The 136,091-nt window shown below is 63.5% G+C and overlaps 4 protein-coding genes and 1 long non-coding RNA gene across 9 annotated transcripts; 2 read left to right on the top strand and 3 right to left on the bottom strand.

Moving 5' to 3' along the window:
• Positions 1 to 24,475: 24,475 nt before the first annotated feature.
• Positions 24,476 to 27,169, top strand: LOC140686988 (uncharacterized). The gene is made up of 3 exons (XR_012061000.1): positions 24,476 to 24,642; positions 24,961 to 25,170; positions 26,290 to 27,169. It is a non-coding gene; the product is annotated as an uncharacterized lncRNA (long non-coding RNA).
• A 6,108-nt stretch (positions 27,170 to 33,277) lies between these two features.
• Positions 33,278 to 55,195, bottom strand: MICALL2 (MICAL like 2). 4 transcript variants are annotated; one of them, XR_012061366.1, is made up of 17 exons: positions 54,920 to 55,195; positions 47,340 to 47,388; positions 44,311 to 44,452; positions 43,281 to 43,468; positions 42,479 to 42,594; positions 41,453 to 42,223; positions 39,573 to 39,841; positions 38,575 to 38,668; positions 37,500 to 37,657; positions 36,892 to 37,041; positions 36,250 to 36,314; positions 36,038 to 36,161; positions 35,702 to 35,792; positions 35,518 to 35,591; positions 34,669 to 34,796; positions 33,769 to 33,815; positions 33,278 to 33,465 (listed from the first exon to the last, which is right to left on the bottom strand). XR_012061366.1 is itself a non-coding variant. In XM_072943467.1 (17 exons), exons 1-17 carry the CDS (start codon positions 55,060 to 55,062, stop codon positions 33,371 to 33,373), a joined length of 2,691 nt encoding a protein of 896 aa, XP_072799568.1. In that variant the 5' UTR covers positions 55,063 to 55,195; the 3' UTR covers positions 33,278 to 33,370. The 4 variants fall into 4 exon arrangements, 2 of the variants coding, with proteins under 2 accessions (XP_072799568.1, XP_072799569.1); XM_072943467.1 differs by having other exon boundaries at positions 34,682 to 34,796; XM_072943468.1 differs by having other exon boundaries at positions 33,769 to 33,808; positions 34,682 to 34,796.
• An 8,933-nt stretch (positions 55,196 to 64,128) lies between these two features.
• INTS1 (integrator complex subunit 1) lies at positions 64,129 to 93,079 on the bottom strand. 2 transcript variants are annotated; one of them, XM_072943465.1, is made up of 47 exons: positions 92,755 to 93,079; positions 91,895 to 92,185; positions 89,367 to 89,563; positions 89,131 to 89,268; positions 88,658 to 88,817; positions 88,398 to 88,503; positions 88,075 to 88,261; positions 87,848 to 87,993; positions 87,560 to 87,701; positions 86,529 to 86,705; positions 85,782 to 85,890; positions 85,115 to 85,235; positions 84,600 to 84,677; positions 83,854 to 84,011; positions 83,128 to 83,224; positions 80,838 to 80,929; positions 80,575 to 80,635; positions 79,647 to 79,844; positions 79,231 to 79,360; positions 78,718 to 78,897; positions 78,486 to 78,635; positions 78,034 to 78,213; positions 77,861 to 77,965; positions 76,901 to 77,068; positions 76,716 to 76,827; positions 75,537 to 75,698; positions 74,809 to 74,955; positions 74,482 to 74,580; positions 74,087 to 74,211; positions 73,338 to 73,592; positions 72,642 to 72,801; positions 72,248 to 72,388; positions 71,933 to 72,098; positions 71,721 to 71,844; positions 70,851 to 70,981; positions 70,424 to 70,511; positions 70,104 to 70,330; positions 69,793 to 69,916; positions 68,770 to 68,903; positions 68,230 to 68,422; positions 67,506 to 67,633; positions 67,110 to 67,222; positions 66,216 to 66,329; positions 65,396 to 65,466; positions 64,915 to 65,006; positions 64,700 to 64,809; positions 64,129 to 64,526 (listed from the first exon to the last, which is right to left on the bottom strand). In XM_072943465.1, the coding sequence occupies exons 1-47, from the start codon at positions 92,810 to 92,812 to the stop codon at positions 64,411 to 64,413; spliced, it is 6,561 nt and encodes a 2,186-aa protein (XP_072799566.1). In that variant the 5' UTR covers positions 92,813 to 93,079; the 3' UTR covers positions 64,129 to 64,410. The 2 variants fall into 2 exon arrangements, with proteins under 2 accessions (XP_072799566.1, XP_072799567.1); XM_072943466.1 differs by having other exon boundaries at positions 76,913 to 77,068.
• An 18,502-nt stretch (positions 93,080 to 111,581) lies between these two features.
• MAFK (MAF bZIP transcription factor K) lies at positions 111,582 to 122,864 on the top strand. The gene is made up of 3 exons (XM_072943464.1): positions 111,582 to 111,786; positions 119,416 to 119,495; positions 120,256 to 122,864. Exons 2-3 carry the CDS (start codon positions 119,460 to 119,462, stop codon positions 120,688 to 120,690), a joined length of 471 nt encoding a protein of 156 aa, XP_072799565.1. The 5' UTR covers positions 111,582 to 111,786; positions 119,416 to 119,459; the 3' UTR covers positions 120,691 to 122,864.
• A 2,664-nt stretch (positions 122,865 to 125,528) lies between these two features.
• On the bottom strand, positions 125,529 to 133,427 carry TMEM184A (transmembrane protein 184A). The gene is made up of 9 exons (XM_072943459.1): positions 133,043 to 133,427; positions 132,579 to 132,788; positions 129,771 to 129,936; positions 129,190 to 129,280; positions 129,014 to 129,089; positions 128,788 to 128,879; positions 127,829 to 127,998; positions 127,154 to 127,351; positions 125,529 to 126,406 (listed from the first exon to the last, which is right to left on the bottom strand). The coding sequence occupies exons 1-9, from the start codon at positions 133,121 to 133,123 to the stop codon at positions 126,144 to 126,146; spliced, it is 1,347 nt and encodes a 448-aa protein (XP_072799560.1). The 5' UTR covers positions 133,124 to 133,427; the 3' UTR covers positions 125,529 to 126,143.
• Positions 133,428 to 136,091: the final 2,664 nt, after the last annotated feature.

Genomic DNA, 136,091 nt, shown 5'->3' with positions numbered 1-136,091 from the left:
CTTCTGTGTCCCCATCCTGTCTCATCTGGTGGCCCAGGTCCCAGGCACTGGGAAGCCCATGGCTTTGGTAATTCCCAACCTGCAAAATTGTACCAACAGCCCCAGCTGCGTTTGCATCAAAATTGGTTGCAAAGAGCAATTAGCACTTCATTAATAATCAATGAGGTGCCACTTTACACATGGCCCAAGAACAAATTGCTGATTCGGGCTGGCCTGTGACAGGGAGGGCTGTGGTGCCAGACTGGGCAGAGAGAGTTCCAAAAGCGACGGGGTGGGGGGCAGCTGGGTCCTTCCCACTCGCGTCTGCTCCCATGGAGGTGGGAAGGCGGCGGGGGAGGGGAGCGGTGAATGAATGAGTTCTCACCTGTGCGGGCCAGGTGACAGAGGCCCACCTGGGGATGGAATGGGGTGACCTTGGCTGCAGCAGGACCCGGGGAGCCCCTGCCCGTCCACCCTCCAGTTCCTCAGGAGGGTCCCTCTCAGGGACCATAGCTCTGGCCGGAGGGAAACCCCAGGATGCAGCGGGCACCTGGCAGGTGGGAACCGCTCCCTCTGTGGGTGTGTGCAGGGCCTGACCCAGGTGGGTGCACTGAGGACGCAGGACCCATTGCTTCCCCCGAGGCTGCCATGGGGTGGGCGGGACCTTTCCTCAGCACCCACGGCATACATGCCACGCTTCCCTCTTCACACGGGGTATCCTTCTGTCCCACTGCATAGGTGAGGATGCCAGACCCAGGGAGCGTGGCGGGGCCTGAGCGCCGCACACTGCAATCCCACAGGCACCGCAATGGCCTTCACTTTCTGTTCCCACCGCTTTGTGGGCACCTCTGTTTAAGAAACCCTTTCCCAGCAACTGACAGAGGGAGGCTTGACCTTACAAGTCAGGTGAGGCCCTTGTGGCCTGGGTCAGTCAAGGAGGGCTCCCTGGAGGAGGAGAAGGGGGCCAAGTCAGACAGCTGCTTTTGCCACCCCTCCCCACAGACCAGGCATTTGCATCTGCTGCCCCCCACTCTGTCCGGGTGCCCCCCCCCAGCCCCCTCTGCTTTAAGGCTTAGCTCAGGTTACCCGGAAGCCTCCTGGCTGGGGGCACTTCAGGGAAGGCTTCAGAGCTGGCATACAATGGGGCAGAAGCCAAGAAGAGACACACAGTGGACACACAACGTGACCTCTGAGCTGGGATGGGCTCGCACGGCCAGTGAGGTCACCGGAGTGGAGGGCGCTGGAGAGGAACCAGGCCTGGGACACCTGGAGGGAGAGCTTCTCGGCAGAGGGAACAGCTGTGCAAAGGCCCTGAGGTGGGTGGGAGCAGGCACTCGGATCAGAGATGGCTGGCAAATTTGGGCAGAGTTCGGAGCGGAGAGAGGAGGGGGAGGAAGTTGGCTGAGACAGGGGTCTTCAGCAAGGGATGACGGATGTGGCCTGGGGTCTGCTGGCTGCCATGGGAGGCTGCTTGGGAGGGACACGGCAGGACCATAGAGGGGGTCTTGGTGTCATGGGCGGTGGGGGCGGGGAGACTGAGGGCAGCTCAGCCGCAGGTGGGGGTGGCAGAGCTATCGGGTTTGCTTGTCACCGGCGGGTGTAAGGGGACCCCCAGCTGGGGCCACGCAGGACTTCTCCAGTTCCACCAGGGCCCAGCCTCCCAGCCACCTCCTGCCTGCACCCACCACCCTCACCACGAGATTGAATTTACAGCAGACTCCAACACATTTAAATCCATTTATTGCAAAATTACTTTTCAATAATTATATCACCGTGCCGACTGTGTTGCCTAATGAAATTAGCATGAGAGATATTAGAGAGAATATAAAATTATAAGAAATATTGAAATACCTCTTTCCCGTCTGTCTTCATGAGGCCTCGTAGCTTAACTGGGAAGCGGGCACACCTCGTGGATGGGATTGGAATGCACAGAGTGTCATTTTATAATGTCTTTTGTATAAATTAATTATAACGGTTATTGCAGCTTCCTATTATTGCATTGAAATTTGCCTCCACTCAAGCCAATTAGGGGAGAATAGGACCCTGGCTGGAGGCTGCAAGTCTCCCGGGGCCACAGAGTAGTGAGGGAGGGACAGGAGGAAAGGCCTGGGCTTTGCGATCAGGAGATCAGGGTTCCAGTTTTGGCCCTGCTGGGCGTCTCCAGTAAAGCCACGTAACTTCTCTGATCTTAGGTTTCCCTCAACTATTAAAAAAAATCCCTAAGACTAAGTCAGCCATGTCGCTGGAGGCGCTGATGAGCGCTACTAGGGGCCCAGCAGAAGTCACCGCAGGGCGAGCGAGCGGCTCTCAGGCTCAGCGGCTTAAGGCAACAGTAAACATTGGTTTTCGCAGCAAGCATCTGGGATCAGGATTTGGGAGCGGCTGGGTTAGGGGTCTGGCTCAGGGGCTCCCGCGGCTGCCGGAGGGAGTCAGCTGGAGCTGACTGGGGCCCGAGGAGCCCCATCCAGCTGGTGCAGGGGTCAGTCCCAGCTGTTGGCCGGGGGACTCAGCTCCTCCCATGTGGCCCCTGATTCAACCTGGGAGGGGGCTACACAGGGACGGCAAGACCAGGCATCGAGCACCCCTGCGAGCCATCTCAGAGGCTGGCTGCCGTACCTGCTTCCCACCCCTGGGGTTTGGCAGGTGTGGGTCCCCACAGCCGGCCAGGGTGTGCAGTCCCGAAGGGGACCTGCGTTCTTGTCCCGCCTGGCAAGCCTGGGGCAACGTCTCCAGCCCCCACCATCCTGTCTGCAGAACCCGGAGTTAGCGAGCCTGTGGCTGGAAGGTGCGGCCACAGAAGCCAGAGCCCTGCTTCCTGTCTGCCGCTGCCAAGGTGCTTCTGACCGCAGCCACTGTGACCAGGCTCGCCACACTCCGTGGTGCCAGCACCCCCAGGAGACTGCTGTGCTTCCCGTGTGCCGGTGGCGCCGGGCTGCCCTGCCGCAAGCCAGGGCCCAGGGGGCGCAGCGGGCTGGTGCCGGGGACAGGCAGCCGGGCTGGCCGAGGTCCGGGCCCCACAAATGTGCCGCCTGCCAGCTGCCCGCCCACTCTGGCCACCCTAGGAATGTGAGTAGCGTAGCTCCCCTAGGACAGCAGGGTAGGGGGTGCCCAGCCGATCCTGGGTCCAGGTTATTCCTCTCCTGGGGTCTCTGACTTCCAAAAACCATGCATTGACAGGGACACAGAGAACAATTAAGGCAGACACGTCCATCCCTGACGTGTCCCCGCGGCTGGACCCCTCCTGAGTCCCTGCCAGTGGGACCCTGTGATGCTCTTGGCCAAGGGGTTTGAGGGTGTCCAGTGAGAGCTGGAAGTGGGGCCTGAGAGTGAGACTTCACTCTGGGGGGAGGCGGGTGTGCCCTGCTCCGTCTCCTGGTACAGGTGCGGGTGACTGGTTCTCAGAAGCCCGAGAGGGCAGAGCAGGGACGGCGGGGCTCTGCAGCTGAGAGGGCCTCGCCATCTTCACTGCGTGTTAATGCCACCAGCTCCCCTGTCACCCCACCACAGCCCCCGCCTTGCTGACATGCACTGCTCTGCCGCCTAGAGGAAAACCTGCCACCTCAGCAGGCTGCTGCTTGTGCACAGGAAGGCCTGATGGGCCTGCAGTGAGGAAGGAGATGACCTGTCCAGGGCCATCAAACCACTCCTCTGAGCCGTGGGCGGCGGCTGGACCGCGGCAGTGGGAGGGACAAACCCGGTCGCCCTCTCATTGTGTCTTTAGGGTCAGGCCTGGATGCAGAGTCGGGGTACGGTCTGGCCACTGGTGGCAGGGTGGCTCCCACAATCTGGGAGCAGTGGATGGGGCTCGGGGCAGGTGCCTGAGGTGGGCAGCGGGGCGGGCCGGCCCCACCGTGAGCTGGGAGCTGGGAGCCTGTGTGACTTCTCCACGTGGTCATTCTCTGCTGGGCTTCCAGGGCCAACACAAGGCCAGCCTGGGTTAGGGGTCTTCCAGGAGGGGCTGGCTTCTGTCACAAGGCAGTCTGGTGGGTCACTGATCAGAGGACAGAGGGACAGATGAGGGGCCCCACACACAAGAGGGGGCAGAGGACAGCAGCCAGGACAGACTCGGGCCACCCCGTATTCTCTGTGACCCCCAGGAACACCCGGGGCACGGAGTCTGTGCCAGGTGTGGACTCACTGCAGGAGGGGAGGGTTCCCCCCTGGGGTGGTCCCAAGGCTGGGGGCAGGGCAGGCCCTGCACGGAGCTGCACTCTGAGAGAACTCTGCTCGCCTGTGCTGGGTTCGCCAGCTGAGACCTGGGACTTCAGGGAAGGCCCTTCAGCCCCAAGGCCTGTAAGCCCCTCCCTGTTGCCTCCCAGCATTCATTCCCCAGCCTGATCCCATGCTGCACCCCAGAGACACAGGGACGGTCAGGCCTGGCCCTGCCCTCAAGGAACCCTAACTCTCCTGAAGGGCGGGGGCAATCCAGGAAGACTTCCTCCAGGAGGTGGCGTCCGAGCTGGGTCTAGGGAGAGGGGACTCAACAGTACAGCATTGCATATTCCAGTCATCTGACAGGGGAGAGGGGAAAGGGGACCTGTAGACACGTTAGGAGTGTGTGAGTTCCCTGCGGCTGCCTAAACGTGGCCACAACTCAGGACTGAAAGGACGCCCAGTTATGGTCTCCCAGCACCTGCTGGCTCGGCACTGCTGGGGGCTCAGTAGGGCCTCAGGGCTGTGTTCTCATCTGCTGCTCGGCTGGGGAAGATTGTCAGGGTGTGGGCAGCTCTGGTCCCCCGGCAGGTGCAGGCAGGGGCCCGGCTTCCTGGCTGGGCTTGCTCTCAGGCCCCAGCGGCTCCCACAGTTCTGGGCCACGTGGACCGTCCTTGCACCACAGCCTGCTTCTCCAGAGCCAGCCAGTCTGCCAGCGAGACCAAGTGTCCCATATGATGTAAGCTAACCTGGGGAGGACACCATATTCTCCGGTCTGGGATCAACTCACAGGTCCCACCCACACTTAAGGGAGGGGTCATGGGGGCCCTTTGCCCAGGGCGCCCACCCAAGGTCTCATACTGAAGGTAGGCTGGACCTAGAATCCAGCCCCATCTCTCTGCCCCAGGCCCTCCTTCCTCTCCAGCTGGGGGTCTGGCTGTGGGTGGGTGTGGAGAAGGCTCCGCAGGTGCAGGAACAGAGTCTGGAAGGTGAGGAGCAAGGGGTGAAGAAGACAGGGACCCAGGCCCCAAAGAGCCTTGGAGGCCATGCCCAGGCCCAGGAGGGCAGGATGGGCCAAGGCTACCAGCTGTCCCCCACCGTGGAAGACCAGGGACAGACGCGGAGTCGGGAGGGCACCGCTCCAGCCCCAGCACCCAGGGGATAGGCCCCTCAGTGGCCTCACTCTCCATGCCTCGTTGCAGAGACCAGGTCTAAGCGTGTTCTAACTTATTAATGAGGACGGGGAGGCTGTCTATGGCCGCCGGTCCCAATTGATGGGGCACCGAGAGCAGGTCGACCAACCCCCTGTGCTTGGAGTCTAATTGCAGGATGTGCACTTTCCGAGGGACCCCCTCCTAAGTGCGCCCCAGAGAGAGTGGGGCTAATTGACGCTGCCATTTGCTCCCCCCACCGTGGCCCCAAGTAGGAATCCCCTGAGGTTGTGATTAAACTAAAGTGTTTAATGAAGTGCTAAACAGCCCGGTTCCACGAGCCCCAAGAATCTGATTCCTGGAAGATGAGGTTTCCTAGCTGTGGGACACCCCCAAACCCCTGGAAGAAGGCACAGGAGCCCAGAGCTCTGGTTGGCCGCCCGTGCAGACAAGCACCAGCCTGCAGGCCCACCAGGAGCCATGCGGCTGGTGAGGCTGAGGCCAGCGCCACACCAGGGCCCTCAGCCTCCAGGTCCAGATCCCAGCCGTGGTTCTGCTCTGCAGGGTGGGCTGCCAGGGGGCCCGAGACCCCACCTGAGGGGGGTGGGAGAGGCCTCCCACTGGGACAGGCCCCCAGGGCTGGCTTCCCGGCCTCCCTGACCTCCATGGAAGCCCGTCCCAGGGCCCAATTCCAGCCCAGGGTCTCGCTCCACACTGACAGTTTCCGGTTCATTCACTTATTGAATAGCTAATGCAATCACAAGGTTTAAGATTTTAAAAGGAGAGAATGGTCTAGGTATGCAAGCAAAAGAAGCCAACAGCTGCTATGATAATACCCGGAAGCCAGTACGCAGGAGGATGGGTGAGTAAGCTACAGGGTATCCAGGTGGTGGAATACTACACAGCAGTGAAAAAGGGCTGTCCGCGCCGACAGACCCGTCTCATGGGCACAAGACTGAGTGAAGCGGCCTCACCAGAGAGGAAACCCCATGTGATTCCACAAAGGATGTCCGGGCATCAGCCACATTCGTGGATCCACGGAGCTGTTCTCCTGGGAAGCAGGCCCTTTCTGGAACGTGCACTATACTCCCATAATATGTTTGCTTGGCTTTTTAAAGCATTTCCAGAGAAAAGATTTCCTCTCACTGTCCCCAGGCCCCAGCTCCTCTCTCTCAGACAGCCAGCATCGATGCAGCCCTGGAAGTCCTTCCAGAAACATGTTACACATAAAAGCACATATAACGCTGCCGGTGTAACAGGTGCCCTGCATTGTGATGGAGGCTTTGGGCAATGCTGAGCCCCAGGTCAACCAAGACCCCCGCAGCTGCCCTCGGTTAAAGGACCTGGGACATGGAAATCACAACCGCAGTGAGATGTCACCTCGGCCATCACTAAGGCGGCCAAAACAGAAAAGAGGGTAACAAGTGCTGGTGAGGACGAGGCGGAAGTGAAACACTTGTTGCGGGGAGGGTGTAGCTCAGGCACAGGGCGCGTGCTCAGCCCGCACGAGGTTCTGGGTTCAATCCCCAGTGCCTCCATCAAATAAATAAATAAACCTAGTTACCCGCCCCCGCAAAAGCCCCAAAATTTAAAAAATTAAACGAATTTTTTTTTTAAAAGAAGAAAGTAAAGCCCTCACACATTGCTGGCAGGGATGTAAAAGGACACAGCTGTGCTGAAAGCTGGCTTGGTCATCCCTCAGGCTGTGAAACGGGGCGCGGCCACCTGACCCAGCAAATCCACCCGTAGGCGAACCCACACACCCACATAAAGACTCGTGTGCGACTGTCCAAAACGGCATCATTCACAACGGCCCAGACGTGGAAACAACCCACATGTCCATCAGCTGACGAGTGGGTGAGCGTGTGACCATACAGCAGAGTATTAGTCAGCCGTGAAGATGAATCCGGCCCCCATGCCCGGAAAACATGACGCTGGGTGGAAGGAGCGGATACAAAAGGCGCTTACATGAAACGTCCAGAACAGACAAAGCCACGGAGACAGGAGGGCAGTGGGTGTGGCCAGGGCCTGGGCTGGGGGTGGGCAAGTGGGGCGTGCCTGCGGCTCGGCATGGGCTTTCTTTTAGGGGAGACACCTGTGTTCTGAAGTCAGCTAGTGGCGTAGCTGCACACGTCTGTGGATGTTCTAGAAACTGTGGAATTGTGCACTTCAGAGTGAATGGCACGACACGCGACTTACAGCTCGGGAGCTGTGCAGAGGTGGAGAAGGACCCGGGTCCCCGGCGGGCGCTGGCGACCACCCTGTCCCCAGCTGCGGGCTTAGCCCTGCGTCCCTGCCACCAGCCTCCCGGGGGAGAGTCCTCCTCGGAGACCCCCCTTCACAGTGAGGGCTGAGGTCACGAGGCCAGTCCGGAAGCACCCCTGAAAGTCCCACTGTGGGTCGCACGGACAAGCTGTCCCCAGAAGCGTCTCCCAGGACCAAGGGCCGCCTATGTGACTGGCGGGGCCAGGCGGCAATAAAGGGGCTTGGCTCCCGTTTAAAAGCAGGAAAAGGTGACGCCGGAGCTCCCAGCAGCCAAGGCCGTGCCCGGTCCCCTGCGGTCCCTCTCTTAGTTGGCAGAAACTCTCACTGCAATGTGAAGAGATTTTAAAACATTTCTATTGTGGTAAAATACACGTCACATAAAGTCACCATTTGAACCATTTCTCAGCTCAGAGGCATGAATCACGGTCAGGACTGTTGTGCGACCATCACCGCCGTCTGTCTCCAGTACTTCCTCATCCTCCCAAACTGAACCTCTGTCCCCGTTACACACTGACTCCCCCTCCCCCAGCCCCTGGCCCCCACCCTCTACTTTCTGTCCCCATGCATTTGCCCCCTCTAGGTCCTCATGTAAGTGGAATCACACAGTATCTGTCCTGCCTGGCTTATTTCTCCGAGCACCGTGTCCGCAGGTGCGTCCACGTTGTGGCAGGGGTCAGTTTCCTTCCTCAGGGCCAAGCACTGAACTCCATCCTCACCCTCCACTGCCACATCTAGTTTATGAACCATCCAAGGGGAGGCCACAAAAATGCGGGGGGACGGGAGTGGGGAGGGGCAAGCTGGGACTTGGGGATTTGCAGACACACACTACTGTACACAAAACAGGGTAAACAGCACGGCCCACTGTGCAGCACAGGGCAGGGTATTCAGTGTCTTGTGACCCATAACGAAAAAGAAGAGAGAAAGGAGTCTGCACTCGTATGTGTGTGTAACTGAACCACCATGCTGTGCACCAGAGACGACACATTGTAAGTCAACAATTAAAAAGTTAATTAATTAAAAATTTTAAATGCCAGATACTGCCACCTTGTTCTCTTAAAAGCCAGCTGCCTTGCCATGGAGAAGCCCCGACAGCCGTGGTGAGGTCTAGTGGAGAAGAACCAAGAGCCTGCCCACCATCCAGCTGGGCGCCATGTGGACAAGGTGGCCTGCTGGCCCCCTGTGGAGCTGCTCACAGAGCCCCACCCAAACCCCCATTGGAGGGCAAAGTAAATATCTGCTGTTGTCTGAAGCCACTAAGTTTGGGGGTGGCTTGTTACACAGCCATGGGTGACTGATACACTGAGGGCTGGGCCCTGAGACACTCCAGCCTTTCAGCCACCGTTGCCCAAACGGAGCAGCGGACCAGGAAGAAGTTGGTGGATTCAGGACCAGCTTAGGATTCAGGTCACCAGAATGGGTGGGGTTGAACACAGAGAAGGGGGCTAGGGGCAGTCCTGGAGGGCTCTGTACTGGGGGGGGGGCGGCAGGACTATTGGCTGAGCTCCGAGAGGACAGGCTGGGACGGACCGTCTGGGATGCTCTGTGGGACACGCCAGGGAGGAGCCCATCGGCCGCTGGGGTCCAGGGTTTGTTGTCTGTGGGGTAAAGCAAGTCAGGGTAACTGAAGCTTGTGTGCAGCCAAGAACCCGTCCGTCCCAGGCAGTCAGGGCCTGAAATCCGTATGTTGACATCCTAAACCCCCAGAACCAGAGAATGTGACCTTATTTGGAAACAGGGTCCCTGCAGACGTAATTAATTAAGATGAGGTCATCCTGGAGTTGGGTAGCCCCTAATTCAACGACCAGTGCCCTTATGAAAAGGGGACATTTGCACACGGACACACACAGGGAGAGGCTACATCAAGAGGAAAATGGAGATCTGGGGATCGGTGTCCACCAGCCAAGGAACATCAGAGACGGCTGGAGCCGCCAGCTCGATCTCAGACTTCAGCCTCCAGAACTGAGACATGAGACGTTTCTGTCCTTCTAAGCTGCTGGGTTTGTTACGGCAGGACCGATCCTGGCCTCACTCCCATCTGTCACCTGGGGGCAGGGGGAAAGAGCTGCCCATTTCTGCCCCCAGGGGAGGCAGGTGGGGCAGCGAGGCCCTCGGAGGCTGCTAGGCCCGTCTTGGCACCTTGGACCTGGAACACAGCCGTGTGTCCCAGCAACATCCTCACCCTCCACCCAGGCAGCACGTCACCCCGCTGACTGCCAACAATCTCCAGGGACAGACCAACAATGATTGAGCACCTGCTGTGTGCCTCACGTACATGCCCAGCATGACAGACAAACTTCTATTCATCTTCGAAGCCCAGTTCAGGAGTTGCCTCCTCCACGAAGGCTTCCCTGCAGCAACTTCCAAAGAGGGGGGAAAACCCTCACCCTGTGTGGCCGACCCCTTACTTTTCACCATAGACCCCTAACAAAAGGGACAGAGCAATGGGAGGTCTTCTCTAGAAGCTGTGATCCCCTGAAAATCTTATCCATCTTTGAAACAAGGGCTTACACACTGTAGGTGCTTAATAAATGTTTGTTGCATGAATGAATGGACAGATGTTTGGTCCAGTGGAATTGAGCTGCCTCTGAGTTTGCTCCTAAGGAGATGGACAAGTCCTCATGTTGCTAAGTACAAGGAGAATGTGGCTGGTTGATGCCCTGCCATGGGTACCTGCTGTCCACCAGAGTCTAAGGGGAAATCCAGGAGGTCTTCCTGGAGGAAGGGACATCTGTGAATACTATTTAAAGCACAGATAGGCTTACCCTGCCCAAATGAGGAAAGGGAGTGAGGCGGTGGGGAACAAGACTGGAAAGGGAGTGAGGCGGTGGGGAACAAGACTGGAAGGGGAGGAGGGGGCTTCCCAGGGCCCCCACATTGGCAGCTGCCAAGCTCAGAATCTGCCCTCCCACAGGCTCCATCCTCAAAACCCTGGAGGGTCACCCTTGTGTACATCAAACAGGGGCCTCCAGGAGACAGAGGGGCATGAGTGTGGGCAGACGGGGGCCTGGACTGCATGCCAGTCACCATAGACGTGGCTGCTCCGCCACGTGGCTGTTCCCAAACTCCCGTGACCCCAGGGACCCACTCCCGGCTCTGGGCCTCAGCTCCCCATCTGTTTGACGAGTCACACTGCCCTGGCGACTCCCCCCAGCTCAGCAGTCCCAGTCCATGGCAGGCTTGCCCTCACTGCCCTCCTCACAGCAGACGCTGCAGTCTCTGTTCACCTGACCCTGACAATGTCCTGGCCAGCGTCGTCCAGGGTCCTTCCCGGCCGAGGACCGCGGCATCAGGCAGAGCAGGGAGGCAGGCGGGAGGCAGCCCTGCCCCGCGTTCATTTCAGCTCCTCGGTGGAGTCTGTTTGTTTTCATAACCAATTCAATATTTAAGACCCGGCGAGCCGCTGCCTGAGCTCTCGGGCTCCCCCTTCCTTTGTCTGTGCTCCCCTCCGCCCCTCGCGCCTCCTGACAAACCCTGCGACTCTGATGGAAAATTCATTAGTGGTCTGGCCGCTCCCTCCCCTTCCCGCGTTCCCAGGCAGCTCTGCGGCTCATGTGTCAGCCTCTCCATCCTGATTATCTGGAGACGCCAATTTCAAAGAGACATCTTAATAGTGATGTCAACGAATTAATTAGATGTGTTAATGAGCTAAAAGCAACCCAAATTAAATTAATGCAGTAATAAGCGCAGACAGCAAAATTAGCTCCAATTTCTCTAAATGATTCTGAACTGTACACAACACCTCATCTCGCTAGAACATTACCATCCCCCAAAGCTAATCAGGAACCCGGCGCAATTAACTGCTTAATTACAAACAGGCGCGTGCACGGGCGGGCGCACACACGCGCACACACGTGTGTGAGAAATCCGGCGGGGGGAGGATTTCGCCTGGGCCAGCCTGGGGGGCCTAGGGGCCGCGCAGCCCCCCAGGAGCACAGGCCACCGTCACCCTGCCACCCCTCACGGTCTGGGAGGCTTGGCCATTCCAGTGCAGGAGCTGCGTGCTGTGGCCGGTGTCAGGCGGCTGGACCAGGCCGGGCAGGGAGAAGGGACAGCTGGAGCGGTCCCCCAGTGCCCTGGGCATCTGCCTGGGTGGGGGGTTGGCCGAGGTGGAGGAGGGGCTGTGATGGAGGAGGAGGAGGAGCGGCCATGGAGGCAGCAGCCCAGAGCGCTGAGTTGTTTATTGCTTGCATCAGAATCTGAGTTGCAACTAAGAAGCTAATTGTCCAGCCCGGCTGATTTCCCACTGGGCGGGAGGGCTGCTAATAGCTTCACAAGGGCTCAGGTATCTGATTAGCTGTAATTGCAGCTGGAGATGGGAGAAGGGTGAGGACAGAAGTGGAGCCTTGGGGACGGGGGTGGGGGTGGGAGACAGGGCCACAGTGAGGCCAGATGGAGGGTGAGGCCGGGCGGGGAGGGTGCCAGGCAGGTGCAGGGGAGGAGGGGCGTGACCAGAGCCGGTGCGGGAGGGAGTGGTGGAAGGGCCACCCCCAGCAGCCTCTCTGAGGACACCCCGCACCCTGTGTGTGTAGACCCGGATCCCACGGCCCAGGCCACACCGTCTCTGGGAGAGCTGTGACCCCCCAGGCCCACCTGTGAAATGGGGACACCATCAGCCTAGAGGGCCCAGGACGCAGGGCCAGGTGATGGGAGCAGGCCCGGAGCTGGACACAGCCGGGGCCAGCAGACAGGGGCTGGAGCACCTGCCCCCGTGGGCACAGGCCCCCTGCCCGCCTCCCCTCCTCCTGCCTTTTGGGGGATGCTTCAGTCTCCTCAGCCAGGGATGCTTTCTGTTCATTTCTGATCTAGGCAGTCGATTCAGGGGGGAAGGAAGGAGCTGATTGATTGGCCCCCAGGCCAGTGCAGTCCCTCCCCCAGGTGGAGAATGGCTCTTCCCAGAGCAGGGCAGGGCCGGGGCCCCAGGAGGCCCCCAGCTGGGGGCCGGGGACAGGCAGCGCTGACAACCCAAACAGGCTACAAGCCACGCTCTCCCGCTGCAGCAGCCCCGCCTCCTCTCTCTCCAGCCCGGTCCTTCCCGTCCCTCTTCAGCTCCTGCGTGTTTTCCACTCATGCCTACATTCACGGTCCACTTGTTTTTCAACTTACTGAGTCATTTTAAATGTATCCATTTCCATCCTCACCCCAAACTGGAAGCAAAGGGATGCCGTCCCATTAACCCACCGGCCACAAGCTGTGCTCCTCATGGTGGCAAAGGGACTGTGCCCCTCCCTGCCCTTGCTGAGCTCCTGTGCTGCGCCCCTGACCTGCGTGCTCCTGGGGGATCACAGGGCCTTGGGGACCCTGCGTGCCGCAGGCAGAGTCCCCGGGAGGTGGCTTTGGAGGGGACAGGGTGTGGATTAGTTGGGAGGACTGAGGCCCTGGACTTCAAGTGGCAGGAAAGCAAGGGGCTGCCTGAGAGCCATGGGGGGCTGCCGAGGCCCTAAGACGTGTGGCCCCTGGCGTGTCCAGAGCCGCCCTGGCCATGGAACCAGCAGGGAGGTGGCCGGTGGCTGTCAGCTCCCAGCCCCACCCCCAGTGCCAGAGCCAGCCTTTACCCCGTTGGCCTCCACTTTCAAAACTACAAAATGGGGGGATCCCAGCCGTGCTGTCAAGGAACAGAAAGGCTCAGGGTCTTCGGGACCAGAAGAGACCTGTGGCCACCCAGGCCACAGGTCCCCTGCTGGGACATCACACCACACTGACGAGGGTGGGAGGGGCCGTGCCCACCTGGGGTCAGTGTGTGGCCCCCAAAGGTCCCAGTTCCCAGGCTGGGGACTCTCTGTTTTACAGGTGGGGAGAGTGAGGCTGGGGGCCAGGGGTGGCTGTTGGATCACAGGGGCCCACTGCATGTCTCGCCCCGTCCCCGGCGGTCACCCTGGCTGTGGTTACAGGACTGGATTTCCCACAGGAAGAAAGGATTGTTTTGCTGGCACAAGTGTTCCGATGAGCCTTCCTCTCCCTGAGCAGGAGTGAGTCCCAGAGCCCCCAGGGGTGGGGACAGCAAGGTGGGAGGAGCTGCGGGCCAGCGCGGATGGAGAAGGGGCAGCCAGCCCTGGACACGGTGGCCAGTCCGGTGGCTGGAAGGCACGGCCACACAGCGACCCCTTGGTCTCCATCCTCCGACCCAGGCGAGTCGGCCACGGGCTTCTGTGGATGGGGAGAACCCGGTGCATCGCCCAGGTGCTGGCGGGCACAGGCCGCGCACGCGCAGACAGGTGCGCGCGGGAGGGCCACGGGCCTCTGGGAGCCCGGCCCGCCGTGTCAGACACGCACCTGGAGGCCGCCCGGGCTCCCGCAGCCCGTGCCGATTAGAAACTCACTTTGCCGTTATTTTAATTCGTCTCTGGGGCCCTGGCAGGAAAGTCATGTGATTATTATTTTTTTTTTTTGGCTGGAAACTCCAGCCGCCATTATATAAATTACGTATAACTGAATCCATCAGAGGCAATTTCTTTGAAACAGTCATGGTCTCCCTTCCCCAACAACAAACCAGCCAACACCCTCTCCTTAAAACTTACCTCTGTGTCCCCAAGGGAGAACTTTCTGGCCCTGGGGGGGAGGGAGGCCTGCAGACCACCCAGAGCACCTCACCCACTGGGGACAGGGGGCTCTGAAACCCGACCACCGTGTGGTCCAACCCTGCGGCACCAGGGCTCGCTGTGTGACCTTGAGCTAGTTGCCTGCCCTCTCTGAGCCTCTATTTTCTGGTCTGTTACAGCCTCCGCCTCAAAGGGCTGGCGTGAGGTTTAAAAGAGCTGATGCCCTCAGTGTGATGCCTGTGGGGAGCATCCAGCTTGGAGGACTCGGTCTCCAGCCGCCCAACCCGCAGCACGGGTGCCTGGTCCTGCACTCTGTTTTAATCAGGGGTGGGGATGCACCGATGTGGAGCTGTCATGAAGGAGGAAGATTCTGTGTGTTCACAGTGCCCCAGAAACAGGACCACACGAGGGAGCTCCAGGGTCGGGCAGGAGGCCGTCCCCGCTCATCTGGAACCTGCCCAGAGATGAGGGTGGTGGACAGTGGCCTGGGGTGTGGGAGCCCCTGGAGGAGGGGGGTGGGGTGGGCTCTGCACTGGCTACGTGCTTGCTTTCCTGTCTCTAGGACTTGGCTAGCCCTGGGGAGGCTGTGACCCCAGGCTCAGCAGGCCCCAGACATCAGAGCATCAAACATACAGAAAATAAGAAAACAGCAAACACAATGGAATCAAAGGGATGCCGGCTACCGACTCCTCCAACAGGCCAGGTGGGGAGGCTTCCCCAGGCGCAGACACGGAGGCCCTAGGACAAAGCCACTTGCTCGAGGTCACGCAGGGAACTGGGCAGGGCCAGGTGAAGACCAGCGTAGGGTGACCTCAGCCTCCTGGGGCTGGGGCTGGGGCTGGGGCTTTGGGCTGTGGGGAGAGAGGAGGGTGCTGGCCAGTGGGTGGGATGTGGGTGGACGCAGGCTGTGCTGGTCCGTGTCAGGGCTCCACGAGGCCGCATCTGTGGCACAGAAGTGCAAAGCCAGTGTTCTCTGGGTGGACTTGGACAAGGCCCCGCCCCTCAGGCCTGTCTCCCTATCTGGACTGCGACGGGTGCCGTGGTAGGTCACTAAGACGGTGATGCTTCGTTACACGGGGGCCGAGATGTGCCCTAGCTGATCCCCGCATGTCCTGTTTGGTGATCAAAGCCTAAAACCGACAAACAGGGGGGCTGGTGGGTAGCATGCAGACAGAATCCTGTGTGGAATATTACTCAGCTGGTAAAAGGGATGGGGTGCTCAGCTCCCCTACGGTGGGACGGCCTGGGCAGGAGGGTCAAGCCAGCAGGACACAGGACGCTGTCACTAAGGAGAAAGGGGGAGGTGGACTCGTCCTCGCACAGGACAGGGTGCCTCTGGGTGCACAAGAGACAGCCGGCAGCTACACCCCGGACCTCGCAGCCCGGGACCTGCGGGGGGAAGCCAACTGACTTTTCAGCCCATCCTCTTGTGCTGCCTGAGATTGTTTTTTCACCATGTACCTGTGTTATTTTCTTTTTAAAGAAGTTTCCAGCACTTGTAGGTACATCCCCAAGAAAAGCGAAAACATTGGCCCACGCAAAAATCTGTCCAGGGGTGTTCACAGCAGTGTGACTCAGGATAGCCAGAAAGTGGAAACAACCCAAACGCCCATCACAGGGTGAGCGGATGAACAGATGTAGTCCCTCCACACTATGGGATACAACGCAGCCGTGGACAGGGAGGACGCACTGAGACCCACACGATGCAGGTGAACCTCGAGAAGCCAGACACAGAAGGACACGCATCTCTCTTGTAAGAAATGTCCAGAATAGGCAAGTCTACAGACCCAGAGAGCGCCGGGGGCTGGGAGGGCGTGGGGAGTGACCGCTAACAGACACCGGGCTTGTTCTGGGGGGGATGACAGTGTTCTGGAGTTCGGAGGTGGTGATGGTGGCTCGGCTCTGCGAATGCACCGAAGACACTGACCTGCACCTTCAGAAGGAGAGCTGTCCCGTATGGTGTACGTGTTTCCCAGGCTGCTGTGACAAAGCCTCACAGACTAGGTGAAACGGCAGAAAAGCAGAGCCTCCTGGTCCTGGAGGCCGGAAGTCGGAGCTCAAGGTGTCAGCAGGGCCGGCCTCCCTCCAACACCCCAGGGGCGGATCCTGAGTTCCCAGGCCAGCTCCCGGGGCGCTGGCCATCCTTGGGGCCCCCCACCTGGTGGCCACAGGGCTTCGGACTCTGCCTCTGTTTCCCGTGGCTTCTCCTCCTCTTGTGAGGACACCAGCCACCTGGATCAGGGCCCATGGAAAGAGCTCACCTTGGGTGGGTTACCTCAGCAAAGAGCTCATGGCCAGGTCCGGTCAGTTCCAGGCACTGGAGGTTAGGGCTTCAGCACATCTTCAGGGGGCGGGGGGGCCTAGTTCACCCCACAGCATATGTGGATTTTATCTCAATAAAGCTGTGATGTCTTCTGGAAAGTTTTAAGCCATGAAATATAAAAAGGGAGAGAAGAAATCTATGCATGGCAGGGCCGCTGAGCCTGAATGGGTCCGGGGTCACCTCACAAGCAGACATGACACTCTCTGGGGGAGGCCCCGCCACCCCTGGCTCCGCAATCATCACTGGAATGACGTTCCCGAGAACACCAGCAGCAATCTCCACAGCCCTGGCGCCTGCGTCCCCATCCCTGTCCCCGTCCCTCCCTGAATCGCCAGGCCTCTCTCTGAGGCCGCCCTGCCCTGGCGCTGCGTGTGGGCCCCTCCCGGCCCCTCCCTCCCCTCCCCCACCCGGCAGGCCTGTCAGGCGCCCACGTCCCCAACTTTCACAGTAACAGCCTGTCACACGCACCACCTCTTTGCACCCGAGACGCTCTCTCGTCTGTGTAAACTGCGACTGAAGCCGCGGCGTGCGGTATTAATATCTTTTGTTTGTGTGTCAGGGTTCTGCGGAATCTAATTACGGCGTGTTCTCTGCGTATCCGGGGTGTTCGAACAATCCCGCGGAGCAGACAATGCAAACTGTTGACCTGCAAGGTAAACTGCTCGTGGGGGACTTGGGGGCGGCGGGCGCGGCTGCTCTTTTCTGCGGGGGCACCCGCCTCGCGGCCTGCGGGGGCCCCGGGTTGGGGGCGGCAGGGGCATCTTCACGGGGGCGGGGGGTGTTTATCACAGCAGCGGTTCTCAGTGTGTACTTCTGTGTATACACACATGTGCACACACGTGTACATGCGCACACGCACTCGGGAGCTAGGCCTCCCTCTCCGAGCGACTCCTGTCTCCATGGGCCTCTCCCTGCTGGGTCTGCGTCTCCCTCAATAGCTCTGCACTCTGTCAGGTGGGCATAAGGTCCTGCAGGCCAGATGGGGAAGTCCAGGCCTGTGAGGACACATGTGGCCCAGCAGGAGCCCAGGCTGACTCTGGGCCGCCCCCAGTACCAGGTAAACCCATGTCTGGGAGGACTGGACCTGGGCTCGGCCCCCATCAGGTAGGGACACACAGTCCGTCCTCCAGGGTGGGCCCAGGTGAAAACCATCATCCCTCCTGGACAGACAGGGAGACTGAGGCCCAGAGAGATCAAGGGCTTGTGCAAGACACACAGCGGGCTGGTGGCAGGGCTGGGCTCCCCCTGGCCCTGCAGCCCCCGTCCTGGAGGCTAAAAATCAGCGTCCTTCAGGTTGAGGGCAGCTTTGGGATCCCCGGACTGGGGTCCTGGCCCAACAGACGGGTGAGCCTGGCAAGCACATGCCAACTCCGACTTCAGTCACTCCCCTGGGAGGCAGAGTTGATGTGTACCCGACAGCAGCGAGCCCTGCCCGTCAGCCCGGCCCGGAGCCAGCGCCCGGGGGGCTGCAGAGGTTCCTCCAGGTTGGGGGGACCTGCTCTGGGCTTCCGTCTCCCCCTCTGTGGGTTGGAGAGGGGACCCCGGACTTCGAGTGTCCCGAATAGAGAAAAACAGGCCAGGTCTGCAGCAGGCCAGGTGAGGAAAGGCTCCAGGATGCCGGGCTGCAGGTGGAGGAGGCCTGCGAGGCGGGGGTCACGGGAGGACAAGGGCCTGCAAACTGCCTGAACCGGGGATTCCACGTGGAGGAGGTGTTCCAGTAAGCCAACCAGTGGGACCGTGCGCTGCGCAGGTCTGCGCCCGTTGTGCGCATGTGTGTAATAAATGCGCAGGCAGGCGGCCCACGTGTGCATGCAGTCGGGTGCACACGGAATCAGTGCACAGCGCGTCTGCCTGTGCGCGCCTTGGGAAACGCCGCAGCGCCATCTGCCGGCACGGACGGCGCGGGGCGGGGCGCGAGGCGGCGAGGCCCCGCCCATCGGGTGAGGCCCCGCCCACCTCCAGGCCCCGCTCGCCTCCCGAGGCCCTGCCCCTCCGTCTGGAACCCGGACCCTCTGGTGCCTCCGCGAGGCCGGCATCCCGTCTGGGTTTTAGAGGTCCGGACTGAAGTGGGGACAACTGCAAGGATTAACCGCGCACCGGGAGCACAGTAAGCGAGCTGCCCTCCAGTGGCCCCATTTTACAGATGCGGAAAACCTCACCTGCCAAGGTCCCACGGAGACAACGAGGCCAAGCGGGCTTTAAGGCTGGCAGCCCGGGGGCAGAGTGCAGTCATCCAGGACCGGTGAACCGAGGTGTATTCGTTGGCTATTAATTAATAGTTCTTCGCGAGCATGAACCCATAGCCCCGACGCCGCTTCGCGCGAGTCAGGTGCAGAGACCTGCCTGTATCTGCCAGTGACGGGGCCGGAGTCAGCGCCCCCTTTCTGACTGTCGCCAGTACCTGACGTGGGCGGGATTAGGGGTGGGGGCCGGGAGCGTCAGGGTTTCAGTAGGGCTGGACTCCCCTGGAGGCCTTGATTTCCCCAGCTGTGCCGTGTGGGGGAAGTGGGCTAGAATAGATGTTTTCTCAGGTTCTGCCCCTGCTGGCCCCCGCACCCCCACCCCCGGACTGTGCAGGATACAAGGAGTCCCTGAAGGACTGAGCTGGTGCAGACTGGGGATTCCGGGCCTATCGCCCTGCCCGGCCCCCTTGACTGTCTGAGCCCCTCTCTGCCACTGCCTGAGGCGCCCACCCCCACCATCCCGCTCTGGGGGGCACATCTTGGAGGGTAAGGGGCTGCCAGGGGCAGATGGTGTCCACCCCGGTGCCAGCCCAGCGGGAATCGTGGGGGTGCAGGGGGGAGCCTATGCTGTGGAAAGCCTGTGCCAAGTGCACAGCAGGCTGCACCTGGGGGGGGAGGGCACGCTGCGGGGACCCTGCAGTGGGGGTGGGGAGGGGCAGCAGCCGGCCTGGCTCAGCAGTGTCCCTGACAAGCCTGACCTTGGGCACGTCCCTCCGCCCAGCCCTCAGGCTCCTGCTGTCCCAACTCCTGCCTACCGGCTCCCGTGTCCATCTGGGGCCCAGTCACACACAGCTCCATTCACACCCCAGCTGTGCCACTGACTGGCTGTGTGGCACCGGGCAAGTTGCTTCACTTCTCCGAGCATAATAGCCTCATCTGGAAAATGGGCTCACACCCTGGGCTGCCTCTGGTCCAGGCATGGAGCCAGAACCAGAGCCTGGAACAGAGGAGGGCAGACCTGCCCCAGGCCAGACCACAGCAGGTCTCAGCAGCCCCATTGTGTACTGGCGCAGTGTTGGACACGTGACACTGCTGTTTCACTCCGTCCTCCCAACCGGCCCGAGAGCCGGGCCAGAATGCCTTCTTCGGCCCCATTTTACAGACAGGAAAATGGAGGCTCAGGCAGTGTGACTTTCCCAAGGAAGCAGGGCTCGAAGTGGATCACTGCACCCCATCCTCAGGCCCAGGGATGCCCCAGTCTCTTGTCTGGCCTGGCTCGGGCTGGGATCCCTGGAGGAAGGATGTCCACACGGTTCACAGATGCTGGGAATTTGGCCCCTCCTCTGAGAGAGTGGCACCGCTGAGCCCTGCAACCCATTTTACGGATGGGCAGCCCAAGGCTGAGGCAGAGCTGGGGGCAGAGCCTGAAGCATGCGTGCCTCTGACTACCACAGCAGGCTGGGCACACGTGGGCGGGACAGCCACCTGGACCCACTACTACCCAGCACGGCACATGCGGCCCCTTTTACTCCACCACAGTCACAGGTCAGGGACCTGCTCTCCCCCATCCTTGGGTGGGGAGGGGGCGTCAGACCCCGCACAGTTCAACTTCAGCCTGCTCAGGGCCAGAGGGCCTGAGACCGAGGGGCTCGGAACTGACGTCCCTCCAGGCTGAGCCCCTACACCCACACGTGCACACACATACGCACACAGGTGCGCCCAGTCTCACACCTGCCCACCCGCCCACCACAGGTGTGTCTGCTAGGCTGAGCTAAGTCAGCTACCTGCTTCTGTGTGTTCAGATACTGGGCAGCCAAGATAGCTCTACAAATGTCTACTGCCGTTGTTGGATGGATGCAAGGATAGATGGGGAGGAGGGACAGACCGATGGACAGATGGTGGGTGGATGGTTATGGATGGTGGGTGGATAGGTGGATGGGGGATGGACAGGTGGTGGGTGGATGGTGGGTGGTGAGGGGATGGGTGGACGAGTAGAGAAACTGAAACTAAGACCAAGTGCTCTGCTCACACCCATTGTTTCCTAGTGGAGACAGGTTACTCTAACGCCTGCTGTGAGCCCATTTTACAGATGAGGAAACAGAGGCAGAAGGTAGGCAGTGACTGGTGCAGGGTCACACAGCGAGCTCAGTGAAGCCCAGGACCCAGTCCTCAAGGAGGACCCTGCCTGGTCTGGGTGGCCCGGGTGGTGTCAGCAGCACAGCCACATCTGGAAAATGGGCTCACACCCTGGAGACCCTCAGAGACCCAGATGGGGCACCCGCCCCTGCACCTCCTGCAGTCCTGTCCAGGGGGTCCGTCTCCTCCCTGAGGCCTGCATATTAGGCCTCAGTGGCCTGGGGACCGCCTGCCCCAGCCAGCTCTCTGGAGCCCCCTCACCACCCCAGCCTGACCCGAAGGGCTGAGAAGCGGGTGTGGTGGGATGAAGGCCAGGAATTCTGCCCGTCCAAGGGGCTGACAGCACATTGTTACATGAGTTTGTAATTAAACACTTGTGCATCATCAGACACCCCAGCACGGTGTCTGATGAATTAATTACGAGGACACCAGACCCCCCACTTTTGGTCCTCCCACTGGGTATGGAGTGGTGGCCCTGAGCCTGCATGTGGGAGACACATTCCAGGGAGCTGGGGTGTCCCCAGGCCCCTCTCCTGCCCCCGGCTCTTTCAGCAGCCCACACAAGCACCCAGGCCAGAAATGGGGTCCTCCTGGCCCCACTCCCCAACTGTTCCAGACTCAGTTGCATGAGTTCCAAACCTGACCTACCCACCTGCTCCTCCCCTCACTGTCCTCTGGCTGCCCCATCTCCCTCCCGTTCCCCTTCTGCACCCGAGTCCCATCCATCCCTGCCTGAAGTGCCCAGATGTGGCCACCACCCCCACCACTGGCCTCCTGCTGCCCCTCCCCCACCTCCCCGGGAAGCCAGACTTATAGTCTCAAAGCCTAGATCTGAATGGGGATCTTCCTCCCGGAACCCAGACGCCATCCAACCACGAGAAACCCTCTGACCAACCCGCATGGAGAGGTGCTCTGCAAAATACCTGACCAGCGCTCCTCGACACCGCCCAGGTCACCAAAGCAAGGACATTCAGAAAGCAAAGGAGGCCAAGGAGACACGGGACGAAATGTCACGTGGGATCCTGGATGGGGGGAGGGGAAGTGAGGGCGTCTGAGTGACGTGCGGGATAACTGCCCGGCCGGAGCCGCGCTGGTGTCTCAGCGGGGACACCCAGTGAGAGGCGGAAGGTGTTGACCTAGGGGAACAGCGTGTGCGGGAGCCCTGCGCGCTGTCGCTGCTGCGTCTCCGTAAATCTAAACTACGGTAAAACAAAGACTGAGACGAGAGAGGGCGAGACGAGGGACCGATCCAAGCAGAGTGAAACGTCCCATCTAGTCATCTGACCCTGGTGGCAGCTCAGTGGGTGTCTGTTACGTTGTTTTCTGTGTGTTTGGAATGTCTCATAATTGAACGTTTCAGACAAAAACAAACCCAGGTCTAATATGTCACCCCAGCCTGACACCCTCAAAGGCTCCCTGGGGCCCTTAGGATTAAGTCCAAAATTCTTAACCCCGCCCCTAAGATGGACTGGGACCCCCCTGCCCGCTGTTCTGCCCCTGACGTCATGGCAGAGCCCAGCCAATCCCTAGGGCTCTGCCCTCCGACATCACACAGGGCCTGGTCAATCCCAGCGTCCGGCCCCCTAACGTCACACGGGGCCTGGTGCCTTCCCTTCTGCCCCGTTTGGGCCCTGGACCAGGCTCCCAGTCTGCAACTCTGGCAGCTTCAGCCTCGGCAGGGCAGGGTCACAGGTCCCAGCCCCCTCGTGGGGGTCACCTCGCTGGACGTCACTGGTTGTGGCTCAGGAAGGTCTCCCCACCCCCAGGCTGGAGGCTGGGGGCCACCTGGGGAGAATGGCAGGCAGGTGTCATTCTCCCATTTCACAGATGGGGAAGGCCAGGCTGCACAGTAAATAGATGGGCGGGCTAGAGTCCAGAGTCTGTCTCCTGGGCCAGCCTTCTCCATCTCGCTGCCCTCCCAGCCCGGTTTCCACCTGTGAAACAGCACAGGGGCCATGAGTCCAGACCGCTGCCCAGCCCGGGTGGGAGAAACTGTCAGGACCTTGGGAGCTGGGCCCTGGCAGCTCCCCATCCTCGGGTGAAGGACACCAGAGTGATCACTCAGTTCATCGACTGATGAATTCAGCAACATTGTGCCGACCGCCTCCTACATGCCAAGCCCTGGGGATACAGCAGTAACATGTGAGCTGGCAGGTCAAGCCCCCCCTCGTGGGGCTTCTCTTCCGTGCGGGAGGCTGATACTAAACACGCAAGCATGGCGTGTTCTGGCTGGAGGAGGCTGTGTGTGGAGGATGGGAGGAGGGAGAGGCCCCCCTGAAAACCTAGACCTCAGGGAGGTGAGGGAGCCAAGCAACTATTCCAGGAAAGATTCCAGGCAAGCAATAGCAGGTGCAAAGGCCCTGCAGCAGGAGCTCTCCTGCCCTGTTTGTCCTGGGCACCAGGTACGCCAAGTTGTCACCTTCAGTGGTTCTTCTGTTTTGGGCATTGTCCCCCCCCACCCCCCCACAGGACTGGCAGGGAAATGGGGGTCAGCGAGAGGGACAGGCCGACCAGCCAACAGTCTTCAGTCTAAGCAGCCCAACCCCCATTGCACCAAAGGGAAACTGAGGCGCCAGACCCGGCGCAGACCCCTCAGGAGCTCTGAGCAAGCGCTCGGGTCCTGCCTCCCTGGCCAGGTGCGTGCAGGTAGGTAGGTAGGTGAGTGTGTGTGTGTGTGTGTGTATGCACGTGTGTGTGGCTTACCTGTGGGCGGCTGTCCCTGGGCACAGCAGCATGTCTCGGTGGAGGAACTTGGCCAGAGTACCAGTCAGGGCCTAACGCCCTGTGTGGCCAGCTGGGCCCACCAACCGGGCTTCAAGAAAGGGAACCGAGGCCCGGAGTGGCCTGCCCCTCCTAAGGTGCTCCAGCGCAGCTGGGTCAGACAGTCCCCCATCTCCCTGCCCTGTCTCCCCAGCTTCGCGACAAACAGAAGCCTGGCCCGGGGGCTGCCTCCCACCCTGGGCTCGCCCTGCCACAGCCCCCAAGGAACAATTTACCTTTCAGAGCCGGTCCAAGATATTAATTAAGATAAATCTACCTCAATTTTGAGATTCTCTTATCATGTAATTTATCAAAATTATGTTAATTATTTCTGTAGGGCAGCAAAATTATTACCTCTTTTGTGTCTGATTTGTATTAATATTCATAATTTAATAATTCAGCGTCCTGGCCATCTGGTCTGGGAGCAGGCTCCCTTCCCTCCCTGGTCCCAGCCAAAGCATCCCCACCGCGACGTGGGTGCCCCTGGGGCCCGGCCCGTCCGACCCCCACGCCTGCCTGCATCCAGCCCAGTGGCCGCTGCCCCCGCCCCTGCCCGCCCACTCCGGGGGCCCCAGGAGGCCTGAGGCCCCTGCAGGTCGGAGCCCAGGTACGTGCACACGCCGCCACCCCCGCTTGGCAGGTGAGCCAAGCTGAATTGACATTTTCCACACTTTGTGAGTTTTACACTGTAATTTGACATAATTAATGCCTACATTACTGCTGATAATTTAGCTAGTTAATTAAACTCGGAGGAGATAATTAAGGAAAGGCTACTGCTTGGATTGCTAATTGTTTTTGTCATTATTTCAGGGGCCGACAGCTGCCGGCTGAGTCATCCTGTTTTGTCAGCTGACGGGTCATGTGACGGGGGTCCCCTGGGGGGCCCCCACTTCCTGGGGAGGGAGGCACACAGCCAGCCAGCCGGCTACCTGGCTGCTGCCTGGAGCCCCGCCAGGCGCTGCTGGCTGGTCCTCCCCTTCCTGCCCGAGGTAACAGCCACCGCCCACACTGACACGGAGCCCCTGCCTGAGAGCTGGGCCCGGGGTCACTCGGAGGCCAGTGGAGCAAACCAGAGGGGGGCCCCCTCTGAGCCCCGCATCGAAGCCCAAGCGGGGAAGCGGCCCTGGAGCTCCCCTCCTGCAGTGGGCAGATGGGAGGTAGGACTTCCTGGCCGGCGGGGGCGCAGCACGGGTCACCCCACATGGCAGAGAGCGACGGGAGACTGCGGGCAGGAGCGGGAGAGGACGGGTGGGTCTGTGCTCGAGACCCTCGCCATCGAGGCGCGGATAGCTTGAGAAGGGCTCCGCCTAGCACCCCCGTTAGCCTGCCCTCCCGAGGCCCCTGCAGCCGGCCCCCTGGGGGCAGGCAGACCCGATGCCAGGGGGAAGGGGAGCAGGTGAGCCCCTCCCCCCACCGCCCGCCCCGCGGGCCACACCCCGTGGGACCAGCCGACTGACAGCACCTTCCTCTTACAGAGCCGCCTGCACAGAGCACAGCACGGGATGTGTCACTGTCACTGGTGTCCCCACTCTCCTGACGTGGAAGCCAGAGCCCTGCTCGAGGCCACACGGCAGACCCGATGCAGGCCTCACAGGAGGATGGGCGCCCAGCCCAGGGCCACGCCGTCGCGGTTGGGACAGCAACTCTGCTCCCGCGCAGGCCCTGAGGGAGGGCGTGATTACCAGGTCAGGGCCAGGTCCTCACCGCCATGGGCTCGCAGTCTGGTCGGGCACACACAGGCAAAGGGAAGGGCCTGCACTGCGTCGCCGGGCACCCATTAGGGAGCTCTACTTGGCGATCAGAACACGCAAGTCAGGGGCTCCAACCATCCTGCCTTATTATCCCTCAGAATAAGAAGTCTACACGTAAGAAGGTTCTAGCTTGGCTAATTCAGGGCTCAGTGACAGCCACAGGACGTCAACAAAGACCCGGGAGCCTTCCCTGTTTCTGCCCTGCCAGTCTCTACTTGGTGGCCATACTTTGCCTCATGGTCCCAAGCTGGCTGCTCTGGCACCGTGAGTCCCAAGTCCCACCACGGCACCCCACATCCCAGGTGGCATCCAGGAAAGATGGGGGTGGGGTCTCACGGTCACACTGCTGTCTTAGTTGGAGGTCTGCAGGGAAACATGGGGAGCCGAGCTTTTCTCCTACTTCATTTCTGCCATTGGCGAGAGCCTCAGCTCAGACCATGAGAACTGGCTTTCTAGCCACAAGCTCCTTGGTGGAGCGCTTCGTCTGTTTAGGTCTGGCCTTAGGCAAAAGTGCTCTTTTAGCAAATGTGAAAGCTTCCCCCAGCTTTCAGGCTGGCTGCCTTCCACTCATACTCACCCCTCTCGCTCATTAAGATTTACCAAAAGCCGCAAGAAGCAGTCGGTTAATACTGATATTCTGAATATCTCCCTACGATTTTCCCAGCCTTGATGAATTTGTGGTCTGGGAGCCACGGCCCCATAGGTCACAGCAGTGTCTGATTTTATGTGAGTTCATCCTAATGACCACCAGCCTCTCGCCCGGGGCACAGGGCCTCACTGCCCAGTGCCCCGCCCTCCCTCGGGCAAGTCCGCCCTGGAGGGCCTGTTAGTGGTCGTGCCCCTATTCCCGGACATAAATTCTATGTCGTCAACAATATGAGAAAACCTGAGTAAAAGTGTAAACTAATAGGGAATTATTGCCCCATATGTAACGTGTTGGGTGTTGCCCTCCAAACCCTCACACCCACCCAGAACCTCAACGTGGGGCCTTATTTGGAAACGGGGTCATTAGGGTGGGTCCTAATCCAATGTGACAGGTGTCCTTCTCAAAAGGAAGCATCTGGACACAGACACAGACCCGCAGCAGGGAGACGGCCGTGGGAGGAGGTGGCAGGGATGCAGCTGTGAGCCAAGGAACGCGAGGAGCGCGGGCGGCCACCGGAAGCCGGGAGAGGCCTGGACAGACTCTCCCCGCAGCCTTGGACGGAGCCAACCCCACCGACACCTTGACTTTACACTTCTAGCCTTCAGAACAGTGAGAAAGTTAATTTCTGTGTTTTTAAGCTACCAAGTTTGTGGCATGCTGTTCCAGCAACCCTAGGAAATACACACGCCGTGAGACACGGAGTCCAGAGGTAAGGAGGTTCTAGGACTGGTTCAGTCAGTGGGCCAATGATGTCATGAAAGATCCAGGTGTCTTCAATCCTCAACATATCAGCAATATCTGCCCTCATGGTCACAAAACGGCTGCTACAGCGCCATGCATCCAGGCAGGTCTGTTATCATCCAGCAAAACAGAGGGTGTGCCCTCCCGGTGCCTCCTTTATAGAAGATGAGAATGGCCATGATTGGCTTGTGGGGGCCATCTTCCCTGAGACCACAGGAGGGCGTAGAGGGGGACATCCAAGCAAAATAGGGAAAGCCAGCAGTGCCTACCTTGAAGGCACCCAGGGCCCCGCCAGCGAGTGGCAGCAGGGATTGCAACAACCAGGCAGGAGGGGACTCTGTTGTGGAGACTGTGGGGGGGCAGAGGGTAGAAGCAGGTCCCCCGTGGGTGGCTGGGCAGCAGACCCTCAGCCCTGCACGCAGCGCCTCTTCTGAGCCGGCCTTGGGTTCTGGTCACCCTCGCCGCCTGAACGTGTGGCCTCTGGGCTCCCAGCGCCGTCACCCACACCTGCCCAAGGGAACCGCGCCGTCACCCACACCTGCCCGAGGGAACCGCGCCGTCACCAGGGCGTCTCGGGCTCACGTCAGGACCCAGGTGGGCCCACGACCTCCTGAAGGTGCCGGAGCCGGCAGGGCGGGGCGATCTGGCCGCAAGCCTGCTGACTGCCCGCCGTGGGCTAAGTTGTGTCCCCCAGAAAGACACCCTGAAGTCCTAACCCCAAGCCTGTGCGCGTGGACGTGCCTGGAATCAGGGACTTAGCGGGTGGGGGTGGCTGTGAGCTCGCCCCGGTGAGTGTGGGCTGCCGCCCAGCGCCCCATGCCCTTCTGAGCAGAGGGGGGCTTGGACCCAGACGCACAGGGAGGAGGCGGCCATGTGAGGACAGAGGGGCATGTGGAGCCGGGGAGGCAGGAAGGACTCCCCGCCCCGAAGCCCTTGGAGGGAGGCGGCCCTGCCGGCACCTTGACTCTGGCCTTCGGGCCCCCGGACCCAGGAGAGGAGAAAACTGTTGTTTCCTCGCCCAGTCTGGGATGCTTTGTTACGGCGGCCCCCGGACCCGCAGCGTCCCCAATATCCGTTCCTGCAGGACCCGGGCTGCAGCGGCCTCTGCAGAGGCCCGGTGTGGACGCCTCGCCCCAGAGCCGTGGCAGCTCGGCGTGGCTGCCCCACGCGAATCTGAGTAGCGAGCAGGCCACATCGAGGGGCCCTGTGTGGGCTGGGGGTGATCAGAGCCTCCTCCACGCACGCGCTTCCCCCTCCCAGTTCACACCACGGCCAGAGCGGCCTCATCGCAGGGCTCCCCCAAGCCTCTCTCTGCTGCAGCCAGAATCTCCCTCCAGCCCCAGGGCCTCTGCACAGCTGCCGCCCCCGCCCGCCCCGCCCACCCCGCCCCGCCCCGCCCCATCCGCGTCTGGCTGACCCACTCACCCTGCTGGCCCCTCCGGGCCGTCGCCTCCCACGGAGCCCCTGCCCGGGACTGCAGCTCCCAGTACTTGCCGCCCGCAGCCCCCCAGGCAGGAGCTGGGCTCTGGTTTGTGGAGGTGCCCTGACCCCTTGCTGGACGGACGGACAAGACGTAACAGGACCAACCTCACACAGAACCTCCCCAATGAGAAGGTTCCCCCACGGAGCTGGGGGGTCCTGCAGGGTCGTGGGGAGACACCTGGGTGGGGGAGACGCCCAGGTGGCCTGGATCGGGGGCAGGGCTGCGGGATGGAGGGAAACTCAGATTCAGACACATTCTGAGAGACAGTGGACGACAGCAGTGTGGTCCCCCCAGTGGCGGTCCGGGGCAGAAGGACAGCAGAGCTGGCACAGCTGGACTCCCCAAGACTGGCAAGCAGGACGGCGATGAAGCACTTGAACGGTCAGCAGCCCCGGCTGACGGGGAGACGACAAGTCGCAGCTGCAAGGGCTGTGTGCATGATTCTGAGCTTTCCAGCAGTCGCGCTGAGGAGAAGGGGCACCGGGGAGGGGGCCGAAGCCTGGCTGGCAGAGCGCAGGCTTAGCGCGCACGGGTCCTGGGTGCGGCCCCGGCGCGTCCTCCAAGGCAAGTGAGTAAACAAGCCTGACTGCCCCCCTCAAAGGCGCAAAAACAAAAACGGTGACACCTACGCGGTTAGCTTTATTAGCATCGTACTGAGTCCAGTGCACACGCGATCTCTCCATTTCAAGGTGATCAGCACGAAATCCAGCCGCCGTTCCCTTTCCGTGGGCTCAGGTTTGGAAATCCCACATGTCTCGGTCTCTGTGGGTGCATCTTACTCGGGACTGGCCACGCCGCAGGCGGCTGAGAGCCACCTGTGTTGTGCACGCTGTCCCCCGTCCATCAGGGCACCTGAACGGCCCCCTTCGGCGGACTGACAGGGAGGGGCTTGGTCGTAACTCAAAAGCTGCAGCAGAAAATGCTTTGTGCCCAGGAAGCCCAGCGGACCAGGTGTGGGTCCTCCAGGTCACACCTGCTGGATGCCCAGTGGGCCGGCCCTCTGACGGCCAGCTCCGCCTGCCTCCCTGTGCCCCGCTGGCCTTTAGGCTTGTCGATCCTGGTGCCACCAATTCCTGCATTTTCCCCTCTGCCCAAAATACAGCATTTGACAGCAAAAGCACCTCCATCCCACAAGGAGCCTCAGGTCCTGACCCCAGAGCTCCGTGCACACGGAGGGGGTGGGCCCAGCGCCGGGCACCCTGCCCCAGGGCCTGAGGCCTCTTCTCACCCATCCACTCACCTCTTTCCAGAAAGTTCTCCTCATAAATAAATGAGTCCAGATGACCCATATGGAAATACAATGATTAAGTTTTACACAACCGTGTGAGAGCCAGCGGAAAGGTTTCAGCTTTTTAATTCAAGGAAAGAGGACTATGACGTCATCTCCACTTAAGGTGAGGCGTCCTCGAGACGGCGTTGCAGCGGGGTCACAGCCTCGCGCACTCTGGGACGTGTCGGCGGCTGCCGGGGAAGGTGCGCGCACCGTGTTCTTTATTAACAATGTGATGGGCCGGTGCCCATGCCGTCCGTCTTCATCAGCGTCTCCGGCCCACCTGGGAGACCTGCTTAGTGCAGAACCAGCCTGGGACGGCAGGGCCGGGGGGGACATCTAGGTGGCCAGCAGCCCGGCTCTCGGGACCAGACACAGCCACCTGGACACGGGCCTCTGCTGAGGGGGCGGCCCAGGGTGCGAGGGCCCCAGGAGCCAGAGCTCCAGACTCGGAGGTGCGTGGGGGCCACAGCAGCCTCGGAGGAAAGTGGGGTCTGCAGCTCACACTTGGTAGGAGTGGAGGAGGCAGGTGGGGCCTCACCCCTGTGGCCTCACAATTATTTACAGCTGCTGGGGCCCTCACTCACACACTAATCCCCCACCCCTGCTCAGGGGCTGTCGGACAGGGGTGGCCAGAGGAGCCCACCTCTGACACTCGCAGGCCTCCCCATCCCTGGTGCACGGCCGGGACCCCGAACACCTTGCAGAGGTGCAGGCGTGAAGGCAGGTGGGAGCCGAGGCTGGGGACAGGGTCCCAGTGTCCCACAGACTTTGCTCCCTCTGGGCCTGGGAGGCAGGGCCACCAGCTCTGTGATGCACCCAAACCCCCTGAGGCCTCGAACCCCCGGCTGCAGCCCTCCTAGTCTCTCCCCTGCTCAGCTCAGGTACAAGGCTGGTGGCAGGGGCCGTCTGTGTGGCCCCCACGGGTGCTCTGCCCGTTGGAGCTCAGGAGCTCCGGGGCCTGACCCGCTGCAGGTCAGTGCCAGCTCGGGCTCAGGTTGCTCCTTCTCCGTAGGCCGGCGGACACCAAGCAACTCGCTCTCCCACTTCCCAGACAAAAAAACTGAGGCTCTGAAAGGCCGACCAAGAGGTCCAAAGTCCCAGCTTGAGATGCTGGCTTTGATCACGCACCCAACAAACCACGTGCTGGGTGCTGTTCTGGGTGCTGGGGACACAGTGGTGCAAGAGACAGACCAGCTCCTTGACCCAGGGACCTAGATTCCAAAGGTGACTTCCAGGTGTTGAAAATGAGCCAGGGTGACGGGCAGAGTCAGGGGTTCATGGGAGCCTCCCCAGGAGGGCTCGTTTCAGTCAGCAGAGACCTGTTGGAGGAGCCAGCCTTGTGGAGGACAGGGCTCCGTGTGAAGGGGCTGCAAGTGCAAAGGCCCTGCGGTGTGTTGGCCCAGAGGCCAGGACATGCAGCAGAGGCAGCAATGGAAGGAGGCCAGCTTCCCTGGGAGTGGAAGGGCAGACGGAAGCCCCTGCTCCCCCGGGCCCAGCCAGGTCAATCCCCCCTCCCTCCTGCTGCAGCCACACCAGCCCACTCCCCACCTTGGGTTCCCCTCAAAACTCCAGACCCTCTCTGTGGCCAGGCCTCAGTCTGAGGGCTGCTTCTGCCCTGAATGTGCTTCAGTTCAGGCTGCAGGCCCCGGACCCTCGTGGGCCAAGTGAGGGTGAGGGCGTGAGGGGTGCCATCCAGGGACTGGCCCTCCCATAATGTGTGCCCCCCACGTCCGCTGATGGGGACACTGGTTCTTCTAGACCACATCTGGGGAAAGAAACGCCCTGACACATATCAAGCACCTCCTGTATGCACAGCCGGGATCTTGAAGCCCCGGGAGCCATCGAGCGGAGGTGGGCTGGTGTCCGGCTGGGCCTCTCCCTTAGTGCTGTGCCCAGCTCCCATCTAGGGTGTGGGCCCCCTTCAGGGCTGTTGGGGGTCCCCTGGGGTGGGTGAGAACCAGGCTGATTCTCCTCCAAGTTGGGGGGCAGCAGTGAAGCCAGGCCCCACCTGTACCAAGGGGCCACCCCGGGTTCCCACGGCCCTCCTGCTCTGCCCGCTGGCTGAAGGGACGTTGCACCACCTGGAAGCTCCCGTGCCCCCGAGGACACCTTGCGAGTCCTGCCATGACGGGGGCGTACAGGGCCTGCAGGCGCTGGGCCCCCGGCAGACAGCAAGGACACGCCGCCAGCGGCTCAGGGCCCAGGGGCTTGACCACTAGGTCTGTTACCCTGTGCCCCCCGGCACCCCCAGGGAGCAGCCGTGGAGGGGGCTCCCTCGCCCAGTGGGGACGCCTCTGAGGTGCGGGTCCCCAGCAGGAGCAGTCTGTTGCCCACGGCTGTAACCAGCTGGACAGTGCACCCACTCTGGAATCTTCCCTGCCGCGTCTCAAAGACCCCACATACACCCCAAACACCAGGGGCTCCCAGGTCACGTGGCGGGCGCAGCCCTGGGAGTGCTGGAGGCAGGCCCCGGGGTGCAGTCTCAGGCCACATCTAACTTGCTGTGTGACTTCAGGGGATCACCTCCCCTCTCTGAGCCTCAGTTTTATTATCAGTACAACAGAGCTACCTCGCTGAATGGCCCTCCGCCGCCCCCTGGTGGTGAAGAGGCCACACTGCGGTGGGTCCCCAGCACATAAGCCTGGGAGGATGGCCTGGGTTGGGGGGTTCTCGGCCAGAGAGTTGGCAAACCAGTCCAGGCCGCCCTCCATGGCCCTCCTCCTAACACGCAGGTCCCACCTGGGGCCTCTGCTCAGACCGCCCATGGCGCCCAGCGCCCGAAGAACTGGCCAAGCTGTTCCACCTGGCCAACGCCCTGCACAGCCAGGCCCCACTGACAGCTCAGAGCTGCCCATCCCTCTCTGTCCGTGACCCCGCCCTCCAGCCCTGCCAGTGGGGGTCTCGCTGTGAGGGGAGGGCAAGCAGGAGGCCTCTGAGCTCCTCCACCATCGTTGCTGGGCCAGACACAACCACGTGACCCTATCGAGCCTCAAGGCAACCTGCAACCCATCAGCCACTAAAGGCTCAGAGAGGGCAGGGCCCTGGCCCAAGGCCACACAGCTGAGCAGCAGAGCCTCGACTGTGAACCCACCTCTGCACCAGGCAGCCGCCCTTTCTGTCCCAGGAATCTCCAGCTGAGACCCTCCAACACCCCGTGAAGGCAGCGGGACACAGCGAGAGCTCAACGCACTCAGCCAGGGTCTCCTGGCTCCGTCCCTAACCCAGGGGGTCTTGGCTCCCCCGGACACCAGGTGGGGGAGTGTTGGTGCTTTGCCGTCGCCAGGGGTCCCCCGGGATCAACCTGATGGGCCCCACAGTGGCTGAGACAGCACTAGGAGTTACAGCTATGGTATCCCCCTCACGCAGTGGGGCTGGGGCCCAGAGGGGAGGTGGGGCTGGGTCTCCTGGCAGCGGGGCGGGGAGCGCTGCACCAGGACTCGAGTCTGGGCTGCGAGGAGGCTCTGCTCGCCTTGGTCCTTCCCTGCACGACCGCGTCCCTCTCGTCAGAAGTTGGGAAGTGCGGCCAGCCCTGCTTCCTTGCTGGACACCAGGGGCTGAGCACATAAGGACCAAGAGCCCAGCTGGCCTCCGTCCAAGAGGTCAAGGTCACAGATCTTGACAGAGATCCCCATGTGAGGCCAACACCACGTGCAGTTTGCAAGACCCACCCCTGGCCCCTGGGTGGGTCCTGGCCCCTGTAAGGTTCACGTCCAGCCTGTCCACGCAGCCAGGCCAGGCCTAGAATGCATGTCTCAGAGGCCCTGGCCAGGCCCAGAGGGTCGGTGCCAGCTCAAGGCCACAGGCACGTGCACGACGGTGCGCAAGCGAGACACGGCTGAGATGTCTAGGCTGCCCAGCGGCACGTGGGCACAGGGAGAGGGAGCCCAGGCCACGTGGTCAGTTTCTTTATTGAGGCCACCCAGACCCACCAGAGGAGACCCGCACTCCCACCCCCACCTGCAGGCCAGGGTCCTGCACCCCCGCCAGGCAGCTACTCGGGGGTCCTGCTCCTGCTCTTCGGGGACCAGATGCTGGACAAGCGGAACCTGGGCTTCTTCCTCTGGTCGCTGCCCCTCCGCTGCAGGTCTAGGGGGACAGATGCCGAGGCCACGCTCACCCACGTCTTGGCCAGTGCCCCACGCCCTTCCCCCAAGCCTCCGCCCTCCCAGGGGGGTCCACCATGCCTGCCTCGAGAGCATCAACCAGACTGGGTGCCCCTCCCTGACCATGTGGTCACCAGGTGCTTCTTGGATCCCCAGAGCGACAGGGAACTCAGTCCCTTACAGTGCCTGCCTGTCCTTGCACTGCTGCTGCCACACCGTGGGTCCCGGCACCCGCTCCCACCCCGAGCCCGCCGGCCCCGACCCCACGCCGGCACTGCCATGTTACCCAGTTTCTGGATCATGTTGTGCAGCACTTCGTCCTCCTCCTGCTCCCTGGGACAGAGCAGGGCTGTGAGGGCCGCACCCCGAGCCCAGGGCCACCTGGCACCAGAGTCACCTGCCCTCTCACCTGCCCACAAGCCACACCCTGGCACCGCCCTCCCCCTCCCTGGGCAGGTCTCTGCCATCTCAGCAGTGACTGGGGACAAGAGGGCTTGGGAGGACCTGGGCCCAGGCCCCCTCAAGCTGATAGAGTGACATGCTTGAGTCTTGACCTGGGCCACTGACCCCGGGAGGCCTGGACAGGTCCCTCGTCTAGACACAGGGACAGGAAAGCTCTGTGGGGACAGTTGCAAAGCTGGCGGCCCAGTGCAGCACCAGGAGACACACATGCTATGTGTGTCTAAGATGAAAATAAAGGTCAAATCCTGGACCTCGGTTGCACTGGCCGTGGTGCAAGTACCTAATAGCCATGCATGACCCGTGGCTGCCGTGTGGCACCACCATCACAGGACACCTCCGTCACTGCAGAGGGCCACCAGCCCGTGCTGACCCTGAGGGTCAGGGAACGTGGTGCACAGGGGGCCTCCTTGGTGGGGGACCTGGAAGGCAGGCTGCATGGCAGGGCCCGCCCTCCACCCCGGCTCCACCCGCAAAGTACACACAGTGGGCCTTCTCCTGCAAGGGGAAGGTTCTGATCTGAGCCAACCTGGGCCCCCTGCCCTGGGCTCCACCCTCACCTGGCACCCCTCACCTGGCGTCCCTCACCTAGGCCCCTCACCTGGCGCCCCCTCACCTGGGCTCCTCACCTGGGCGTCCCTCACCTGGGCCCCTCACCTGGGCCCCTCACCTGGCACCCCCTCACCTGGCGTCCCTCACCTGGGCCCGCCACTTGGTGCCCCCTCACCTGAGCCCCTCACCTGAGCCGGTCCTCGTCCAGGAAGTCGACGATGTTGCTGCGGTCATTGACTGTGTTCACATACTGGTTCAGCAGATCCTGCTCCCGCTGCCGGTCCTGGGGGGACTTCAGACACTCTGCAGGGACAGCTGCCATCAGCTGGGGCTCCGCTGTCCCCACCCTCCTCAGGACACGGTGTCCCCACCCCTCAAGGGTCAGGCTCCTTCACTGGAGGAGAAGGGTAGTGCCTTGGGCATCTGGGGCCTCTGGGCACCACTGGCTGAATGAATGAATAAGTGAGTGAATGAACAACGTATCAGAGACTGGGTGTGGCCAGCCCTTCCCCGGGTCATCTCAGCCACCCTCACAAAACCTGCCCAACGTGGAGATGTGGAAACAGGCTCAGGGCACGGCTGCCCGACTCCCACAGCAGGAGAGGGCGGGGGGGGCTGCCAGGGCACTCGACCATGGGAACCCACAGCCCCAACAGTCACACCCACACCTCTACCCTGCATACATTAACTCACTTAATCCTCACAACAATGGAAGGAGGTGGGTGCTAGAATTGTCCCCACTTTGCAAGGATGAAACCCGGGCACGGAGAGGTTGAGTGACGTGGCCAAGGACACACAGCCAAGAAACGGAGGAGCTGAGATGCCACCCCAGCTCCAGAAAGGGAGAGCCATGACCACCCACCCCAGGCAGGCAGCCTTGAGAGGCCTTGGAAAGCAGGCACCCATGCCCACCCCCGGGGCTGAGCCCCGCCCCCACAGCCTCCACCCCCTGGGGCTGAGCCCCGCCCCCACAGCCTCTACCCCCTGGCCAGCCTGGGATCCATGGTGGGCGGGTCGGACCAACCGGGCTTGGCCATCAGCTGGCGGAGCTCCCCCTCGATGTCCAGCTGCTGCTCCTCCAGGCGCTGGTCCCTGGCCCTGCCGGGGTGACACAGGCGTGAGGTCCGGCCCATGCACTGGACTCCCCAGCCCCAGCCCAGCGTGCAGGGAAGAGGGGCTCCTGGGGGCCCGCAGGCTGGACCTCTCACTTGTACATCAGCTCCGACTCCAGCCTCAGCAGAAGCTGCTTCTCGTGGATGAGCCGGAACCAGTCCACCATGAGGGCATCCTCCGAGTCATCTAGGGGGAGGCCAGGTCAGGGCACTGAGCGTGGCGAGGGCCCAACCCAGGGGTGGCCTGCGGTCGGGTGGGCAGGTGGTGTGGGGGAGCCGGTGGTTGGGGGGCAGCCTGTGGGGGGGATGGCGTGGGTGGCAGGGGGGTGCAGCCTGTAGTCGGGGTGGTGTGGGCGGGGGAGCCATGGGTGGGGGACATGGGGCGGGGGGTGGCCCGTTGGGAGCAGCCCGTGGGCGGGGGGCACGGCTCACCCCCCTCGGCCGCTCGCAGGCGCTTCTCCAGCTCCACGCCCCTGAGCTCCAGGGCGTCCAGCTGCCTCTCGATGTCCTGCACCTGCCTCTGGATCTCCTCCTGGGGCATGTAGTCGGGGTGCAGCTGGGGAGGAAGGAGTGGTGAGGGTTGACGGGAGGCACTGGCCCCAGGGGTCTGAGCCCCTCATCCACCTGTACCCCGGCCTACTCACCCTGACGGGGGAGGTTACTGACGTTCCAGGTGAAGTGGGGGCACCAGCCGGGCCCAAGGGCCTCCCTGGAGAAGGGGCAGGACACGTCTCTTCAGGTACCAGGCCCACCGTGACCCAGACGTGGTCACACGCACAGCTGGGCCCACCCAGCCCTGCCTCCCCAGCATGCCCCCTGCACCCCCGGCTCCCCTGCCCCGCCCAGCAGACAGATCCAGGCCGCACCCCCACGGGGTCCCCACATCCACGCTGGCCCCTGCCCTCCTCCAGGTCGGCAGCACTGCACACCCCGCCAGCACCCTGGCCCCCATCCCACGAGCTGCCAGGAGCAAACGCTTATCATCGCCAGGTGTGTGACTCAGGCACTGGGAGGCAGGTAGGGCCCTCTGTCCAGCTCTCCATCCCTACACATTGGAAAGGCCGGGCGCGGACCCAGATCCTCCAGGCCTCCCGTCCCTCCTCAGACACGGGGAGCTGGGTCACCTCCAGGTGTGCGAGAAACTGTCCACTCACCGCATCCTGCCTTCCCTCCAGTCTAGGCTCCATGAGCTCCTATTCACCCTCCAAACCCCACCTGGGCATGCCCTCCTCGAGGAGCCCCTTCACCTGCACCCAAGCAGAAGTGCAGCAGCATCCCGGGCTGACCTGGTCTGCCCTGGGGAGGGGCTCTCTCCTCCTTCCAGCTCTGAGCAGGGCCTTCCTGCTCCAAGGGCTCAGGCCGAAGCCAGTTGCCAGAAACGTCCAGGCTGGCAGGGACTGTCAGCTTCCTGCGGCGGGAGGCGGAGGGGGACGTGGCTGCCCGCGGGTGGGAGACAGAGCTGCGTGTCAGGCCAGCAGGCCCGGTGCCCTCTCCTCACTGCCTCCCTGAGCCTGGCCCACCCGAGGGACCTCATCATGGGGATCGGCCCACACAGCCTGTACCCACATTCTGCCCACTCGGGTTGGGGGGGTACAGGGGCAGAATCCTGACTCTCGATGGCCCAGGCAACGAGCCCACTGGGTTGGTGACCTGCTCAAGGTCACAAGGAAGGAACATGGGGGCAGGACATCCAGGGGCGACTGAGAGTGCTGGGGACAGACACGCACACTGACACGTGCCCATGTACAGGTGCACATACGCACACATTACACACAGACACCCACCTGGGACCACCAGCTCCTCTGGCTGAGCAGGGCCACTGCCCCCAGGAGAGGACCCCCAGATGCAGGCTGCCCGGCTAGGGAGGGCCAGATGGGCTTCTGTCCAGCCTTACCTGAGAGGCTGGCCCCGGTGCCAGCCCGGCCCGGTGTCCTGTCCACCTGCACTGGGGTCAGGGTGATGCAGACAGCCCCCTCGGAGCTCCGGGAGACCTGGGTCGTGTCACTCGCCCGGGGCTCTCCCAGGACCTGTGGCTCCTTCTGCTCCAGGGCCCTGGACGGAAGGTGGGAGGTCAGTGGAGGGCGGACAGGCCTCCCTGCACCCCGGCACAGACAAGCCGGAGGGACGTGTGCCAGCCCGGAGGAAGGAGCTAGACGCCCGTGGGCTCATGTCCCTGAGCGGCTCACTCTGCAGCACAGGGGCGTGCCGACGTGGGTGTGAGCTCGGGCTCAGGTGCCCACAGCTGATGCCCACACGGCCACAGACCCCTCCCCACCGCCAGGCCCCCGAGTGTGCAGCCCCGCAACCCGCAACCCGCCCACATGTGCCGGACCGCGGCGGGAACCCAGGGTGGCCGCCCACACAGGTGGCCCCAGACCAACACACCCAGCCTGCAGGGTGGGCTCGAGCGCCCGCCTGACCCTGGCCGGGGCAGCCTCGTCCACGGAAGGCTGCAGGGGCCCTCCCCCTCCTTGTCCCGACTGAGCTTTCTGTGGGGGCTGCCCCTGCCCCACCGCCAGGCCCACCAGCAGGCGGGGGTCCCAGCGGGCTCCAGGATCAGGCGGGGTGGGCGCCCGCCAGCAGGTGTGCTCACTCCTGGGCCTCCAGACTGGGTCAGAGGGAGGATCCCGGGGGGCCTGCTGGACCCTCCCTGCACTACCTGGCCTCCCCAGTGCAGTTACGGGGAAACACGGCCCCGCATCTCGCAGGCCGGCGTGAGCTGTCCTGTCGCTTAGACCAGCATGAGCTAGCTCTTGCTTCTACAGCTGACACGTACGGGAGACACGCACACATCCCTGCTGGGGGCGCCAGCGGGTCAGTGCGGGCACTGTTATTCACCTGCAAGCATTTGTTAAACGCCTACTGTGTGCCGGGCCCTGTGCTTGCCCTGGACGCAGGCTCCTGCGAGCCCAAACCCACAGCCCAGGCGTAGGGCCAGCGCCCCCAGGAGCCCCCGCCCCGCCCCTCACCTCTCAGTGGGGCTCTTTTTCTCCACAGGCTTCAGGCGGGCCCTCCATCCTGCCGGCCCGTCCTCCTGGCCACCCTGGGAGCTGGTGCTCGAGCCTGGGTGGGGGTGAGGTGGGAGAAGCTGGGGAAGGCAGCACCTCGCCCATCCCTGGGTCCTGTCACCATCCCCCCTCACGTAGCCCCACAGCCAGTCGGGCCCCCGGGAAGCAGCACTGGTTGAGTCAGGGACGGGAGCTCCAGCCAGCCCCTGTGCTGTGTGTGCCTGGGGGATTCACTGCCCCTCTCTGGGCCTCAACTGCCCCTGCCGCCAAACAGGCGAGGGTGTGACAGGCTGAGCCCTAGGGGCACTGACTGTCTTGTGTGTGCGGGTTGACCGGGGGCCACCTGCAGGCCTCCTGGGCTCAGGGCAGAGTGGCCTTCAGGGTGGGGGCTCAGCTGAGGGAATGAGGGTGGGAAGAATGCTTTGCGAGGTGTCTCTGAGCCAGCTCGGGGATGTCGCGGGTGCCCCTGAGAGGCAGCCCGGCGCCCAGAAAAAGCCGGCTGCGTGGTTCTGCAGAAAAGTGTGCAGAACAGTCCGGGAAGCTCGAGGCCAGTGCAGCCGGGGACTCCGGGGTGGGGCAGGGAGGCACCGGGGCCTCTGGAGCTCAGGCCACCGTCGTCAGGACAGGGCAGTCGTGACAGACCCGCAGGGACAGTGGCCGCAAACCCCACGGGAGGTGGGGAGAACCTGCAGAGCGGGGCAAAGAGGGCTCGCCTGCCTGGTGCTGTCAGCGGAGAGCAGCGGCGTGGCGGGGGCTGGCGGGTGGGACGATGGTGACACAGGAGGACAGATTCCCAGAGTGGGACCCCGGGAGCCAGACTGTGGGACAGCAAATCACAGAACTGCAGGCCAAAAGCAGAGTGGCCACGACACCCAGCAAGAGCCTAGGTGCAGCAACACCACAGAGCAGCAGCCCCTGGCACTGCCCCCCACCACTGCTACCATTTTAGGGGCTCTTACCCTTAGCCGGCGGGGCCTCCGGCTTCGGCCTGGAGCCAGCACCTGCCCTGACAGCCCCTGAGGACACAGCCAGGCTCTTCTTGCCCACCTGGGGTGGCGGGGATGCCCGGGAGGGGCTACTGACACCCAGTGGGGCTGGTGGCTCAGTCCTCGCAGCGGGGCTGAGGGCCTGGGGGGATACTGACTGTGCCAGCTTGGCGGCTGGACTCACTCCTTGCCCTTCAGTTCTGGGGAGGGAGTTCGGAGCAGGAGAGGTGGCCAGGGAGGGCCTGTGCAGGAGAAAGCAAGCATCAGGAGTGGGTGGATCCAGGAGCCCCCTTTCACCTTGACCCCCGGGTAGAAGCCCATCAGTGCCCCCCAGCAGCTGGTTCCCAATGCCCACCCTCCTGAGGGAGGGAGATCACCCCTCTGCTCACACGGGCACACCAGCACCTGCTCTTACCCTCCTGTTTAACTCCAGGGTCAGCTGACATTAAAACGCCCCCAAAACCCACCAGGCGTGGGGTGTGCGGGTGCGGGCCACAGCCCTAGTCACCCCCTCCTGCGCCCACCCACCCGGAAGCAGCGGGGACTTCACAGTGGAGATTGCACTCCACCCTGAGACACGCGCAAGGCCGGCACACGGGCCAGCCTACACCCCCTCAGGCGCGGGCCCAGCGGGGCCCAGGGCACCGCCCCAAACCAGGCCAGGTCCTCTGTGTGCCCCCGCCCCTCCTATAGCCAAGTTCTCCACCCCCTGCTCGTCCCCTACTCCAGGCTGGCTCCCCAGAGGAGCTGGTCCCCACCCCCGCCAGACGCGTCCTCAGGGAGTGCTCCCCTGAGAGTCCTCATACGGTCTCGCCCCCAAGAACCTTGGACACCCCCTAGTGCTGGAGTGGCCAGGTGGGTCGGCTCTCCCCAGCCCTGAGCCCACCCTGGGAGCCCCGGGTGATGGGGCAGGGGTCAGGCAGCTGTCAGCTGGGGACACCCCCAAGCAAGTGGGTGCAGCCTTGGTGGCCAGACTGGTGTGGAACCTCCCTGCTGGCTGGGCAGCTGTTGGGGAGTGAATGGTGTCCCCCCCAAATCCACACCCACCCAGAAGCTCAGAGCGGGACATTTGGAAGCAGGCTCTTTGCAGGTATAATCAAGTTAGGATGAGGTGGTCCTGGATGAGGGAGGCCCTCAGTCCAGTGACAAGAGTCCTTGTAAGAGAGAAAAGTAGAGGACAGACACAGGGCGGAGGCCGTGAAGACAGAGCAGAGATGGAGCCAAGGACACAGGAGCCCCAGGAGCTGGAGGAGGCAGGAGGCAGCCCCCTGAGCGCCTTCGAGGGGACGGCCCTGCCCACACCCGGAGCTCAGCCTTCTGGCCTCCACAACTGCAAAGGGACAGAGGTCTCGTTTTAGCCACCTGGCCCGCGGTACTTGTCCAGCAGCCCCGGGACACTAACACGGTGACCCTCCTCCATCCTGGCACACTGTCCGCTCCCTGTCCAGCGGGCAGAAGGCACATCAGTGGGCAGGGAAGGCTCAGACCCCGTTCGAGTCAGACAAGCCAACACTCCTCCATTCACAGCCTCCGTTTCCCCATCTGGGAGGAGGGTGTCCACGTGCAGGACTCAGCGTGTGACACACGGCGCCCCTGGGCAACAGCGTCAGTGATACAGTGACAGCCTCGTCCCCTCCCGCTGGCCCCTGGGCACTCCAGACCCCCAGGCTCATTCTCCGTGTTTCCCAGACAAGGAAACTGAGGCAGGGAGCGTGCAGCCCAGCCGTCACACAGCCAGGCAGGGGCAGAGGCCAGAACCCCTCCCCAGCCACCCCAACCCCTCTGGCCTCCTGGGGCCCTGGAAGCTGCTGGGCGGGTGGGGGCCGCACCCAAGTCCCACCTCTTCCACCCACCTGCCAGGTGCGTGAGTGCCAGCCTCCCTGCACTCTGGAAGGGCTTTCCGGAGGATGCTCAGTGCCTGCTCCCTGCTGCCGTCCCTGGAAGGTGTATTTGCTGCAGCTGGGACCCTGCCGGCCGGGCCAGGGCCGGGGGCGGCTCCAGGCTTCTGGAAGAACCTCTCCCGGGCCTGCTGCGTCCTGGAGGACGACGGGGTCCAGGCCGGGGCATTCGCAGGGACTGGAGACGCTGGTCTTGAACCGACCTTGGTCTGGGGGGCTGCCACTTGAGGGGCTACCCGGCCTGGAGGTGTGGCCGGGCGAGGGTCCAGGACACTCGGGGTTGTGGCAGGACGGGGGCTGCCTGCCAGTGACGACCACCCTGTCAGGGAACTCTTGGTCACAGGAGTGCTGGCTTTGCCACCCACAGGGGCCGCCGAGAAGCTGGGCCCAGCTGGGCTCCCTGTGTGGGCTTGGGGAGAGGTGGCCAGAGGGTCAGCTGCAGCCGGAAGGAACCCTTTGGCAGTGGAGTTGCCCACCTTGGGCTCCCACGCAGCCGGCCTGGCCTTTGGCCCTGCATCTCTCTGCCTGCTCGCCTCCTGGGTCTTCCTTGGGGTGCCAGGGGGCTTGGAGTCCGTGGGGACGGCCCTGGGCTGCCCAGGGGACAGTCCCGGCAATGCAGGGCTGGCAGAGGCGGCTTCAGGGTGGTGGCTGGTGCAGATGAAGACGCCGGGCTCCCCCGTGGCCCTGTAGGCCCCTGAGTGCAGCGTGTTGGAGCACTGCTTACACCTGGGGGCGGGCAGGGAGACCAGAGGCGCTCCAGCCGCGTGCTAGCTCATTCTGGCTTCCCCAGAGCACACACCCTGGATCCTGCAGCCCCTCAGGTGGTTGGTGATTCACTCAACAAACACTTCCTCTCCCAGTTGTTAATCCTTCAGTCGCAGCTTCCCCCATGGCCCTCGTTAGGGGTGCGGACACCCGGGAAGTGCTCGTACCGGTCAGCAGGCACACGTGCGCACGCACACATTCGCACACGGGACCCACCTGAAGCAGCCCCGGTGGTAGAGCCGCCCGTCTGCCAGGTGCCGCTGCACCAGGTGCACGTGCCGGCCGCAGACCCCGCAGGCGCTGTTCACGGAGCTGACCGCTGAGGCCTGGCCCTTGGGAGGGGGTGCCGGTGACGTGTCTGAGCTGCGCTGCGTCACGTCCGCCCCGGCTTCCCTCCTGACAGCAGCCGTCAGCGGGCGGGAAGAGCCCACCTTACAGACCGGAGGCCAGAGGCTCCCAGAGGAGGCTTACGCCCAGGAGGGCTGGACTCCGAGTTCAGGGTCTCTAGCCTGGCCCAAAGGGAGGGAACTGGGGGCTGACCTGAGGGTCTCGGGGGGCCAGGAGACACATTGTGGCATCTCCCGTTCCTGTCCAAAGGTACAGAAATCCAACCAAATTCCCAGCACCCCTGGAAGGCCTGGGGGACATCATCACCCCATCCTCAGCCTCCACCTCTGAAAAGTGGGGCAACCCTCCCTCCCTGTGCACAGCTGGCCGGGGGGTAAAGGACATGCACACGCTGTCCCTTGGCCCCACCTGGGAGGGAGGGGCCAGAGGCAAGAGACTTGCTTGGAACCCAGAAAGGTCTGGGCTCGGCCAGTGTGGCCTCCCTGGCCTCAGTTTAGCCGTCTGTATGCCTGCAGGATTGAAGGAGCTCGGGGAGCCAGTTCAGGGGACAGCTGCGGCCATGCCCGGAACTCAGGGGGACCCTGTCCCACCCTGGGCACTGTGGTTTAGGGGACACTCAGTGGAAGCCAGCGGAAAACCCAAGAACCAGAGAGATGGGCGGGGTGCTCACAGCCTTTAGCGGGGGTCCCTCTGTGCCCCCGTCCTTCTGCGGGACAGTGGGGTTTGTGCTGACTGGAGACAGCGGCTGCCCCCGGGCCGGGGTGGGCGTGGGCCTGGCCGGCGGGGACCAGGCCTTCTTCCCAGATGGGTCCTCCCTGGAGTCTGACGGGCGCCTCTTCACTCCGGCCACACCTCCAACTAGCACGAGACACAGCAGGGTCAGGGGCCCAGCCCCGCACAGCGCCTCTGACAGGGGCTTTCCCGGTCTGGGGTTCCTGGCGTGCGGCCACCCAGCACAGGGCCTGGAGCTGGAGCTGGGGGCGGGGATGGGTGCCCCCCTCCCGCAAGCGCCCATTCCCAGCAGGGGCCTGGCCTGCCCCATGCTCCTCCCCAACCTGAGGGCCCTGATCCCAGATCAGGGAAAAGGGACTTTCTGTTTCTCTGCACAGTGGGGCCCCAAGGCAGCCTGGCCAGGCGCCCAGAGCGGTTCCGGGGGTTTCTGAGCCTGGGCGAGGCCTGCGGGGGAGGGGCGGGACGAGCCGCTGGGCGCACAGAGCAGCTGGAACACAGTCCCTGGGCCACCCCTCCCCTGCCCAGCCAGCCTGGGGCCGCACCCTGCCAGGGCAGCTGACCATCGGCACCAAACCAGGGCATCTGGAGCCAGGCCGCCCGAGGGGACAGACGTGGGCACAGACCCCTGGGGCACAGGGAGGGGAAGGGGGAGCTGGGTGCATCTGCCCAGCGGACCGGGAGTGGGGACGCTGGAGCCTGCTCCAGCGGGGGCCGTGGGAGGACCTGGGGCCGGGACCCCGCCTGTCACTGTAGCAGGACGGGGGACCCTGTCCCCCTTGGAGAAGATGGCAGCACCGGGCGCCACACACACACGTGCCCCACTGAGGCCTGAGGCCCACCCCACGCGCCACACGCAGAGCCGGGGGGCCGGGGGGCTGAGAATGGACCCGAGAGGGAGGGGCGTGTGCACACAGGCGGGCAGACGTGCGGCGTGGCCAGGCGCTGGCCCTGAGGTGGCCCCGACTCACTGGGGGAGCGGCCGTGGAAGTAGTTGTAGTACTGCGACACATAGGTCAGGATGCTCAGACGGTCGGGCACCTTCAGGGCCACCATGTCCTCGGCGTCCAGCAGGGCCGGGATACCCAGCTGCTCCTCAGCCACACGGAAGGCCTGCGGAGGGCAGTGGTCAGCAGGGGTGGGCCAGGAGACCTCTTCCCCCATCCTCCTGGGCCAGGCCACCAGCTCCTTCCGGAGGGACGGCGGGAGGGGCCCAAGGCAAGAGACACACTTGGAACCCAGAAGGAGCCCTCAAGAGACCCACTTGAGGTTCATGCTCCGCTTGGCCTCCTGGCCTCAGCTTTCCTGTCTGTCCAGTGGGGATCACACCCGACCACAGGACTGAAGGAGGCGGGGAGCCAGTCCCGGTGCAGCAGCTGAGGCTGTGCCCAGGGCCAGAGGGGCCCCAGCCCATCTCAGGCTACTCGTCCCAGAGACTTCAGCCCCACGTCACTGCTGAGACCCCTTCAACCACCCCTACACTCTTGAATCTGCACATCCCTGCTTGACACCAACCTTATACGCATGGTCGGGGGCAGCTTTCTCCAGCCAACAGGGGACACCTATGTCCTAGGAGCCGAAGCCCGGGGGAAGGGGAGTGGACTTGGGGGCTGAGACAGCGACACAGGCTGGGCTGGGCCCCCCGGGCCCTGACATGTGTGCTCCCTGCCCAGGACGGCGGCCTCTGGTTCTGCCCCCACTGCTCTGCGCGTGGGCGTGGGGCTCCACCCTCCTCTCCCCGCACCAACCCTGGCTGGCCCAGCCAGGCCTTTAAACTCCATCCCTCCCCTGACTTTGCCCAAATCTCCATCTCGAGCTGCCCCCTAGACTACCACGACCCCGACATGGAGGAGCGACAAGAACACCTCCACTGTCGTGTGTTCCAGATGAGGCTCCTGGGCCCCAGGCCCGCAGTCCTCCCGGCAGCAAGCGCTCCTCTATGCCTAGAACAAAGCCTCGCATCACCTTCGTCTCCTTCACAACGCATCCGCAGCCTGACTCCTTCCACTGCGCCCACACACCCTGCTTCCTGCACGGACCCCGTGGAACCGGCAGCAGCTCCCAGCAGAGCACCCTTCAGAGATGAAGCCAAGTCCTTCCCACAGCCTGGCCTCTCCTCACACCCCGCTCCAGCCTCCCCTCCCTCTGTGCCAGCCTCCCCTCCCCCTGTGCCAGCCTCACCCTGCTGTGTTCCGCTATGTCCCCTGGTGCTGTTTCTCCTACAAGCTCTGTGCCCTGCAGCCCCCTCACCCTGAGACTTTACCTCCCCCGTCCCCTCATGAAAACTGCTCACCACGCCCAACACCCCCACCCCCGTTCCCATCCACATGCTGCTACGTGGTCAGCGTGGTGGGACAACTCTGTCTTGGGGACGCTGTCCTCCTGTGAGCTGTCCATGTGCAGCTGGCTAGTTGAGTGCTGGAAATGTGGCTGGTGCGGCTGAGGAAACGAACGTGTTCATTTTATTTCATCTCTGATATGTTGAATTCAAATCGCCCGCGCCGAGTGGGGCGGCCCCGGACACGCAGATGTGACCCAGCCCTGCGAAGTGTCAGCTCCTGCGGGCCAGGCGTGCGTCCCGCTCGCAATGTACCCTGTCCGGAACCGCACCCAGCACACGGCAGGAGTGTGGTGAATATCAGCCGGCCCGGGGTGGAGTCTGCCTTTCTGTGCCTCAGCCCCATGGGATTGAAAGGGAGCTGGACCCTGGGGGCTCCCCAACCCCTGCCTCTTGTTTCTAGCAGAGCTGCCGTCCCCCAGGCTCCCTGAGTCACAGGAGAGCAGGTCCAGCAGTGGAGGAGGACAAGCTGTAGGCCTGGGAGAGGGTGAGGACTCTGGCCGCCTGTCTCAACGATGAATTTCCCTCTAAGACTTTCATGGCTGAACAGAATCTTTGAAGATGGTTTTTGGGGAGACGCTGGGTCCACCAGATTGCAGGCATTCTGGTTAAAAGCAACTCTGGCTTTTTGTTACCAAGGCTGTTGCCCCCAGGGTCATACCCCTGCCCCTCCCTCGACTAGAAACCAGTTACTCTTCTCAAGCCCAGGAGGCAGCTGCAGAGAACAAACAAAAACTAGCTAGAACCCGCCACGTCGAGCCGGCGGAGGGTCTGACTTCCAGGGACCCAGAGCCTCATCACAGCTCACTGTAAGGTATCATCTAAGTGACACCCCCCAGCGCCGTGCCAGTTGACAACTGCCATGACAACCACCAGAAAAGCCCGTACAGGGACCGACAAACTCGAACAAGGACTGACTGGCTCCCTCACACCGGAAGGAGGACACGATGGCAGAAGCCTCCCACCGAAGCCCAGGTGGCCCGGCCCGGGCGGAGCCCACCCTGCTGCCCATCCCGGCTGGCGGCTGCCCCCTGGGGCGGCTCTTCCTCCCTCGGGCACCTTCCTTCCTCTTCCCCTTCTGAGCCGCAGAGCGGCTGTTCACCTTGTCCCTCTGCCTCTGCTGTGCGAATTCTTCCACAGCCACGGCGAGGACCCACACTTGGTGGGCATCCTAACTTAGGAGCCCCTCCATCTGCTAACAGAATCATGGAGTCATTTTGCAGCAGGGAAACTGAGGCGGGCACAGGGAGCGGTCCTGCCACGGGACAGCCAGGGGACAGGACTGGAACCCAAGCCAGCCTGAGCACAGGTCCAACCCAGGACCCACCCACGGGCCCTGCCGTCCCAGAGCTCCCCTGAACCCTGATCAGCCTTGGGCAGGAAGGAGGGTCTGGTCCTCCCCACCCCATCCCCTGCCCGCCAAGAAAACGCGGGGACCAGGCAGGCCTCGCTACAAGACCCTTGGGCTGTTCTGGGGACCTGGGGTCACACGGCTTGGGACAGGGTGTGGAGCCCAGTGGCAAGTGCCCGGCCTCCACGTGCCCACCTGCAGACGGCAGTGATGCCGCGGCCGCCCCCGGGGAGATCGTGCCCACTCAGGTGCCTGGTGAGCAGCCCCTGGGACGTGGGCTGGGGGACGGGGCTGGGAAGGGACAAACTCACCAGCTGGTTGTTCTCGAATATGTTTTCCTTCCTGAGAGCATCGAAATTTCTGGAAAGTCAAAACACACGTGTCAGAAGCGGCTCAGAGGCCGAGAAGGGAGGGGTCGGAGGGCCCAGAGCTCATCTTGCCAGATGGGAAAATGGAGGCCAGTTGGGGGCGGGAAGGAAAGAGGTCTCATGGCGACCGAGGGCTGGCAGGGCCGGGCACTGCGCCACAGGCTCTGGCCCTGCCCCAGGCCCGGGGATGTGGCCCAGCGCCTGCAGTGCCCGGGCACCCACGGCCCACGCAGGCCCTTGCAGCTGCAGCGTGCAGCCCTCGCCCTGCGGGGGCCTGACCCCACCACCCATTAGGTGCGGCCAGAACAGGCCCAGGGCGGCAATGCAGGCGGCCCGTCCAGCGCACTGGGGGGCTGCCTCCTCCGGGCAGCTCACGGACCTGGTGGGTCACGGGAGGCCGTGGGAGGTCCTGGGGGTTGGAGGTTCCCATGGACGGAGCCCCACGCTGCAGGGCCCTCGCTCCACCCCCGGGTCCCGTCACTCTATTTACCCGGCACCGCCCGAGAGCCCTGCTGCTCTCAGCTCTGTGCAAGTATCAACCTGCACCTGCAGACGCTGTCAACGCCCACCCCTCATGGATGACATGAAGCACAGAGAGGCGGTGACTTGCCTGAGGTCACACAGCAGGAAGACAGGAGTCAGAGCCAGGCAATGGCCCCAGTGTCTGGGCATCTGAGGTTCAAACATGCCCACCAGGTGCCCAGCCTCTTCCCAAGGGGGCAGACTCTCAAAGCTGAGAATATGAGAGCCCCCCGCTGCCCCACCCCTGGGGGCAGAGGCCCCAGGTCCGGCCGGGACAGCAGGCCTTCCCGGAAAGGACAGGAGCGAAGCGATTGTTCGGAAAGGAGGAGAGGCTGGCGCCAGCCCCAGGCGGGTCCCGGGACCCTGCGCACGCACCCAGCACAGCACAGCCGGACCCCGCGGGCGTCCAGGACCCATGTCTCCAGGAGGGCTGGTTAAATATCCATCTGCCTGCCTGTCCACATGCTGGATGGGAGCCATGCCCCTTCAGGGTGAGCCAGACTGTTCCAGAAGCCTCGTGGGACCCAGGAGAGCGCAGGCAAGAGCGACCCAACTCATTCAGGTGGCACCGTCTGACCCCGGGCGAGCCCCCTCTCCTCCTGGGGCCTCGGGTCCCTGTCTAATGGGTGAGCACTGCTCCCCGTGGTGACTTTGAGGGTGCTGTCTCAAGAGCAGGCAGGTCTCAGAGTGGGGAGCTGAGACCCTTCGGCCACCCAGCACTGACCCCTAACACCCCTGGGAGGCCTATTACACAGATGAGGAAACTGAGGCCCGAGGCAGCAGCCAGCCCCTGGCCACACTCTGGGGCTGCAGTCGCCCACCTCCCTCCTCGGGGGCCCCGCGGGCCTCAAGAGCTGCTCCGCAGCCTGCCTGGCTCTTCGGGAAACGGTTTCCGCCTGGACCACCTCCCAGGTAACGTGTTCCAGATGCTGGGATCGCCCCAGGGGGACAGAGGGTGCTTTGTGCCCAGGCCAGGAGGGGGCAGACCTGTCTGCGGGGAACAAATGACCAGAGGAGCAGGAGGGGGCATGGCCACCCAACACCCACCAGGGTCCACGGGCCCGTGGAGTGGCTGGTCTCCGTCCATCACCCAGGGGCTGTCAGGCACGCTGGTCCCCCTGTCCTCAGCGTCCACGGGCTCAGGAGCCCCTCCCCCAACCACCCCTTTGAAAGCTCAATCTCTTTTCCAGACCTGCCCGGGGTCACTGACCGAAACGGCCGAGTCCTCAGGAGGATGCCCGGTGCGGGAGGGCCGGATAACAAGTTCTGTTTTGTCTCCAAACAAGCAAGAGAAGGAAGCCCCCTGCCCCCTGCGTTGGCCTCGGTCCACCCCTGGGGCTACAGAGACCCCATCCTGTGATTCAGGGCAGCCAGCTGCCCGTAGGGCCCTCTCTCCCTGCAAAGCTGGAGTGAGGGCCTCAGAGCTCAGGGTAGATCAGGCACCCATGAAAGCAGTGCCAGCCCCCTGAGCAGGGTCAGAGGTATGCAGGCCAGAAGTTGCAGAACTGCCCTCCACTCAAGTGCAAGGACCACCACCCTCAGCACCAAGTCCCAGCTGCCTCCCTGGGCCGCCAGGGCTGCACGGCTGGGCTGGACCACCCTGGCCAGTCCCATGGTGACCACGCCCCTCCCAGACCAAGCACCTCTAAGACCCCCGCTCCTCAGCCTCGGGGCCTTAGCTCATGCTGCTCCCTGCACCCAGGTGCCCCTTCCCACCTCACGAGGCAGGAGCTCACGTCCCCCATGGCAGGGGTTCTGCCGGCCCCACCTTGGTCCCCGGGGGGCCGCATGGTCAGACCTCTGGCGGAAATCGCCAAAGACAGAGCTGACTTGCAAATCCCTTCAGAAAGGGCCAAGGAGACCCCGCCCATCCCTCTCAGGAAGTCCAACAGGACAAGCTTTCCGGCAGCGGTGAACCCCTGGTGGGATGGGCTGAACCATCCTCCAAAAGAGATCTGTCCGAGTCCTAACCTGCAGGACATCAGAATGTGCCCTGTCTGGAAACAGGGACGGACTTTACAGAGAGAATCGTGTTAAAGTGAGTCATGGGGGGCCCTGATCCACAGCGCCTGGTGTCCTCACATGGAGGGGAAACTTGGAGGCAGAGACGCGCACAGAGGGAAGACGGCGTCTGCGAGCCCCAGGCCTCAGGAGGAGCCAGCCCTGCAACCTGGGCTCCTCGGCTGGACAGGGAGATGCTCAGTTCTACCGTCTCAGCCACCGTCCCCAGGGCCACGCTCCGCAGGCCTAGTGGACTGGCCCTCGGGAGGCGGCCGGCTTGCATTTGAGGCCTTGCAGGACCAAACTGCAGCCGCTTCACCCTCGCCAGGCCGTGAGAACCTGCACACCGGTGCCCGGGCACCCTCCCTGGTAGATCGTGCTTTCAGGTGAACCTCTGTAGTTTAGAATCAGGTATGTTCTGGTGTGGCTCCAAGGTACCTGCCTGGGGCCAGGCGCACAGCCGGAGCTCTATAAATGCTGTCGATGAGTTAACTCAGCCAGTGCTTGCGGAGTGAGGGGACTTGGGTGAAATTCACGTGCTCTTTCAGCTGGCCGAATGAATGAACTCACGGAGTCCGTGTGTCCACCGTCTGCCGACCTGTGTCCTGCCCGGGCTGGCGCCTGGCCCGGCTGAGAGCCCGCGGCCGCGCGGCCCCTCCCAGCCCGCCTCCCGCTGGCCACAGCTGACCAGGACTGCTGACCTGCTCCTGCCCCCAGCGCCTTGGGGGCTCTTGGGAATGTGTACCCCCTTCCAAATTCCTGGAGAGCTGACCTCACAGTTTATTTCCTGGAACAAATTGCAGCTGCTTGGGGGGTGGGCATGGGGGCTGGGACGGGGGCTGACAGAGGCCAAGCTGTCCTTCCAGGTACTTCCAGCACATCTGGAGTTCATCCCCTGGGGAAGGGGAGCAGAGAGGGAGAGCAGGAGGCAGACAGACAGACAGACAGACAGGCTGAGGCACAGATGGAGGGAGACATGGGTACAAGAAAGCCCAGAGGTGAGACAGGAGAGACCACAGGGCAGAAGTGGGGAGGGGGGTCCAGGGACAGGGGCACCAAGGCAGACACACTGGAAGAGGCCAGGGAGAGGGTGGATGTGAGGAGACACCCAAGGCGAGGCAGGGGGGAAGGGCCCCTCAGGTGCAGGGCAGGGGCCCAAGGCCCCCACTTCCCTGTCACCCAGCTGCAGGCCTCCCCCAGGCTGGAGCAGCCCCTGACCCCCGCCTGGAGCAGGGCCCAGCCAGGAGGGGTCAGCCTGGGGCTCCTGCGGTGGCCTGAGTAGGGGTCGGAGGTATTGGGCCCAAGCCACCCCCAGGAGATGGGCTGGCAGCGCCTGCACGTGACCATCTTGGGGGGTCTGGCCAGGAGGCGGCAGCAGGGCTTGGGCGGCAGGCCCTCAGGCCAAGAACAGAAGGCCTCTGTTCCCAGGCAGCTTCCTGCTGACCACGAAGCCAGGGTGGGAGGGGAGGTCAGCCTGTACCCGGGCCCAGTGCCCTCTGCTCTGGCCCTGGGAGGGAGCTTCTGGGTGGGGGCCCCTGGGAGTGAGTCTCAACTCCCAGCAACAGGCAGGTCTCCAAGAGCGATCAGGGAGCCACCTCCGCTTCTGGCCCCGCCTGACGTGGGCCCCAGAGCCGGGGCCCAGTGGTCAGGTCAGCCCAGCAGGGTTGCAATGACCACCCACCCCTAACAGCTCCTACAGCCCCTCCCTCCTTAACCATAACCATCACGGAGAAGGAAGCCCAGCCCTGCCTCTGGAAGAGCTCTGGACCGGCGCCCCGCCTGCCGCCCGCCTCCGGCCCTCCTCCCGCCCTCCAGCCTTGGTCCCTCCTAGTCCACAGGTTTCCTGCCTCCGGGAGGTGGGAGAGCTGTGTTTGTTTTGGGCGGTTCCTGCGCTCACCTGGCTGCTCAGCAGAGGTGGCGTCACTGGGGAAACAGACCCCCACCTGCGAAACCTACAGCTACAGAGAGGAGGGGCTGGGAAGGGCCGGCTGCATCCCAGGAGGCTGAGCCCGTCTCCTGACCCGCAGTGGAGACCACACACCTGCCAGGGTCCTGTGGGGCAACCGACGCAGGTTACAGGTGAACTCCCAGGTCTTGGCGGGCAGAGCCAGAAGTAGGACTCCGCGAACAGGCAGCCCACCTGGCGGGCTCAGTGCCAGGCTCCTTCACAGCTGCGCACCTCCGCCGGGGGCCAGGAGGAAACCGGCTCACAGGCAGCAGGAAGGACTGAGATGAGATAAAGGGAAGGACTTCCTGGTGGCGAAGCTAGGAGACACGGAGACAGGATGTCCAGTTTCCTGCTGACAGAGGGTCTTCACGGGATGGGTAGTATAGGGGTGAGTCTCACCCAATTTGACTTAAGGGGGCTCCCCCAAGAGGACAGCCGCCCTGTGTTTCCTCCCCTCCCTGCACCCCTGGGGACTGTCGAGGTGGCTCAGGGCTTCCTGGTGAGACCACCCCTGCTCCCAGCCACCAACTTGCCCAGAGGCACTGCCAGGACTAAAGGTGGGGGAAGGGCGCTTAAGGCACAGGCACAGGACACGCAGGTGCCCACACTCACGTGCACACCCGCAGTGGCACTCATGAACTCCATCAGCCAGTACCCATGGGGCCCGGCTGGCCCGTCGCGTACGGAAGCTTTACCAGCCCCCTAACTGCAGCCGTGACAAACGTCCACACACTGGGCCGCTAGGGACAGCAGGCATTTCCTCCCTCAGAGTCCAGAGGCCAGAGTCTGACATCAAGGTGTGGGCAGGGCCCAGCCCCTCTGGGGGCTCCAGGGGAGACTTGTTCCGTGCCCCTCCCAGCCTCGGGTGGCTCCAGGCCTTCAGCGGTCACAGGTCACAGGGCCTTCTCCCCGACCCTGCAGCACCCAGGCCCCTACAGAGCCCTGACCTTGCAACAACTACGTATCTACTGAGCCCGGTGCACATGCTCTTATCTGCGGGCCGCCCACTGCGTGGCTATCTAGGAGCACCGGCTAGGCCCCAGGCAGCACACCCTTCTGCAGCTGAAAGTCCAGTTTGGGCAGATGGACGATTACCAAGCCAGCAATAAGTAAGATAAGTTAACCCGTGCGTGAGGGTGGGTGGTCTCCTCCGCCGCCACCCAGCTCCCCGCCGCCCACCCACCCTCACCGCTCTCAGAATTACCTCGAGCTTTTACTCATTTACCTGTCTGCGGTCTGTCTCCATACTGAACACATTACTCCCTGAGGCAGGGGCCAAGGCCATCTGGCACAGTATGCAGTGCTGAGTACACAGCAGGCACTCAATAACAGTTATAGGAACTGCTCTAATGACACCAGCGTGTGCCAGCCTGTGCACACGCCCACCCACGCACGCCTCTGCTCTCCCGCAGGCAGTGCACTCTGGGACAGGAACACACACACATCCGGGCCTTGAACCCCAGCACAGCTGGGGACAGATGGAAGCTCCTGGGGCTCAGAAAGGCCCCAAATCTCCACTTACACCCATGCGTCGTCATGAGGCTGCCAGGCCGGCAGACGGTGGCACCCTCCTTCCCTCCAATGGCAGACTTCTCCTGCTGACCCCTGGGGTCAGTCACCAGCCAGCCTTACTAGGGACCCTGCAGGCACCGGGGTGGGATTCCGCCAGCCCACCTCCGCTGCCAGTCCCCCTCCGAGACCCCACATCCCCGGCCCACCCCGCATCAAAGGTCAGCTTCAGTGTTCAGTGTGGAAGCACATTTTGCCCCAATATCTTCTGCGTCCGAGAGCGACCAACGCACATCCGTGGGCAGGGAGCAGAGAGGACTCCCCATGGGGCCCCATGAAGGCATTTCACAACCGCAGGCCGGAGGAGGAAATACATGATGGCCTCGCTCTTACGACCAGCTTCCCAGTGGAGGGTGGTGCCTGGGGACAGTCCCTGGGGGTACAGGGAACATGTGGGTGGGTGCAGGGGAGGAGCCCCAAGTTCCAGCCCTGGTTCTGCCTGATGTGCTCTGTGACCTGCAGAAGGATGTCGCCTCTCTGGGCCTCAGTGTCCCCATCTCTACAGCAAGCAGCCTGACGGCAGCATCGAGACCTCCCTGGCAAACACACTCCACCCACCCTGGCTCCAGCCACCACTTCTCAGGAGAACGCTTTTAAACAGCACGCTTTTTCCAGAAGGTGCCTCCTGGGGACACCCTTCCTGAGCTTCATCCACCCAGCCCAGGCACCCTCTCCGGCAGTTTTACTCATTGAGAATCTCACCGAGCAAGGGTGGGGCCAGGACCTGGACGCACAGAGCTCTGTCCCAGCAAGCTGGGTCACCGTCACAGCCAAAGGGCGTTTGATGAATGAATAACGGATGGAGCGGGTCCAGGGTGGGGACAAGATCTGGCAACAAGGCAAGGCCTAGCCACAACTCCAAGGCCCTTCTAGGGGGAGACGACCTACCCCCTCCGCTGCCCACCTCCCAAGGCTCTGATGTCATGCTCTGTCACCCTAGGGTATGGAGGCCTGGCCAATGGGACCTTTGTTGGGGGGGTTGGTTCCTAAGCTTCCTGTTCTGTGTTGGCCCCTCCCTCACAGTGACCCTGGCTGGCTGCATTCCTAAAGGTGCCTGAACAGGCTGGGGGAGGGGCAGTACCACACAGGCACTCCGAGTGACCTCCCACACCCCTGATCTGGTGCGCAGGTCCCAGGGCAGTGGGAGTCTCAGAAGGCCCATAAGGACAGCTCTGCCGACCCTTTCCCTGGGAGACTGACCAGGAGCCAGAGCCCAGGACGCTGGCCTGAGTCATGACTGACTAAGCTAGCGGGGGCGGTGGGACGACCTGGCTCCAGGCCAGCTCCACTGGGTGCTGGGCAAACTGAGGCCACCGGGCGGGCAGGCCTGCAGGACCCGGCTTTGCCGGCCCCGGAGGGTCCCGCCAGCGCCCGCAGGCCTGGACTTCTGACCGCGGCCCACTCCCCCAGCCCCTGGCAGGAGCGGCCCGGCCTCAGTTTCCCCGTCGGAGGCCGGTGCCCGCGGGCAGCGGGCGACACTCACATGAGGTCGGGCCGGTGGCGGTGCAGGATGGCGCAGAAGGCCAGGCCGTCGCGGAACGACGTGGTCATGTTGGTGATGCTCACGTCCCGGTAGCCCTCGCACTGCTGCCGGCACCACTGCTGCAGCGCCTTGATGGCCGCCATGCGGGCAGCGGCGTCCGCCCGGCCGGCGCCGGGGCTCCGACAGCGCTTCCCGGGGGCCGCGGCCCGGCCGGAGCCGGGGAGGACGAGGAGCCCGACCCCGAGCGCCGGGAGGCCGAGTTGCCGCGGCCGAGGAGCCCGGGCAGGACGAGCAGCCGGTGGGAGCGCGGCCGGAGTCCGCCCGCCAAGCCCTGCCCCCGACAAGACCACGCCCCTCCAGGCCACGCCCCGTCAGGCCCGGGCCGGGCTCTGGCCGCGGACAGGCCCCGCCCCCTGTGGACACGCCCCCTGGCGCCCCGCCCGCCGCCCGCCTGCCTCCCCGGCCTCCGGGGAGGCTTCCAGATTGTCTTTCTTCTCAACAGCCGCCACCGCCCTCCCGGAGAAGTGCGGTCCTGGCTACTTCGCAGACGAGGGGTGGGGGGGAGCGGCGGCCTGCCCGAGGTGGAGCCCCCACCCCGCCCCACCCCGAGCGCGGGCTGTCAGGGTGCTTTCCCAGCCCTGCTCTCTGGCAGGCGGGCGAGTGAATCTCCCGGATTCACGGAAGGGGCGGCGGAGGCTGGGGAAGGGGCGTGGTGGCCGCGGTGGCCCGGCCGGTGGGGCAAGGCCCACCGGGAGGCTCCCGGGCTGCTCCTGGGGCCTGAGACCCCTTGGGGGGAGTCCTGGTCTGTTTCCCAGTTTTCCACTTTGAGCATCAGTGACACAAGTAATTAAGGAAAAGGACCTCTTGGGGGATGTCAGTTAGGGGGCTGCTGCCCTCCACGTTCTTCTCGCAAAACCCTGTCCGTGGGCATGTGGACAACCAGCCAGAAACACACACAGGCTCCAGAAACGAGAGGTGACCCCGCCCCCCTGAACCCTGGGGCGCAGGGCTTGTCCAGACACGGCTGCAGGCAGGAAGGAAAGTGTTTCGAAGAGAGGGCCCTGGCAGGGAGACAGGGCGGCTTCTCTGGGCCCGCCTGAAGGAGCAGAAAGGGTGTTCTAGCCTACAGCCAGCTCATGGCATTCCGGCTCTTTCTGGCAGCTGGCGCTGTGGTGGTGAGCTCCGCATCACAGGGGCAAGCCGGTGCTAGACAGGGAGCCCCGGGGGCCTGGGACTGTTTGCTGGCTGTGGCTGCTGCCCTGACCTGCTGGGGTTTCCCAGCAAGAGGACAAATGGCCGTTTCGGTTGGGCTGGTGGCTAGTCCCAGAACCAGGAAACAAGCCGGTTTTCCTGACCCCCAAGGCAGCGTTTAGGAGCGCTGGAAAAGCTGGTGAGGTAGGGGAAGGCCATGGCCAAGAGGGTGGGGTGGGGGGGACGTCGCAGGGCTGGACGGGGGTACAAGAGGCTGGGGACCCACTTCCTGCAGAAGGAACAGGCGGAGGTGGTCGGAGCTCTGATTCTTTTAAGCTGCACTCTTGTCCCCACTGGTCCACATGGCCACCTCTGGGGACAGTGACTTTGAGGCTGCATTTGTGGTGGTCCTCCCATCAGCAATTCACACACAGCTTGTCCTTCTGTCAGCCCTGCTCCTCTTCAGGGCCCCCAAAGCAGCACACCCCCCATCTGCCACTTCGCCCTGCTGCTGCGCCTCCCATCCAGGCCACCGTCATTCTCCCCTGACCACTGGCCAGCTTCCCTCAGCTTCCTCCTGCCCTCTGGCCACCATACTCCACCCTTGTCCAGGAGCCAAGGGATTTTTCTAAAAGCCAGTCAGACAAGCCCTCCCCTGCTTGGCCTCTGCAGCACTCTGAGTGAAATCTGGGCCCCTTGGCACATCTGCTGCTCCTTGGCCCCACCCTCCCACACCTGCTCTGCTCCTTCCAGCCTCAGAACCTCTGCCCGCTGGTCCCCTGCCCTTAGCCACTCCTGGTCCTCTCAGCCCTTCAGCCAGCCCCACCCACAGCCGGACCACATGGTCCTGCCAGTTGCTGGGCCACAAACCTGGGCAGGCTCCTTGCTGGCTGTCCTCTCACTGCCCACGTCCGGTCCAGCAGGAAGCTGACCACTGCCACCACCTCCACAGGCACCAGTTGGTGTGAGCCTAAATTTCTACAGGAATCTTCTAACTGTGCCTCTGCGTCTGCCTTGCCACCTACAGTCTATTCTCAACCCAAAATCTTTGATTGCAGGAGCCAGAACCTCCCCCCACTTCTCAAACCCCTCCTCCAGCCCCTCCCCACCTCACTCACAAGGAAAGTACTGTCCTTAAAATGGGCCATCCAACCTTTCCCCAGTCGTTACCTCTCCCACCTCCCCTCCTATGACTGCCCCTTGGACGTACTCATGTTCCTTCCCCAGGACCTTTGCACTCACTATTTTCTCTGCCTGGCCCAACATTTCCAGCCTCCCTTGCAGGTACGTGGGGCTGCGTGGCTGAGTTCTGGCCAATGGAGGTGATATGTGCTCCTCTAGACTCACTATCTTCCCCGACCTGCTGGCTGGATGCAAATGACGGGCACCAGATAGAGGAGCTGGGGCACTGCAGCGTTAGGCAGAAGGCCACCGCTGACCAGGGATGTCCGTGTTGGCCTCTGGGTGACTGAGAAATAAATGTGCGCTGGGTTCAGTTGCTGGAACTTTGGGACCTGTTTGTTAGCACACTTTTACCCTGACTGATACACATACCCAGATGAACCCCAGATTGCCCCATGACAGAGCTCCAAGGGGATGCACAGTGCCGTTATGGTGAAAGAGGGGCCTCTGTCTTGGTCCAGAAGGCCAGAGATGGCTTCCCTGGTGAGGGAGCACTGCGGCCTGAGACCTAGAGGATAAGTGGGAATTGACTTGTCGCAGAGGAAAGGGGAGAATGTCCCAGGCAGGAGGAGAGCACATGCAAAGGCCCCGAAGTGGAAGAAAGTCACAGACAAGCATCCAAGGAGTGAAGGCGCAGGGCAGGAGAGCTGGGTGCAGCTGGGGAACGGGGTGGGGAGTGCCCAGCAGGCCCCCCTGCTCTGCCTCTTCTGTCATCTTCACACCCGTTTTCTCACAGAAAACTTACAGCCACCCTTTAAAAGTGGGCTGACTCTACCTACTCTGCAGCTCAAGAAAATGAGGTTCCCAGAAGAGAAGGAAGCACCCGATCTGCCAGGCAGAACTGGGACTGAGGAGCCCCGGTCCTGGCATGAGGGAGGGTCCTCCTTCCAGCGTGTGTTCAGACCCTCTCAGTGACGATGGAGGCCCCTTCCCTGGGAGGCCAGCAGGGACAGTGGTGGGGACCACGGAGGACCCGGCCAGAGGCATCACTAATATGCACCTCCAAAGCCAGCTCCGGGAGGATGCGATGGTGACTGGACCCCTCCAGGGTTCATGGTGGCGAGCATCCGGAATCACACCTTGGAGTGGTGGGGTGGGGTCTGCAAACCCTTCAACTGGTGGTTTTAACCCCAAGCAACAGATCTGACCGGGGCTGATGGACTGAGCTGGAATGGAAGCAGGGGCGCCTGTTCAAACACAGCTGAGCTGGCGGTGCCCTGAGCCCTCGCAGCAGAGGGAAAGTGTGTGTGGTGTGTGTGTGGCGGTGGGGGGACGTGAGAGAAAAGACCGGGCAGTACCCGCCCGTGCGGCCCTTCCCGCAGGACTTCTCAGAGCCTTCATCCCCTGCCATGCACCCTGCCTCCCAAGGGAGCTGCCACAGGGGTTCCCAAAGTGACGTACCCACGGAACCCCTGCTACTGGAGGGTCTTACCAAGCGAGTGTTGCACAGAACAGACCTGGGAGCCCTGCTGGAATCCTCACTCAGCTCGGCTTTGCCCTGTCACTCTGTCAAAGGCTCCGAACTTCCGAGCCTCCTCATCTATATGGTAAGATGGGTGCCCCGGTCCCGGTTGCACCAGGGCTGACCTGTGGAAGTGCCCAGCCCGTGCTGGCCATCGTGGGAGATGGATGCTCGGGGGGGCGGGGAGTGAGCAGAGCCCCCCGGATGGACGCCAGCCCCTCACCGACCACAGATGAATGATGTTGGGGGTCACGCCGGCGTCACAGCAGGCTGTCCAAGGGGTGTCCCCTCCTTCCCCCTCTCCCAAGGCCATGGTCAGGTCAGCCGACTGCTCACTCGGGCAGCTGAGGATGCCAAGGCCCCAGACAGGAGAGAGCTGGAAGCTGTGACACCCCATTTTAAGGGGCTACCATTAATTAATTAGGCCCAGTGAATAATGCATGCTGCCTGGGGTATATTAATAGCATATTTATACGGCCTGCTATGGATAGTATACATCCTCGTCGGAAGTCCTTGCAAATAATTCACGAGCCGCTCCCTGCCCGGGCTCTGGGGGAGCCTGGCCGGTGCTTCGGCAGGGCTCATGGGCTGCCTCCCACAGCCGAACTTCGCATTTCATTACAAATGGCTTTGCTGGGCACGTCGGTAACTTTTACATTTCCATCCACTTTATTATTAATGGCTTTCCTGAACTGTAGCAGCCCAGCGTCGCACACAATGCGTTATAAATATTTGATCCGGCATCTATAGTCTGCCATTTATCATTTATAACGGGTTACAAAAACATTATAAAACATTTACCGCACATTTATAGATCATTTTCGGCTACCGTGACGATGTGTTATAAATACATTATTAATCCTCCTCATGCCATTTATAGGAACCCCTTGTAATGGGGCCTGGCCCTCCCGTCCCTGTTAACACCTTGCAGGGGCTGGTGGGGCAGCAGGCAGCAGGGCCAGGGTGGACGGAAGCCCAGCCCTGCCTCCGATGGCTGTGTGTCCTTGGCCATGTCGCAGCACCTCTCTTCATCAAGCAGCTCACAGTGACAGACACCCTTCCCTGAGCACTTCCTCTGTGCCGGCCGGTGCTCACCGCACCCTGAGACTCAGGCACTGTTTTCATGCCCATTTTGTAGACGTGGAAACCAGCCCTCAGAGGGGGAGGACTTGCCCGAGGCCACAGCCAGGGATGGCTGGGCTGGTGTTACAGTCCTGGGCTATCTCTCCGTGCTGTCCCAGGTCCGGGTGAGGGGTCATTCAAGGCTATCCCTCGCCTTCAGGGGAACAGGGCTGGGGGGCTCCAGTGGGTGGAAGGCAGATGAAGGTTCAGGGCGAGGCAGCCTGGGGCGGGGAGACCTAGGGTGGCTGGCCTGGGGCTGGGGGCCCCGTGCTTTGCCACCGCAAAGGCTCTCCTGGCTGGAACTCTGCCTGGGTGCTCCTGTGAGGCTGACCAGGGATGAAAGTGTCCGAGGGGTCTTTGGGACCCAGCCGGCCCACCCCAGCGCCCCAACTGCAACTCAGCATCTCAGGAGGACCCCTGGAGGCTGAGGGCGGTGGCAGCCGTCCAGGTGTGCAGGGCACCACGGTCAGCAGCTGATCCCCCTTCGGAGGGGTGGGGGGCCCTGGGCTCTGCAGCCAGAAGTCCAGCCCCAGTCCTACTGTTCCCCTGTGCATGGCCGGTGACTGTTCCCTGGGCAAAGGCCTGCTGAGCCCGACTACATGCCAGGCCCACCCCTTGTTCCCTCCCCACCGAGCCCCACAGGCCGCTGCAGGCCTAACTCTACGCGGGGAGGGCACCAACAGGAGACCAGGCTGCGGGATCACCACCCGCACGCCAGCCTGTGCCCGACTGCAGACTGCCGAGCTGCGAGTCCCACCTGGAACGCTCCTCCTCAGCCTTTCAAGACCCAGTTGACACCTCACCTGCCCCGAACAGCCCTTCCCAACTCCCGCAGGGAACCTAAGCCCAGGGCCCCTGGGGCCCCACCTTGGTCTGGCGCTGGGCCAGGGGCCTGGACCGGGGAGGGGACCCTGGGTGAGAACTGTCACCTGTCCTCCCTAGAGCCTTCCAAGCACGCCACTTCCCCAGGGAGGGATGGTACGGCAGGTCCTGGGGGTGTCACCCATGCTCTTCCCTGCCCAGACACCCGAAATGACCCCACCTCTGCCTGCCCCGGCCCCGCTCAGGCGGTTTTAAGTTGCTCTGAGGGAGGAAACCGGCGGGGGGGGGGGGGGGTCCTGGCCCAGGACCCCTGGGCAGCCCTCCCAGGCTGAGCGCTGGGCACCGGCTCTGCGCAGCCTTTGTGGGGAGGACTCAGGGGCCCTGGGGCCCCGGCTGCCCACGCCTCTCTGGTCCCCTGCCAGCCGCTGGCTGTCTGGCCTGTTTGAAGGTCAAGGTCTACCCCTTCCCAGGACTGAAAATGAAACCAGGAGGCGTTTGTTCTGAGGCCACAGGGAGCCAGGTGAGCTCGTCACCATGGGAACACCTCGCCTGGCCCCACCCCGCCCCACCTGGTGAAGGAAGCCTGAGGCCTGGGTGCCCTTTGATCTTGCCTAGACCTGGCACTGCAGGCCCCTCCCCGGGCACTGAGGGGCTCGGCAGGACTCCCGTGGGACGCCTCAGCTCCGATAACCTCCCTTGTCTTGTCGGGTGGGTGAGGGCAGCCCCTCCTAATGGAAGGTAAACTGAGGCCCAAGGGGAGTCCAGCTGCCCAGGGTCACGTGTCAAGGACTGCAGCCCAAGTGGTCCCCGCCCCACCCCGTGTACCTCACCACCTTCCTGACACTCAAGGACCCCGTTCCCCAAACCTGGCCCGTGAGTGGTCAGTCTCCCAGGACTTGGTGGGCTGTGGGCTGCTCTGAGCCAGGCGAGAGCCCGGGACTGGGAGCTTGGGTGGGACACACAGGCTTCACATCTTTGCCGCAGTCCTCCCCGGCCCTGGCTCCCACCCCAGGTCTGGGACGTTGGGCTCTAGGAGGAGACTGGACTTCATTTACCCCCACACCTGCTCTGCACACCCCAGGCTACACATCCTGGCTGGAGCGACGAACAGAACATACAGACCCTGGGGAAGAAGGCACCTGACCCCGTGTGCAGGAAGGCTTCTTGGAGGAGGTGCCACAGGAGCTGAGAGCTGAGGATGGAGTGGAAGCCGGCACAGTGGACAGTGAGAGGAGGAGAGACCTGTGCAAAGGCCTCGTGGTGGGAGGGGAGGTGGCAAGCCTGGGCTTCAGCAGGGACACAACAAGGGACTGAGCTGGAGCAGAAGCGTGGGGACCCTGAGGTTCTGACTGGCTGTGCGCGTGGTACTTGCGGACCTCTGCCTCTTGATAGCAGGGGCCCGTCCCGCCCTGTCGGGGCACAGGCTCCATGTCCAGGCCTGAGAGGCAGGCAGCCACTGGGCTCTGGAGTTGGGGCACGGGGTGCAGAGCAGGGACTCAGGCTCCCGGCTCACACCGTGTAGACAGGAGCAGGCCGGGTGAGGCCCAGGCGAGGCATCGGGACCCTGGGGGTCCTCCCTCGGCCTGCACACGCCCTCACACTCACCCCGCACTCACGCAAGGCCGCGCCCCCGCCCGGCATCAGCGGGACCTCGGGCCCTTCTCCCCGCGGCCTTGGGCTGGGCGCATGCCCATCTCCCCACACGAGGTGGGGCACAGACTCCCGCTCAGCGCCCCCAGGATCCCATCCCAGCTGGTCACCCAGAGCCCGGAGCCCCCTCCTCAGGCCTCAGTTCCTCGTGTGGAACACAGAGACGGCCGGGCAGCGCTGACAGTGACAGGACCGTAGAGGAGCACTGCCCTGCCCACCTCCCCAAACCCCTCCTCCTCCCCCGTGCCGACCCGAGGGTCCCGCTGGCGCCCCTGGCAGGTAACGCTGCAGGGCCCAGCCTGGTGAGTTCGGGTTCTGTGGGTGCCGCCCACCCCTAGTCCCGCTGGGACGTCTGCCTTCGTCGCCTGAAGGTGACAGCAGTTGGAGTCCCCTCGCCCATATGGCCAGCTACCCTTTGTCCCTTCCCCACCCACCCTGTGGTGAGGGGAGGCCAGGCCTCGGTAGACAGAGCCCAGGCTGTGTCCCACCAAAGCTCCCCGGGGCCTCGGCCCTGACACGGGGGGAACCGGGCGGGAAGGGGCCCAAGGGCCCACCAAAGCCGGGCCCCTCACGGAGCCCAGGGCCAGGGAGACACTCCTCTCCCCACCCTCCCACACCCGGGGGCCTGCACTCCCCGCCCACAGTCCTGGGAGAGGCAGTGGCACTTCAGGTCACGTGGGTGTCCCCGTGGCCGTCACCCCGGCCCAGCGGGCGGGGCTGTGGCACTTCCGGGCAGGGCACCCTGCACATGGCACCCAGGCTGGGCGGCAGGTCTCAGGGCTGCATTCCAGCCCCCAGGAGTGGCCATCAGGCCAGTTCCACGTGCCCCCTGACCTGGGCAGTAGGAGCCCCACGAGAAACAAGCCACATGGGGCAAGGGGTCCCGGGGCTCCACCCAGGGTCGGGCAGGACTCGGACACTGTGGGTCGTCATACAGGCAGCAGCGTGATGGCCGACGGTCAGGGGCTCAGGGACCAGGGAATCTGAGTGGTGGAAGCAGGGACCAGGGAGGAGGGAGGGCCTCGCGGCTCCCTGGCGGCAGGTGACTGTGGCCGACCAGGGGGCTCTGGGCTGAGGGGCACAGTCCTGTCCCCGAGGGCCTGTCTGGCCTCATGACTGAGGTTTGGAAGGACCTGGGTCTGTTTTCAATCACAGCGCCCCCTGGTGATCCTGCTGAGGGGGACCCGGGCAGGCAGGGGACCCTGTCTGAAGGGGCACAGGGGAGACGGACACCTGCTGAGTGCTGGGCGCTCACAGGGAGCAACGGGAGACTGGGGGCGTCAGTGTGCGGGAGGGGACGGCTTCACTCTTAAAGCTGGGACACTGGCCTGGAGAAAGCAGCACCGACTGGGGCACCCTGGGGCCCTCACAGGAGACGGCCCTGTCCCACGGGGCCCCAGGCCAAGTTCTCTGGCGTAGCCCCCACGCCAGGACCCCACGCAGCTCTGCGGCGACGGGAGGGGTGGTAACGACACTGGCGGGCTCCGGTGCACCAGGTTCCTGGAGCGCAGCCGAGGGTCTCGGGCCCTGCGGCCCGCCCAGGGTGGGAGGGGAGACTGGTCCGCCTGAGTCCTGACAGGCTGAGCCGCGGGCGACGCCCAGCAAGTCCCTCTCGCCCTGGCGCCCGGCACCTCTCCTCCCGATGTGGCCAGAAGGAGGAGCTGATGGGCAGCAGGGAGGAAGGGGACCCTCGTGTCTCCACATGGACACCCCACTATGCCCGCCTGGGAGCAGGCTGGCCCAGCAGACCAGGGAGGCAAACTACACCAGCAGCCACGTAGGGAGTTCAGGGCGTTTAATCTGAAACCAGCCCCAGCCGTGATTCACCAGGACACGAGAGTCTCCTTCCAGCCGGGCTGCGCCCTGTCACCCTGCAGGCAGGACAGCCTCTGGGCAGGCGGCCCTCCCAGACTGGTGGCGGGGGGCACCGGCCGTGGCTCTGAGTGCTGCCCCGCCTGACCCTGGGGCGGTTCCTCCCCTCCTGGAAGACGCCACCGCTGGACCAGAGGCCTCCGGGCTCGGCTGGGCACCCCGGCGGGCGTGCAGTTGGCCAGGTGCAGGCTCACATCACGGCCTCCATGTGCAGGACCCTCAGGGCCTCAGAGATCTGGGCGCTGGTGTCCACCTGGCCGTACATGCCCACCAGGAAGGCCCGGTGCAGCAACACAGCTGCGTGCTCTGCGGGACAGACGAAGACCCTGTCAGGCCATGCAGGTCTGACAATCTGGCCGTGATGGGCAGGTCATCACGTGGCTCTGCAGCCTCTGGCCCTTTCCTGAGAGCCTAGCCCTGGGGCCCGAGGGCTCTAGAGGCACTGGGTGCTGGGCAGGCGGGGCAGGGATGGGGCTCACCTTGGCAGAGGAGGGTGTACTCTGGCAGGTTCCGGAGGGCCGTCTGTGCCACCTCGAAGTCCCGGCTGCCCAGGCAGTACATGAATGTGGGCAGGAAGTCGGCCGCGATGCTGAAAGAGCCACGTGCTTGGTGGGCACTCCAGCCCTGGCCAAGACCCCGACTCCGCCCCGGAGGCCCAGGCTGGTCCCGCCGGACAGGGTGACGCCGGGCTCACCTGGGGTTGTTCTGGATGGAGCGCAGAGCCAGGCTGAAGGCCAGGCTGCGGCAGGACTCCTCGGCGGAGCCCATCAGCCGCTGCAGGCTGGTCTGCGAGGGGAGTGGGGGTGTCAGCAGGGTGACTCTCCCATCCAGCGCTCAAACCCTCAGCCTCAGGCCAGCCTCTGACGGCCTGTGGCCACAGCAGAGAGGGCCGTGGGAATCCCGCCCCCCAAGGCCCAGCCACTCCCTGGGCTTTGGGACCTCAGCACCCGTGAAGCAGCGCACCCCAGTTCCAGGTCTGCCTATGAGCACCTAGGGCATGGCCGACTTGACACACTTGGTGCCCGCCCCCCAAAGCCCAGTCGCTGAGGGCCCTGCGGGGTGACGGCAGGAACAGGAGCCCCACGTGGCTTCACCCTCCCATCCCAGGCTCTGAATCGCACCCCAGGTCCTCCCAGCATGTGGCGTGAGCCTCACACACACCCCAGCTCCCTCACCGAGAAGAAGCCCAGGATCTCGGGTCTCCGTCGGGACATCTCGTCCACATCGCTCAGAGCCTCCAACAGATCTGTGCCAAGCGGGGGGCTCGTCAGGGCTGGACCACGGCCCCGGCGCCCTGTCCACCATGCAGCCCAGGGGCAGGAGGGGTGGGGGCCAGGCAGGGACCCTGGCTCCCCGGGTGCATAGGCCTCCTGGAACCTCCACACCATCCTCAGCGCCTGCTCAGGCCCAGGAGCCCCGGCCACTCCGGACGGAGCACACCAGGGATCTCCAGGCTTCCCAGCCCCACCAGGTCCCCAAACCCGGGTGCTGACAGAGAGAGAAGTTTTCAGAGGTGTGCACCCCTGAGCCCCTTTTCCGGTAGGTCTGAGGGGCCCAGGTGCCTGCATTTGTGCCAGGCCCCCCGGGTGCACTGTCCCTGGCCGGCCTGAGCCACGCTGCAGACACATGGCCCTGCCCCAGGCACTGGTGGCCACTCGGGCCCTCAGCTCCCCCGCAGAAGACCAGGGGTTGTCGGCCAGGGCACTGCTGGGCCTCTCTTCCCCTGTGTCCACGGGGACTCCGGGGGTACCCCAACACTACTGGCCCGTAGAACAGTGCCCCCGGCCTCCAGCCCCTGCTTCTTCCTCTAACAGCCTCTCTGCCCGCACCCCTCCTGCAGCCTGGCAGGCGCCCTGCCCTCTCCTGGCTGCCCCAGCAGGAGACACCTGGACAGCCTGGGTCGCAGTGGGATCCGAACACCACAGGAACAGAATGGGAGGCTACTGCCCACCACAGGGCTGAGCTGGCCTGGGGGAGCCAAGCCCCCAAACTCACCCTCGACTGTCTGGCCCCGGGAAAGCCTCTTCATGTAGGGGGCCATCTCCGCTGCGGTCAGAGGGGTGAAGAGGGAGACGCTGACCAGGGGCAGGGAGCCAGCAGAGCCCTCGTCTGCAAGACAGGAAGCCGGTGCCGTCGGGCTGGAGATGAGACAGCCCACCCCAGATATGCCATCCACGAGGGCCCTGGGAGGAGGTGCGCCCGGGGCAGCGGCCCAGGACACACTCAACGCTGAGGGACACCTTGCTGAGCAGCGCCCAGAATCACAGGAGACCCCCGGAGACGCGGCCCCCGTCCCAGGCTGAGCACAGGGCCTGCGACACCAGGGGCGCTCGATGAACGCAGTGAACAAGGAGCCTGCTGGGGGCGCCTGGGAGACTGAGCTTTCCTCCTGGGCTTCGCCTGCTGCTGCTCCTTCCTGGGCCCACCTGCCACCCAGGGAGCGTGGCCGGCAACCTTCCCTGTGCTGCTCGGGCGCACAGCAGGTGCTCAATGAAGGCGCCTGGCACAGGGCACCGTGCTTAGCGTGTCCACGGGCAGCCAGGAGTTCCGCTCAATACGTGACTCAGCAAAATTGGGGCAGGATGGCCATGAAGGGCCAGCAACGGACCCAGGCCCGTCACTCAGCTCGTTCACTCATCCACCTGGCTGTGGGTGCCAGGTCACCACTGGGCTGTAAAGGCCACAGGATGGAGACGGGGAACAAGGACAGAGAACAGGAGAACGTGGCTGGCTTCCCAAGGACAGAGGGGTGCTGTGTGGTCACACTGGCCACAGTGCCACTCGGTGCTTCGTATATGCCATGGATTTGGGGCCATCGATGCCCCAGGGACACCCAGGACAGCCCAGCCTGCTGCCCCTTCCCAGAGGAGCTCCGGGCCCTGCTCTCACCTTCGCCCTCCTCATCCAGGCCTCGGTCGGCCCTGCCGTCCCTGCTGGGAGGGCTCAGCCCTGCCAGAAGCGACTTGAGCATCACCAGGTCGCTGCTGTCAAAGGACAGGTCGCTGGGGGAGCAAGGTTCTCTGTGAGGACCACGCCGCAGGTGGGAGGCAGGCGGGGGTCCATGGGGAGGGGCTCGGGGGGCGTCCCCGGGGCCAAGGGAGGGAGGCGGGGAGCCAGCTCAGAACAGCCCTGGTTCTGTGTCCAGAGCCGGGTGCCACGCCTGGCCCATCCCTGCTGTCCTGGGGCCCCCACGCTGCGGGTGGCATCCTTCCCACCGCCACGCCCCTCCTGGCAGCCCCTGGCGGGACCCTCGCCGCGAGAAGCCTGGGTTGGACGCGCACTCACTGGAGCACGTCGGAGTGTTTCTGCAGGAAGGCGATGGCCGCCGGGGCGTTACAGGTGATGTACTTGTGGGTGAACTGCACGAACTTGTTGATGAAGGGGGCCAGGTGGCGGGAGGACTTCCTGTAATTCTGCAGAGAGAAGCCAAGCGAGGGGGCATTCAGAGCAGAGACCGCATGGTGAGCGCACCCTGGATGCCCCGGCATGCTGCCTTCTGCTGGGCAGCATGCTAAGGTCCCAGAGGATCAGAGGTGGCCCTGCCCCTTGTGAACCCTGAAAAACATGGGGTCTCCCAGGCACGTGGGCAGCGGGGAACCTTCCCAGGGTGAGGCTGCCAGGCAGGGGCCCTCCTCTGCAGGGTCCCAGCAGTGCTGGGAAGCCCCGCAGCCCCTGTCTGCCCTCACCCAGCAGCCCTGGGTGGAGGGGAGCGGATCCCCAGCCCTGGTTAGAAAGACCAGGCCTGCCAGAGCCACGGGAGAAGGGGGGGCCGAGATGAATGGGAAGTGGGTTCAGAATGATGGGGGCAGGGTGGGGGGTGGGCTGAGAAGGGTGCAGGGAGAGGGACGAGGCCACATGCCCCCTGAGGTCCCGGCCCCTGTGCGTGGCCCACACCCTAGCCGTGGTGTCCAGAGGGCAGGGGCCAGCAGAACAGGATGGCCTTCCCCCTCCCCTAGAGCCCAGGCTGGGCAGGTGGGCGGGTGGGCAGTGGGGTGGGGGCAGCACCCACCAGGAGCAGGCGGACGAAGGAGAGCAGGCAGTCCCACAGCGCCCCCTGGTGCTCGTTCTGGAACACGTGCGGCTGCAGCAGCTCCAGGACGCCCAGTACGTGTAGGAAGAAGCTCAGGTGGTTCTGCTGCCGGAACTCCTGGAAGTTGAGGTGCGTGCGGCCGTGGAGGAGAGCGGCGATCATGGGCAGATGCCTGGGGGCGACGCGAGAATGCTGGGTCCTGCCTCCCCTCCCCTAGCCAGAGAGCCAACACCCCGGCCCCACGAGCTTCTCATCCTCGCTGACACCCCGACTGGGCGTGTGGGGCCTCTGCATCCCCCTGGTTCTGGGCCACTCGGAGGCCCCTCCCGCCGAGGCTCCTTAGGGAGCTGCCAAGGGCCTCGAGCCCCTGCGAGGACCAGCTTCTGGCCATAGTGTGCATTCCCGAAGGAGCGCCTGGAGTGGAGGCCCGCTCGGGGCTAGGGCAGGAGGGGCACCCGCCCCTGAGCTTGGCTGGGGGCGTCCCCTGAGCCCGCAAAACCACCGGGCCGCAGGCAGTACCTGAGCAGCAGGAGTGGGTGGGCCACGGCCAGCTTCCGACAGGCCATGTTGGCGTCCGCCACTCGGTTCTCAGACGCCCGGGAGTCACCGGTGTCCGCGAGGAGGGTGATAAAGCGGTGGATGAGGCCGTCCAGCTGGGAGGAATGGACGGTCAGAACCGAGGGCTGCCGTCGCGCCCTGCCTGCCCCCGCCCCCGAGTCTGCTGCCCACCGCTGCAGGGGCTACAACAGGGCTCGCTGTGCAGGGGCGGACCCCTGGGGCCAGGGTCCCCAAACCCCTTGGGACCCCCATGGTGACCCAGAGAGCTGCCCCCAGTGCTTCCTGGCGCTTTTGAGGGTCAAACAGGCCGCAGCTGAAGTTCCCAGTCAATCTCAACACATAGTGTGTGCACTCAGCCTCTCCCCACAGACAGAGGCAAAGGCGCTCGGTACCAGAGCCAAAACCACTCCACGCAGAGAAAACCAACCTCACAAATACAGCGTAAGTTCAGTGTGTAAGACAACACGTGACACACAAAACAGAGAAAACCAGCTGCAGAGACGTCCGCATCCCTCCATCTTGCGAAGCAGGGCCGGGAAGCGGGGCCGGGGAGAGCCCCCACGCCACGGCGGGCGGGCAGTGGGCAGGCTGGTCCGCCGCGGACCTGAACTGCACTGCTGGGGGGCCCACTGACGTGCAGAGACAGAGAGGGGCGGCCTGGGGCGGGAGGCGCAGGACCGCCAGAGACACGCCACCCTGGCTGTCATCACACCTCGCGGCCTGCTGTGGGGCGAGGGGGCCGTGAGCCGGCACCTGCCCTGCTCTGCTCCACACCCAATTACTTTAAGAAGTAAAGTTTGTTACCAGACCTTCCAAGGGATCGGACAGGCGAAGGTGGTGGGGCAGGCGCTGCCCTCGGACACGCCACCACCACTCGCCAGGTTCCTATGGTTTTTAAACCCAAAATAAAGCTTCTCCGTTTCCCAGTTGGGGTTTCCACTTCTAGAGAACCGGAGCGGCCCGCTAAGCCCCAGTGGACCTCACCTTGCATATGCTGCTGCCGGCGGCCCCCTCGCTGTGCAGCAGGACCTCAGGCACGGGCACCCGGAGCTCCGGCCGCTGTAGGTAGAGCTGCACCAGCAGGTCCTGGCAACACCTGCCCAACACGCTGGAACAGACCAGATGTGGGGTTGCTGCGGGCGGTGCCCAGAGCTGGGCGGTGGGCTTCTCGGCAGGGGCTCCAGGCCCGCCACTGGCCCGCCTCATGCCCATGGTGATCATGTCTGAGGGGCACCTGTGGTCACATGGGCGAGAGGACAGGGCGGGGCTCCTGAGCCCATGGGGCAGGCCCTCACCTGTCGCCCCACTGCTGGATGCAGCCTGTCAGGTGCGCTGCCACCTTCCTGACGCTCTGGTCCTCCCCGCGGCAGCAGCTGAGCAGCAGGGGCAGCCGGGCCTGCAGGAGGCCGCAGGCACCGGCGTCCCCGTCCTGGCTCCGGGCCTCTGCCTCCGCCAAGACCAGCTCCACCAGGCCAATGAGCTCCGGGGCCCGCACCCGCAGCGCCAGCTCCTCCCGCCGCCTCTGCAACCATGCGTCCGCCAGTCAGCCGGGCAGGGTGGGCTTGCATGCCCGCCACCCACTCGCCCTGCGGGCAGGGTGTGCCCCGAAACCTGCCTGGGGGGTGCGTTGATCCCGCCCCTGCCAGACCCGAGGGACGTGGATGCAGGCCCAGAGGAAGTCCAGGGAGGCCGAAGGGTCGAACCTGCAAGGAAGCCCGGAGCCCGGGCTGAGCAAGGCAGAGGGGACAGGGCGGGACAGCCCTGCCAGTGGGAATGGACGTGGGCCCCCGCTGACCGCTCTGCGCCTCGTGTGGCCCTGCCCACCCCCCGCAGCACAGCGCAGACAACGGTGGTCATGTGCTCCAGGGCAGTGGGTCTGGCTGAAGAGCCCTTGGTCCCTGAGGAAGCCAGGGAAGGGCGCTGGGTGGGATGCCCCGGGGCCCCCAGCTGCTGTCTGCACTCGGTGCCGGAGGAGCTCCAAGCAGGGTGGCGCTGGCCGTGAGGCCGAAGGAGCAGACCTGGGGGTTAGGGGAGGGCCTCACCTCTGATCCCGGGCCTTGCCCAGCAGGACGTGGATACACTGGTGCAGGGTGGACCAGCTGGACTGGTGCGTGAGGAGGGCCAGGAGGTAGGGTCGGAAAGACGGCACCTGGGGGCCAGGGTGGCCTTTGCCCTGCAGAAGGAAGAAACCTGGGATGGTGCCCGCTGGGCGGACCAGCTCTGCTGACCAGGGTCAGCACACAACAGCCCACCTGAGCTGCCACAAGGCAGGGGACGGGTCCATCTTGAGGCAGAGCTGGGGCTCCTGCCTGGTGGGCAGCACTGGCTGCCCAAGTACCACCTGGCACGGCCGGTCACTCCAAGGTTAAACATGTGCTGAACTGAATCAGCTCCTCAGAGATGAGGAAATACGCTAGCAAGACACAGGGTGCGGGAGCACGTGGGCGGGTGGGGGGTGTGGGGACGTGACCACCACTCCCACACACACAGGCCCGCCGGCATGCGGCGAGAGTGCACAGCCTCATCCCGGCCACCCACTCAGCGTCTCTGCCATGGACTGATAAGCAGGGGTCACCCCCGCCACCCCTGCAGAGCCCTGACGTGGGCTCCAGCCCCCTGGAGGACCCCACTCCTCATCAGGCGGTGCTGGGCTCCACTCTTGCTCCTGCCAACCGGCGCCTCCTGGTCCGTGAGGACCTGGGCCCACAAAGTACCGACCCCACTCCTTACCGCCTGCCCCAGAGACCACATCTGGCCAGTTGTGCTGACCGGCTTAGAGGAAACAAGGGGCCCATCTGGCTGATGAGAACCAGGCAGGGGACTTTGCTAGAACCAACAGGGAGAGCCTACCCTCCCCATGGGGGTGCCGGGGGAACACGTGGCTCAGAGCATCGTGTGGGGGCACAGCCCACCTTGCCCCGGGAGAACAGGAGCCTCTGCTGCAGGTCAGGGCAGCTGCTGATCACCTCAGGGTCCAGCATCTCCAGCCAGTCAACAAGGAGCCCTGAGCAGGGTCCCAGCCGCAGGGCCTCTAGGCTGAAGGGAAGGAGGGGCGGGCTAAGGCGTGGCCAGCCCGGTGTCCCCTGGGCTGCCCCTCAGTCCGGCCACCACCCCCCCAGCTCACCTGCAGCTGCCAGAGTCCTGCTTTCCCGGGGGCTCCTCCTCCTGCAGCAGCAGTGAGCTCACCACTGCCACAGGCCTCGAGGCTGGGAAGGCGGAGGGGGCAGAGAAGAGGGCGGCCAGCAGCTCCTCCAGGTGAGGCGACCTCACCTCAATCAGACCTTGGAGGACTACAGGGGACGGAGGGGGCACCCTCAGACCACCTGACTCCAGCACAGATGTCCCACCCCCACAGGCCCGGCTCTGGGGCCCCCAAGGCGGGGACCTCTGTGCCGAGTGGCATGGCTGGGGGTCTTCACCATGCCAAGGGCCCAAGTACCTTTGCTGACGAGCTCGGGCTCCACCTCACACTCTTCCCCAGACCTGAGGGTGGCGACGACTGCCCGGACAGTGGAGCTGACCACTTCGGGGTCCCCGCGGAAAGTCAGGGCCTCCGCCAGGTGCAAAAACCCACTTCGCACTGCGGGGGGGGGGAGGGGGGAAGGGGCGGGGCCTCCGTGTGAGCCACCAGACTCCCGCCCATCCGCCCTGTCCAGGGCCGGGGTGGGCGACTCTCCTCCGTTACGTGTTCACTTTCCTCCCCCAGGAGCCTCCGAAGCCCCGACCACCAAACCACTCAGCCACACACACGCTGCCGCCGCCCCCAGCCCCTCTGCACGAGCGGTCTCCTGGACACAGTGGCGGACAGCCGGGGGCCCCTGCCTGGCCCTCACCATCACTGATCCTGCGTCGAGCGGAGTACTGGGTGGCGAACAGCTTGAGCTGGGCCTGCAGGGGCCCGGGCTCCACGGCGGGACTGTCCAGCCACTGCAGGGTCTGCATAAGCACTTTGAGGAAAAGGGACGAGAAGCCGGTGTCCTGGGGCACACAGCGCTGGGGACAGAGGGCAGCACAGCTCAGGGAAGACCACAGGCCGAGGGTAGCCGCTCCACCTGCCACTCAGCAGGGCCCCCGCTGTCCCCTGAACTCGCAGAGATCCTTTCAAACCCCACTGCCTGTGAGCTGTCCTGTTTGCAGCTTATTCTCACATGGTTCAGAGAAAAGGCTAAAAAAACACGCACACACGCGCAAGCATGAGTGACAGAACACACTCACGCCAAGGAGCAGATGAGGACGATGTGTTAGAGCTACTGAACCCAGCAGTGGGCATGCAGTGAAACCCTGACCCCTCCTGCCTTGTTTGCGGGAAGTTTCTGTGACAGAGACGGGATCTACCCCGGACCCACAGCAGAAGTTCCTCCTTTCACTTAGGAGCAAGAACGGAAGTCCTAGGACAGAGTCAGGACACCGTTGGCCAGGACCCAGGAAGGCCTGACCCCAGAAGGCACAGGCCTCAGGGGGGTGGGGACTGGGGACAGAGGCCCTGCCGGTGCACACCGCCCAGGCACAGGGTGCTGCCGAGGCCCCACCTGGTACTGGCAGAGCAGGCGCATCAGGGGGCAGGCGAGGAAGTGGTGCCGGTGCATGGACATCACCAGGGCCCCGGCGTGCGGGGAGCTGAGCAGAGTGGCGACGGCCTGCAGGAGGCGCACTGCGACACCTGGCACCTCGGGGCTCCCCTGGCGGACTCGTGCCAGCTCCTGGCCCAGAGCCTGCTGCAGCGCGAGGGCAGCAGGGCGGGCGCTGGAGCTTGGCCACCGCGGGCCTGGGCTCAGCGGGAAGATCTGGGGAAGAGGGGGCAGTCAGAACCGCGTGGCCAGAAGGTGGGGGCACTCAGCCTTCCCAGCGGAGGCCTCCTCACCCTGCCTCGACCTGCCAGGGGCTGCCCAGTCCCCACCAGACTCTCCCAGGGGGAGTCGGTTGGGGGCCAAGGACTCCAGAAGGGCCTGCAGGGGACATAGCTCCGGGGTGAGGCAGCAGACGTGCCCCTGACCCTACAGATTTCGGCTTCTCCATTCGTGACTGGTACTGGCCTCGGGTGGGGGACAGTGGGGACGGGCCCGGGCCCAGGACACTGTCTGTGGAAGAGCATCTGTCCACGTGTACACCTGAGGACACTGCACGCACACAGTGCGTAAGTGTGACAGCGTGAACCAGGGCACAAGGGCTCTGCACTCAGTGTCCCCGTGAGGAGGGGTGAGGATGGTGCAAAGAGGGCCCCCGGCTGGGCTCCAGGGTAAGACCCCTCTCTGCGGGCGGGAGGGCAGGGGTCCCGTACCTGCAGAAGTATGCTGGCCAAGTCGTCCTCGGGGCCGAGCACCCGCACCTGAGTCACGGCCCGGGTCCTGCCCTGGCCCGGCGGCTGCTCTGGGCTGCCTTTGGGTTTCGGCGCCTCTGCACTGTCTGCAGGGATGGAGCAGGTGTCAGCTGGAACCTCTTCCTAGCCAGTTTCAGCAGGAGCCACGCCAACCAAGGCCAGTCTCGCCGGGGGGCCCACCGCCCAGGGAGGAGCCCGCTCACAGGCCCTGCAGAGGGGCTGACCCCTGGGACCCTGGCCTCACACAGGCCTGCCGAGGCCCACAAGGAGTGGGCTGATAAAGAGGCGCTGGGACACTGCCGGCGGCAAGCGCTTCCTGAGCAGCGTGCGCGAGTCGGGGCGGGGCTGGCTGCTACCTCGCCGGGCGGGCAGGGCGGCTGTGAGCAGTGAGTGGAAAGTCTGGCCTCCGGACGCCCCTCGTTCGTGCTGAACCTCCACCAGGTGAGCCATGTAGTCTGTGAAGCAGCAACCGGGGTAAACATAGGCCCCACAGGAAGGAGAGCTCTCCTCCCCAGAGAAACCTGCAGTAGGGGGACACACCCCAGGCTCCCTCACCGGCCCCACACCCTCTAATCTCCAAGGAACAGAGACCTGGGCAGCTGGACAGGTGCCCCAGCGTGCCCCCGGCCCAGCCCCCGCGCATCCCCCGGCCCCGGCCCTGCCCCCGCGCGGCCCGCCCTCACTCTTATCCATGATGTTCTGCTCCAGGGTCTGGGGGTCGTGGGCCACCGCCTGGTCCAGGTACTGGAGCAGCTTGCTCATGCTGGACACGGGGATGCCGAAGGACTGCACGAACAGCAGCAGCTGCTGGGGCTCCAGGTCCTGCAAGGCTGAGGGCACGGCCCCCTCAGCAACCCCAAGGGGAGGGGCCCCTGGGGGGCCGGCCCCTCCCACGTCACGAGGCCGCAGCCAGCCCTGCGTGCCCTCCCGCTGGACCCCAGCTCCCTGGGGTCAGCGGCGGCTCCCTACACTCCGCGTCCAGGCTCCTCCAAGCGCGTCCTCGCTGCGCACCCAGGTTAGCCCTCCTCCCCCGCCAAGCTGCGTCCCAAACCGCCTGGCCTGCCGCCCCGCGGGGTGCTGCTCCAGCCCCTACTGGTGCCCCCTCCTCGCTACAGGCCACCGACACCCCCACCAAACCAGCTCAGAGGCCCTAGCCCTTCCCTGCTTCCTTCCCAACTCTAGGACTGCTTGCTCTTTGTCCCTCCTCCGGCACTGGGCCCTCCCACCTGACCGCTGGGGCTCACAGGCAGGGTCAGTGCAGGCCCTGGGCCCTCCCTGGCATGCTGACAGCTCTGCGGAGCCTGCTGAATAACAGACACCCCGGAACCCACAAGAGGCCCCGAGCTGTCCTCCCTGCCAGAACACACACACCCCGGCCGGCTCCTGGCCTGGCCTGGACCCCCGGCCGTACCAGCGTCCACTAGGCGCGGGACCTCCGAGCGGATCATGCGCAGCTTCAGCCAGTCAGGCAGCAGAAGCGCCTCCTCCGATGTGTCCACCAGGAAGGCTGTGGGCAGAGGCTTCTTCTCCGGAAACCAGATGTCCAACAGCGCCCGGAACTCACCGTCACCAGCTTCAGGAGAGAACACAGAGTGGGCTCTGTGAGGCCTTCCCAGACCTCGGCATCCAAGGGGCCCGGCCACACGGCCGGCTGAGAGCCAAGGCTGGGAGGGCCAGCGTGTTTGTTTAGAAGGCGGTCCTGGGCTGTGGAGGGACACGGAAGGCTCCGCTGAGGGCCGGGCCGGGCGCACCCACCCGCCCAAGGCTTCGCGCAGGTAAGTAACTTGTCTAACCCTCGTAACTGCTGCCTCGCCCCACCCCATGGTGGAGAAAGCGACGGCAGAGAAACTGGCCAGGCTGCCCAGGGGACTGCACGTGGCCCGGGCCACACGCTCTCTGGGCTCTGTGGGCTCGGATGAACCAGCTCCTTCCAGCGCTCGGGCTCCAAGTCCCGGGAAGCCGACAGGCCAGGCAGCATCAGGCCAGCCCCCCTCACCACCCACAGCTCGCCGAGTCCTGGCAGGGGTCACCTTCCCGGCACAGCCCACAGGGCACCAGTCCCAGCAAAGGGTCCCAGCCTCCCCACCACTCTCGGATACGAGTGAGTGGTGGAGCTGTCCGCAGCGCTCAGGACGGTGGATGACAGGAGGGGAGGCTGCCGGAGGATCCCCCGGCTCTGGACACAGCCCACAGCCCACAGCCAGCGAGTCGAGGGCCACACCCCAAGGCCCGTGGAGAGGACCTGGACCTCACTGGCCTGGCCCCAGGGTTCCCTCAACTGGGCAGCCCCCCGCGGACACCTCCACCTCCAGAAACTGCCATCTGCCAAGCAGCTGGGCCAAAAAAGTAAGGAGCAGGCACGGAAGGCGTCTGGTGCCGACCACGTGCTCCCAGCGATGGGACAGCATGGGGGCCAAGGTGGCAGGAGTGTGCAAACCACCGGCCTGTCCACCTGTGGGGCAGCAGTACATGAGGCCCCGTGTGGGGATCTCACGTGCTCCCTGGGGTGCACTCGGACAGGCAGGGGAGGGCATCCACCGCCACTCTGCAGGAGACCTGGCACCCCCAACCCTGCCTGCGGGCTGCTCACCGCGGGGTGGCCCCAGCGTCAGGAGGATGACCATGGCGTGGACCACCAGGATGTGCATGGTGGCTGTCTCCCCACTGGTCCAGCGAAGGAAGACCTGGTCCTGTGACTCTGACTGGAAGAGGAGAAGGGGTGAGCAGGCCGAGGCGAGGACCCCGAGGGCCCGGGATGCCCGACCGCCGCCGTACCCAGCTGTAGACCTCCTCGCCCTCCTTGCTCTTGCGCATGCGCCGCACATAGCGGGAGAAGATGGCCAGCAGGGCAACCAGCACGGCATCCGACTCGGCGCTGCAGGAGCGCTTGGAGAAGAGGTGGGACATGACAGTGGAGCGCTCCACGACCAGCCGAGCCACGTCCTGCGGCAGGGTGGGAGGGCGTGGCGTCAGAGGGCTCCCATGCTCTCCGCATCCCGGCCGGTGCAGCTGCCACACCCGCGGGGCCCCCAGCTGCACAGGGCCACAGCCAGCCAGGCTCCCTGGGAGGGACGGCGGCATGAAGAGGGCGTGAGCCACGGGAAGCACAGGCACCAGCCCTGAGCGGCAGGAGTCCGGGTTTCTCAAGACCCAGGGGGAAAGGCTGTCTGCAGGCAGCAGATGCTGTGTATCTGAGCCCTGCAGCCGGGATGCGGGGCAGGGATGCAGGGCAGGCCAGCCCCTGGACCAGTCAGAAGAGCAAGACCTCAAAAGCCCCGAGGCCTGGGCTTCTCTCATTGTCCAGTTCTGGGAGAGGAACCCAGACTCAGACAGATCCCCCTGCCCATTGACCTTTGTCCTCTGCCCAACCCCTCGTCCCCTCCACTTGTCCATTCCGCAGGAACCCTGTCACTGTCGGCCAACAAGTGGGTGGGAGAGCAAGGTCAGAACCTTCTGACCAGGAAAGAGCAGGACAGGAGAGGTAACAGACATGCGCCCAGCTCACAGCGCCCTACCCAGAGGGACCCCGTGGACCCCTGCCGCAGAGACTCCTGGGTCAGTCCCCCGCCCTCCCAGAGCCCAGAGTGACCAGAGCAGCACCTGCGTCTCCTGCCCTTAACCCCTGCTCTGGACAGGTCACCAAAAAGGCAGCCGGGCGCTCAGAGCCCACAGTCAAGATGCAGCCGTCTGCCCTGACCAGGCCTGGCCACTGAGTCCCCTCGCCCCGCCCCTCACCAGGGCCAGGTCGCTGTGCTGGCCCTGTTCCTCCACGGGCGTGTGCTGGGACAGGTAGACCAGATAGGCGCTGATGGTCTGCGGGTCAGTCTCCATGTGGATGGCCTGGGGAGAGGGCTGTGTGAGCGCGCCCCAGGCAGTCGGCCCGCCCCGCCCCCGCACGGCGCCCTCACCTGCTGCAGCGCCAGGGCGGTGGTGGTCCTCACACTGTCGAACAGGGGCAACCTGGGCAGGTCCCGCAGCAGCCACTGGTAGCCCTGCAGCGCGTCCGTGTCCCCCGCGTCCTCCTCCAGGGGCGGCTCCTTCTCCTCCCCGTCGCGCAGGCTGCCCTCCGAGAGCACCAGGGACAAGCCCTACAAGCAGACGGGTGCTGGGCCTCACCCCTGTGCCCCCCGGCTCCCCTGCAGCCCAGGGGCGGGGACGCAGCAGGAGGGCTCCCAGCCACTCTCAGGACGGGCTGCCACCACCCAGGGAAGCACCCCCAGGCGAGGGAGAAAGGCTCTGGTTCTCGCAAACTTCACTACCGTTTCCCCTCTAAGCACGAGTCAGGTGGGAACGAGCACTCGCTTTGACAAGAGAAGAGAAGCCCAGGCAGGGGAGGGCAGGGGACCAGCCGCCGAGTCACCTTCATGGCCAGCACCCTGGAGGCCACCTGGGAGGAGCCGAGGCGCCGCAGGAAGTAGTCCAGCACCTCACACGTGGTCTGCTCGTCAGCCTTGGGGCCCAGCAGGAGGTCCTGCAGGCGGCCCAGGAGCTGCCGCTGCTTCTGTTGCCTCTGCAGGGGCGAGGGGGACCTTCAGGCGGGCCTCCAGGGCCGGTGGGGCGGGGGCGAAGGCAGGGGAGGGGCGGGCACCCACCTGCCGCTTCTTGGCCTTCTGCTCTTTGCTCTCGCCCTCCTCCTCCTCCTCCCCGGAAGCAGGGTCATCGGCCGCATCATGCAGCAAGAACTCGCACAGGCACTGCACGGGCAGCACATCCAGGGAGCCCTCGCTGGACTGCACCAGGTCGGCCAGCCAGGGCATGGACTGCGAGGAGGCCTGGGTGGGGCGGCGACACGGCTCTCTCCAGTTCAACCTGCCGCAGTCCCTGCGGACCCTTCTGCCCGCCCTCCCGCTGGGAACCCCAAGGCAGCCTGGAGTCCCACGTGCTCAGCCCGCCGGCCCCCTGTGGGGGCAGCACGTGGTGCCCCATAGTGGCCGTGGGGGCGGGCATCATCTGCACACGGAGAGGCCAGTGGTGTGTGTCCCTCGCCCCCTGTGTGCCGTGCTCTGGCTGCGGCTTCAGTCAACGCCAGGGCCCGCTGACACCTGAGGGTCCCCGCCTGCCCTCCCCGGGGCCCAGCCCCTGGGGACCCGCCCCCCTGGACTCGCCTGTCTCTGAATGATGTTGAGCAGGAAGTCCGGGTTCCGGCTGCGACACAGCAGATGCCCAAGGCGGAGGGACTGGTTGAGGCCTTTCACCTGGTCCAGGATGTGAGGGGGTGGCCTCCGGGGGGGCCCTCTGCAAGTCCCAGGGACACGAGTGTGTCAAAGCCGTGAGTGCGACGCCTCACAAAGACGATGGCGGGTGGGTGAGGGTGGGTCTGCAAGGGGCTGGCCGTCCTCCCGCCTCTCCCAGCCCCGCTGAGGAGGCTCCCGGCTTCACCGCAGGGCTCACCGCCCTGGTGGAAACGCAGGCCAGCGGCCGGGGGCTGGGGCGCCAGGCACCTGGGGGCCGCTCCTCCAGCCTGGGCCCCCACCCTCCACCTGCCCATCCCCGCTCAGCCCCGCGGGCCTGCAATGCCTACTGGGGGTCCAGGCTGGTGAGCTGAGACAGGAGGAGACTGCTGCTCTCGGTGATGGTCTGCTTGGTGGAAGCAGCCGCCAGGTGCCCCTCGAAGGCCAGGATCTCCTGCTTCTCCCGCTGAGAGATCTGCAGCTCCCGGTTGACCATCTCAGTCCGGGTCTCCTCGTCCGTTAGGGTGCACGGCGGGTAGGAGTAATTGCTGGGGCCAAGCAGGAGAGCTCGTTTCCACACCGTCAGACGCACTCAGGGTGGGGGTCAAGACTCACGACAGCGTCCCTCACCCAGTGCACAGCACAAGCCCTCAAGTGGCAGGGGGTACCCGGGGCTGGGGGCGGGGGGACATCGGCAATGTGGTCACAGTCAGACCTCAGAGCCCACGCCCAGCTGCCCCCTCCCTTCACATGACAGCATGCAGGCTGACGACAGGCTGACGTGGTCAGGATCCTGGACCCAGAGCAGCAACCAACCAGGATGCCCACACCACGGTCCCTTCCAACCAGCCACACAGCCCAAGGCACACAGGGCATCCCCAGGCTGACTCGGGGCTGGACTACTCTCAGTCTGAAATCCAGTCTAGTTTCCTGCGATGGCTACCCTCTGGGGGCTGTCCTTAAGCCCCCAAGTCAGTTCCTGGGTCAGAGAGAGGACGGCTGGCAGAGATGCAAGGGAGCAGAACTTCCGTCCCCAGCCTCTGGCCACGTGCACCCAGTCCCTGCTCTCATAGGTAGGTGTACACACACATACACACACACTCCCTGACCCGCCCTGGCACGGCAGAGACCAGCGCTCAGCAGACAGACTCAGAAACCAAAGCCACGACAGGAGGAGGCCGGGCAGCACAGAGAAGGGAGAGGCCTCAGGGCAGCCGGACCCCCGCGCGCCCCGCTGCCAGCGCTGTGCCTGCGGCCCCGCAGCCGCGAGCCGCTTACTTGGTCATCACCATCTCCATGAGCATCTTCAGCGTGGGATACTCCTCCCAGGCAGCCAGGCCTAGGGGGCAAGGGCACAACACGTGGCAGCTGGGGCACAGCACTCCTACGTGGTCACCCGCTGGTCCCTGAGAGCCACCCCTGCCCAGCTCGTCATCCAGGCCCCAGCCAGGCTCTGCTCCAGGTCCTGACGAGCAGGATGCCCCCCAGGAGAAAAGGTCAACAGCAGCCAAGGTGACCACAGCGGGCCAGAGGGGGCTCACCGATGTTCTCTGGGTTGAAGGCGGCAACAACCAGCAGGAGGGGCCACGCCTTCCAGTAGAGGGTGGAGATGGCGAGGTTCGGAGGCTGATACCTGAAACACAAGGTGTCCACAGCTCGGCCTGCCACACGTGGTCAAAGAGAGGACTCGGTCTGGGCTGGGTGGCAAGGAGCAAAGAGGTTGGCCAGTGACCACCTCACAGGTCGTAAGGTCGGTAGCTCCCCTCTGGGACTGCTCAGAGCCTGCCCCAGGGACCGCACCCCAGCTCCGAGCTTCTAGCCTCAGCCTCCCACCTGTGAAACGGGAACGTAATAAAGTAGTAACGCTCGATAACGTTAGTCATCGTGACTGTCCTTCACATCAGAAAGCCAGAAAACGCCCCAGCACCCACCCACACGTAACCGTAATGGCAGCCAGAGGTCACGCAGGTCGCAATCACGATCAAGGCACAGCCTGTGCAGATGATGAAACAGGAAGCGGCTAAGCGGTTGCCAGAAAGGAGGACACAGATCAGAGACACCAACTTGGCAGCGCTCCCCAACCAGTCCCAGCTGGCTGTCCTGTGGACATCAGCAAGACGACCCTAAACTTCACACAGCGACACAAGGACCCAGAAGAGCCAAACTGATCTTGACAAAGAGCAAAGTGGAGGACTCGCACTTTTCAAGTTCAAAAGCCCAGCACAACAGTCCAGCAACGAAGACTCTGAGGCAGGAATGAGGACAGGTATGCAGGTGAGTGAGCACAGCTCAGGGTCCAGCACAGGTGGTCAAAGGTGCTGCAGGTCAGCTGCCGAGCGACAAGGGTGCTGACCTTTAACAGGGGGCGGTCGCTTCAACAGCGATGCTCGGGCAGCCAGGCACCCGCGGGGAGGGATGAAGTCGGGCCACACTTCCCACCACAGACCAGCAAACTCAAAACGGGTAACAGACTAAGGGTCAGGACGTACACTGCAGGAGTTTCAGCAGAAAACACAGGAGCAGGTTTGTGACCTTAGATGCAGCAATGGTTTCTTAGACATGACACAAAAACCCAAGAAACCGAAGAAAAACAAATCAGACCGTATCAGGATTGAAACCTTCTGTGACCCAGTCGACTGTGCTTCAATAAAGAACAAAACTAAGAAAAATGCAGAAACTGAAAAATAAGCCCCAAACAAGCAAAACAAAAAAGCCCCAGCAACCTTCTGTGTCTCAGAGGGCCCTGCTGAGGGATCTGCCTGCAGATCACAGATGTAACAATCCTGCGTCCAGAACGTACAGAGAGCTCTCACGACCCAGCAAGTATTCAAGTCACCCCCCGTAAGACTGGGCAAGGACCTGAGCACATTTCTCCACAGCACACGTTCGAACGGCCCACAAGCACGAGCACAGACCCCCACTGCCACCGGCATCAGAGAAACGGAAGGCAACGCCAAGACGGGCTGCCGCGGCACACCCACTAAGCCGGCCGAGGTGCAAACGCTGGGCGATCAGCGTGGGGAGGAGGGGAGTTGGAGCAGCTCCTCCGAAGATTAACACGCGAGCCGGCAATTCTACTCCCGGGAGTCCCCGCGAGAACTGAGAAGGCACGTCTGCTCAGAGCGGACCCACGAGTTCCCAGCAGCACCGCTAACGGCGGTCAGAGTGGAAGCAGCCCGAGTGTCAACCAACTGAGTGGGTGGACAAAACTCGGGGCGTCCACACGGCGGCACGTTACTCGGCCACAAAGGGGGATTGAAGCAGATACAAATTGCAACCTGTGTGGACCCTGAACACACGATACTCAGTGAAAAAAGCCGGTCAAACCTCACAGCTCTAATTACACACAACTTCCAAAAAGGTCAGATCCACAGGGACTGAGCTGACGAGCGGCGTCACGGCTGTGTGTGGGGGTGGGGAGGCAGGCGGAGAGGAACGGCCAGCAGAGCGGGTCTCTTTAGGGGGACGATGTTCTAAACTTAGACTGATGACGGTTGCATAACCCGTGAAAGAACTAAACACACTGAGTCACAAGCTCTGAACGGGTGGAATGTGTGAGAATGTGGTTGTGGAAACAGCATAAGCTCACTGTTGTCTAGGAAACACCATGAGCGTGTTCACACACACAGAAAAACGGAGCTGAGTGACGGAGACACCGAAAAGGAGAGAATTCGGGGCACCAGGCCTTGGGTCGTCCACCGAGCAGTCTGGCCTCGCAGGTGTCCGCGACAGCCTCCAGGAGCCGGGGTGTGGGGAGCCAGGAGGGCGCCAGCCGAGTGGGCAGAGGCCGGGAAGAGGGCGCCCCACGCCCTGGGCCGGGGGGCTCCTTACCCCGGGGGCAGCTGGATGTTCTCCGGGTGGTGGTAGGTGCACAGGTTCAGGACGGCATCGATCAGCTGGATCCGCTCCACCTTCAGCACTTCCACATCTGAAACCCAAGAGCCACACGCAGGTTCCTTCAGTGGACGTCGACACCCAGGACTCGGGACATGGGACACGGAGAGCAAGGAGACCAACACAAGCAGATGGAACGCAGAAGACATGCAAGGAGGTTAAGACGCCGCTGAGCCAGCCGGGGGACACAGAGGCTCCTCCCACGCTGTGGTGCTGGCTGGGTGGAAAGCAGGCAGGACTGTGGGGCAGAGCGGCCCGGCCGGCACTGGGAAGGGCGGGGACATGGGGACACGTGGTCTAGACCAGAAGCGCTGGGGCCAAGGCAGGGAGACAGCGATCTCAGGTCAGGGTAGGCCCCAGCCGCCACACGAGGACTCAGGTCTGGGCCCGTCGGCCGCTCTAGACAAGGGACTGCTCTCCGCAACCCCATGCTGAAGATCAAGCACAAGCCCCCGGTGAACCCCAAAACTGTGTGAGGCCGCTACCCAGGTCACCCGCACTGCCCGATGCCTAGAGATGTCACGTCTGCAGGGAGGGTGGTATGAGGGGCAGCGGAAACCTGGCTGTGCAGAGGCAGGTGTGGCTGCTGCAGGGGTGGGCAGAAGGGCCTGGCGGTGGGAGGCTGTTTCCTGTGGGCAGCAGGCCCATGCCCGAGACCCTCACCATCCGCCTGCACGGCTGCAGCCCGCTTCACCAGGTGGTCAGCCAGCTCCATGGCGTCAGCAGGGCCGAGCGGGAGCTCCCGCGACAGCCCGATGACCAGGATGCGCATCAGCGTGTCCTCCAGGATGGGCACCTCCGAGCACAGGCGGAGGAAAAAGCTGGGGGCAGAGCGGGCACAGGCTGGGCCCTTGGGTACCCTCTCCACCCGTAGGCACTCCCCCACAGAGGAAATGCCTCAGCTCCACTTCTGTCAATGCCAGGAGGTGGCCGCCCACCCCCCCCCCATGGTCACCTATCCCCGGCACCTGTGTGGACTGGGCTCCACCATCCCAGGAAGAACGTGAGATGGTGCCTGGCCCTCAGGGGCTCACAGGCCAGCCTCATCCACCAAACTGGGACACAGGTTGGGGTGAGATGACCCAGCTGGGTGGGCAGCAGGGCCCAAAGAGGAGACAGACAAGAGCCACATCTGTCAGAGGCACAGGGCAGGGGAGCCCTGGCTCAGGAGACAAAGCCACGACAGCACTCAGGGAGGGAGGACAGCTGCTTGGAAGTGAGGAGGGAGCGGGGTGCTGGGGACTCCCGGCGGTGGAGGTGGGGAGTCCTTGGGAGAGTGGAGGTGACTCTGCAGTGACCCCCTGCCTGCTTGGGGTTTGCGGGGTGGGACAGGAACGGGACCACCAAGACCAGATGCGGGCCCTGGGCGGGCTAACCCTCCCCCCCAACACCGGGCAGCGGGGACGCACTTGCGGTCACTCTCGGGCGGCCAGTTGTCCCATTTGTAGTACGTCTCCGGCTGCTCTGTGAAGAGCACCTTGTGGAGGCTGCGGGGCAGGGAGGGCTGTCAGGGCTGGTACCCAGGCTCCCCCGCCCATTAGCTCCCAAACAGACGTGCGTCTCCCACGGGCTGGGAGGCTGCGTGTGTGAGGCTGGCTGCCTCCTGAGCTTGAGCCCCGCAGCACCTCTGGGGAGCCTGCAGCCCTCGCAACAAGGCTGGAGGCTGGTGGGTGACAGAGGCCCCCCACTCCCAGCCAGACAGGACTCTGCCTCCCCTCCACCAGAAGGCCCTGCCTGGGGCTCTGACGCACAGGAGGGACACTGCCGCCCACTGGCACCTCCGGCACTGGAGGGGCTGGTGTCAGGCAGTGAACAGGGTGGCTTGTCCCCTGTGAGGTGAGCCCTGTCGCTCGTCACCATCAGCCCAGGGAAGCAGCTGCCTGTCCTGCCCAGAGTCCCCAAGCAGAACAAAGCCGGGCCGCACCAGTGCACATAGTCCTTGGGGGCGAGTTTGCTGATGGAGGGGACGACGGTGTGGAGCCACCAGACGGCGTCCCGCTGGATTGCAGCGATCTGGTTCTGGAAGGAGCGCAGCACCTCGAGGTCTGAGAGGGATGGGAGGGTCATGGCGTGCCCACACGACAGCTGGAGGGTCTAGTTCGACGCCAGGAGCAGGGAGGGCAGCCTCGGGGCACAAGCAACCTGCCCATCTGCAGGTCAGGGGCGCAGGCCGAGGCGGCGCGGGCCAGCTCTGCTGGGACGATGCTCAGCGAGCCCCAGTCACCCTCACAGTTGAGGACCACGTGTGAGGCCGACACCTGATTTCAGATGCTGCCACTCCAGCCATTGCTCGGCCACACCCTCATCAGGATCAGTAACGACCCAGAACAGGCTGACTTCAACCCACTTCCCTTCTCCCCCCGCCCCCTGGGCCAGAGAGCCACGAGCCCGAAAGGCCGACGCAGTGGCGCCAGGACTCCAGTGAACAAGTGACCTGGGCAGAGGACGGCGGTGGCCCAGGCGGGAGAACAGGGTACAGCGGCGTCTCTAGGGCTGTGCTGTGGGAGTGCCCTCCTGCCCCTGCCGGGCCTCGGGGACACCGCCGCCCCCAGCCCCAACCCCAGTGGAGTCCAGCCTGTCTGGATGCTCACTCTTCTTCTCTCCCTTGTCCCAGGCGACGCCGGCCTCCTTCACCTGGGCCGTGATGCCCAGCATCATGGACACAGCCAGCACGTCCGTGATGTGTATCACAAACCGCTCCTGCAGGCGCAGCATGGCCCAGCTCAGTGGGGTTCACGTCCCAAAGTGCCCAGAACCATGAGACCCGGCTCAGGCCCCCAGAACACAAGCAGCTGGGACGGGAGAACACTAGGCAGGAGGTGCTAGGACCAAGAACCACTGGCAAGAAAGCCGGGTCAGGGCACAGGGAGGTGGTTCACCAACAGCTCCCAACTAGAGGCCCACCACACAAGGCCGACCGCAAACTCGCCCACATGGCAGAGGAGGGCTCCACGGTCTGCACCAAGTCCTCCCCTCCTACAGCACCTCCCACCGCCCCCAAACCCACCGTAAAACCCACTCAGGGCTGACCTCCTGTCCCTCTGGGCACCATCTGCATTGCCCTGCCTACTCCAACCGCTGTCCCCCAGCCCCTCCAGCCCGGCCGGCAACGGCCCCCACCTCCACACCCAGCCCAGAGGACGCTGACTCCTCCAGGGGCACCCGGCCTGCCCCGCTCCGCCCTCGCACAGGATGGAGCCTACGGGCTGCTGTGCCTGCGGGGCACCAATCACTTAGCCAGGACACTTCGCACAGCCTGAGAGACAGCCCAGCCAAGCGGAGAGGAGGCCTGTGCGGCTGCCAAGGGCTGGGCAGAGGGGGCTGGGAGGGCCCGGCACCTTGAACTCCATGTCCAGGTGCTGCGGCTCCTTGCGCTCCTGCATGAGCCCGAGGCAGAAGGCCTGGAAGTTGATCTCGTGCTTGGTCTGCTTGATGATCTCCCGCAGCAGGGCCCGCGAGGCCCGCAGGTAGTCGTCCTTGCTGGTCAGCAGGTCCTGGAACACCATGGCCAGGAACTGGGGCAGAGAGAGACCAGGCGGGGAGCTGCTGGACTGCCCCGCCTGACCACACCCTTCCCGCCCGCCTCCGTCCGCAAAGGCCTGCCACGGGGTGAGGGGGTCAGCCCTGCAGGAGCCCCTCCGGGAACAGGCCCCGCCCACTCCTGAAGCGCCACCAGGCGGGTGACCAGGTGGTGAGCAGAGGCAGCGCAGCCATGCTCTCAGGCCGACTTGCTCTCTCTCCACAGGCCTGGCTCTTTGACAGCAGGGGCTGAGTCTCAACTCCTGGGAGCTGCGCCTCACTTAGCGAGGGCACAGATGAACAGACACTAGGCGGGGGGTGGGCAGGGGCGGGGGTGCCTAAATTCCAGGCACCCCAGCTGCAGGGATGCACTCACTGGCCTGGCCACGTCCCAGGCTCGACCCTGACCGCTGACGTGCCCTCTCCCGAAATGCTGGGCTGCAGGACGACATGGCGCCGACCAGAGGGCTGGCACCGTGGACTAGCCTCCTGTGCAGCTGAACCGTGCGGAAGCCTAGCTGGTGTTCACGACAACGGACAACTGCTCTTGGCTCCCCCTGCAAAGGGGACCCTGCATCCAAAGGCCAGGCCAGAGCCGAAGGGGGTGCCTGTTTCACTGGCGGAAACCAGCCCTCAGAACGGCTAGACTGCCGCTGGGAACGGGTGCCGGTTTTCAGGACTCAGCCCTACTCCTCCTGGAGGAGTCTGGCTTTAGTTTGAGAGAGATGTCCTGCACTGAGCTGCACCCACGCTGGAGCTACCTGGACAGCCCCCTCCAGTGTCTGCAAAGCTCCCCGGGCACGGCCCCTGGCCCCTTCCAGAGCCCACACGCGGCCCGCCTGGCTCCCACCTTGGGCGCCCGCTCTGAGCTGTGCTGCAGCACCGTGTGCAGGATCTGCATGTTGTTCGGGTTCCGGGCGTTGGAGAGCTCGTTGAAAATCACAAACTTGATGGTGGTGCCCAAATTGTCTTTGTGCGCGGTCAGCAGCTCCCTGGATCCGAGCCGAGCGAACCAAGGGGGCTGAAGCGGCCAGCCACATGCCCGCCAACCCCTCTGCCCTCACAGCCCTGCCCCACCCTGCCCCTGGCCCTGCCCCCTGCCCCCAGGCCCTCTGGCCCAGGCCCGGCCCCACCCTACCTGACGCAGAGCATGTAGTGGTTGAGGAGCACCTTGGGCTTGAGGCGGATCTTGATCAGGTGGGAGATGACGTCCATGTCCTCAGCGCCGTGCGTGGTGCAGTTCATGCACACGGACATCAGCAGGTCCTGGGCCGGCCTGGTCAGCTGCAGACGTAGCCAGGGCAGGGCGCATCAGCCTCAGGCCGCCGGGCCGGGCCCACGGGAGCCGGGGGAGCCCATCTTCACCTTGGGGTTCTGCAGCCACATCTCCAGCTTCTGCACCGTCATCAGCCGCACCTCCTTGTACCCGCAGGTGGAGGTGAGGAGCCGCAGGAGGTTCCGAGATACGTTGTCGATGGGCTGACGCCGGTTGAGCTGGTCCCGCAGCATGTCGAGGACGTACTCCTCCACGCTCTCTGCCAGCTCGTCATACCTAGGCCGGAGGGAGGCAGGCAGGCAGGCAGGCAGGAAGGCAGGCTCCCTCAGGGGGCCCGCCCGCTCACCCCTGAGGCCCCACCCCACCCGGCAGGGCGTCCGCCCAGCTAGTTGAGGGGCCGCGTGGCACCTACCTGGGCATGAGCTGGCCCTCCTGCTCAGGGCTAAGCTTCTCCTCAGCGATCAGGAGCTCCGTCTGGCTGTCCTCCTCCTCTGTCAGGGATGGGTGGGGGCTGCTCCCTGCAGATCAAGCGTCTCGTAGACACATACGGACACGTGCCCGCCTGGCCCATGAGCACCCACATCCCTGAGAGGCAGGGCCCCACCCTGGCCCCCAGGCTGGGGATCCCAGGAGCCCCGTCCTCCTCCAGCTCGGCTGCCTGGCAGCTCTCACCAGCACTGAGGTCCCCGCCGCCGCGCCCCACCTCCCCCTGCAGGAGCATGCTCTTGGGGGGCATCTTGGTGTTAAAGGCTGTCTGGATGTTGTCCACAAAGGTCTTGCAGTGCGGGCTGTCCACCCAGATCCGCTCGCCCAAGGAGTCTTCGATGTACACCTGTCCACGACAGAAGCCTGCACCTCCTGACCCTGGTGGGCAGCTCCCCGGCCGGCCCTCCGGGGCTCGAGGGCTGGGAGCCTGCTTCCCAGCTGAGCGCAGAGGAGCAGGACACAAGGGCTTCCCCGGTGCCCCCAGCAGCGCGGGAGACAAGGTGCCCGCCCTGGGCCAGCAGAGACCCAGCCCTCCGAGAGCGCCCTCGGTTTGCTTCCTGGTCCTCCAGCTGTCCAGTGGTCTGCCTCCCCCTCCCCGGCCCTCTGTCCTCTTCACAGGGACAGCGACGTCATCCAGGCTCTGGGGAGGGCAGACCCACCTTGACAAAGATCTCAGGCCAGTTCTCATCCTCCTCGTAGGCGGCCATGAGGAGGTTACAGGCCAGCACGGATACAAGGCTGTTCCCCTTGGCCTTGAAGTTGATGGAGGCATCCCGCCGCAGGAGGCTGCACAGAGCCTGTGAGAGACGGTGTGGTGGCCGCGGGAGCCTCCCCTGCGCTCAGGGCGCGGCCCACACGCACCCCGGGGGCCCACCGCTCTGCCCCCTCCCCTCACCTCGATGACTCCCTCTGTGGCAAAGATGTTGGGCTTGATCTTGGCCAGGTACATGAGACTCAGGTACAGGGTGCTGTCGGGCTTGGCCCGCGTGACCTTCAGCTGCTTGACGGCCCCGCACAGCACGCCCTCCAGCCGGTCATCGTTGCCCTCCAACTCGGCCGCCTCGATCTCATCCAGCAGCACTGCGGGTGCAACTGGCCAGGAGATGGGCCGTCTGAGCCAGGGCCACAACAGAGACTGCCCCGCAGGGCCCCCAAAGCCCCAGGCCAACCAGCAGAAACCAGGCAGCAAGGGTCTCAGGGCTGTGCCCCACTCAGCTGGTCTCCAAGGAGGGCCCGGTGGCAGCCGAGGCGGGAGCAGGGCAGGTGCTGCCTGCGCGCAGGAACAGTGCCCTGTGGGTTCCCAGGGCCAACTGGGCCCCGACAGACGCCTCTCGCTGCATCCCATGTGGCCACCACAGAGCGACCTGGTCCTGAGACACGCTTACTTGTTCACATGTTGGTCCTTTTCCCGAAGTTTCACAGTACCTTCTCTAACTGTGGCTGTGCCCGGGCCCCAGCCCCCCAGCCCCCCAGGCTGTCTTGCAGATGCATTCCCCCTTCACAGTCTCGATAAAGACCCACCCCTGGTTCCTCCCTCTGCCCGCGCTGCTGGCACCTCATCCGTGCATCAGTCCTTCCCTCTCCCCACTTGTCTGCTGCCCTCCCTCTTCGACAGGACCCCCTGAACTGAAGCCCCCTGCTCCTCTGAGTGTCCCTCTGGGCCCCGTCACACGCGCCCTTTGCGCTGCGTTTGCTACATTCAGTTTCAGTTCCACTCATTCTCTAACTCTCATTTTGATGCCTCCTTTGATGCCGGGGCTTCCTTGCGACTGTGTTTTAGACGCCCAGACAGAGGCAGGTGGTGTCACTGATGCTACCTTAACTGCACGGAGCACAGAGGGTTCAGCAGGCCTTCCAGGCTGCTTTCTGTGTGCCGGGGAAAAGACAAACGGGCAGGAAAGACGGACTGGAGCCACAGCAGGTCCAGGCCGAGAAAACGCTATAAACAGCCACAGCCAGCCTTCCCTCTGCTTTGCTAAAGACGTGTGTGAAGTACTTTATCCTTCAGAACACGCCGTTCGCGACCATGTTCCGTTTAGCCTTCAAAGCCACCCTCTGGGGAGTCATGAGGCAGCGAGAAGACCAGGAAGCCCAGTCTGCGGCTGAGAGACCACGGCCTGAGTCCGCCTCGGCCCTGCAGGCGCTCGCCGTCCTGACCCGCACCCGCGGCTCCGAAGGGCAGGGTCCTCTCCCAAAGCACAGCTCCAGCCCTACGCCTGCTCCACATGCCCCCAGGGCTCCCCACACCCACCGAATCCAGCATAGCGTCTCCCCTCACCACCAGCCTCACCACCAGCCTCGGCTCAGGACCTGAGCACAGCCCAGCCCCAGCTGGTCCCCTGAGCACAGGCCCCTCCTCCAGGATGCAGGCCCCTGCTCAGCGGTTTCTCCTCCAACACCCCTGACTGCCTGTCGAAGTCCCATCCAGTCTCTGAGGCTCAAGTTCACGTCACAGTTCCCTGACGCTCCTTCTCTCCCCCACGGCTGTCACACGAGCACCTACACACTCAACACCGGGCCTGGTGTGACATCTACCCAATCTGATCTACAGGTCTTACGAAGCCACTAGAAATAATCAACAGGAAAGTGGTTCAGAAAAGTAGGGCCACGCTAGATGCACACAGAATTAAACACTTTTGTGTAAACAACAGGCTTACGCATGAGCTTTAGATCTGTCTTTGGTGTTTTATTACCTCTCTAGCTAAAAGGAAATAAAGCAGAGAGGCAGACCACTCACTGTCTGTAACTAGGAGAAAGGACGAGGAAGGCCGGGCCTCCCCATCCCGGTGGAGAGGGGTAATCACCAGACACACAGCCCAGAGAGCAGCACCCGTCCGACTCCGCGGCCACTCACCCCTGAGCTCAAGCACAGCCTGTCGCCAAGCAGGTGCTCTGCAAACATGCCAGACCAGCAGGTGAACCGAGAAGTCAGCCTGTTCCCAAAGGACAGGCACGGCGGTCCACCAGGAGCGCATCACCTCACGCCACTCCTCCCCCGAAGCGGGGAGCCACAGAGAGCAAAGACAAGGGAAACCCACACTGCGCCTTCCAATCCAGGGAGCCCGGGCACGTGCTCTGTCTGCTTCACTGACAGGAGCCCTGATAACTGCAGACGAGGCCACTGAGGCACCAGCTGTCCACGCTGCTCCCCCCACGTGGCAGCAGCACGTCAGGGCCCCAGACCGACCTGCGCCACCTCACCCTGCATCACACACACACGTCCCCATCACTGTCAGACTCTGAACTTCAAGTGGGCGGGGGCATTTGTGTGAGAGGCACTTCGAAAGACAAACTCCAGACAACTCCCCTCCCCAATTCTCCAAACAGCCTGCGTTACAGCTATGGTGCTGAGCCTGGAGGTGGCCCTTCCCAACCCCTGGTGACAGACAAGGTGTAAGCTGCGTTCTCCAGGGCTGATTTTACCTTCAATGGGGACCACAGATGGTTCTTTAATCGAGGGGGAGATAGCGCGTTTCTCTGCCACTGCAGCCTCAGCCAGGCGGCCCAAGGCGCTCAGAGGGGGTGTGGAGGAGAGTTTGGGGCGTTTGGTGAGGCCGGTCAGGGCCGAGGCACCAGCCAAAGCGGCCGCAGCATCCCGCTTGCGCTCCGACGGCAGGCCGGAAGGGGCAGGCTTCAGCAGGGTGGATGCCGTCTTCGATTCGTTGGCCTGACCCTTTGAGCCCAGAGCTATGAAGTCACCAGGTGGAGGGTGCCCTGCAGAGAAGAGACGCGGAGAAACGTGCACCTTCACACAGAGGCCCAGGTGGAAAGCGTGTCGGAGACGGACCCCAACCTCCGGCTACTTCAGAGGAGGACTACACGAGAGTCAGGGGAGGCAAGAAACAGACCACCCAGCAAGTCCACAGCAGAGCTGGGACCTCATGGCCGTAGCAACAACGATGGTCGATGGCCACAGGGAGCTTACTATAGGCCAGGCACTTTACAGATGAGCGCACCTAGACACAGAGAGGTTAGGAAACGAGCCCGAGGCCACACGGCTAGCGAGTGGTCAAGCGCGGAGCGGAGGCCAGTCTGGCTTCCATCCGCCTTCAGCCGCTGCGTTTGCGCCGCCCCTGGACCAGGACTCCTGGCTGCTGTCTCCCGCCTCGGACGCAGTCAGACGAGACAGTCGCAGCTGCCCCAACCCCGCGCCCTGCGCTCCCAGCGCCGCCTGGGACCAAGGGCTACCCTTCCAGACCCCACTCCTGGAAAGCGCCTTAGCCTCGGAGTCAGGAAGAAGCCCCGAAGCAGCCCGCCGCGCGCCGCCGGGAGAGGCCGCGCACCTGAAGGCTTGGCCGCCGCGCTGGGCCTGCGGACGGCGGCGGGCTTGGCCCGGTTCATCCTGCCTCGGTCCCCGGCCCCTCGCCGCTCCTCGCCGCCTCAGGGGAGCGCAGACCGGCGCCAAGGCAGCCGCCCGCCCATTCATTCAGCTCGACCGTCCGGGCTGGGGCCTGGGGCGAGCGGCCCGGCCCGCCGCGCGCAGTGATGCCCGGAGCGCGACCCCGCCTCGGACCCGAGGAAGGTCCGTCCCGCCCGCAGCCGCGGCCCGCTCACTCCTGGCGCATCGCACCGGAGCGCCGCCGCCGCCGCCGCCGCCCCGGAACAGGAAGCCGCACTGGACCCCTACTTCCGGGACAACCGGAAGCAAAACAGCGCAGCGGGGGCGGGGGGCGGGCAGGCGAGAGGGACCCGGCGCCTGCGCGGTGCCTCCTCCGCCCTCTCGCGGCGGGAGGCCGGCGGCGCCTGGCCGCCGCTGTCTACCTGGCGAGGGGGCGCTCTCACCGCCTCCTCCGGTGAGGCTGACCTTCCGCAGGGACGCGCCCAAGGACACGCAGCTAGGAAGGGCGGCCCCGGATCCCAGTCCGCCCGTGCCGGACCTTCAGTGTCTTCTCCCGTCTGTGGGTCGAAGGCAGGCTCTGGGCCCCTGCGGTGGGGACCAGGAGGGAGTCCGCGGCCGCGAGTGGACAGAGCTGGCAGCAGGGCAGGAGGGACGGGCCAGCTCCAGCCCAGCCCCCAGGGGGGACACGGGCCCTCACCGGGCAGGACCGGGGGCGTCGGTCCGGCCTCAGTTTGCTGGCCTGCGCAGTGGGTCACTGTGGTATCTACCAAGTCTGCTCGGTGGCAGAGGACATCACCCTCTGAGCGAGGGTCCACGCTGAGACCCTCACGGCCTCCTCTTCCTGGGGTCTTCACGCCGTCCTCAGGCTCTGCAGTCCCGGGGCCTCTGGCTGTAGTCCCACCTCCTCACCAGGAACAAGGAACAGGGCCAACGGCCCAGCCCACAGACCCGCCACTTGCAGCCAGTGGCCTCCTCTGAGGGGACCGCTGAGGGGTCCCTGCAGAGTGGTGGCCCCTTCACGGAGGAAGAGGCAATCACTTGTGACGGACGCAGCCCTCTCCTCGCAGACCAAGTGCTTCAGAAAGGCGGCGTCACGGAGAAACGAAGTCAGACACTAGCTAAACCTGGGAAGCAGATCTTATCCAGTGACCACTGCAGCGGGGGAAAGCACTGTCTTAAAGGCAGGAGAGGGAGAGGGCTCCGGGGAAGCTGGCCGTGTGGCCAGCGCAGATGCGCTGGCGGCTGCCGACAGCCACCAGTCAGGGGCCCAGCGCCCGGAGCCCAGGACAGGCCGTCCGCCTGAGGCTGGCGCTCAGAGGACGCCTGTGGTCCCTGAGAGAGACCCCCTGGTCGTAGGAGGAGAGGAGGGCGTCACAGCTGCCCGCCTTCTGGAACATGCTCTCAGGAGGGACGGGGCCTGTGTCAGGTGTTGGCCCAACCATCGGCAGATCCTCTTGGCCCCTGAGGGCTTTCCAGCTGGGAACCCAGAAGGGGGCTGGGGTCCCGGGATGTGGCCTCAGCTGGAAGCCCTGCGGGGTCGATCAGGTCTCTCAGCGCAGGGTTGTGCTGAGAAGCCTCGCGGTTCTCAGCCCAGCCCTGGCCCGAGGAGGAGCCTTCCCTGACCGCCCCCCAGCACTCCCAGCTCCTCTGGCTGAGGCGGTGCCCCTGCGTCTCTGGTGGCCTCGGCTGCCCGCCTGGCGCTGGGCGGGCCGTGGTCAGTCCTCCCTCGGCTGTAACGTCAGTTGCAGTCAGGGTGTTGGGGTCTAAGCAAAGGGTCTAAAGGCTCCCAGGGCATCTGCTGGAGCACAGCCCCCACGGGACCCCCAACCCCAGAGAGACTGACACTGAGCTCCCCGGACAGGGCCAGTCAAGGCTCGGGGGGGAAGCAAGGGGGCTGAGGTGGGCTGGGCAGGGTCCCACCTGGGGTCCCTCTGTGAGCGGCCACTGGTGAGGGGGGCCCGCAGAGGCTCCCGCACCACAGGAGAGGGGCCTCACTCAGAGGCAGGAGCGCCCCCATGGCTGGTGGGGGCCATTCTGCCGCCGCAGGGGCAGGAAGGCGGTCGTGTGGGGATTGAATTAGAAAGCCCGTGAAGTGCCCAGCTGCCCTCCCTGCTGTGGTTGACTTTGTTGCTCGGAACCCCGGGGCCCCAGGAAACAGGCCACGAGGCCCTTAGAGGTGGTCAGCCCAGCCCCTGCTCTCAGCAGGGGGAGCAACTGAGGCCCAGGGCCGGGGGCTCAGAGCACAGGTCGCAGCCCCGGGGCTGTGGTCCCGCCCGGCCAGCAGAGCCCAGACTACAGGTCCTGAGGGAGTGGGTGGGGGCCAGGGGTCAGGGACAGCCTGCTGAGACCAGGGAAGGAGGGTCAGGGACTCAGCTGGGCTCCCCAGAGGCCGGAGGGAGGGACTAGACTCTCAGTTTTGCCTTCTTGGAGCTTGGACGCCTGGACCCCTCCGGCCCTGGTCAGCTCAGAGCTCCAGCCACCTGCCCCTGGGCCCCTAGGGGTGACAAGGCCGAGAGCGGGAGGACACCTGCGGGGACAGAAGGGCCAGGTGTGGAAGCCCTAGCCCCTAGGGTGGCGGCATTAGGAGAGGTCCTTGCGGGTGCTTGGGTGGCGAGCGTGGTGCGGTGGGATTAGCGCCCTCAGAAGAAGTGTCTTCTCCCCGACCCCTTTCTTCTCTTCTCTCACTCTCTCTCTGCCCTGTGAAGACCCACAGGAGGGCAGCTGTCTGCAAGACCAGAACAGGGCTCTCCAGGAGCCAGACTGGCCAGGACCTGGATCTGGGACGCCCAGCCTCCAGAACCGTGAGCAGTGAGCGTCTGCTGAGTAAGCCCTGTGTCTGGGCCACTTGGTCGGACGAGCAGGAGCAGAGACCTTGCTGTCCCCCCAACCCTGAGTGCAGCTCATCTGCCTTGTGGGCAGGGAGGGGCCAGGGCATGAGGTTCCCAGGGCAGAGGCCACCGGAGGCATGACGGCAGGGGCCTCATAGGCTTCAAGCCACCGAGACTCAAGTCCCTGAATGTGGTCCCTGTCCCCCTCCCCGCTGCAGCCTCCGCCCGCTGGGGAACTCTGGGACCCCAGGGCCGGGCGGGCACAGAGCCGAGAGTACTTGGTGACTGAAGACTCGAGAGTGACAGGTGAGCTCTTCACTGGGACAGAAAACGTCACTGTGGGGCCGGCTGGCTGACCCTGCGTTAGCACGGCCCCCCACCCCCGCCCCCCGCAGTCCCCTCCAGGGCTGTGGCCAAGAGCACGGAGCTGGTACTGGGACACATGCCTGCAGCCCACGCTCCCAGTGCGTCGGTCGTCGCGACAGCCAAGGGTGGGAGCAAGTGTCCATCAAGTGGTAGGTGGACGGCTCTGTAAGTCAGGGCACGTCACCCACGCAGCGGGATGAGGTCCGGCCGCCGGACGGAAGGAAGCACGGACACTCACTGCAGCCTGGACGGGCCTTGAAAACAAGGTGCTCAGTGAGAGAAGCCAGCTGCCGAAGGCCACGCCCCGTGTGGTTCCCTTTATGTGAGACGTCAGGAAGCGGTGGGGGGTGGCCCGGAGACAGAAGGCAGGTTAGTGGTCGAGGGGGCTGGAGGGAGATGGCGGTGCCTGCTCGTGGGCGCGGGGTGTCTCTTGGGGCAATGGGAGTGTTCTGGAACTCAGTGGTGATGGACATAACTGAATATGCGAGAAGCCACTTTAAGAGGATGAACTTCGTGGTCTCTGAGTTGTTTGTTTTTAAATTTTTATTGAGGTGTAATTGACTGACAGTATTAGTTTCAGGTGCACAGCAAAGCGCTCAGTTGTGCGCGTTCAGGGTCTCTTGCCTCACAGGCTCCTGCAGGTGCTGAGCGCGCTCCTGCGCTGTGCGGGAGGTCCTTGCTGTTCACCTTACGTACAGCAGCGTGCCTCTGTCGGTTTGTGGGTTCTGCCTCAGTAAAGCTGTTATGGATGAAGGTGTGGGTGGGGGAGTGTTGTGCAGGGGGTTTTGGCAGAAAGTAATCTTTACACTTTTTCCATTGTTACTGATGTGTAACTGATAAATGCTAGTGTTTAAGGTGTAGGAGGCGAGTTTGTGCTACACACACACATTGTGAAGTGACCCCCACAGCCCAGCGAATTAACATTTCCTTCACCATTTGGATGGTCAAGCACCCCATATCCATAGGAACCACATTCACAGATTTAACCAACCACAGACCAAAAAATATTTGAAAAAATTTCCAGAAAGTTCCAAAAAGCAAGACTTGAATCTGCTGCGTGCCGGCGACTCTTCTCGGAGCACTTACGCCGTGTTAGGTGTCATGAGTGATCCAGAGATGAATTAAAGCGCGGGGGGTCGTGGGGATCACGTGCGAACATCACACCGTTTTATGTAAGAGCCTTGAGCCTCTGGTATCCTGGGGGGCAGTGTGGGGGGTCGTGGATACAGAGTAGCTGTATTTTTGAAACATGATCTCACAATCCTGGAGACCCCTGATGTCGAGAGGCGGGGTCTCTAATGGCTCCCCCTGAATCTGGTGCCTGTGGGTACTTGGCCCCAGAACACAGCACACAAGACACTGTGCCTGTTTCTGGGCTTCCAGGACTGGCAGCTTCTACTTCCTGTCTCTGGGGATGGTGGCACTTGCAACCCAGCCACCCCATGGAGAGGCCAGGTAGAGAAGAGCTGAGGCCCAACTTCCCCCCCCAGCACCCACCCACAGCCACCATGGATCGCGCCGTCTGGGAAGCTATCCCACCCAGTGCCACGAGGAGCAGACAACCCTGCCCACACTGCAGACTTGGGAGCAAATGATGATGCTGTGACTGTAAGTCACGGAGATTTAAAAAACCTTTTTTGGACAGAAATTCAAACTTGTAGAAAATGTGCGAGAACAGTACAAAGAATTCCCATGTACCCTTCACCCTGCGCCCCAAAGGTTGACTTCTTACTGTCTTTGTTTTACCTGTTTCTCTCTGTTCCAATTTTTCTTCCTAAACCATTTAAGAATAAGTTACAGAAGATTCCAATTGGTTCCTAAATACTTGAGTGTATGTTTTCTAAAAACAAGGAATTCTCTTACATAACAACAGTTCAACTATCAAATCAAGAAATTAACATCAAAATAATGCTCTTCATTAGTCTAAGGTCCCGTTGGGACTTTGCCAGTTGTTCCAGTAGCATCTGTCATGACGGGAGACATCCAGGATCCTGCAACGCCTTCTGTTGCCCTGCCTCCTGGGGGCCCTTCCATCTAGAACCGTCCCTGAGTCCTCCTTGGTCGTTCACAACCTTGACAGCGTGGAATCGTCCAGGTCTGTTATTTTGCAGAATTCCTGTCGATTCAGATTTGTCCAGTACAGCCTCACAAGTTAGTCCAGGTTATGCACTTTCGGCAGGAATACCATGGTGATGCTACATTCTTCTCATTACATCTTATCAGTAGGTACATGATGTTAACTTATCCCGTTATGGACAAAGTTAGTTTGATTATTTGGTTAAGGTGGTGCCTGCTGGATTTCTCCTTTCTCAAGTTACCATTTTGCCTTTGTAGCAAAGAAGTGCATTAAAAATAAGCTTTGAGACTGGGTAAATGTTTCTTCCCCCACAAATTTGCTTTTCAGCTCCCTGGTCAGCTCGTGCTGGAATAAGTGATGATGGTGGTGATGGTGGTGATGGTGGTGGTGGTGGTGATGACTGGCAAGAGGTGTTCTTCTTCTCATTTCTTCCATGTTTCTCAGCTGGCATTCTGATGCCCCTTCTGCAACAGGAAGAGCAGTAGTGAATTTTGCATTTATTCATTTTTTCCCATCAGTTTGGACTCATGGCTTCTTTCTTTATTCAGCAGAATATCTTCCTTTACTATGGTTATTTATGTGATGCTCAGATTTCCTAGATTTAATCAGTAGGGGCCCCATCAAGCTGGTTCCTGTCTTCTCTTGACAGGACTCCATCATTCTTTAAACACTTCCTCGCTTCCCCTACATCTTACTTTTCAGAGTCACCAAATGTTGAGGTTGTTTGTTACACAAGAATAAATAACTGCTACAGATGGCTGGGCAGGAGGGTGGAGAAGAAGAGTGAACGATGGAGAAGGGTTGAGGGGGGAGGAGTGTCAGTGAGTGAAGAGTGGAACCCACCGCCTAAAAGGGGAAGACCAGCATGGGGAGGACAGATGGGTGGAGGGACACGGGGGTGGGCGGACAGCCAGGGGGTGAGTTTGGGTGGGGGCATCAAGAAATGCCCCCTCTGCATCAGGCTCCCGGCAGCCTCCCCAGCCTGCCCCATCAAGGCTTCCCCTGCTAGTGCTGGGCAGACCCTCTTTTCAGACCTTCCAGTGGGAGCTGGGCTGCCAGCTGCCGCAGACAGCAGGGTTCTAGGAAGCAGTGGGAAGGCAGCCATCAAACCAGGGCCAGATTCCAGCGAAGACTGCCCAGTGCCTGCCTTCCTCTGGGGTCCTCCAGCTGACTCTCGTGCAGTGTGAACGCATGCCCATTGTGGGGAACGGGGCACTTCTAGCAGGAGCCACCATTCTGTGAGCTGTGCCAACCTCTGACCCAGCCACTGCTCTAAGGATTTGACCCTAAATGTGCAGAAATGCAGGCCCCAGGTTGACCCTTTCGGAGGACCAGTGTCCAGCAACCTGGACTGCTCAGTGCAGCCATGAGGCATCCAGACAACACACTTCTCAGAAGCTGCTGTGAAAAGACCAACCAAACGGACCCTTCTGTGGTGAAACTGCACAATCATGGCTCAGGGAAAGAAGCTGTCCGTGCACCAGGACGTAGGAAGTGACCACATCTCTCTAAAAGTAGAAAAAGTCTGGAAAGAAATACGCCCAGTGGTCTCCATGGTTACAGGGGAGGGCCGGCAGCGCAAGGCACCCTCTCTGTGTGGTTCATTTTTGTGATTGTGTGAGTGTCCCAGAAAAAAACTTTCCACTGGGGACTGAAGAAGAGTGTGTTTACCCAGGGCGGGGAGGCTGTCATGGGACCCTCCCACAGAGGCCACCTGGGTCCCAGTCTCCCTTTCTGTCCCAGGACGGGACAGGCACAGTCCAGCCTGGCATTTGCAGCATTGGCCCTTCCTTGGAATGTGTTCTCCATTTTCTTTCTCGCTGGACAACCTCTTCTTCCTTCAAAACCCAGCCTCCCAGCTTCATCCCTTCCTCCGTGAAGCCCTCCGGGGTTCCCCTTCCAGGGCAGGCTGTGTCCACTCTCCTGCCAGTGCCCTCCCCTGGGCCACCTGTGCACCAGTGTGGCTGCGCTCAAGGGGAGTGCCCCCCAGGGACCATGCAAGGCCCTTGCAGAACAAAGCTGGCCTGCCTGACCATTCTGGATGAGCCCCAGATGCTGGGGTCGGGGTCCTGGAGGCTGGAGGTTGAGGGGTAGGTGGACATATCTTTCCCTTGCGGGTCCCGGGGCACAGCAGCCCAGGGTCTCAGATGCTCAGATGCGTGGGCCTCATTGGAGGACTGTCCCCCACAGTGCTGCCCGTCCACCCAGCCAGTTGGCCACGCCTGGTCCAAGACAGAGGAGGAGGCTGCAGAGGGGTGAGGAGGGGCCGCTAAGGCAGCCCACGCAGAGCTCTGAGTCCATGGGCCCCAGCGCAGGCCCAGGAATATGCATCCCTCAGGCTCCCCAAAGACGCAGGTGTCTCCAGACCTCCCCAAGTCCCCCGGCATCAGCTTCCTGCGGAAACACCACAGGTCGGGTGGCTAAACCAGACACCACTCCCACGGTCCTGGAGGCTGGAAGTCCAAGGTCAGGTGTCAAGGGGCCGCACTCCCACAGAGGCCCTAAGGGAGGGTCCCTCCTGCCTCTTCCAGCTCCTAGCGGTTCTGGGCTCCTGGGCTGGTGGCCACGTTCTCTGTCTCTGCCGCCAGCTCCCCGGGCCTCCTCTCTCTGTGTGTCTCTTTTCTCCCAGTGGGTTTTGGGCCCACCCTAATCCAGGATGAGCTCAGTTGAGATCCTTACCTGAATTACATCCTCAAGGAGCGCACTTCCCAAAGTCCATCCTGAGGGTCCGGGTGGACATGTTTGGCGGCCTCCCTTTAGCCCACGGCAGCTGCATACCGAGGACCCCAGTATGCGTGACCTGCCGCTCTCCCTCCCACTCCGTCCCAGCACCTGCCTCTGGTCTCAGGGCCTCGGCTTGTGCTATTTCTGTGCCAGGAACCCCCACCCTTGCCCCCAGAACCATGGCCTTGCCCCCACTGGGTCTGCCCTGCCCTTGGAAACCTCCTTAGGAACCCTCGCCCCGCCCCCAGGTCCCGTCGCTTACCTGTTTGCTCCTCCCATCTGGCCTGTCTCCCCCTGCCTGACATGCGCCCCCGCTGCTCCCGGGCTGTGTGTCTCCTGCTGGCTCAGCGCAGCAGGCTCCGCTCAGTCAGCGTGGCGGGATGTGCGGACATGCAGTGCGTAAGGCCCTGGGGCCTAGGGAGACCGCGGAGGAGAAGCGTAATGATCACGTTCAGCCTGGAGGGATGTGTCTGGGCAGGCAAGCCCAGGCCTCTGGGCTCCACAGTCCCAGGTCACCTTTGCTGTGACCCAGGGCCTCCACAAGAACCCTGGCCTCCAGGCCCTGACCTGCTGACCGCGTGTAGGGGCCGCACCTCCGATGGGCCCCCAGGCTCTGCAGAGGGAAGCTGCGGATGCCAGGGGCTGAGTGGCCAGCAGGTGGGGGACAGAGGTGAGAGGGGCCTGCCCAGGCCCCGAGGGGGGAAGGGTGAGGTAGGCGGGCTGCCGCAGCATGTGGTTTAACGGCCTCTGGGCCAGGAAGCAGCTGCTCCCGTCTGCAGGCCTGAGCTCCAGAGCTGGGCTCCAACCTGCGTCACGTCTCCTGGGTTTAGGCCTCCTCGGCTGGGTCAGGGTCCCTGGCCCAGCCAGGCCTGGCCCTTCCCAGCACTCCCAGTGTGGGGAGCATGAGATGAGGCACCCTGGGGAGCGACCACAGGGGGCTGGGGGCCAGTGGGCTCCCAACTACCTTGCCTGCTAAATTTAGAAGCCGCCTTATTCGCGTGGCAGCCCCACCAGCCCGGTGCCTGACTAGGCTTCAGCTCTGAGTCAGGGGCCATGGGCACTCGGATGACCACGTCCCAGGCAGGGGCAGCTGGGAGCCCACTGACATGCAAGCGGAGGTCTTGGGAATTCTCTCGGCTAACAAACATTCCCAGACAGAGCGTTTGATGCTGGAAGCCACCCGTGGGACGCCGCCGTGGTGAGGCCTGCGCAGGGCTGGGTGACGATGACTCCTTGCCCAGGGCCTGCAGCCATCTCCTGAGAGCGGACATCCGAGACCCTGGCCAGCGAGCGGAACCACCAGGGAGGCTGCCTTTGGCCGGAGGTGGGGAAGCACTTTCCAACAATTGTCCGAAAATAGAACGGGCCCGCTCCCGAGGAAATGAGCCCCTGTCACGGGAAGGGAGCAAGTGGGAGCAGGGAGCCTGCTGAGCAGGGAGGGGCTCCAGGCCTCCGACCCCTAGAGGCCCCGGGCCCTCAGTTTCTCCCTCTCACACCCCGAAGGCTTGAGGGGTGGGGCAGAGAGGGCAGGCCCTGGCGCAGGCCTGGCCCCAGCGTGCTGCCTGGAGGAGGGGCTCACTTCCTCCCTGGACCCTGGTGTGCCAGCAGAGATCAGATGGGGTGGGAGCCGATGTCCCATCTCGGCCGCAGGGCCCCTCTCCGTTCAGTTCGGGTCGAAGGCCGGTCACACTCCGCCGTCGCTGGGCTCAGCAGCCCCCACCCTGAGCACCTAGGCCCCCGGGGCCAGGCTGGGGAGCCCAGAGCCCACCTCTGGTGGAAAGCAGGAAGACGGAATCACAGTCCTCCTGGTGACATGCTGTGGCTTCCACGCCTTCGAGAGGCTTCCAGGGGGCAGGAGGCTCGTGTCAACCCTGGAGAGCTGGGCGGAGAGAAGCTGGGTGCCCCTGATCCCTCTGCCTGGCCCGCCTCTGTGGCATCCTGGGGTTCCAGGGAATATAGTTGGAGAACCAGGGCAAGGGGCCGTGGACTAAGGCATAGGGAGCCCCAGGCCCAGCTCCACCTCCCCGCCACCCAGCACCTCGGCAGATTCCAAGGTCTCCCAGGAATGGCTGAGGCTGGGTTTCCTCGTTAAGGAGGCTGGTGGCAGCCCCAGGGGCACCAGGGACCAGTTGGCATGGTAGGGGGAGGAGGGCTGAGGTCAAGGGCTGGTGGGGCAGGGGTCACAGCCGACATCAGGGGGACTGTGATGGGGCCTGGGTGGGGAGGGTCTCTTCGCCAGGCACAGTGCTTCCTCTGGGGGCAGCAGACCAAGACCCTCCATCTTTCTCCCCTCCTAGGGCTAAGTGGGGTGGGAAGGGGTGAGGACACCGAAACAGTGCCCCCTGCGCCTCCCTGCCTGTCCTGGGCAGCCCTGACGCCACCTCTTCCGTCTCGCTGTCCCTACACACCATCAGAATCCCCCCCACACTGTCGGGGGGTCCACGAGGTTTTGTTTCCTGTTTCAGCTGGTTCAAGTTCCCTGCAAAGACCACGTATTAGGTTTAAAATTAGAGACACACCTTCATGCACTTTTTTTCCTTCCTTTTCTTTTCTTCCTTAATGGAGGTACCAGGGATTGAACCGAGGATTGAACCGAGGACTTTGTGCATGCTAAGCACGTGCTCCACCTCTGGGCTCTACCCACCCTCACACACTTTTCTTAAAAGTAAATACGTGTAAATAAATGTCCTAGAGATTCTAACCCGCACCCTAGCCGCACTTTTTCCAGTCAATGCTTTTCTTCAGTTAGCACCCTCACAAATGCACAGTATGTCATGGGTTCGAAATTTTGGCTCAGAAATCAGGGTTGGGGCAGATTTTCCCAGGTTGGGACGGATGTTCCCAGGCTGAGGAAAGGCCGGGGGAGGGAGAGGAGGGCCCAGCCCCCAGGCACTCAGATCACTGATCATTCACAGCCTGAATTTATTCACAAGGAGGCTTGGTCGGGCGGACTGGGCTCAGCTGGGCGGTTCTTGGGGGTGAGGGTAGGGCAGGGAGGGCAGGTGCAGATGGAGCTGGGGGCTGGGTGGGGGGCATCCGCGTGGCCCGCTGTGCTCAGTGCTGCGTGGGCTGGGCCCTCGGCAGGGACACTGGGACGTGGCACGAGCTCCCTCACGGCATGGCCCCACGTGCCCAGGTCAGGAGCCGCAGGGACACAGCTGGGCTGGAGCCACACTGCTGCTCCACACGACACGGTGAGAGGGACTCATGCACCGCTGTGCTGGACACCAGCAACTAACACAGCATAGTCAATCAACTACACATCAATTAAAACACTTGCAAGGTTTTTAAATAAAAAAATAAAGCAGGGTTTGGTCCTCTGTGCTTGGCTCTCCGTGGCCGACAGTCCGTCCGGGGTTCCCGGCACAGAGCTCCCAGAGCCCTTGGCGCTTCCTGATGGATAGCGGTGTCTTGTTATTCCCAAGAAGCCTTTTTTTTTTTTACATTGTTTTTTAACTGTTTTTTTTAAAGGAGGTACTGGGATTGAACCCAGGACCCCATGCGTGCTAAGGCGGGCTCTTCCCCTGAGCAGTACCCTCCCCCAACAACAAGCCCCTTTCAACCACACCTGAGTTTATGCTAACAGGTGACTCAGGGCAGCGGCTGGGGCCCAGACAGCTCCAGGCTGAGGGGCCGGGTCACCAGAGGAACCAACCACACGATGAGAGACTGCACCCCACCCGCCCACTCAGGGCTCCGTGGGGGGGCACCTGTAGACTGAGCCCAATCGTCAGTGGCCAGTGACTGAATCACAAGTGCCTGCGTAGTGACTGATGAAAAGTCTCAAGGGATAAGTTCTGAGAGCTTCCGGGCTGGTGAGCATGTCCATGTGGGGAGACGGCGTGATGCTCTGCAGCCCCCGCCCCTCCTCTGCCGACACCTCACCCTCAGCCTCCCTTCCGAAGGGCGGTTCTGGAGCTGCAGCCTCTACGATGCAACCGTCCTCCGGGGGACGATGCCTTCCCGAGTTCTGCGCTTTGCTCTGTCATGGTGGCTTGTTGAACCTGCGGTAGGGGTCAAGGGAACTCCCCAACTTGTAGTCGGCCAGTAGAAGTGTGGTTAGCCTGGGGACCTGGGACTTGGAGCGAGCCTGGGGGGCGACCTCGGGGGCCGAAGCCCTCACCTGTGCGCTGGCTCTGGGAGCTAGGGGCAGAACTGGTTGAATCGCAGGACACCCAGCTGGGGCCGGAGACCCGGAGGGCTGGTTGGCATTTGGAAAAACCAAACAGTTCGTCTCATGGCCTAACCCTGACCGCACGGAATGTCTCTTCCTCCGCCCTCTGTTGGCCTAGGCTGTCACCAAGGCCTGGCCAGGTTACACACTCTGCTTGTTGGTGGAAGGCCTTGTCCCCGCCGTCTCTGGAAACACAGCGCACCACCGTCGTGAAACCAGGCTTTGGCAATTGGCCTGCTGCCAATCACAGCGTCCGGGAACCAGCTCTACCTGCCAGTTGGCGGACACGTGGGTTGTCTCGGTTTGGGGAGATTACAAATAAGGCCAGAATGAATACCTCTGCACAGGCCTTTCACTTGAACCCAGTTTCACTGCATGCAGACACCCCAGTGCTGTCTTGGTGCTGGGTCCTCCTTAGCTTGGAGGTGACAGAGCTAACCTGCGGGTCCTTCAGAGGAGTCTAATGGGCACAGCTAAGGACCTCACCTGGCATCTGGGGCAGAGAAAGACTCAAAACATGCAGTGACTGATATCCCTGCTGCTGCAGGGGCGGGGGCAGACATGGCCGCCACACCGCGGCTTGAACTTCCCCGGGCCGTGTCTGAGCCACAGCACCATTTGCGTTTCTGATGGGATAATTCTTTGCTGCGGGGCCGTCCTGGGTGCCGGGGGGCATTTAGCGGCATCCTTGGCCTTCATCCTCCAGATGCCACTAGCAAGGCTGAGGGGAGGGACCATTCAAAGTTTATTCTTCAACAGACAGACAGCATCAGCGGGTTGAACCGCAGGGGTTTCTCGCAGATCACACACACACTCACGAGGCGTCATCAGCTTAACAAGGGAGAGAGCCTCTGTAACAAAACCCACATCGCAGCGTAAACAGGTACCAGTACTGTGTTCACTACAATTCCAGAGGGAAAGACACAACTTGGGAAAAAAATTTTCTTCTTTTTGTTTGGATCCGAAAGTCAAGTGTAATTACCAAGAGACAGACTGCTGACAACGGTCCTAATCCCGCCCAAGCCGTGACAACCAAGAGCGCAAAAGTGTCTCCAGTCTTCTTGCCGAGTGTCCCCGGGGTGAGAACCACTGCTGGCAGGGTCTCCAAGTCCCGCAGGCACAAATGGCGGGTTTATTTGCAGAATGAAGGCCTGTTTCCCGGGGTGGAGGGGGGTACGCAGCATGTGGCTGTCCTGCCCCAGGGGCACGTGGCAAGGTGTCCAGGGTGCAAAGGACATCTCAGAGCTGTGGTCACCGCTGGCCCTCTCCTTTGTCATTCACAGGTTTGGGTCACAGGCCGTCAGACACAGGGATGAGAGAGTTCAGTGAGACACCGGTGGCCATGAGCAAGCGGGTTTGCCACTACCTGGGTCTCAAGTGCCCCCCGCCCCAGAACACGGGGCCCAGCTCTCCTGTTGTGTCTGTGTAACCCGCGGGTGCAGTGCCGGGTTGGGGCAGTGGCTGCAGGCCTGGGCGCGGCGAGGACAGCCCATGTGCCCTCCCCAACTGGTCCGCTGGCAGCTGATGGGTTGCAAGTATCAGCAGGGACCTCCCCCAGGGGGCGCTGTGCAGAGGGCACGGCTGTTGCCCAGTGAACACGGAGAGGCAGTCGGGCTGGGGACTGGGGGTGAAGGAACCTTGACAGAATTGTTTTCAAGTTGTGAATGGAAACTGGCCTTGTTACTTAATAACACATGCATGTATAAGCGTTGTCATCATCGTCACGGGAGTCCCTCACTTGGGGACACTGCATGTTACAGTGAGCTCCCTCAGCTGGGTCCTGAGTCAACCCTACGCCCAGTTTAGGGACATGGAGCCAGACTCAGGGATGGCCGCAAAGCCAATGGATGGCAGGGGAGCATCTGGAAGCTGAACTCCTGCTTCCTCCCTCTCCAGGGCCTCTCTGCCCCCCATCCCCCGCCCCCCAGCCATATGTGAGACGCAAGGAGCCCTGTCCCTGCGCTGGAGGAGGAAAGGACTGGTTCAAGACTGAGAGTTTCCAGACTTGCTTTTCTCCCAGCTGAGCTGACCGCCTCCTTCACCCCGGAAACCCCTTGGGGACAGAGGCTCCCAGCCACTCCCCATAGCCCCCTGCACTACCTTCACTGCTTCCTGGTGGAGGACCAGCCTGTAGGGGTGGGGGCAGTGGCTGGGGGCCTCTGTCTGCTTGTCTCCCTCCAACTTCTGGGGTGGACCATGCACACTCCCAGGAGGGCCCTTGGCCCAGAGAAGCTTTCCTGAGGGACTGCTCCAGCCCAGCCGGGCCCTGAGAGCAGGTGCGCCAGCAACACTCTCAGGGGCCGAGGCTTGGGCCTGGCCCTGCACAGCCAGGCGCGCACCACCTTGGACAAGTGTCCCTCCTCCCCGACCCTCCACGTCCCTCATCTCAAAGGACAGCCATGGCCGGCGTGGACGCGGGAAGGGCAGCGCTCAACGCTGCCAGCTGTGCTAAGATGCATGAGCCATTTGCTCTCAGGTCAGCAAACACCCCCCCTGCAAAGGCTGCCCCTTTACAGGGCGTGGGTGCCAGTCCCAGCCCTTCAGCTCCCAGAGAGCCCCACTTGGCTGCCATGGTGGGGGGCGCACAGCAGGATGTCCTCATGGTCCAGCTCATCCCAGGTCCCACCCCCACTTCTGGGGTCAGGGGCCCTGGGGGCAGTTGTGAGGATGCGTAGGGGTAGTGACGGCTGGGGGCCCCTTCAGGGAGAACACTGCCCCTTCCCTGCAGAGTGACTACTCTCAGGGGCATCAGTGTCCCTCCCTTTCCCTGGACCTTGGCCAGAGCCACCTGAGTCTGCCCTCTGGCATTCCTTTCCTCCGACTGGCAGGAAGGAGGGAGGGGCAGGGTGGACCCTCCAAGGGGGAGGGGGGACCCAGGCTCCTCCCCAAGAACCAGCCTTGCCCAGCTGGGCGATAGGGCAGGTCCTGTTCACCCTAGGCTGGCAGCCCCGATGGTCACAAGCCTCTTCCCAGGGCAAAGAGGAGCAGTTTATCTGGGGAACCAGCGCTGCCTCTGTCATAAAGCCTTCAAAAAAGGACCATTTATCAAGGCCAACCAGGAACCCGGCGCTGTGAGAAGGTCTTCGTGGCCATTTAGACAGTGAACCGTCATGAGAGTCCTGTGAGGTCAGCAGAGGCTCCTTCACTTTATTTCATTTTTAATTTGATTTTATAGTCTTGAACAGCTAATACATTACAAGGGCTGACGGGTGAAACGGCATAAAGAGTCTGACGGGGAAATCTCGTGTCTGGTCCCGCCCCACCCACCCCTGACCACCAAAGGCACCCCTTTCTTTAGCTTCCTGTATCCTCTCCACCTTCCTCCTGCTGGTACAAACACAAACACAGCCGCCTGCCCTCTGCGGACACCAACATCTGAGGCTGCTCGAGTCCCTTACATAAAACAGCAGTGTTTGCATGTCACCTGCACAACGTACTTTAAATCATCGCTAGACTATTTATAACACATACTAACCTGTAATTGCCATGCAAATCATTGCTGATACGTTGCAAACTCAAGTTTTGCTTTTTTGGAATTTTCCGGAATTTTTTCCCCCAACTGTTTTCAACCTGAGGTTGGTTAAATCTGAGGACATGGAACCTAAAGATGCACATGGCTGCCTCTGTAACATATTTATCTCCCTTACTCCCTAACCCTGAGGTCGCACATCATACCCCAGGCTTGTACCTTGATTTTTCGTTTACAACAGACTCCGAAGTCTTCCAGATCAGGACACGGGGAACTTCCACACTCCCTTTTCATGGCTGTGTGGTACTCCGTCAAACAGGCGATCCACAGTTTATTTAGTTGTTCCCTTAATTATGACATCTTGGTGGTTCCCTTTCTTCTGTTGTTATAGCCGATGACACAAGAATGAGCTTGGCACCCCCAATTTCACACGTGACCAGGCGCGTCCATGGCACACATTTCTAGAAGTGGGACGGCTGGGTCTGAGGACAAGCAAAATCCAAGTTAAGTACAGAAGGAGCCTCCAGGTGCTCCTCCTGCACCCCCACCAGCCGTGCGCTCCACAGCCTGTCCCCCAAGTCTGGCCATCAGACTGAGTGGTGGTTTTGGATTTTGGCATGTGAAGTGGTGTTGCAGCGCCATCTTAACGTGTGTTTTCTCCTATGATGGACGTGTTTTCCTGCGTTTGTCATTGAGTGTCTTTTTCTGCACTCTCTGCTACTTTCTAATTGGCTTTTCCTTTTCCATTTCTAGGAGCCCTCTGTATGTTAGAAAAATAGTCCTAGTGTGTACTTCGTGTTCTCTGCTTACAGTGATTTTTGCCTTAAATTGCTTTTATGTGTCTGGATTTTTAATCATGCCTAGAAAAACCTTTTCCCACTCCAAAGTTTTAAAGGACGTTACGCAAGTATTCTTCAACATTTAAATGTTTTTTAATCTTATCTTTTTTATTGTGGGAATCTATACATAACATGAAATTCACCATTTTAACCATTTTCAGTGTTTCAGTTCAGGGGCATTAAGTACATTCACGTTGTTGTGAGCCAAGGCCATCCCTTTCCAGATCTTCATCATCATTTCATGGTTTCTTTTTAAAAATGTTGAATCTTTGATCCATTTGAAGTGTACAGTACTGGGGTGCCGTCCAGATAAACTGTGGGCCCAACGTGGTCTTTTTTCTAAATGGTTCTCATGTTGTCTCAGTATCACTGATTAAAAAGCCCACTTTGAGGGAAGAGGATGCGGCCAGCGGCGCACACGCAGCCCTCGGTTCAACCCCCAGCGCCTCTGTCCAAATAGGTAAATAGATAGATAGATATGACAAACAAACCAACCAACCTAATTACTTCCCCCCATGGAAGCCCATCTTCATCCTATTTTGTCAAGCTCATTTAAAAACTTTTATTTTTTATTTGGGGGGAGGTAATTAGATTCATTATTGTCATTTTAATGGAGGTCCTGGGGCTTGAACCCAGGACCTTGTGCGTGCCAGTCATGCACTCTAACCCTGTGCTGTACTCTCCCCTTCAAGCCCATTTTAAAGCTGAGGAAACTAAGGCTCAGAGAGGTGAAATGACATGAACCCTCGCAAGGTCCTGCTTTCATGGAGTTAATGAGAGCATTTAGACAACGCTCTTAAAGGTTACTGGAGGTTAATCTGAAGAGCCTGCAGTCAAGCTGGGGACACGAGGACACTGAGGAGAAAGGAAGCTGTCCTGACCACTGTGCTGTCCTGCCGAGAGGGCCGCAGACTGGCAGCGGGACCTCTGCATCTGAGGACAGAGGGCGTTGGCTTAGAGAAAGGGGAAGCACCTTTCAAACCCCGGCCAGGAGTCCACTCTGAAAACATCCTGGAGAGAAGGGCCGCCGCCGCCGCTGCTCATTGTTTACTGGCAGCTGTTCCCGCTGCAGCGTCAGCAGGCAGCCCCGTCCCTGGTTGTCCCACAGGGCGAGGGCTCTCAAGAAGAGCAGGGTCGCTCAGGAGGAAGCCCACGTCCATTGGAGCCAGAAGCTACGGGGAGCCACGTTGGGGTGCCAGCTACAAACAGAAGCCCGGCAAACTCCTCCGTACCTTCTCTCATTTGGTTCCCAGGATACACCCCCCAGGGCGCCCGAGACCTGTGAACACCCCTGGGCAGGTGCAGCTGTGCCCATGGGAGGCCTGCGTCTCTCCCAGACCCTCCACGAATTTCCCCTGCTGTATATTCAGACGTGCAGCCTCCTTGAGGCAGAGCATCATGTCTGAGAGGCATCCAGGCACCATCAAGGGGCTTGGCCTCCCATCCAAGTGCCGGGGAGCGCGGAGTGGGCCGGGCCGTGTGCCTGGACAGGTCACCTCTCCAGCTCTGTTCTCCATCTGTGCCCGGAGGAGGCTCTGCTCTCCTGGGCCAGCCCTGACCAGCGTCCTGGGCCTGCCTCTGCTTGATCTGTTTCCCAAAGGCAGCCATCCGCTGGGCCTTAGGTCCATTCCCCAGCAGGGCTGGGATTGGGGGCGGGTCTTGGAGCCCCTCAACACTCATGCTGTGGGTTGAAGCCATTTGTCACTGTTTTAGATTGTTGCCTTTCTAATAGAAGAGAAATGGTTCTCTTTACCCATTTCTTGGCCAAAAAGACCCGGGAAATCAAGAGACAGATAGGGGTGTCTGTCAGGAGGGGACGCCAGGCGCCCTTTCCTCATTTGTGGGGCGAGCCTACCCAGCAGACAGGGAAGTGTATGTGCCCCTGGACACATCGCCTCTCGTGATACAACCACGCGGCCCTCCCCAGACGGGGGCTCTGGCTGGGACGGCGGGGTCTCCGAGGGCTCTGGTGAGTCTGAGAATACGAATACGGGGTCCAGGCAGGAGCCCGGAGAGGGCCGGCTCGAGGGGGAAGTGGGGGTGCTCCGGCTCGGTTCGACGTATGGGGACGACTGCCGCCACGTGCGGGGAGCAGCGCACGCGGGGCCCAACACCACGCGGCGCCCATCACACTTGAGGTCCAGGGTGCAGCCTGCTAGCCCCGCACAGGTGGGCGCGGGGGCGGAGCCTCGGGGCGGGGGCGGGGCCGGTGGTGGGCGGGGCGGCGCGCGGCGGCGGGTGGGCGGGGCGGCGCGCGCGGTGGGCGGGGCGGCGTGACGCGCGCCGACGCCGATCCCGGAAGCGGTGTCAGATGCTGGGGAGCCGGGCGGGCGCGCTGGCGGCGGGCGGCGGGGGGGACTTGTTGTTCTTCGCGAAGTCGGAGCCCGAGCGCGCGGCGGAGGCGGCGGCCGAAGGGGAGCGCGAGAGTGAGTGCGAGCGCGAGGAGAGCGCGTGCCCGTGAGGAGCCGCCGCGCGCCCGCGCCCCCCGCGCGACGCCAGGTGAGGAGCGGCCCGGCGGGGCGGGGCCGGGGGCCGGGGGGCCGGGGGCCCGGGCAGGGGCCGCCCGCCGCTGAGTCACGCCTCGGACCCGCGGCGAAGTTGGGCCGGCCCGCGGGACTCCGGCCCGGCCCGCGCACCTGCCGTCAGGTGTCCCTCCCCGAGCGCGCCGCGCGGGCTGAGGGCCATCTTTCTGGAGCGGGGGAGCGCAGCCGCGACCCCCGCCCGGCGTCGGGAGGGCCGAGGGTCGGGTCGGGTGGGGAGCGCGGGCGTTCGGGCGGGCCCGGCGCCCCTGCCCGGCCCGCCCCACCTGTCCTGCCTTTAGGCTCCGGAGATGCGCTCCGGGGGGAAGCCGGGGCGAAGCGGAGGGCCACGTGCAGGGGAGCGCGTGGTGGCGCAGGCCCACTCGGCCTCGCTCACCTGGGCGCTGCCCGGCTGGGCCGCGCGGTCCCACCCCGGCAGCCCTCAGGCCGGGCCCCGCGCCGCCCGCGCCCGGGTCCCAGGCGCTCCGAGGGTGCGGGGGGCGAGGAGGAGGGGCCGCGCCGGCCCGCTCACTTTCTGAGCAGCTGACTTGCCAGGGTTCCCCGGAGGGAGGCCTCGGTGTGGAAGCTTGGGGTGGGGAGGGGACGGCGACCGCGTCACTTCCCGAACCCAGGGCCCGCGTCTCATCTTTCTGGTGTGTGAGTGTGGGGGTCTCCGTCCTTTCCAGCCCCACTTGCGGGTTCTGCTGGGCTTCTGCCGAGTTGAGGAAACAGACGGTTTGTCAGTCTGCCTGCTTCCACACACCTTCTCGGGAACCCGGGAGGGCATGGGACGTGTTGGGCTCTGGCCAGGGTCTGCCTTAGAAAAGCAGATCGCCTTGCCCTCCGCCTCCGTGTCCGTGTCCGTCTCCGTAGTAGTGTTCTCACTCAGCACGTGTGGTGGAGGCCTTCGCAGAGCAGCACTTGCCCCGTTCTGCCTGCGGGCCTGGAGCAGCTCGGTGTTGGGTAGCTGGAAGTTCCCTGCTCTGTCTGGTGTTAATGATTACGCTCTGTTTACCTCCCACACAGCCCTTGTAGCCAAGGCAGAAACAGGATCTTCCATCACCAATTCATTCAGCACTTGATCAGCACTCAGCCCCTCTTGCCACGCCCCTGGCCGGGGGGGGGGGGGGAGCTCAGCCCTTGGGTGCCCACAGCAGCATGTCGTGGCCTATCAGTGGGCGCCCTCAGCCTGGCTCGGCGGCCTGTCTGCCCCCCCCACCACCTTGGTCGGCAACGATGAGATCTGGCTGTCATAGCAGTTGCTGCACAGGTATCTTGGTGAAGGACAGCTGTGTTCTGGCTCTGGAGCCCAGTCTCCAAGTCTCGTGTTTTCGGGGGGATGGCGCTTTTTAAAAAGCATTGGTCTAAGCAGGTGGGAGGGTCTGGGCCGCAGAAAGTGGGCTGTGCAGTGGGTGGGGCGCACCTGCCACCTGTTGCACTGTGGATAGTTGACACCGTTCTGAGAACTTCCCTCCCTGGGGGCAGCAGGGATGTTTTAGTTAAGCTCTGTAGAGGGTGTCTGCTTTTATAACTTAAAGCTGGACCTCTGGTTACTCCAAAATAAATCATTTATTAACTCAGAAACACAAAGCGAGGCTCTTCCCTGGAGTGCTGGGGCAGAGCTGGACTTGAAGGGACAGGTTCCAAGTCCAGCGTCACTCCCTTTCAAGGTGGTTGCTAAAAATGGGAGCTGAATCGAGGCTACTTGGGGAAGTCAGCTCCGGGCTCGCGGCGTTCCAGCCCTTTCTCCAGCGCCCAGGCAGAGGCTGCCCCGAGTGCAGTCCTTTTCCGGCCCTTCTTTGTCCGCGCGCGACGTGCTTTCACTGTCGGGCTCTGCCGCAGCCGGAGAGTTTGTTTACAGCCCGGGCAGCCTGGAGTTCCTGCCCGTGTCCGGGCTGTTCCCGAGTCTAAAGGTTTCTGGAGTGGACTTTCTGGATTTAGGGTCCAGTCCACACGGGAAATAGAGCCCCGGCCAGCGGGGAGCGTCCTCTGGTAGCTGCGCCTCGGAGCAGTAAACAGTGACTCACCCTCCCCTCTGCTCCCCGCCCCCCTGTGCTCTGCTAATGGGAGCTGCATTGCTCCGGTGTTTACTTTTGCTTTTTATAAGTCGCGGACTCGTCATGTTTCCTCTTTCTTACCGTTTCAGGAAATTGAAAGTGTCATCTTAAAATCCTAGGATTTTAGAGCAGGTAGAAATGAACCTCACAGTCTGGGCTCACGTGCACACACACCCCATTTTACAGGAGGAAACTGAGCCCTGAGCTCCTCACCTGCCTGTGGGGTGGGGTCCCAGATCCGGCGCTGGCCCAGCGCCCCACCGGCTTTTCTGTGCTGTCTTGGGGCCTTAGGCTGGGGGGCCGAGAGGAGTTGGGAGACCCCTGCAGGCACAGTGCTAATACATCTGCGTATGCAGTCAGGAGTTGGGGGGAGCAGGTGTAGGTAAGAAAGGCCCCTGCTCCCCATCGAGTGAGGGAGACAGGAAGGCCAGGGCCAGGTCTTGGGCTCTGCCCTTGTGTGCTCAGGAGGGCGCCCCCGGCCCGCCACAGGGCGGGCATATGGGGGGCTTTCCGGTGAAGCAGGGGTTGGGGGAGAGGAGAGCAGGGGATAGCTGGAGAAGAGTGAGGGTGCCTGACCCAGGTGGGGGGACTTGCAGAAGCTAGGAGTAGAGGCCTGGCCTGGCAACAGGTGGCCAGGAGAGTGGGGGGCTCCCTCTGCTTGCTTGGCGGAGGGGGCTGCATTTGAGGAACAGAGATGCGGGGGTCCTGGCCGAGGTGGTGCTGTAGGTCTGGGGCACCTGCAGGGGACTCAGGCTGAGGTGGCTCATGGGCGCGGAGGGAGAGGCCAGGCGGGAGGGCCGTCAGCCAAGCTAGGGGCACGGGAGGCGGGCAGGTGTGGGGAGGGCGCATCTCTGGGGCCCCTGCAGACTCAGGTTTTCCTGACTGGACAGGGAGGTGGGGCTGGTTGGAGCCCCGGAGTGCACAGAACCCTGAGGAGGACCCCCAGGGGCGGAGCGAGAGGAGCAGAGGGCCAGCCCGAAGCTGGGTGGTAGGACCCAAGGGTGGTCAGGGTGTGGCGGGGGTGGGGTGGCGTTCAGCCTGCTGTCAGCTTGGCAGCTGCCTGAGTCACCTCTGGACGTAGCCAGGATGACACAGCTTCCTCAGACTGCAAGTGCAAGGTGACCAGACGTCCTCCCAGCCGGGCAGACAGTCATGTCTTGCCGAAGGGCGGCCAGCCAGGGCCGGCCTGCAGGCTGGGTGAGGGCTGAGCTGGCGGGGTGTCCCCCAGTATAGGGGAGCTGGGGTGGGCTGTCAGCGCCTGGTCGGGAGGTGGGCAGAGCAGTGGGAGCACTCCTGGTTCTGGGACCTGTCTTCAGCTTGTCGACGTGTGCTTGTTTGTCAGACAGGCGCCTGCTGTGCGGCCAGCCAGAGGGGCGCTTGCCTTTGGGTCCCTGGCCCCTGGGTCCCTGGCGAGAGGCCCTAGAGCAGAGGCAGCTGCATCGTGGTGGCTCTGGCTTTGGGGTTTGCTGCTCTGCTGCAACAGTGGGAACCTGCACCTCCAGGCTGGACCCCTGCCCTTCGTCCTCCCCCAACCCCCAGATCTGATGTTCTCGAGGCCTGGGAATGGGAGGGACGCTCTGTCCACCTTCACTGGGCTGAGAGGGGCCGGCGGGGAGCAGCAGCTGCCCCACCCTACACCTGTTCCGCCAGGCGTCGGAGGCAGCATCTCCCGCTCAGGCTCAGGGCTAGGCTAGCAGGCAAGAGCCTGAAGCTTGAAAGCCTCCTTTGCTCCTGGGTAACTTAAACCTGGCACTGTTTGGGTTGGATCATTACTCCGTCAGCCACCTGGTTCCTTGATGGAGAAAACGTCCCACGGGCCCTGAACCCTGGCCCAGCCCAGCGAGGGCCAGAGCATGCCGGGCCGGCCAGGGCAGTGAGCTGGCCCCGAGCTGGGTCACAGCGGCCGCTGAGCACCAGGTGCTTGTGAGGGTGGGAAGGTGAAAAGTGAGCGGAGGGGTCCGCGGTCCCGGCTCCCCTGCCTGCTGGAGGGCACCTGCCCTGGCCCTTACGGGTGCGGCAGCGGATGGGGGATGCCCTGGCTCCCAAACTCACACCAAACTCTGCGGTTGCGGGAGCTGCCTCTGTCTGGGCTGCCACGGTGTCCTTTTCTTAGAGAGGAAGTGATCTTCCGTGTTCACCTTGCTCAGCTGTACGTCAGAATGAAGTTCCTGGTTTGGGGTTGGAAACCAACGTCTCCAGTTGGGAAGACAGTCGTTCCAGATTGGAGGTGCTGGTGTCCAGCTCTCCGAGCAGCGGCTCCTTCCGGGCAGGGAGCGGGGCGAGCGAGAGGGCAGCCCTGCCGCCCGGGCTCGCAGGCCACTGGGCCCCTTGGGTCACTTCACCCAGACAAACCTGTGGGCGCAGGCCCCCTGCACGTGGTGCTTCCAGGCTCTGATGGTCGACGGCCGGGACAGGATGCCCAGGTGTCCTCGCGTGAGGCTGCTGGGAAGGGGTGTGGGGCTACCGGTCACTGGTGCAGCAGAGCCGGATCGAGGAGGGTGCACCCAGGTGGGAGGGGAAGCTGGCTGCCCGGGGTGCCCCAGCCTGGCCTGACCCTGACGGTGCCAGGCTGGCCTCTGACCCCAGCTGGGTTTCGGCCGAGCCTTAGAGAGCTGTCCTCCCAACGTGAGCGCTGCTGGCCTGGGATTGCCTCACGCCCTGTGGTTTACAGACTCTTCGGGGCAGTCGTTTCAAAATCGGTTGTTCCGCAGACTCTCCTTCATACCTAGAAACTCTTCACTGAACATCTTTCCGAAATCAAATCGTCGTTTTTCTGAAGTTTGGGGTGACTTGAGGTCAAGCCTACATGCGTTCCGGGTATTTCAGGTGGAAGTAAGTAGCGGGGCCGCCCCTTCTGCGTCCTGAGCTCACAGCAGCCGGGCTCTCTGCCCCGGCCCGCGGGCGACTTTCCAGTAGAGCAGGCCCCTGAGCGGGGCGGCTGCTGAGGTCTGATCGCCTGCGGCAGGGCGTCTGTAGATGAGCAGGGCCTGGGGACAGTGTCTGCTTCTGCCTGGGACCTCCCCACCTTCCCTCGGGCTCTCTGGTTCAGTGGAAGGAGTGCCAGGGTCCCAAGCCCTGGAGGTTGAGAGTGGAGCCCCCACCCGGGCCGGAGTCTCGCCTGGGGCCACCTTCTCTGCCCAGCCGAGGCCCTCTGGGGGCTGACAGCAGTGGCGCCCTTGTTCCCATTCCCTGTTTCTCAGGAGAGAAGAGAAGCCCCACGCAGAGGGGGTCTGCCTGATCTCGAGACGCTGCTGCCGCTCAGCCCGGCTCTGCGGTTACGGCACTCTCGCCTTCAGTGCTGGAACCGTCCACTGAGACAGAAGGTCTGAGATCTCAGGGGACGCTCCCTGAGGTCAGGCCCAGATGGACCTGGTTGGGCTGCTCTTTCCCGTCTCCCCCAGACTCCTGGCCCGTGGTCCTGGGCCCCAGGAGCCCAGGTGGGGGACATGGCCAGAGGGTCTGCCCAGGCGACTTTGACCTGGTGGGTGAGGACCCCTGATCCTCCTGGGGCCTGCGCTGAGGGCAGGGGCCCGGGCCTGTGGAGGGCTGAGGCCCAGTCCTGTGTGCAGCCTGGCGCCTGGGCGCCCCACCACGCCACGCCAGGGCGGGCTCGTCCCCAGGGGAGGCGTCCCTGCCCTTAATGTGCCCCGGGCCCTGGCAGGCCAGTGCATCCATCAGTGAGGGTCTGCTGGAGTCAGTGGAGGCCCCTCCTTTGCCCTCTGGTTCCCATCGGGTGGGGGCTGGTCCACTGGGTGGGCGGGGCCTTGGTCTGTGGGAATGTGAGCCCAGCTCTGTAAACAGCTGGTGACTCACCGCGCAGCTATGCCCTGGCTGCTGGGAGTGATAGCAGCCCCTCCTCGCTCGACGTGGAGAAGTTTCTCATGGCCCTCCCTCCCGGTGGCTTCTCCAGCCCAGCTTTGACCTCCACGTCGGGGTTGGGCCAGGCCTGGAGGGCACTCGTTTGGGCTCCCCCGATGCTAGGGGTCAAGCCATGGTGAGGAAGCATCTCTTACCTCCCTGCAGGGTGGCCCCTGGCTGCTGCGCGCTTGTTCCAGGCATATGTGTGACCACGCAAGGGGTGGGGGGGCCTGGGTCTCCTGGAGGCTGTCCAGCCCCACTGCCGCCCTGTGCTCCCACACCAGCGCCCGGGAGGGAGAGCGGCTGTGTTGCCAAGAGGGCTGGGGGTCCACAGGCCTGGGTACTGGTACCCTCGGAATCTGCAGCCTTCGGTGGAGAAGGGTGGGTGGGCTGTGGGTGAGGGTCCTGGGGCTGCAGGTGAAGACTGCTCCCACCCAGGTCTCCAACACCCCTGAGTTGGAGGCTTTGCCAGGGCTCCGTCTCTGGCCTGAGACCCTTCCTTGGATGTTTCTCTGCTCAGTTCACCCCGTCTGGCATTTGGAACGTGGTGAGCAGGCCTCGCTCTGTACGCCAGCCACACAATGCACCCGGGAGTCTGAGGCCCGTTCTCCTCTGTCCCTTCCCTGGCTGCGGGCACAGGGGCCTGCTCACTGCCCCACAGCCTGCTGTCTGCCCAGCCTGCCCGAAGCCATTGTTGCTGTGGGCTTCTCTGTTTCCATGACGACCATCAGGGGTTGGCTACTTCCCAAGGTCGCCATGGCAACTATCAGAGGGGAATCATGCTTGGGATGCTTTGGCTGGCTTTTTCGTGAATGATTAGAATGTGTGACACAATGCAGACGCGAAAATGAGAAGGGCGGGCGGCGGGGGCTGGCGGGTGGCGGGGACAGCTCCCGCCAGACGGTCGGTGAGCTCCAGAGGCTGCGGCTCCCACCTCCCGTGTCCTGGGCGGGCTGGCTGGCTGGCGCAGGGATCCCCCGCCCACCCTCTGGGCCTCAGGTCATGGCTGTGGGGCAGCCGAGGTGGAGGCAGTGATGTCACAGCTGCAGTGCCCTTGGCCGAGGTAGGTCTGCTGGGGAGGGTGGGGCCTGGCTCCCCCGCCTGTCATCGAGGTGAGCTCAGCAAGGCAGGGGCTCCCCAACGGGCACTTTCCTGTCTGGGAGCCAGGTGGGCCCAGAGTGATGGGGTCTGGCCAGGGCAGGTGCTGTCCCTGGGGCCAGTGGCACCGGGGGCTAGGTGTGGCCACTCTCGGGAGGGGGCTGTGCCCTGGAACGTGGCATCCTGTCCCTCACAGGTGCACACGTCTGAGCTCAGGGTGAGAGTCAGAACAGGAAGCAACAGCTGCTCATGCCCAGTGGCAGCCCAGGGCGCTGGTCCTTGGGGCCTGGCCTGGCGGGCGGAGGACAGCTGTGTGGCTGCTGGGCACCAGACCAGGGTGACCAGGCCGCTCCGCCGGCCGATACTGGAGTCCAGGGTGTGGCCGGGCATCCCCTGGGCCCCCTTGGCAGAGATTCAGGCCCATCCAGGTGCCCTAGCTTTCGGGGTGCTGGCTACACAACGTGGCATGGGGAGGTGAGCCTCCTCGGAGCAGCTCTGCGGGGGAACGTCCCTGCCTTGGGTCACTTGTGACAGCAGCTTGCCCTGTACCCAGCCAGGACCTAACCAGGCTCGTTTTTGTGCTTTGTAATTTCTAGTCACCATTTCCAAGCCGTTCTGTCCAGGTGACTGTGCCCAGGTTATGACGACTAATCCCAAAGCGAACAAGGCGTTGAAGGTAAGCGGGGTGGGGCGGGCAGACCACCCGGGAGGGACCCCTTCCGGCCCAGGCGCCCTTGCCCCAGAGCCGCCCTCAGAGTGTGAGGAAGGAAGCTTGTCACCAGGAGTGGGGAGGGGGCTGCTGGCTAGAGGAGGTGTCTCTAGGAGAAGTGGTGACAGAGCCAGGGGCTGTGGCCTCTGGAGACGCTCTGACGTCCAGAGGGTGGGGTGGGGGGACGCGTGCCGGCCAGGCTGTGCTCCCAGGTGTGGGCAGTGTGGCCTCTGGTCCCGCAGAGCCCTGGTGGGATGCACGTGGGCAGGGCGCTCCAGTTCCCGGGGCCTGGCTCTGTCAGTCCGCAGCACAGGCTGCCTCCCTGGGCCCTTAGCTCCTGGGGCTGGCATGTGTCCTTGGACTGGCCATGTCACAGAGCAGAGCTGGGGCTGGCTGCAGTTGGGGCTCTCTCAGTGCATTTGTGGGCTCTGCACCTCTAAGCGCCTTCCAAGGCCCCTGGCTGGACCCTGACAGGTCTGAGGGGCATGGGGGCATGGGCTGCCATCAGCCCCATGTCACGCACCGGGCTCTGGAGAGTTGCAGAGGGCAGCTTGGGCAACCAGGTCATGGCCAGGTGTAGCCAGTGGCCCCTTGGGGAACGCCGTGCTGCACCATGCGTGGTGGCGGTGGATCCCACAGCGACCGCCCGTCCCCTGGTGGCGGAGGGCAGGCCAGCCTGGACTGCAGGGGGCAGCCAGGCTCCTGACCCAGCGCTGTGGCCCCGCAGGTCAAGAAGGAGGCGGGCGAGAACGCCCCGGTGCTCAGCGACGATGAGCTGGTGTCCATGTCGGTGCGGGAGCTGAACCAGCACCTGCGGGGCCTCACCAAGGAAGAGGTGGTGCGCCTGAAGCAGCGCCGGCGCACACTCAAGAACCGCGGCTACGCCGCCAGCTGCCGCATCAAGCGCGTGACACAGAAGGAGGAGCTGGAGCGGCAGCGCGTGGAGCTGCAGCAGGAGGTGGAGAAGCTGGCACGTGAGAACAGCAGCATGAGGCTGGAGCTGGACGCCCTGCGCTCCAAGTACGAGGCCCTGCAGACCTTCGCCCGCACAGTGGCCCGTGGCCCCGTCACACCCACCAAGGTGGCTACCACCAGCGTCATCACCATCGTCAAGTCCGCTGAGCTCTCCTCCACCTCCGCGCCCTTCTCTGCCGCCTCCTAGTGTCCGGGCGGGGGGCTGTGGGGAGCACAGCCGTGACGCCCACGTCGGGACGAGGACCTTGTAGGGCGCCGGCTGTGGCCGGATGGAGGGTGGGTTCCCGAGAACCCGTGTGCTGTGCGCCTTCCGCCCACACCTGCGCACCCCCCGCCTTCCTCTGGGCCCTCAGCTCTCTCCCGACTGTCCTCAGGGCTCTGTCTTGTGCTGGGGGTGTCGGGATGTGTGGAGGGAGGGTCCTCCAAAGGTTCCTAGCCCAGACGGCAGGGTCTCTGTCCTCCGCTCCTCCCAAGAGCAGCCTGTCAACACATCGGTGCGTCAGTCCACCCTGCACGGCCCCCTAGGCAGGGCAGGACCCCCTCACTGTCCTGACCGCACTCCGGTGTCCCGGAAGGAACCGTGCTGCCCAGATGCACCGTGACCCTGCTGCAGCCTCAGCCAGGGACCCATGCTTAGTGAGCGGGTGGAGGAGGGGCTGTGCACGGGCGAGCACGTGCGTGCCTGTACACTCGTGTTCATGTGAGCGTGCGTGTGCGTGCGCCCGCTGCCCGCCAGCACACCAGCAGTAACGGGGGTCTCGGGGAGCAGCTGGTTACAGGCGGTCGGTTGGGCCGTAGGTACGTGTGCAGTCAGAGTTGCACGAGCCTTGGGTTTCCCTCCATCAGGAGACCTGGGGAGGCTGAGCCCCGGGAGGGAGAGGCGGGAGGGGGGCATGTTCTGTGTGGGTGCGAAGTCGGCGGCGGCCTCAGGCTGGGAGCCGGGCAGTGCCCGCTGCCCGTGGTTCCCGCTGCTGGAGGAGACGGGAGAGCTGGGGAGGCGTGGAGTCAGGACAAGGAAGGTTGATGGTGATGCAGGCAGTGGGCAGTGGGCTGGGAAGGCGGCAGGGACCAGCCTCCGGGAGCACTTGGATGGTCTGTGGGCAGAGGACGCGGGCACTCTGCAACCCTGGTGCTTAATCATCGCCTGGAGCCTTCACCTGCTCTTTCTGGCGCTCAGAGCCACTGAGGACCTCGGAGGCCCTGCGGGGGGGCCCCCTTCCGAGAGCTGCCCTGGGGCCTCCGTGTGGCCAGGCATAGGCCCCCTTCCCGCCCCTCCTGGGAAGGTGCTTGGTGCCAGCGGGGGTCCTGGCTCCCGGGTGGGCTGTGAGCCCCGATCTCCACCACAGGCTCACAGCCTTGGGCTCCAGCTCCCGGTTTCCTCTCGACATGCCCCCCACCGTCCAGGAAGACCCCCAGCCGGCTGCAGAGTCCCTGGGCAGGGTGTCATCCGCCCGGTGTGCCGGAGGAGTGGGGAAGACACAGGGCCCCAAGGGCCGCAGAAAGCGTCTGCGGCCTTGCTGGCCACCCTCTGTGCCCTGAGGGCAGGCACGGGGTCTGGGCGCCAGTCCTTCCGAGCCAAGGGTGAAAGTGTAAAAAAGCTGTTGATGCCAGAGCCATGGTAGGTAATCCACATTGGATATCAGTAAGGACCATGGGAATATTTAAAAGAGAGAAAAGTATATATATATATAAAATTATATACACATTTTGTCGTACAGATTTCGTACCTTCTCTTGCTGTTTGATACTGTCGGTCTCAAGCAGAGCAGAGCTGCCGTGGGGTGTGGCCGGGGCAGGGCCGTCGCCCTGCGCCGGCTTCTCGCCCAAGTTGGCCGCTCCCGCCCACCGCTTCCCTCGGGCCTCCCCCCCCCTCCCCCGCCTAGGGGCCTGCCAGGCGCCCCCAAGTTCTCTCAGCGCCCCATCCCACGGCCCCGCTGCCCCTTCCCTGGACTGGGCCAGGCCAGGGAGACCAGCGCAGTCCCTCCTCCTCCTCCTCCTTCTCCTCCTCCCAGAGCGTTGAAATGTCATTGTCACAGTTTTAATATATGGATTTCTTATTTAAGAAAACAGGCTGATTTCCCGTCCCCCGCCCTTCAGGCCCGCTGGCGCTTCCTGGCGGCAGGGCCCCGCGTGCAAGCTGAGCACCGGTTTTCCGCGCCTCTGGCCACCTCAGCAGTTTCATTTCAATATTTATTTTTGTGCTGCTTTTATCATGATATAAATTATTGAGAAGAGACCCTACGTCGTGGCCCCTGTTTGTGCGACGCGTGGCCCGCGCCTGCCCCCCCTGCCACACCTAATTTATTGCATCTCTGCTGTGACGCTTTTGTGCCTTTGCAATAAAGAGTTTTCTGGTTTCAGATCCATCTTGCTGCGTGGTTGGTGCTTCAGGCCAAGACCTCCCCACCACCCAGGGGGCCATTGGGTGTGCTGGGCCCCATGTGCCCCCCATGTCCCAGACCCCTCAGCGTAGCCTCCCCTGGGGCCCAGTGGCAGCATCTGGTGCTGCTTGGGAGCGGGTCACGGGGTTGGACAGGTGCTGGGATGTCTGGAGCCTGCGTGTCAGGACGGCCCCGGCTGGGTGGGGGGCGGACAGGTGGAGGTAGGCCCACTCCCTTCCTGGATGGGGGGTGGGGTTCCCAAGGCCCCCACCTGCCCTGGTCAGAGCCCCCGTCAGCAGACACAGCCCCCTGTCCCTGGGCGGCTTTGCTGGCTGGGCTCTAGGGGGAGCTTGCAGAGGTTGGGAGAGACAGGCCCTGCCTGGGGCAGGGGGCAGAGCAACTGAGCAGACTGCCCCTGAAAGCCAGGCCCTGCCCAGCCTGGTCCTGCCGGGGTCAGCGGGGGGGGGGGGGGGGCGTGTCCTCAGGGTGCTGCCCGCTCCCTACCGCGCTGACCCTCTAGGACAGACAGGTCGGCTGGTGCTTGGCCCTGGCCTCTGAAGGAGGGTCAGGTGAGTTCCTGACCACTGGCAGCCTGCGCCCCACCTCTGCCTGAGCCCACCGGAGCGGCCCCTCGTAGCCGGGGAGGTGCCGCTGTGCCGGCCCCCGTGCGGCCTTGGGCCGGCCCTTTCCCTCTCCAAGCCTCGATCTCCCCTCCAGGTGTGGGGACACATGCACTCAGCACGTTGGGCTCTGTAGCCCCGAGTTTCTCAGTGTCTTCCCCCAGCTAAGCCAGGCCCCGCAGCAGCCCTGGCGGCTCCCCAGCCCCAGCCTGGCACTCCTCAGGGGCCCCCAAGCAACAGCGCAGAGACCAGAGCCGGCCACAACAACTTGTGGGTCTGAGCTGGGAGGCACAGGCCCCGGCCTGGCGCTGGGCTCCCGGGACACGGTGAAGGGCCCCTGCCTGCTCCCTGGGCTGCTGCCCTTTGGTGTATATTTCTGGGGCCATTTCACAGATGAGGACACCGAGGCCAGGACAAGCCAGGTGACCTTCCTTGGCCACTCCTCACCCCACACAGTGCAGCCTGGAATCTGTGTGCCTGATTTTCATCAGAGATGGCGAGATGTCCCTCCATCCCCCCAACCTCGCCCTTGGCAGGGTCAGGCCCATGAGGCTGGCAGCCCCCTGACCTGCTCCAAGGCTCTGTCCCACCCGCGGGTGGCAGGAGCACCGGCCTTCTCTTACTGTGTTACATCAGAAAAGTCTGGCTGCAGGGAGAGAGGCCGGTGGGGCAGGGTTGGCTGGAGAGCTGGCCTCCCCTGCTGGTTCTGTGACCTCGAGCATGTAGCTCTGCCTCCCTGGGCCTCAGCCACCTCCCCCGGGCTGCCATGAGGATTGCATGTGCGATTCCTGGCCCAGCCCTTGGCACACAGTGGGTGCCCCTCAAAGTGCCAGGTGGCAGGACTGCCCCCGGCAGCCAGGAGCCCATGCTGTGTCTGCGTCTCCAGAGGGGGGCCCTGGTCCCCTTACCCTCTGGGAACACAGTTCTGGGCAACTCAGGCCCCAAATGGGGGGCCTCTCCAGACAAGGGCCTTCGGGGCAGCACCGCCCCCCTCACTCACAGTGCAGCCTGGCACCTTGCCTCTGTCCTGCAACATCCAGAAAACCCTCCTTGGTTGGCCCGTCCCCGGGGAGACCCACGGCCGCTCCCACATCAACTGAGTGAGACGTGGGGGGCCTGGCCATGGGAGCCTCGTGGGGACAGGCTGGGCGGACCTCTGCCAGCCACAGAGGGCACGATAAGGCAACCGGGGACTTTCCAGCGGGCAGCGGGGAGGAGGCTGGCCTATCTTATCAGGCAGCCGGCTGGGCCCTGGGAGAGGCTGCTGGCCTTGAGTCCGGTGTCCCCCGGCCCAAGGAGCAAGGGGGCGGGGGTGACCCGACTCTGGCCTGGATTGTCGGGCAGTTCCCACCCTGATGAGTCTCTCCGAGACCTTCGACACCTTTCTCTCTTTCCCTGGTGATGTGGGAGCTGGCGGCCTAGAGGCGCGGGAGGCTTGCGGCTTGGTGGTGCCCCAGGCCTTCCTGCCACAGTGCTGCCCGCCCCCCCACGCCTGCCTGCTGAGCCTCAGGCACCTGGGCCGCTGCCCACCACCCTGCACCTTCCCCTGGCTCCCACCCCACCCTACTGAGCACCCCAGACACACTGGACAGACCTGCAACGCGCAGCTGCCTCTTCACCCCTGGTGCCCCCTCCCCACGTGGTGGCCCCTGACATCCAGGGCCCGCCCTCACTCCCTGCTGCTGCTGTCCCCTCTCCTGCGTCCCAGACTCCCTCAGCTCTCTGGCACCGGGCGAGAGGTCTGGGGAGGCAGGCTCCAGGTACAAGCCCCACCTTGGCCTCGTTAACCCAGTGTGGGCGGGGCCGGCACGAGGCCCCTAACACTGAGGAAGCCGAGGGCCCGGCTCTGGTGGCCGTGCAGGGAGGCCTGTTCCGCCTCACGTCTCCCAGCTCGAGGTCTGCCTGCTCGGAGCTGCGGCCCCGGGGTGGGCGGGGACCCTGCCCCTACACCCAGGCTCAGCACCGTGGGCTCACCGCCTCCCTCATTCAGCGGAGCCGACCCTGCAGGAACACAGGCCACAGGAGTCACTAGAAAAACCTAGACTCTTTATGTATAAATAAGCGTGATTCACTGGACGCCAGGCACCCTCCAGGAGTGGCCCCAACGTCTCCCAGACCCACATCAGGCACAGCCCCTCAGTGGGGGCCGCTGACATGGGGGGCTGGCCTCGGCCCTCCCTCCGTGGGGCCACAGCGAGGTTCGTGGTCACCCCACCTCCGCAGCCCGCGTGGCACCCTCCTGCCTGCAAGGCCTGCAGCTCTAGGGCCTTCGGGGCTGGCCTGCCCTGCTCTCCCTGACCGTCCTCCCACAGCTGCCTGGCTGGGGATCTGTCCATCCAGGGAAGCCACGCTGGCTCCCTGCCCCATGGGGCCTGATGGTCAGCTGAGCCCCGCAGGTCCCAGGGCTTGTCAGACAGGCTCAGGTGCCCTCTTCCGGGGCCGTGGGCCCACCAGGCGATGGTGTGGCACCTGGGTGCCTGGCAGGGCCACCAAGCGACCTGCTGCACTGTCCGGAGGTAGGCTGGGACTGGGGCTCCGTGGGTCTGGCAGGAGGTGCCCAGGAGAGGCCTGACCTTTGGCAAGATGGTTCGTGGGTGAGGGGCCCTGTCCTTTCCGGGGTTGGTGACCCCGAGGCACCCCCTACAGCTCCTCCTCGGGGATCAGCATCCTCTTCTCCATGTTGCGGCTCTTCCTGCCCCCGCTGCCGGAACCACTGTCCACGCTGGGGTGGGTGCCGGGTGAGGGATCCCTGCCTTGGCTGGGCCCCCGGGCCTCGTGCGTAGCCTGCTGCGTGTACTGCTGGTAGGCGGGTGAGAAGTTGTGGATGGCGTCCTGCACGATGTCCTGCGGGCTCATGGTCTCCTTAAGGCCACTGGAGATGCTTTGCATGGGTGCCGTGGGGGCTGGGGGCAGGCAGCGTGTGGGCCAGGGCAGGGGTGTTCCTGGGGCCCCGCCGTCTCTCTGCCGCACACCCAGCCCCGGGGACCTGGCCTTGCTCCCCACCAACCTCAGGGCTGCCCAGGGCTGGGGCTCCTGCATCTCCAGGTCCTGGCCTCAGCCAGCAGAGGGTGAGTCCCAGGGCCCCCGTCTCAACCCAGCATCTCCACCCCAGCATCTCCACCCCAGCCCAGCCCCCCTGCCAGGGTTTGCAGAGGAGAAGATGCCCTGCCTAAATCCCATCTTCTCTCTGCCCTGGGGTGAACCCTTCACCAGCCACACCCGGCTCAGGCCAGCCCTCCCCAAACAGGCCATCCATGAGGGCCGCCAGCACGAGCCAGCATCTGGCCTCTCCCATCAGGGGCCCGGGCACTGGGGTGTGGTAGATGGGGTACCCCAGGCTCAGGTGGCACCAAGCCCCTATCACCGAGGGACCGTGGGGCCCAAACCCCAGTCTGGCCCATCTCACTTAGAGCTCAGACCACCTGCCCGCTGGCCCCTGCGGCCGGCCTGCCTGGTCTCTTTCCCTGGGCCACATGCAGGTGAGGCACCCGTCTGGAGCCGCGGTCCTCCTGTGGGGCTGTCTCCCTGCTGTCGAGTTGATGTCTCCAGGGACCGTGTGCAGGATGGAGGACAGAGGACGGCGGGGCTGGACCCGCCCCACCTCAGGCCCACACCCACACTGTCCCCGGGGCTGGCAGGGCCCAGCATACCTGGAAAGTTCTCTTTCTTCTCCGAGTACACCTGGCAGGTGAAGGCATAGCGCAGGGCGATGGAGGCAAAGAGCATCTCGATGCAGATGATGAAGTTCTGATAGCCAGCAGCCAGCGTGCCGGCCCCCACCCTGGCCCCATCGATGACCTGGACCTCAGGGATGACCCCGCACCTCTCCAGGATGGCCAGCAGCATCCCTGGGGGATGATGACAGCCACTCAGACACCTGCCCGGACGGGAGTCTGGACCAGAGCTGACCCCAGCCAAGAGTTCCCGCTGAAGCCAGCCTCATGGGCTTGGCGGGGATCTGCAGGGCCTGGGGTTCAGAGGGGAAGGGCGCCTTCAGGGCTGGGGCCCTGGCACAGCAGATACCAAGAACTCCCTAAGTGCCTGTCTGGACCTCTCCCTGGCCCCACCCCGTCACTGTCCTCTGAAAAGTGGGGGCTGGGGCAGGGCTCCATCGCCCCGCTGCGTGTTCTCTCCCCCGACGCCAGGCCAGACCTGCTGGCTGTGGAACCCGCCACTTCCCCTGCACCCAGCCTCCCGCGGAGCCGGCTGCTGTAGCCAGGGAACAGCAGGGCCCGAGGGCACCCAGGGAACCAGTGGTGGAGGTGGGGTGTGGGGTGTGGACCAGCTGTCTGGGCTCCAGCACCCCCCTCAGCAGCCCCACCCACCCTGCCAGAAAGAGAGGAAGATGACGGCCTTGATGGTGAGGAACTTGAGGACAGGCTCAAAGGGCCGCAGGAGCTCCTTGGTGGCGAAGTAGAAAAGGAACAGGGCGTAGAGGGCCAGGCTGACGGAAGCGTTGTAGATGAGTGTGACGTACAGGTAGCCGCTGTGGACGCTGGGGGCCAGAGCAGGCGCCTGGGGTCAGGGCGAGCCCCGGGCCCCCTTGTCCCCTCCCCGCCCATACCTGCTGGGCCATCGGCCTGTGCCCCCTTCCTGGGCACCAGCAGCTGTCACCCGAGGGGCACAGGGGCGGCTGAGGAGCTTGGGGGGCGCCGGCAGGGGGCCTCCAGGGATCCCGTGTTGAGTCAGTAAGGACACGAGGTTGTTTTCCCTGCAAAGCCTCCCCCGCCGCCCTCCTGTCTCCAGATTCAGCCCCTTTTCAGGCAGGAGCCTGGCTGCGCCCTCCTCCTGCCCACGGATCCATGTGGACCCAGTCATGTGTGGGTGCCCGCATGCGCCTGTGACTGTATGAGTGCGCATGTGTGTGCGCACACGTGCAGCCGTGAGCATGTGTGTGCACACGCACATGAGTGTGTTCCCGCTGAGAGCCCACGGGTACACACAGGTGCATGTATGTGAGCAGTGTGAGTGTGAGTGTGCACCTGTGAGCATGCGTGTGGGGGGTGTGGACCCAGCACAGGGCACGTCCCAGGGCAGAGCTCGGCTCCCTTGGCCACAGTGACCTTACATCCAACCCCAGCCCTGCGGGCCGTGCAGCCCTGGGCCCTCAGGGCACACGTGTGACAAGGGGACCACCCTTCTGGGTCTGTTTGCCACGGCCTAGCGTTTCCCGAAAAGATGGGGAAGGAAAGGAACTTGGCCCTGCTGAGTCCTGCCCACCTTCCACGAACCCCCAGGCCCGCCCGGCCACCCCCTCCCTGCCTGCACAGCAGCCTGGCCTTACTTGAAGTCCCCATCGTGGTATTTGCCAAACGCCTGCAGGACGATGGTGACCAAGGCCATGGCCGGCTTCACGACGCAGAACTGCAGCGTGGCCTGGGGTGGGAAGGGGCGTGAGGGGCGGGGGCGGAGCCGATGAGCCCGGGAACGGAGGCGGGGCCGCTGGGCGGGGCGGGGCCGCAGGGCGGGGAGGCTGCTCGCTCCGCGGGAGGCTGGGCGGCGGGCCTCACCTGCTTGCAGAAGCGCAGAAACCCGATGGAGTAGGACACGCCCCGAAGGCAGCAGGTGCCGTAGACGAAGCTGGGCCTGGGGTGTGGAAGTCCCTGAGCCTGTCCCCAAGGACACGCCCCCAGGCTGGCCCGGCTGCCCCGCCCTGGGCGTCGAGGGGCCGCTGGGGGCCGCTTACCGGATGGGCTTCCCCCGAAGCTCAGCCATGATGACGCTCTCACCCCCCAGGTATTGGAAACAGAGGCTCAGGAAGCTGTAAATGACAAAGGCTGCAGAGCAGAGGGGAGGGGGTGGCAGTGAGCCGGGGGTCCACGAGGGTGCCCGGCCTGCGTGACGCCCTCCCCCGCCCCCGACCACACAGACCTCCTTGGCGCCGATTTCCCGGAGGACAAGCTGGGTTTCAGGCCACACGCCGGGACCCTCTCCCACCAAGGGCTCCCAGCTGGGGTCTGGGAGCAGGTGCCATCCCCGGTGTGGGTGGGGCCTGCACCAGCCACGATGGTTCTGATCGCCCCCACCCCTTTGCTGGCCGGTTCTCCCCGCCGGGGCTCTGGGCAAGCCCAGCAGCAGCCCCCACACCCTCCTTGGGAGCCGGGGGTCTAGTATTCCATGCCTGCGAGCCCCTCCTTGGCAGGCAGCCCCTCCCCTCGGGGCATCACAGACCTAGACTCAGGCCAGGAGGATGGGGTGCCCTGGGGAGCCCCTCGCTCGGCCCAGCCTCGGGCCTCTCCGGGACCCACTCGGGACCTAGGCACTCACCTTCATAGCAGTCCCGCACAGAGTCGAAGTAGACATAGTGCTGGTGGCCCCCCAGCAGCAGGAGGCTGAGCCAGGAGTCGAAGGCGTAGATGGGGACGATGAAGAGCAGGCGGACGATGTAGCGTTGCTCGTTGGGGACCGTGTAGGAGCGCAGGTGCAGGTAGATCTGGGCGCGGAGCACGGCAGGCTTGGCGGGCGGACGGCAGCCCGCCCGTGAGCCTCCCTGCGCCCGGTCCAGCTGGTCCTCTGCCGTGGGAGCAGGCGCTCGCCCCCGCGCTCACTCGCTCACCGTCCCCTCGCCCGCCTCGTTCACCGTCCCCTCGTCCGCCTCGCTCACGGTCCTCTCGCTCACTCGTCCCCTCGTCCACCTCACTCACTGTCCCCTCGTCCACCTCATTCACTGTTCATTTGACGAGAATGTCCCAGCCATGACCCCGCCTGGGGGAAAGCAGTTTGTCACTCAGACGTGGGGGCAGTGAGAGGGCTGATACGGTCTGACCCCTTTGTCCCGTGGACGTGGATGGCTTCATTGACAAACAAAGATGGGATGTTCACCGCAGGGACACCCCGGAGACCAGCAGTGGGCCGGGTGGTGACTGCGACACAGGCTGCCCCACCGCCGTTGACCGTGGCGTCCCAGACGCCAACATGGGGAAGTGCTCTGATGGAATTCCTCACATCGGGATGACAAACCGGGTGGGACCCCCGGTGTGAAAAAGCAGGTCAAAATGGAGGCAAAGACATCCCTGAATCATCCCTGACTCATCCCTGACTCATCCCTGGAAACAGGAAAAGATGGCTGCCCATCACCTTCATCTGTCAACCTTCCTGGACCTTCCCTACTTCCTACGAGGACATGAACGAACAGTGACAGGGTCTTTGAGAGGAAGAGGCCCAGGGAGCCAGGCAAACAGGCGGCTGTGGTCCCAAGCACCTCTGGAAGGCTTCCTGGAGGGGGTGCCATGAGCAGAGGTGGAGAGAGGGCAGGCAAAGGGCAGGCTGTGTGCAGAGGCACAGCACAGGGAGTGGCGGAGCAGGCTGGGTCAGAAGCCTGCTCCTTATCAGCGCCTCCCTCCCCAGCTGGTGTGGCAGGAAGTGCACGGCCTGAGCAGTAACGGGGGCGACTTCTGCTCCTGGTGCTGCACTGCCTGGCTAGGTGGCCTTGGCAAGCCGCTGTCCTGTCTGGCCTCAGTTCCCTATCTTTAAGTGAGGGGCTGAGTCCCTCTCTGCTTGGGTTCTGAATGGGTGGAGAGTGTGGGACTCCTCAGGCCATGGAGATCCTGGCTGGGGGTGGGGTGGGGGGCAGGGTAGAAGCGAGGCAGGGCCTGGGACCTGCACCCACAGGGTCTCCGTCAGCCCCGTCCGAGCTGTGGGGCCCTAGGACCCCGGGATACAGACACATGCACACAGCTGGTCCCCATAATTACAGACGCTCAGGGCTGGACAGAAGGGAAGCCGAGGCCCAGACTGCGGCTGGGACTGGGACCGCCTGGAGGCAGGACTCCGGGTGTCTGTGCCCCTCGCTGCCTCTTGTCCTATAAATCACAGCCTCTGCCATACCTTAAGTCATTCTGCCACCAGGGAGCAAGGCATGGCCTCTGTGCAAATGCAGACACACCACCTGCCTGTCCAGTCTACCTGTCCGCATGCTCCAGGACAGCTTGGTAAGACTTAGGGCAAATATTGCCTCCTCTAGGAAGTCCTCCTTGATGATCCCAACAGGAAGGGACTGCCTCCACCCACTGCTCTAGCTGCACCTTACTCAGCCTGGGCCACCCTAATACACTTGTCTACACCTTATATTCTGGATATCTGAGGCCACACCTGGACTCAGGCCACATGGTGGGCAGCTCTCACTGAGAGGGGCATCCGCCCCCACCGCCCAGCCTTGGATGCCTCTAGCCACCCACTTCCCCACCAGCCAGGCTCCTGACCACCCCCGCCCCAGGCTCACTCCGCCAATCCACTCCCAACACCAGGGACTGCTGAGCTGTCCTGCAGGGCAGGCCTGCCCCCTGCTCCTCGACAACAGCCCCCCTGGCTCCCTAGCACTCTGGGCTGAACGCCAAACTCCTGCACAATGATCTAGGTCCCATTTATGGGTCCTGAGTGCCTCCAGTCCAGGTGGCCCTCCCTCCCAGCCTTGCTCATGCCTCTCCGGGTACTCCCTGGGTCAGCCTGCTGTCTGAGAGTCTCAGGACCCTATGCCCAGCCCTGCGTTCTGGCTGCCTGCTCTGGGGCTCCCTGCTCATCTGGGGGGCTACTTGTCTCCTCTGCTTCCCCTGGAGCCCTGTCCACTCCAGCCAAGCTCTGACCTTATTCCTGGCTCCTGGCTACTGGCTGCTGGCTCACTCCCTACAGAGCCAGGTCCCAGCCCTCACCAGCTTCCCAGAAATCTGCACCTCTTGAAGGGAGGGACCTTTCCCCTCCCAGTTACGTGAGCCTGGAAAGTCCCCTGCTTCTCCTAGCCTCAGTCTTCTTGTCTGTGAAACGGGACAATCTGCTGACCTCAGCGAACAGGCTGAGGGGCTGACAAAATGCCCCAGCCTGTGCCCGACCAGAGCTCTTCCCTCTGCCTGGCAGAGACTGCCCACCTTCAGTCCCGGCCCCCACTCCCCTGCCCCTGCGCCTGGCATGGTACAGCCTCTGCAAGCCCCTGGGCACTGTTCCTCCGGCCAACCTGGTCTCTGAGGTCTGCCCTGAGGCCATCACCTGCGGTCCCACCACCTGAGCTGGGCCAGCCGGGCTGGGCTGAGCTGTGGCTCCCAGAGAGCAGGGCCCCAGGGAGGTGCAGAGGGGAGGGCTTACCTGGTGGCAGGTGAGCAGCAAGGCGGTCCACACGAAGATGCCCGAGATGCCGCGGGCCAGCGGGGTGGTGAGGAAGAACTGGGAGGCAGCCTGGGAGCCGTTCCCCATGTGGTCCATCTGCTGCCCGGGGGGTATGGCTCGGGGGAGGCTGAGCTGCGGCCAGGTTGCCGACACCAGCGGGGTTCCCGGGGGCCCTGAGGCATTAGTCATCTGCAGAAGCAGGGAAGACAGAGACAGGGAGGACTGAGGGCAAAGGTACACCCAGGCGCTGGAAGCAGCCCCAGTGCCAGCAACGGGGAGGGGACTAGGGGGAGGGGGCTGAGCTGAGCCGGCCGTGCTGGGTTTCGGTCACCGTCCCTTCCGTGGGAGTCCCCCTCTGGCCCTCCAGCCCACTTTCCCTGACTCTGGGCAGCCCTCCAGGTGCAAGGACCCAACTGTGAGGCCCGGGCCCGGGGCTCAGTCACCTGGGCAAGGACACCGGCTGCCTGACTGTGACCTAGGCTGGTCCCTATCTCTGGCATCTTGGGCTGTCGGGGAGCCCTCATGTAGGGACCAAAGACATCTGAGAAAGTCGGGGAGCCCACGCTGCCCTGCCTGCTCGGGGTGGAGTCTGGGAAGCCGGCCAGGCTGGCAAGGTCCACAGCAGCGGGGGAGGTGGGGGAGGGCAGACCGGCACACACCGGACCTGCCTGACTGACTGTCGGGGCGCCCAGCTCGGCCGGGCCCTGGGCCACCCCAGCCTGCTCGCTCGCCCTGGGTGCCTGGTCTTCAGCTGCGTGCCAACCTGCTGGGGCACCGGGCACCTCCCTCCTCCCACACCCAAGGCCTCCACCACTCCCTCCAGACTTGGTCACAGGGCCCAGCGCCTACCTCTCAGGCAGGAAGCTCCTGGGTAGGCCCTGGTAGGCCCGGCCTCCAGAGAAGCCTAGCTGGTCATTGGCGTGGCCACGTGGGCCCCACTGTTGGCCCCAGTGGGGGGTGGGGCCAGGCTACTTTCTGTGCCAGGCCTGGGGAGGGATGGCCACCATCTCACCTCCCCGGTGGCCCACCTGAGTGCTTGGCCGCAGGGAGGGGCGGAGGCCGAGGGGGAGGAGCGGAGGGCTGCCCCTCCCCCGTCGACACTGGATCCCTCCCCAGGCTGCGTGCTGGGTGGCAGCTGGCTCCCAGAAACCTGCTGGCCACTGGGTGCCCTCACCGGCCTGCACCAGAAGGCCAGGCAGCAGCGGCCTGGCCCTGAGGCAGGTGGGAGGGGTCTGCAGTGAGCCAGAGTGGGCTGTGCCTCCACAGGGGGCACAGGTTCCATTTAGGGTGCTGGAAAGTTCTGGAAGGAGACAGAAGTGGCAGTTGCACAACACTGTGTGGGTATTAAATGACACTTACAAATGGGTACCTTCACTAGGAGAGTGTCACCTCCATTTAAAAAGCCCCAGTCCCCAAGAGCTGCACTGGAAACATGTCTGTTTTTTTGCCGGGGGTGTGGGTGAATGACAGGCCACTGGTCCTGCTTCGGGGCTCAGCTCACCTGTCCCATGGTCAGCCCTGTGCCAATTTTTTTTTCTTCAAATTAAATGCATTTAATTACAATGCTAGCCCGCATTCACACTATGGACGATCTCTCCGCAGTCCCTACCCTGCAGTGGTGACCCTCGGCCCGCGGCCACCGCAGAGGTCAGCTCAGGTGGCCAAGGCCCTGGGAAGAGGCTCGCCCACCAGGGCTCCTGGAGGGGGCGCGGGAGTGGGGGCCTCGGCCGGCTCTTGGCTCCACTCCCAACACAAACGGGCATGTGCCTCTGTGGCCACCAGGACGCAGTGCCTGCCCTGCACCCATCAGGGGCCCACACATACCCTGTCCTTCTTGATGCCCGACCCTCCCCATGGCCCTAAGTCACAGGGTCAAGACCCCTTTTAGGGGTGGGAGTCGGGAGCTCAGAGAGGCTCATCCATGTGTCCAGGGTCCCCCAGGGGTCCAGGGTGAGGCTGTCTACGGGGACACCCACCCTGATCCCCCTCCCCTCCGTCCACAGCTGGGGAGTCCCTCAGACACGCCCTGAAGTCGTGATCCTGACTCTCACATAAAGCCCCGGGGCCCTGTCCCCAACTTCCTGCTGCCCTGTACGTCCTCCTCCAAGCTCTGCCAGGAGCCCTCTGTGCCAACTCTCCCCCTTGTCCCGCCTTCTCGGATGTCACCTCCCCTCTCCCATCACCGCTTCAAATCCCGGAGGACCATCGGGAACCTGGTGCCTTGCCCAGCCCAGACCCGGGGCGCAGGGAGTGAGCGTGCACGTGGGCGTCCACTCGGCCCGGCAGGTGTGGCCAATGTGCTCTAAATTGTCTCCAGCCAACGCGAGTTCCCACGAGCCCTGTGCTCCCCCCGAGCCCCACCTGCCCACAGCGCCAGAGCCCAGCCGGCACCGAGACCTGCAGGTGTGGGCCCGGACCCTCCTGGCCCCTTCTCCTCTCTGGCTTCCTGACCGGGTCGCTCCAGAGGCAGCCTCGGTACTCAGCTGTCCATCCGGCCCATGGTCTCGGCCACCCTGGCAGGCCCCTTCCCCTCTCTGGGCCCCTGCTTTCACGTCTGTAAAGGTGAGTTTGGGGCCTCCAGCCCTCCCCAGGGTATGGCATGCAGGGCCCTGCCGTCCCCGGGGGTCTGAGACAACCCGCACTTGCCTTGTCCGGAGCTCAGGGGAAGGCTCCCGGCCGCAGGGCCCTCCCAGGGCCCAGACCCCGCCGCAGGCCACATACCAGGCGTGGCCCGTGAGCGAGCAGGGCGCCGTGGGTGGGCAAGGTGCTGCTTCTCCAGGGCAGAGGAAGGGGGCTGGGCCGTGCCGAACCCGTGCCCAATGGACAAAGGGTCCTGGGTCTGGGGACACAAGGGGCCCAGCAGTCCAGTCCTGGGAAGGGCCAGGGAGACACTGACCCCTCGGCCACCCATGGGACTCTCTGGCCCAGTGAGGCCCCACCCCTGGCGGCTGCTGTCACACTCAGGGGAGGCGGCCAGGCTGGCCAGGCCTGATTTCCCTTCCTGGGGCTGGACGCTGATCAAGCCTGTCACAGGACAGACCTGCCCGCCTGGATGCAGGCAGCTGAGGCCTCTGACCACTGTTTTCTGTGACCAGGTGTCAGGGCTCCTGGCAGCTCCTGGTCAGACCGTGGGGTGGCCGAGAATCCACAGGCCAGTCCCAGACCTCAACGCCCCATCCCAACACCTCCCTTTCACCCCAGTGACCTGATGCCCGGGGCTCTTGGCCTTGGGGCAGCATGAACCTCCCTGCAGGCTCCCCTGCCGTGCCAGGCCTGCCACCTGGGGACGCCTCTGACGGCACGTGGCTGCTTTCCCACAGGGGACAGACTCTCCCTTTCCTCCTTCCCCTCCCCAGGCCCTTTCAGCAGCTGAGAGCTGCCCACTCTGGGCTGGCAGAGACAGGGCTGGGGGACAGGGTGGTAGGTGTGTCCTGACACCTCAGTGCCCCGGGCCGGCCCACCAGCATCCTTTGGCTCTACCCCTGGGGCCCT

Source organism: Vicugna pacos, chromosome 18, assembly GCF_048564905.1.
Source record: "Vicugna pacos chromosome 18, VicPac4, whole genome shotgun sequence".
Classification (NCBI taxonomy): domain Eukaryota; kingdom Metazoa; phylum Chordata; class Mammalia; order Artiodactyla; family Camelidae; genus Vicugna; species Vicugna pacos.
This window is presented reverse-complemented; position numbering and strand designations above follow the sequence as displayed.

Bases quoted from the DNA above. Each gene is read 5' to 3' on its own strand.
- MICALL2 (XM_072943467.1), bottom strand. From the start codon at position 55,062: ATGGCGGCCATCAAGGCGCTGCAGCAGTGGTGCCGGCAGCAGTGCGAG. The intron at 39,842-41,452 runs GTGGGTGGAAGA...TCTCCTGCACAG, and splicing joins GGCACTCACGCACCTGGCAG to GCCCTCCCTGGCCACCTCTC. The intron at 37,042-37,499 runs GTAAGGCTGGAC...ACCCGCGGGCAG, and splicing joins CACCGGGGCCAGCCTCTCAG to CCACGTCCCCCTCCGCCTCC.
- INTS1 (XM_072943465.1), bottom strand. From the start codon at position 92,812: ATGAACCGGGCCAAGCCCGCCGCCGTCCGCAGGCCCAGCGCGGCGGCC. The intron at 89,564-91,894 runs GTAAAATCAGCC...TCTCCTGGCCAG, and splicing joins ATCTGTGGTCCCCATTGAAG to TTGCACCCGCAGTGCTGCTG. The intron at 79,845-80,574 runs GTAAGCGGCTCG...GCTTGGCCCCAG, and splicing joins ATGGAGATGGTGATGACCAA to CAATTACTCCTACCCGCCGT.
- MAFK (XM_072943464.1), top strand. From the start codon at position 119,460: ATGACGACTAATCCCAAAGCGAACAAGGCGTTGAAG. The intron at 119,496-120,255 runs GTAAGCGGGGTG...GTGGCCCCGCAG, and splicing joins AAGCGAACAAGGCGTTGAAG to GTCAAGAAGGAGGCGGGCGA.
- TMEM184A (XM_072943459.1), bottom strand. From the start codon at position 133,123: ATGAGGGCTCCCCGACAGCCCAAGATGCCAGAGATAGGGACCAGCCTA. The intron at 129,090-129,189 runs GTAAGCGGCCCC...TCCACACCCCAG, and splicing joins CTTCGGGGGAAGCCCATCCG to GCCCAGCTTCGTCTACGGCA. The intron at 127,352-127,828 runs GTGGGTGGGGCT...ATCATCCCCCAG, and splicing joins CTTCCTCTCTTTCTGGCAGG to GGATGCTGCTGGCCATCCTG.